This window comes from Podarcis erhardii (assembly GCF_964252035.2).
Source record: "Podarcis erhardii genome assembly, chromosome: 6".
Lineage (NCBI taxonomy): Eukaryota > Metazoa > Chordata > Lepidosauria > Squamata > Lacertidae > Podarcis > Podarcis erhardii.
The window spans coordinates 34764514-34902353 of record NC_138510.1 but is presented as its reverse complement, the minus strand read 5'-3'; the positions used below and the strand labels follow the sequence as shown (position 1 = coordinate 34902353).

General features: G+C 40.2%; 6 protein-coding genes and 2 long non-coding RNA genes across 26 annotated transcripts; 4 read left to right on the top strand and 4 right to left on the bottom strand.

The window, feature by feature from the left end:
• Positions 1 to 4813: 4813 nt before the first annotated feature.
• Positions 4814 to 12082, bottom strand: SIKE1 (suppressor of IKBKE 1). 2 transcript variants are annotated; one of them, XM_081867060.1, is made up of 6 exons: positions 11924 to 12082; positions 11167 to 11335; positions 10948 to 11053; positions 9549 to 9691; positions 8605 to 8718; positions 4814 to 5523 (listed from the first exon to the last, which is right to left on the bottom strand). In XM_081867060.1, the coding sequence occupies exons 2-6, from the start codon at positions 11323 to 11325 to the stop codon at positions 5404 to 5406; spliced, it is 642 nt and encodes a 213-aa protein (XP_081723186.1). In that variant the 5' UTR covers positions 11326 to 11335; positions 11924 to 12082; the 3' UTR covers positions 4814 to 5403. The 2 variants fall into 2 exon arrangements, with proteins under 2 accessions (XP_081723186.1, XP_081723185.1); XM_081867059.1 differs by lacking the exon at positions 11924 to 12082 and adding an exon at positions 11538 to 11622.
• A 22192-nt stretch (positions 12083 to 34274) lies between these two features.
• On the top strand, positions 34275 to 52276 carry LOC309343441 (bile acid receptor-like). 3 transcript variants are annotated; one of them, XM_081864993.1, is made up of 11 exons: positions 34337 to 34583; positions 44047 to 44224; positions 44823 to 45185; positions 46216 to 46356; positions 47195 to 47322; positions 47407 to 47511; positions 48540 to 48639; positions 49939 to 50067; positions 50332 to 50433; positions 50873 to 50986; positions 52023 to 52276. In XM_081864993.1, the coding sequence occupies exons 2-11, from the start codon at positions 44134 to 44136 to the stop codon at positions 52259 to 52261; spliced, it is 1512 nt and encodes a 503-aa protein (XP_081721119.1). In that variant the 5' UTR covers positions 34337 to 34583; positions 44047 to 44133; the 3' UTR covers positions 52262 to 52276. The 3 variants fall into 3 exon arrangements, with proteins under 3 accessions (XP_081721118.1, XP_081721117.1, XP_081721119.1); XM_081864992.1 differs by having other exon boundaries at positions 34275 to 34583; positions 44117 to 44224; positions 47195 to 47511; XM_081864991.1 differs by having other exon boundaries at positions 34277 to 34583; positions 47195 to 47511.
• A 118-nt stretch (positions 52277 to 52394) lies between these two features.
• LOC309343487 lies at positions 52395 to 57233 on the bottom strand. The gene is made up of 2 exons (XR_014157301.1): positions 57096 to 57233; positions 52395 to 56505 (listed from the first exon to the last, which is right to left on the bottom strand). It is a non-coding gene; the product is annotated as an uncharacterized lncRNA (long non-coding RNA).
• Positions 57234 to 57340: 107 nt separating this feature from the next.
• On the top strand, positions 57341 to 105499 carry SYCP1 (synaptonemal complex protein 1). Of its 7 annotated transcripts, none has more exons than XM_081864899.1 (32): positions 57341 to 57466; positions 59801 to 59915; positions 60638 to 60716; positions 61111 to 61145; positions 62792 to 62956; positions 63678 to 63745; positions 65842 to 65915; positions 66369 to 66427; positions 67742 to 67811; positions 70671 to 70744; positions 72579 to 72687; positions 73908 to 74002; positions 74100 to 74284; positions 77217 to 77284; positions 78793 to 78854; positions 79188 to 79304; positions 80128 to 80231; positions 81465 to 81582; positions 85071 to 85141; positions 92293 to 92374; positions 92816 to 92878; positions 93462 to 93524; positions 93919 to 93981; positions 95387 to 95503; positions 96339 to 96449; positions 98230 to 98322; positions 98858 to 98932; positions 101216 to 101275; positions 101458 to 101607; positions 103018 to 103158; positions 104521 to 104607; positions 104696 to 105499. In XM_081864899.1, the coding sequence occupies exons 2-32, from the start codon at positions 59808 to 59810 to the stop codon at positions 104837 to 104839; spliced, it is 2910 nt and encodes a 969-aa protein (XP_081721025.1). In that variant the 5' UTR covers positions 57341 to 57466; positions 59801 to 59807; the 3' UTR covers positions 104840 to 105499. The 7 variants fall into 7 exon arrangements, with proteins under 7 accessions (XP_081721025.1, XP_081721030.1, XP_081721026.1 ...); XM_081864904.1 differs by having other exon boundaries at positions 57355 to 57466; positions 59805 to 59915; XM_081864900.1 differs by having other exon boundaries at positions 57412 to 57493.
• Positions 104932 to 111605, bottom strand: LOC309343457 (uncharacterized protein). 3 transcript variants are annotated; one of them, XM_081865044.1, is made up of 5 exons: positions 111497 to 111605; positions 110486 to 110619; positions 107867 to 108365; positions 106618 to 106782; positions 104932 to 105814 (listed from the first exon to the last, which is right to left on the bottom strand). In XM_081865044.1, the coding sequence occupies exons 3-5, from the start codon at positions 108321 to 108323 to the stop codon at positions 105579 to 105581; spliced, it is 858 nt and encodes a 285-aa protein (XP_081721170.1). In that variant the 5' UTR covers positions 108324 to 108365; positions 110486 to 110619; positions 111497 to 111605; the 3' UTR covers positions 104932 to 105578. The 3 variants fall into 3 exon arrangements, with proteins under 3 accessions (XP_081721170.1, XP_081721169.1, XP_081721168.1); XM_081865043.1 differs by having other exon boundaries at positions 111297 to 111600; XM_081865042.1 differs by having other exon boundaries at positions 110486 to 111600.
• TSHB (thyroid stimulating hormone subunit beta) lies at positions 108372 to 119963 on the top strand. 4 transcript variants are annotated; one of them, XM_081865073.1, is made up of 5 exons: positions 108372 to 109248; positions 109668 to 109823; positions 113295 to 113442; positions 118188 to 118356; positions 119617 to 119963. In XM_081865073.1, exons 3-5 carry the CDS (start codon positions 113408 to 113410, stop codon positions 119857 to 119859), a joined length of 447 nt encoding a protein of 148 aa, XP_081721199.1. In that variant the 5' UTR covers positions 108372 to 109248; positions 109668 to 109823; positions 113295 to 113407; the 3' UTR covers positions 119860 to 119963. The 4 variants fall into 4 exon arrangements, with proteins under 4 accessions (XP_081721199.1, XP_081721200.1, XP_081721198.1 ...); XM_081865074.1 differs by lacking the exon at positions 109668 to 109823; XM_081865072.1 differs by lacking the exon at positions 108372 to 109248 and having other exon boundaries at positions 109446 to 109823.
• Positions 119964 to 122404: 2441 nt separating this feature from the next.
• On the bottom strand, positions 122405 to 134392 carry LOC309343451 (mitochondrial glutamate carrier 1-like). Of its 4 annotated transcripts, none has more exons than XM_081865028.1 (10): positions 134234 to 134392; positions 130288 to 130458; positions 128959 to 129084; positions 128435 to 128490; positions 127839 to 127929; positions 126895 to 127013; positions 124756 to 124957; positions 124512 to 124666; positions 124149 to 124224; positions 122405 to 123490 (listed from the first exon to the last, which is right to left on the bottom strand). In XM_081865028.1, the coding sequence occupies exons 2-10, from the start codon at positions 130305 to 130307 to the stop codon at positions 123331 to 123333; spliced, it is 1005 nt and encodes a 334-aa protein (XP_081721154.1). In that variant the 5' UTR covers positions 130308 to 130458; positions 134234 to 134392; the 3' UTR covers positions 122405 to 123330. The 4 variants fall into 4 exon arrangements, with proteins under 4 accessions (XP_081721154.1, XP_081721155.1, XP_081721157.1 ...); XM_081865029.1 differs by having other exon boundaries at positions 134169 to 134388; XM_081865031.1 differs by having other exon boundaries at positions 130288 to 130419; positions 134169 to 134388.
• Positions 129092 to 137019, top strand: LOC309343492. 2 transcript variants are annotated; one of them, XR_014157307.1, is made up of 3 exons: positions 129092 to 129868; positions 136411 to 136465; positions 136592 to 137019. It is a non-coding gene; the product is annotated as an uncharacterized lncRNA (long non-coding RNA). The 2 variants fall into 2 exon arrangements; XR_014157308.1 differs by lacking the exon at positions 129092 to 129868 and adding an exon at positions 134467 to 134991.
• The last annotated feature ends 821 nt before the right edge of the window (positions 137020 to 137840 follow it).

Genomic DNA, 137840 nt, shown 5'->3' with positions numbered 1-137840 from the left:
ATAGCTGCTTGGGCATGCCCTAAGGCCCCTGCAAAAATACTTGGGGCTATAAAAGGGGAATGGCAGAGGGAGAATTAACAATGCTTTATGCAGAGGAAGCAAAAGGCACATGAACTGGGTTGCTGTAAGAAAAATGAACGGAGACAAGAAGACAAAGGATTTATAATGTTTCACAGGGCTATCATTTCCTCCTCTAATACATTTTAAATCCCCCTTTGTTCACCACCACAAATATCTCAAGGTTCATGCTGGAAACATCCTTGCACTTTAGGAGCTGCCTATTGGCTCCACCTTTTTAGTTCTAGCTTACTGAATGGCTGGCTCCATTTACAATAAGAGTATCTGTGGAACTACCTGCAACATGGGAAACTGCTTTATACTGAGTCAGACCATTGGCCCATCTAGTTTAGTGCTGTCTACCTTGACTGGCATCAGCTCTCTTGGGTTTCAGGCAGGGACCTATCTCAGCCCCACCTGGAAATTGAACCAGGGACCTTCTGCATGCAAAGCAGATGCTCTGTCTGAGCTACAGTTGATCCCCAAATTGGAATTGCAGCTTCCTACACCTTTGACCACCAAGAAGCCTCCAGTTCCCTTTTCTATAAAACACAAACAAATTGGGTCCTCTGTGCAAGGTGTCACATAGTAGTCTCTCTCTCTCTCTCTCTCTCTCTCACTCTCTCTCTCTCTCTCTCTCTCTCTCACACACACACACACACACACACACACCCCTATCATCTCCCACACAACAGCAACATTGCATGGTACACCACTTTGCTTGGAAGTAGGGTAAATAAACCAAGGCTAGTCAGACTAGTTTAGCCTGTCGCATTGGATTATAATTGCAACTCCATAATAGTAATTACTATGTATCAGCAAAATATGGTATGCAACTTCCTTAACTGGATTTAGGAGCGCACATAAATTACTTCTTGTGACAGCTATGCAGGATATTGGCATGCCATATCTAGCAACAGTGGCTGTTGACATAACCCTGATTGTGTCAGTGAATTACCTTGAAGCAGGTTGGGATGCCCTGTCCTTATTGACTCAAAAGCAGTGCTTTTAGTGAACCAACCAGAGGCTTGGACTCCAGTCCCAACATGCACACACAGAAGTTATTTCTGCACACTCATGGTTCCCCCCTCTGCAGATTCCCCCCTCTGCAAATGTAGTCTCTCCCCACCCTCCAAAGCCACTGAATCGTTCTCCAACCTTCAGGAGATAATTTTTAAGGGTGTATGGTGTTGCTGCAATGAAGAGTGCAAACAAGGCCCCCTTCTATGAGCCAAAGCAACCTCACTCTACTTTTAGGTCCAAACCATTATGAGCATCACTATAAAATTAGGTGCAATATTGGGCTGGTAACTGAATGCCTATTTTCTAAAACAAAGGTGTTATTTTATTCTTGCAGTGTCCGTTAACTGCAAAGCAATTTTCAGCTAGAGGCACACTTATGAAAAATGTAGACAAACTTGATTATTGATTTGTGGGAGGTAGGAAGCCACAGATTATTTGCAAAACATGACTTATAGGAAAAGGCTGATAAACAAAGGAAGCACATTTGTACATATAAGAGGCAAGGATAATTTTACTCAGTGGCCACCTGAAAGAAACTTGTTTCTGTTTGAAAAATACTGAACATTCTACTTTGTCAGGTTCTCTCTCCCTTGTAATTTCAGCCAGTGCCTAGCAGGATAGCAGAAAGCTGCTAGAGGAAGCCAAATATTATCACAAACTGTTGTGTTTGCAAGTTAGAATTAAATGCCTAACCAAATTGCTCTCTTTAGATAGATAGATAGATAGATAGATAGATAGATATAGATAGATATCTCCACATTCAATTCATTGTGGCCCAAAGTAATTTTCTTGAAGGGCAAAGGTGCAGGTTACCTTGTTTTCCATTGGCTACATCTCCAATTAAACTACAGATGGTGAAGGAATCATGATCAGGTGTGAACCAGACAATATTTTTACTCTCCAAAGGATACAATATCTGATGTATTTTCCATGTCATGGATCTCTCTTTGGTGGACTAGGGAGGATTGACTGGCAGTTTCTCTACACAGATTCTATTGTTTACCTTTACCTTACCTACTGGCAAGTGAAGGCATTTTCATCTCCTGTTGCTAATACTGACTGACATTTACACTTTTGATTATGTTGTTTTAGCCCAGGGAAGAACTTCAGGCCAAGCTCCTTTATCTGGGCCTCGAAACTCTCCCCAAGACACACCCCTCCCTGGCCCTGCTTCACTCTGCATTGGTTTCTGCCTGGCGGGAATGTGTTCTTACACCTCTGTCCTACGTCCAGATAAGTACGTGTGCATTTAGAAACTAGCTGACTGTGACCCTTTGTAACATTTACCTCCATCCATCCACTTTTCCTTCCAGACCCGTTCACTCACACACAAGCCCCAAAATGTTGCCCAAAAGGATATGATGCCATTTGGCTAAAAACGGTTTCCCAACCTTGCTTTACTCAAAGACCCAAATTAAATAAAAACAATTCATTTATTTGGAGCATTTGTACCCCACTCTTCAGCTAAAAATGTTCACAGAGTGGCTTACATATAATCAATGAAAACAAGGCAGACCTTGCCTGCAGGCTTACCATCTCAAAACACAAGGGGCAAGGGAGAAAAGACCAAAAAGCAACTCAGGTGCCAATTATTAAAGATTAGTTTTCACAATGACCAGCTGGCCTAGAAACAGCTCAGAGGTAGGAGGCACCTGATGGAGCTGTTCTTTTGGCTGGTTGATGGAATGAGCCCTGCTTCCTAACTCTCCCACTGTGGCAGCCTGATGGAATTGCTGCTGCCTGGTGGTAGTTGAGGGAGAGGAGGCCTAATAGAGTAGACATGTATAGGATTGTACTGTTGCAGTGGTAACAGCTTGAATTGTACTTTTAACTTACTGCATTTCATATTGTGTGTCCTAGACTATATTTTAGAGAAAAGCTAATTACTAATTAGGTTTGAAAACAGGCTCGCTTTTGTCATTCTCATGTATGAAGGAGAATGTGTACATTTTGTTTCTGTCAATGACTGAAATAAAACTTGGTTTTACAAAGTTAAATATAGGCATTTATGAAATTCTTAAAGGTTTAATTGGTTTGATAAACATGGTTGCACTAGACACCTATTTATAGCCAGCATATGCCAATTTCAGTTCCCTTTACTCAGCCTAATTTGCAGATAAATACAGAACGTAACTTGCAATGGTCCAAGTGGTTAATCAGCAAACAATGGTACTGGCCAATGGTAAAGTAAGTCCATAAATTATCCACAGTACAGAAAGTGCCACAACATATAATATTGCCTCAAAACATTTATTTCAGGAAAATGAACAAATATACATATTTAATACCTGAGAGGTAAAGACAAGATTGAATTCACTGATCAGAGCAGGCAGATAAGATGGCAAACAATAGCACAACAGCTCTGTAACTCACTTATGTACATTGTAACATCCCTCAAGGGTATTTACAAAATAATCCAGAATCTATGCACGGACTGAGCACATGTTGCCGCTCATAACAAGAGCCTGTTTGATTCTGAAGGTGGCACTGATGGCATATATTTAAGGCATTACACTGCAAAGTGATGATATACAGGTGAATCTGTCCCGCCGATTAGGTTATGTTTGCATAATGCACAAAAGCAGCAGCTCTTTTATCAGCTCAGTCTTCAAAGTAAAACTGACTGGTAAGGATTTAAAAACAACAAAAGATGAATTTGAAGAATAAACCCGGCTCTCATCTCCACCACACTGATGGGGAAAGATGATAAACATGGAGAAAGGACATGTGCCGCAAGCTCAAGTCAACACTGAGCAATTGATCCTACTCTGAAACTTACCTGTAGAAAGCAGAAACACTGAAATATCTTCTTTCCCATTCATTATGGTTTACAACACTTTAGCAATAGGCAATATGCTGTACAAGATGGAAGCATGCTATTGGACAAATACATTTATACAGATGTGACCACACAGGCTAGACATGTCTCCAGTTCTAGCTCCACAATCACAATGTTGAGACAGTCATAGAATCTATCAGGTATGAGGATGTGAGAGTCTGCAAGCGAGCAGCTAAGAAGAACACACAATAAACTGCAGAGCACTATAAATGAAGACAGGACTTGGCTAGGTTCCTATACAATCACTTTATAATTTATTTGTCTTCAAGTCTGTTTGGTGAATGCTTTCCTTAACTACTCAGCATGAAGACAAGATCTTCAATAAAGTACACAAACAAGATTCCATTAAGCACCCATCTGAAGTCTCAAGTAGAAGTAGAAGGGGGAAATCTATAAACAGCAGCATTTTACTATCAATACCTCGCAAAGAGTAAATTTTGAAATACTTAGCATGAAGTTCCAAAGGATGCTGCTTTTGGAAGAGTCATCATTCTAGATCATTTCAGTACTATGTAAACATGAATAGATGGGGCATGATTTCTTCCCCATGCAAGAGCAATGCCTGCACACAGAGGAGTCTCCAAGGGATTTAACAGATATCTTGCCCCCTGACCCTCAAAAAGCAATTACAAGGAATTTGAGGTCTGTACATGCCAGCTCTGCTCAGTGAAGGAACATGAGCTCAGATTCCTTGAGTTGGGGAGGGAGAGGGAAAAGAGGAATGGATGGAAATACATGAGACATTCAAGGACCTCCATAATGGTATGGCATGTTAGACAGGGTGCTAAATGCAAGATTCTGCTATACATTATGAGATCTCTCTGTGTGCAACCACTGCACTCACACATGTAGGGTTTCAGATTATACTTTTACAGATAATTGTGCATTACTCTGCACTCACACATGTAGGGTTTCAGAGAATACTTTTACAGATAATTGTGCATTACTTTCTATATTGGTTGAAGTATTCAAGAGAAGTAATTTTGGTACACAGTAGTTAAATGGAACCAAAATACTGCTTAGACGATTAATTAAATCAAATTAAGAATGGAAGTGCCTAAATTCTGCATGACAATTTATCTTAGGCATTATTTGCTTGAAAGTAAATAAACTTCTAAGAAAATAAGTCTGTTTGAACTATTTTGCTGCATTTCCTATAAAAGTCTGACTTTTAAAGAAATGTACTTACACTGGAAAAGCCAAAAGTGATCAAATTGTCCTATCCAACTGAGATTTCTGAAAGCAAGGATAACCCTGAGAAAGCATTTGCTTAGGACTACAGCTGCATGAGTACTCCTCTGCATGATTAAGCAGGGCAAAGCTTAGCCTGCAGAGGGAGTCATTTCAGCAGCTATGCACAAAGCACAGTCTATAATATAGCAAAAGGCTGGAATGATACCCAAACGGAGACATGAGGGAATTAAAAGAACAGCTTGTAAAATAAGCACACTCCTTCCTGCAGTGCAGTTTACCAGCTTCAGAGATCAACTATTCAAAGGCAGTTGCTTTGTGGATTGAGAAGCACCATCAGGCATTTCTTCTTGCCTCACCTCGATAGATTCTCGGCTGATTGTTAAGAGTTTTCTCAACTCTTTATTTTCAAGCTATAAAACCAATAAAAACAGTTTCAAACCTATGAGCAAAGCAGTGACAGTTATATAAGTGCTAATATAAGATAGTACTAAATCCAGACCCTTGGCAAATGTAAATAAACAAATAAATATTGGCCTCATTTATTAGACAAAAATAGCAAGAGAAAACATTAATGATTTACAGATCCATTTCTATCAGCACTTTCACAAGTTGTGTTGTACTAAACCTGTGTTGGCCAAGTTGACTGGTAATTGCCAGCTTGGTGATCTAACATCCATTTTAAGAACTGCTCAAACTCCTATTCTGGACACAGCCTGGGGCTTATATGTATTTCTTCTCTGTTGCCATGACAACAAAAACCTAGCAAGTACACACACAGCTTCCTGGCCTAGTTATTTATTGACCACCAACCTTGAATGTCCTTTAAATGCTCTGCAAGAATTTTTCAAGAGAGTCAAGATCACCCCATTGCTGCCAAGTAGCCACCTTATTATTCCTGGTTCTGTTCAAATTGTTCAATGATTTCGTGTTTATACCAAAGCGAAACTGTCAACGTAAGACTCCCTCAGTGGCTTTTTATAAGCTTGCCACTTAAGATATTGATTGGTCCAGTTTACCAGGAGAGGGGCACACACACATTCTGTCCAATCCTGAATGTTTTCCTAAAGAGCAGGACTCTAATCCCCATCTCCTGTGGAAGCTGTTTTCCTACAGCAAAAGGACACATATGGCCAGATTATAATATCAGACTGACAGATCCTTTGTTTGGAGATTGGTTTCCTGGTTTGGTTGCCATGATTATCTCTCATTAAGAGTGACAAACAGGGACAACTGCTCATAGAGAAATCCAGGACTTAAATTATTGTACTAATTTAGCAGCAGCATGCTTCTTCAAACCAAGGCCAACTTGTCTGGAGAATGAAGTTTTAAAAAATACACTAAAATGGTGCCAATACAAAAGCTATCCAGTGTTATTATCCTCATATTGCTGGTTTGGTGAGATAGTATTTCACAACAATGCTGTACCTTCGTATTTAAGATTCCCTTAAAGGCAGCTAGAAAAAAACATATCTAGCAACCATTTGGAGTGGCTGCAGTAATTGATCCTGGTTTGGTCTTTTTAAAAAACGGAGGCTTTGCTCAAGTTTCCTACACATAAATGCAGATAAATCCAAATGACCTGGGGTGCTGTGGGGTGGAGGGGAGCGGTGAACCCACTATGGATCATCTGAAGCCCTGGAATGGGGCAGTTGAATTTAGACCCCTTGGGGGATTCATGGGGCTTTGGTCCAGCACATCGAAAGCCACAGATACCCCAGTGTGGTGCAGTGGTTAAGAGCGGTGGACTCGTAATCTGGTGAACCGAGTTCGCTTCCCCGCTCCTCCACATGCAGCTGCTGGGTGACCTAGGGCTAGTCGCACTTCTCTGAAGTCTCTTAGCCTCACAGAGTGTTTGTTGTGGGGGAGGAAGGGAAAGGAGAATGTTAGTCACTTTGAGACTCCTTAGGGTAGTGATAAAGCAGGATATCAAATCCAAACTCCTCCTCCGCCAAACAAAAACATCCTGTTTCAGAACTTTCTGTTGACTATCTAGGCAGAAGAACCACTGGTGGCAGCTCTCCACCTGACTAGGTGACCCTAGGGCCATCTGGCAACACTCCTCCTTGCCAATGGAAAAGTACCCTGCTCCTCCCACAATAAACTGTAGTGAGGTGTCATCAGTACTGTGGTGATAACAAGCTCCATTTCTCAGTAACATCTGAATTGGGAGTGGTTGTGTAGGCCCCAGACCACAGTCTGGGTGCAGTGATGGGCTGGATGAGGGTTAATAAACTAAGTTTGAATCCTGTTTTGTGGAATAACATCCCTATTGAGGTATAACAGGCACCCATTATTTGTACTTTCTAGAAACTGAGGATAGTTTTGTTTGAACAAGCTTTTCCAGCTGGATGAAAAGGTTTCTGTTTTAGAGGTTTATTTTGCATTATTTTTAAACCTATCTTTAGTTGTTTTTGTTCAGCTTTTAAAACTATTTTAGCTGTTTTTATTGTATGTCTGTAAACTGCCTTCAGACTCATGTAAAAGGCAGTGCATAAAATAGTAATAATTTTTAGAGGTGCTGAAACATTACCACTATTGGCACTTGCCTGAGGAGCTTGGAGTCATGGCAGTTCCTTAAGGAGGGAATTAAAAGGAAAATAAAATGAACCATAAGTTTCATTTTATTTGCTTTTCGGTGTTCACAGACAGTGCCATTCTACTTTCACAGGCTCCCTCTGCAACTGACTTTCAAAGCAGAAATATATAAAAATATTAATAAAAATTGTCCAGTAGCACCTTAGAGACCAACTAAGTTTGTTCTTGGTATGAGCTTTCGTGTGCATGCACACTTCTTCAGATATGAAAGCTCATACCAAGAAGAAACTTAGTTGGTCTCCAAGGTGCTACTGGACATATATATATATATATACACACACACACACACACACACACACACACACACACACACACACACATACTGCGTCAGACCAACATGGCTACCTACCTGACTTTCAAAGGGGAGGGATAAGCTAAGATTCTGATTATCCACCTCAACTGCTGTTTCTTAATCATGTGAGAAAGCTTCAGTGGTTGCATGGTGCTCCTTGCTGTACCTAGTCGTAAGGTTCTACTGAATGCTGTATCCCCCAATTAACCTGCTTAATTGCCAACTTGAAACCGTATTTTCATACTATGCAGTGTTACCCTTTTCCCTCCAGTAAATTCATGTGTCCCATATCAGAGTGAAGCAACAGAATTTTCAGTAATTCAAGCCTGACTCAAAGAGTTGCGGCCTCTTAACTTGCAGTTTTAAGGGCTTTGATACAGAGCAGCATTCTGCAAGTGCAGATTCTACTTTCATGATGCTCAGCTGCCAGCTTTCCTATCTCATCAGCTGTACCAGGACTACAGCAGGAGGACTTCAAGGCAGGCATTGGCTTTTAACAAAGCAGCAATCAACTCTAGTTTAGGCTTGGAGGCTGAAAGAACCCTTTGACAAGGCACAAGCCTCCCTGTTTTCTATCCCCAACTACAGTTGTTCAGCATCTTACCTCTAACTGTGCTAGCTTTTCTTGTATTTTATAATACTGGTCATTGTCCACATGAACAGCTTTTCTTATTACGTCTCCCATCTCACAGATCCTGTCGATTTGACTCTCAATTTCCTGTAAGCAGATTTGAAAACAAAATTATAAACTATTAAAAAGAAAAACAAGTTAAATCAGATATTTCCAAAGAAAAGTCAATGAACACAGAACCAAAGAGTCATATCTTCATCCTTCCCTCACTGGACCTAGTGCTGCCATATTGTACATCTGAGCTTCTTCCTGAACTTTGCTCTACTGTGCCTTCTGTCATATTCCCATGTTGGTTCCCTTAACTGGCGGTGTGGTAAAACCAAAGTCTCATTTGCTGTTATAAATAGAGGAGAGGGGTTGTTACAGAATGTGGCAGGAGGGACTGGAACTGCATGTTCTCCTGCTATCCCAGAAGGTTTAAGAGGGAAGATCAGATCTTCAGGTTGCAATCTGACAGAATTAATTACAACATACTGACTGCTTTAAGGTAGTGGTGGTGGTGAGAATCTCTTGGATCTTATAACTGGTATGTATTTTTGCAAGCAGTACAAAAACAAATTAAGGGTATCTCATGGCATTTTACAATACTGAAGTCACAAAGAACTGCAATTATATTGTGTGTGTGAGAGAGAGAGATATCAGGTAATTTTCTTTATAAGAATTCTAAGGAAGATACCTTGTGGATGAGTTGCAACACTTTATTTTACAAAGAGAAGGCACTTGTGACCAGTGAGCACTAATGGAAGGAAGATGTTTCAGAGAACAAACTCTTGAGGAAAATGTAAAAAAGGCAAGAAAAAAACATCATTGGAAGACAGCACAACAACTAAGCCACTCGTCTTTATTACTATTGAAAACTTATTCTTTTTATTCCAGAAAGAAGATAATAGAAAGGAAGGAAGATAATAATTCCTTACTGCAGACTGAGCTTGATGCACTTTCAAAATTGGCTGAGCATCCACATCTTTTCTTTTCATCATCAGCTGTAACATGTGTTTCCTATATTTGCTCATAATAAGTTCCAAAGCATCCTGGTGTTCTTCCAAAGAAACCCACAGTTCTGAAAAATATAACACAAATTCCATGCAAATACAAGGAAGAAACTCCATATTGTAAGGTCACATTAAGGCTGTATAACTTCCCTGTGCATCCTACCTCTCCATCTTCTATACATACAATAATTTTCAAATCCTTACGTTTTCTTAGCCCACTGGTGCCTTATGAACACAATTTCTTACTCTTATAATAAGAATTAAATTTTCTGAAATTTCAAGAAATTCCTTATGGGTCTGGCCTTCCTTAACTGTACAGTACTTCACCTATTGATTCAAACTCTGTATATATGTGCAGCACTTATTCAGTTTTGTTTCCAGACCAATACTGTGCACATCTACTAGGATATAAGCCCCATTTTGTTCAAGATGTGTCTGTTCAGGATGGCAGTCTTGGGAAATCCTACTGTCGCTATCATGCTCTCAAGAGCCGATCCATCTGACATACATTAATGGCCAGCACACAAAGGCTGTAAACTGCAGTCTTTGTGTACTGAACTGAATTAGGTGTTAATTCAGCCCAAACATGCACAACTTAATTTTTTAGATTAGTTACAATTGGCAGAAACCATCAATTAGAATATATTGAAACTTTTACTGGCCCCAGGACCCTGAAGTTTTCCAGAGTTTTAAAAGAAAAACTCATCAATTCATGAAGTTTAAGGTACAGTAATAGATCATAAACATCAATACTGCCATGCTATTCAGGTTCAGACTGTATTTTGGAGACAGCGGGGAAAGTGATCAGGTTAAAGAATGGAAATGGGTGCCAGTTTTTAAAAAAGGACTGTAGGTGAAATGTGTGCATGCCATAGAAATAGAATTTTATTATCAAGCTTTAAAGACAGCTTTCACCAAGAATGCAATTGAATAAGGAACTGGTACTGAGAAGAATATTTGGGCAGTATCCAGATATATTTTTGTGCTACAGCACAAAATGTGGCACTCATCAGGTGCCACACACTACTTAGTATGAAGGAATTACGGTAGATCAGTAGTCACACTTAAGACATTAGTCCCACAGAAATTAATAGAACTTAAAAGTATGTATGTTTAGGATTAGGGTGCTTGTGAAATGAGCAACCATATCCAAGGACTAATCCTGTTTAGAGCTGTGACTAGACCACACAGGCATGGATGCTCTTTACATCCTTCAGTTCAAGACAACCATCAGTGGTGCAGGCTTGCAGTATGTTCTGGTTAACCCTTGCAGCCAAACAAGTCACTTGAGGGCTCATAGTTACCTCGCTAACACAAAGCTCACCTCTGTTTTCCTGCTGCAAGTCTCTGATCTGAGTGTTCTCTTGAGATAGCAGAATATGAGGTTTGTATTTAGACATGTCCTTCAGCTCAGGTCCGTCCTCTTGATACTTGTAAAGGAAAGATGGTCCATGTGAACCCAGAGCAGTCTAATAATATCCATACAACATTCCACTCACCCCGACCCACGTTTTCACGCTGACACTGCTGGGTCCGTACTCACCTTGTGCGAAAGAGGCGTGCCGGCCTCCTTCATGGACACAACCCGCTTGTGCAACATGGTAGACTGGTCAATGAGAGACTCAGCTGCATTGTCGTGGTCTTTCAGCCTTTCCAGCAGTGTCCTTGCATCGGTCAGGATCTTCTCTATAGTACAGGCCATTGTCAGAGAACTGAAAGGAGAATGGATCGGGTTAAGACTCAAGAGCTATCAAAGCCAGGCTCAGAGTATGTGAGGCTTTGAAATATGTGGTGTAATGGTTAAGAGTGTTGGACCAGGACCTGGGAGATCAGGGTTCGAATCCCCCCCCCCCCCCAGCCATGAAGCTCACTGGATGACCCCGGGGCCAGTCCCCATCGTTTAGCCTAACCTACCTCACAGGGTTGTGGAGAGGATGAAGCAGAGAAGAAGAGAACCAGGTACACCACATAAATGTAATAAATAAATATTACGGCCGGGTGTTTTTTGGGAGGGCGGAGGTGTCTTCGTACGAAAGCACTAGAGGAGGCTGGGACACACGACATGGTTGCCCCCAGCTCCACTCTGTGTGCTCTAGGGAGGTCTGTGCCCTAGGAAGGGCAGACAAGCAGGGTCCGGTTTCACTGGCCTCCCAGGGAGGCAGCACCTTCCGCCTCCGCCATGGAGTGAATGGGAGAAAGGAGGCAACATAGCATTGCGGCCGTTCCCAGTCCCGGGCGACCCCGAAGCAGCGCCTCGCCCTTCCCAGGAGGCGACCCCCGGTCCGCGCCCTCCTACTTACCCCCTCCGGCCGCGCCTCCCGCTCCGGCTTCCCTCCCTCCGGCCGTCAGCGAAGAGGGTCCCGGCTCCGAGGCTCACTAGGGGGCGCAGAGGTCACAGGCTCCGCGCTCCGGCCGCCGCCGCCGCCGCCGCTTCCGGTATGAAGTTTCCTTCCTCTCCGAGTCGAGGGAAATTCATAGCTCTCCGGAGAAACTTCCGGTTTCCGGTGCTTCGCCGAGGCTCCCTTTTGGGTTGTGGAAATCCAACAGGTGGAGCCTTCCTGTTCCTTTGGCGGAGCAGCGACCGGGGAAGGCTGCGCCTGCAGCATCTCTGCGGCCTGCAGCCTCGTAAGGGGCCCGGCGGTTCCGCTAGCAGGAGCCAAAGGCTCAAGATCAGTTGTCAGGCGCAGCCTCGTAACTTGAAAGCTCCGTGTCAAGTTCTGGCGCAGGCATCGGTCGCGCGCGACCACGTCCGTGGGTTTGATTTCGTTATTCACGGCCGCAGTCCTGTACCTACTTGCCATGTAGGACTTGCTTCTGAGTAGACATGTATAGGGATTGCGCTGTAAGCGAGAATCCTCTGCTCAGCGAGGGGGTAGGGGAGACCGCATTGGAATCAATGGATTGACTTTTGAGTAGGCACGTGTAGGCTTGTGCTGCTCTTTAAAATCAGTTCAAATGTAGCGCTTTCCAATTCCATTTGTTTTAGCAAGCCATTACCCAGCATGTGCACACCTATCCCATCTGCCTGCCTTCCTTCTAGCTGTCCGTTTACAATCCCTTTTCTGCCTGTCAAGTCTGCAGCATGAAATGTTGCTTTAAATTCTGCCGGCTGGGGTCATTCAAACTGCGAAACAGAAGTAGAGAAAAGAAGCAGGACTATTCCCATCAACTCTGCTGAGAGGCTAGCTTTTTTTTGGTCCTCCCTTTAACTGCCATCTAGTAATAGTCATTGCATTGACTGCCCTGTTTTCATTCCAGCAAGTCCTTATAAGAATTGTAGCTAGTCCCCAAGCTTTCTGTTTTCCTCTACCCTCCTCATTTCCTTATCCTTGCGTGCCCCAATGCTGATTCCATGGTGTCCCTGTCACCCAACTCCCTCCCCCATTACTCTGTTTACCATCCAGGTCCTGCTTCAAACTCCCAAGTATTTTTTGCTTGATGGGAATTTATCTTGCTTGTCTGGACGGACAAGAGGGAGGGTGTGTAGAAACCAGCCTATGGTACAATGGCAAAATTTACATTTGATGTTTTGCCCACTTCTGCTGCTTACCACTGTTGCATGACTCTCTAGAGAATGTCCAGGAGCCTACAGCTGTCTGGCTGAAAAGATTCTCCACCCTAACCTAGCCTGATAAAAGAACTTGAAAGCTTGCACATTTTGGTTGCCTGAAGGTGTTACCCTAATATGGGTTTTTTTGCATTTTGATCTTGTCTTTTAACTTGGCAAACCTGAGAGCAGTGACTATATTACTTATTATCTGTAGGTTGTTCCAAGATCCGTTTTTAAAGTGCATTGTAAAAAAAAAAAAAATCTTTAAATAATTATTACTTGATTTGAAGAGACAGTAGTACCAAATTTCCCAAAGTCTGATTCTAGCAAACCTGTATTTACAAAAAAAATCAATTAAAATCTATTGGATTGACACATGGAATCTTTGCTTTTAACTTCTCCTGTTGGTCTATCTTCCTGGCCCTAATATTTTCTTTAAAACAACAACCCAGAATTCAGTCCCAAAAAACAATGACAGAGCAAATTAGCTTTTTTAGGCAGTGGTCATGTTGCCAAGAGGATGTGTTATTTACATGTTTACAACTGAATTCTACTTCCACTACTTTTGTCCTGCACATGGAAGATTGTAATCAGAACAGGAAGAGAAGGCTGGGTGGAACTTTTAATTGTTATTTCTCTTTGTTATGAGTGCTTGCTCACTACAGTAATTGAAGCTGTATGCCCTCACCTTGCTGTCACTTGAAAAGAGATTTTCATTTTCTACCTAAGGTTCATAAAGGGATCTATTGTAGGGAAAGGAAATGCAGGATTGATATGGTGCAAACGGTAAAATTAAAAACTGTTCGACAATGCAATCCTAGCCATGTCTACTCAGAAATAAGTCCTATTGAATTCAGTGGCCTGACAAGTATATACAGAATTCAACTTAAGCCTCATGCTAATTTCTGTAACATCTGGAGCAGTGGTGGTGATGAGACTGCTCTAGCAAAAGTTGGCAGTATTGCTTATGTTCCTTCAGTCTAACATGGATGTTTGTGTGTCCTCCCCCCCCCCCCCCGTATTTATATTAGTGTGGCCTACTCATGGAAGTAGAGAGAAAAATGATATAAGGAATGTTGCATTTAAACCACTACCATGCCAAGAAACTAGAATTTGGCAAATTAAGGATTTCTGTAAACAAAGGCTTTTATAAACAAATCCCACTGTGCAGTGTTGTCATTTGCAGTTGCATCTAAGGACTGATATGGCAAGAAGAGGGCGCAGAAATCTGTCCACTGTTAAGAGACTGTGTACAAATATTTTGCGTTTTCTGAATGACTTTCCAGGGTCAAAAAATGTATTTCCTAAACAATCAGATGTTTCTCAGAAAACAATTTCAGGAGCTTCCCACCCCAGGCCCACTAAAGGAATTCACTGCAGAGTTTGTTACTTTGATGATTAGAATAAAAACATATCTTATTGGCTGTGGGTTGTTTGCTTCTTATCCTCAAAACTTCTTTTGGAGCAGTTTTGTGTTAAGAAGGGGAGGTAACTCAAGGAAGGTTAGTTGTGATGTGAAAATCAGGAACTGGTTGAACAGTTGTGCAACCTAGAATTGCAACTAGGAAAGAGCTTAGCTCAGTGGCAGAATGCTTGCTTTACATACAAAAAGTTCCAGGTTCAATCCCAGGTATATAGAGGGGCCCCTGCATGAAACCCTGGAGAGCTGCTGCCAGTCAGTGTCAACTGTATTGAACTAGATATATGGTCTGCTCTCTTTAGTCATAGTTATGTTGACTACTGCAACGCACACAAGCTTGCTGAAAGAACCCTGAGCCTATTCATTCCAGCCCTAGTTCTCAAAGGACTGTGCCTCATTTTCTTGCTATACTGTAAATAGTTGGACTCGTATATTTGCATGGCACATGGATTCCTATCCTTGACCTGACAGGCCCTGGTTATCTATTTAAATACTGCCTTTAAAAGTGTTTAATGAATTCCAGGCTGAGATTTGTCAATATGTCATCTTATCTAATATTCTTGTTTGCTCCTTTTCACAGTAAACAGCCTCTATTCATGTTTTCTAAAAAAAAAAACCAAAAACCAGACATTCTGTTACGGAAACTGGAGTCTTTGTTACTTATTTGCTAAGAGAAGGTACTCTTAGTGATAGCTGGTGTCCTTGATTCTTCATTTAACTTTGTTCAATGGGGCATTTTTGTAATGGCTCAGACCTATTGGCCTTTAAAAACAGTATTGCTGAAAAACCTTTATTCAATGCTTGCTCCAACTTTCTGCAATTAGGATCTTCAGGCTGTTTTTCCAAGAAAGTGTACAACACACCTTCATTATATTGAGTATTGTGATGTTTTTCTCTGATTTAAGGGAACTGAGTCTAAGTGCTGCCCTTGCATTCATGAAATGGCTTACGATGCAGAAAAGGCATCTGCTAACATAAGAGGAACCTGTCGCCTTCCAGGCCATGCAAATGTTCTTGGGCTCCAACTCCCATCATCCCTGACCACTTCTCATACTGGTTGGGGCTAATGGGAGTTGGGAGTCCAATGTTTCAAGGGCCATAGGTTCCCTACCCCTGCACTTCCGGAGGCGGCGCAAAATGGCAATGGCGGTCCTCTTTACCCTGTGAAGAGGGGCTCCGCGAAAAAGGGTCGTCCGCTGCGGCAAAGCGGAGACCCGTTAAGAAAAATCACAGGCAGAGCGAGCCTGTGACCGTGGGACTCGGCGGGCGCCCAGAGCCCCCCCAGAAGCGTAGAAGGAACCCCGTAAGGGGCTCCGGAACGGGAAAGGGGGAGCGGCGCTGTGAGTTCATCGCTCTTTTCGTGGATGCAAAGCCGCGCTGCTGCTGCCGATGAGCGCTGACCTTTCTTCTTGAAAACATCGAATTTGACAGCTACATACCCGTGAGTAAGGGGTACTAAATTCTGGACTAATTTGGACTAATTTTATGGATCTGGACTGAAAACGGGAGGCGAGTAACAGGAAGTCCGCCTTCCGATCCTGCTAATTAGATCAAAGCAAGGGCTGAAGTGCGCTGTAGCGCCTAAAAAGGATCGTAAAAATAGAACAAAGGGGCATTGATAGACTTTGTTTCGGGAAGTAAAAAGGAAAATTTTTGTGAAGCTTGTGGACTTAATTTTTGGAACTTTCTTCCTATTCTTGAGATATACGGAGTTAAAAGGGACAACCTAGTCGTCGGGCTGCCAGAGTGCAACAGAGAACTGTCAAACTGCTGATACTGTTGCTGAAGTTTAAACTGTTACATAGACTGAGAAACTAACGTCTAAACATTGTTTCTGGGACCATTCTTGACACCTTGTGGCTTTTAATCAAGAAATAGAAAGCTTTGGGAACTCTCCTTTTGTATTCAGGAATTACAAAGACTTAACACGGGATTATAGGAACTTCAATGGCGGAAAAGAATTCTTTCCTTTCTTGAAACTTTGAAATACTCCCCCTAGAGGATTGTGGAGACATAGAGGCCTGGGAACTGTACTTTATTGAGACTTTTTGTGGTTTAATTGTTTATATTTTGAACTTCTCTTTCTCATGGAATAAAAGACAATTTGACCTTGAACTGAGGCAGGTGTGGCATGAGTGGCCCAGGGAAAACAAGAGCAGCTAAAGCTAAAGAAAAAGAAAAAGAAAAGAAGCCTGTGCAACTTGTTCAAACAACTTTAACTCATCAACGCAGATCATCTGTCCCAACTGTGCTAACAGCACAGGAGGAGGAAATTGAGCAGCCTGCTACAGAAGATATGGCAACTGGAGGATCTGAATCAGTCCTGAAACAAATTCTGGAGCAACTGGCAATTTTAAATCAAAAGGTGGACAATCAATCAACAAAAATTGACCAAGCCACATCCTCTATTGGTAAATTAACTGAGCAGGTTTCCCAGCATACTCAGGCAATTGACAATTTGCAAGGAGCTACGGCTGAAAATTATAAATTAGCTGTGGAAGCCAATCAAAAAGCAGAGCAGGCAAACCGAAAAGTTGATGAGATTAAAGGGGAAGTTAGGCCTTTGAAAAGACAAGTAGGGGAACAACAAGCCTACCTGTCACTGGTTGAATTGAAAAGTAAGGAAAATAATCTCAGGTTAAGGGCCATCCCAGAATTGGAGGCAGGTAACTTAGAGGGATTTCTGACACTCCTATTTTCTAAATTCTGGGGAATTGAGGAAGATAAAGACTTTAAAATCGTGACGGCCTTTAGATTGGGAAGATCGGTAAAGAAAGATAAGGCCAGAGACTGTTTAGTTATTTTGAGATCAAGAGAGGAAAGAGATAAGATATTAGGCCAACATTTCAAAAAATCCTTGGAGATAGAAGGTAAAAAGGCTGAAATATACAGAGATATTCCCAAACATCTACTGGATCTTAGGACCACCTACACAGACCTGACCAAATTGCTAAGACATAACGCAATTCCTTATAGGTGGGAGTTTCTACAAGGACTATCATTTACTTATAAAGAAAGGAAAGTAAGAATTAAATCACCTGAGGATCAGCAGAAGTTTCTACACGACCACGAGGAGGATCTTCAAAAAGGAGCTGCAGCTTCTTGGCCACCACCACCACTGGGATCACCACCAAAACCTACACCGTCTGGATCTGGACCAGCACCACTACCTCCAGGACCGGAGGAAAACCTAGACACCCCATTGTAAGACTCACCAACTAAACCAGGATGTCTCTGCAGCTTCTTAGCTGGAATATAAATGGCGGAAACTCTCCGGAAAAAAGAAGAAAAGTATTTCATATTTTGAAAAAAGAACAATTGGACATTATTTGCCTGCAAGAAACACATGTGACAAGGCTCCATAGAAAAGTGTTAATTAATAAAAGATTAGGCCAAGAATTTATTTCTTCGGATAAAGTCAAGAAAAGAGGAGTGGTGATTTATACAAAGGAGAGCCTGTCACCGAAATTTCTATTTAAAGATGAACACGGCAGAATTTTGGCGATTGAAATTCAGACGCAAGGAGAAAATTTTTTGATATTAGGAATATATGCTCCAAATGAAGGAAAATCGGAATTCTTCAGGAAGCTGCATGAGACTATGCTGGACTACTTAGACTACAACAACATTATTATGTTGGGCGATATGAATGGGGTTGTATCTGTAAACATGGATAAGTCGCAAAGTGCCAACATAACGAAAGATGGCAGACTACCTAAAACTTTCTTTGAAATGACTGACAATATGGACTTAATTGACATATGGAGGGTTAAGAACCCCTTAGGAAAAGAAGGAACTTTCTTTTCTGAAGCTCATCTGACATGGACACGAATCGACCAAATATGGACAACTAGAGGACTGGTACCTAAGACTAGAAAAGTGGAAATCTGCCCAAAAACTTGCTCCGACCATAATGCTTTGAAAGTGGAATTGAGATTTAACATAACCGGATCCTTTAGATGGAAAATGAATGACACCTTATTAAGGGACCAGGAGATTGTTAAGAAGGCCCAAAAAACTTTAAAGGACTATTTTGAAATAAATCTAAACACCACTGTGGAAAAAAGAACAATCTGGGACGCAAGTAAAGCAGTTATGAGAGGGTTTCTAATACAACAAAATACGATTAAGAAAAAGTTCTGGAATGAAAAGAAGGAGAAGATATTGGAGAAAATAAGAGAAGGAGAGAAAAAATTAAGATCTAGGCCCAAGTCGAAGGAAGTGCTGAGAGAGGTGAAATTTTTCCAGGCACAATACTCGAAATTGATAAATCAAGAGGTGGAATGGAAAATTAAACAAATGAAACAAAGGTCCTTCGAATCAGCAAACAAGTGTGGGAAACTGCTAGCATGGCAGTTGAAAAAGAGACAAAAACTTAATACAGTTACAAATCTAGAGATTGAAGGGAGAATGGTTCAGAAACCCGAGGAAATTAGAAAGTGTTTCCAGAGATATTTTAAAGAACTTTATTCACAAGGGCCACAGAAAGACTTTGAGATGGATCAATTCCTTAAAATTAATGGATTACAAAAAATAACTCAGGAAATGAGAATTACCCTGAATAGCAATATCACCCAGCAAGAAATTGAAAGTGCCATTCAGAACCTTCAACTAGGCAAATCTCCAGGCCCTGATGGACTTACCTCCAAATATTATAAGGTTTTGAAGGACTATTTGATACAACCTCTGTTGGAGGTCTGCAATCAGATTATGGAGGGGAGGAAGGCACCGGAGACGTGGAAAGAAGCTTTCATCACATTGATACCTAAACAAGAAACTGAAAAGACCCAGCTTAAGAACTACCGCCCCATCTCACTCCTAAATGTGGATTACAAAATTTTTGCGGATATTTTAGCAAGTAGATTTAAAAAAGTTCTTAATGAAGTGATCCATAAGGACCAGGCTGGCTTTCTCCCCGGTAGGCATTTGTTTGATAATACAAGAAACATTATTGACATTTTGGAACTTCTACAAACAAATCTTAATACTAGAGCGGTTCTAATTTTTATTGATGCGGAGAAAGCCTTTGATAACATTTCTTGGATGTTTATGAAGAAAAATTTGGAAGGGATGGGAGTCGGGCGGGGGTTTGAAAATGGAATAGAAGCAATTTACTCAGAGCAAAAAGCTAAATTGATTGTTAACAATGTGGTGACAGAGGAATTCAAAATAGAAAAAGGGACACGACAGAGGTGCCCCCTATCCCCCCTATTGTTTATTTCAGTCCTGGAGGTGCTATTGAACATGATTAGAAAGGACCGGTCTGTACAGGGAATTGAGGTCGGAGTGAAACAATATAAACTGAAAGCATTTTGCAGATGACTTGGTATTAACATTACAGGAGCCAGTCTCTAGCACTAAAAGAGTGCTAGAATTAATTTCTGATTTTGGTCGGGTGGCGGGATTTAAGTTGAACAAGCAAAAAACTAAGGTTCTAGCAAAAAAATTGACAACTACAGAAACAGATGAGTTCCTGAAAGAAACAGAATTAAATGTGGTTAAAAAAGTAAAATATCTAGGGGTGTACTTGACCTCCAAAAATTTGAATTTGTTTAAAGATAATTATGAGAAATGTTGGTCAGAAATTAAAAGAGACTTGGAAATATGGTCAAGATTGAAACTTTCCTTGTTGGGCCGGATAGCAGCTATAATTTTTGTTTCAGGCCCTACAGATCGTGGACAAAGTGGAATGTTTTGGAAAGTGGCAGAAGGATATTTCCAAGTTTGTTTGGCAGGGCAAAAAGCCCCGAATAAAGTTTAAAATACTAACTGATGCGAAAGAAAGAGGGGGATTTGCCCTGCCAGACTTGAGGTTATATTATGAATCTGCAGCCTTCTGCTGGTTGAAAGATTGGATCTTATTGGAAAACACTGATGTCCTAGATCTGGAAGGGTTTGACAATGCTTTTGGGTGGCATGCATATTTGTGGCATGACAAGGTTAAAGTTCACAAATTGTTTAAAAACCATATTGTCAGAAGAGCAATTTTGATGGTCTGGACAAAATATAAGGACTTATTGGAGAGTAAGACTCCGAGGTGGCTCTCACCGGTGGAGGCCAAGGCACGTAAGAGACTTAACATGGAAGCCTACTGGCCTAAATATTGGGAAATAATTGAAAAAATTGGAGACAATTGGAGGCTGCTGAGCTTGGAAAAATTGAAAAACAAGGTGCGAGATTGGTTGCATTATGCACAAATCCAGGAGGTTTTTAAAGTGGATAAAAAGGTTGGATTCCAGGTGGAAAAATCGAAACTAGAGACAGAACTGTTAGAGCCAAAAAATAAATTACTTTCGAGAATGTATAATTTGCTGCTTAAATGGAATACACAGGACGAGACAGTCAAATCCGCCATGATAAAATGGGCACAGGACTTGGGGCACAACATTATGTTTGAAGACTGGGAAAGGTTATGGAACACCAGAATGAAATTTACGGTATGTAGTGCCTTGAAGGAAAATATTATGAAAATGATATACCGGTGGTACATGACCCCAGTCAAACTTGCTAAGATATATCACCTGTCTGATAACAAATGTTGGAAATGTAAAGAGGCGGAAGGGACATTCTTTCACCTCTGGTGGACTTGCCCGAAAGTGAAGGCCTTTTGGGAGATGATTCATAATGAACTAAAAAAGGTACTTAGATATACCTTACCTAAGAAACCGGAGGCCTTTCTTCTGGGCATTGTGGACCAGAGAGTACTTAAGAAAGACAGAACTTTTTTTATGTATGCTACCACAGCAGCAAGGATCCTGATTGCTAAGCATTGGAAGACACAAGATTTACCCACGCTGGAGGAATGGCAGACGCAGTTGATGGACTATATGGAACTGGCTGAAATGACTGGCAGAATCCAAGACTTGGGAGAAGAAACAATCGAGGAGGATTGGAAAAAATTCAAAGACTATTTGAAAAAACATTACAAGTTGTATGAATGTTAAAAAATGCTCTTTTTAGAAATTCTTGCTTCAGCATTGGTAAACTAATGAAATGGAAATTAAGGTACAAGAAGTTAAAGGTGGAATAATGAAATAACTTTATTATGTTTAAGTTAAAACATATAAGATTTGGATTACAACAGCTTTGAAATTAGGAAACATGATAAAATGAAAGATACAGTAAGTCTGGAAATAAGTTAACAAATTGCTAATATTTTGTATTACAGAGAATGCAGGGTTTGGAGGATGTGGGGAAGTCCAATAGATGGAAAAAAGGATTATGGAAAATTTGTAATCTCTCTATTGTATTTTTCTTTCTATGTCTTTATTTTTTTTTTCTGTACTTTATAAACTTAATAAAAATATTATAAAAAAATAAAAATAAAAACAGTATTGCTGAAAAACCTTTATTCAATGCTTGCTCCAACTTTCTGCAATTAGGATCTTCAGGCTGTTTTTCCAAGAAAGTGTACAACACACCTTCATTATATTGAGTATTGTGATGTTTTTCTCTGATTTAAGGGAACTGAGTCTAAGTGCTGCCCTTGCATTCATGAAATGGCTTACGATGCAGAAAAGGCATCTGCTAACATAAGAGGAACCTGTCGCCTTCCAGGCCATGCAAATGTTCTTGGGCTCCAACTCCCATCATCCCTGACCACTTCTCATACTGGTTGGGGCTAATGGGAGTTGGGAGTCCAATGTTTCAAGGGCCATAGGTTCCCTACCCCTGCACTAACAGCCCCCTGACAATCAGCTCCTGAGAGTTAAGGGGCCTTCCAGAACCAGTGGTGTCACGGAGAGTTACACATGGAAGGATAAAAAGGCAAAAATCCCCCACTCCTCTGTAAGCAGATGCCTCCACTGGATCCCTTCTGTGAGTATAAGGGTGCCAGTTAAATCCCAGCCACTAAAGCTAAAAGTATGGTTTTTCACACCTTACTTTAAAAATCCATTATAGGTTATGAATTCCTGATGTGTCACACACACACACACACACACAGAGAGAGAGAGAGAGAGAGAGAGAGAGAGAGAGAGAGTGCGCGCAATAACTCACACACAATACATACTTTCGTTTCTCCCACTGCATAACATTGCTGCTTTGGTATTTTAAAAATATTCATGATATAATAGAGCAGCAAGTCTCTGATGCTTACTGCGAAGGGTGAGTCAGCAGGCAGGGCAGTGTGGTGCAAAAGCACTGTCAGGACCACAGGACTGACCTCACTGGGGCTTTTGCAATGCACCAATGTCACCACCATCTCACCCTGGCAAGCAGCAGGGACTCACCTACTGGGAGGTTCACCCCACCATGTTGTCTGCTGCTGGTGCCCTGCTATGAAAAGTTTAATCTGGTTTCTGCAGTTTCTGCTAAAATTATATGGATACTCAGTTGCTGCACAGGCAGGTCAGGATCCAGAGAACTAGAGGTTGATGGGCCAATGGTTAAATTCTATAGCAAAAAGACAAAGCAGATTAAGTCTTTTCAGCAGCATTTCCCAATGGCAAGGTGTTGAATGGCAGGGATTTAGGGCATGGGGTTGGGGTCCAGATGATAGCATTCAGTCCAGTACTGAAGCTTTAACTCATAATGCTATTTCTTCCTGGTTTGTCAAGGAACCTTCTGGTGACAGAAGGCAACAAAGACTAGCTGCTGAAGGCCCTGGTTCAAATCAAGACGCATCCTCGCCCTCTTCCAGTGCATTACAGACTTTCCCCTTGCATTTTTTTACTGTGTTTCTATTACACCTTTTTGACAAGGAGCTCAAGGTGGTGCACATGGTTCAACTCCCAGAGGCAGGTTAGGCTAAGAGGTAGCGACTGGCTTGGGTTCAGTGTGTAGATTTTCTGTGCTTCTTTTGACTTTCTTGCATGATGTCTGATGGGCCCCAGACTCAGTTACATTGAAGTACATCTCCATAATTGGAACCTAATCTTTCCTTTTGTATTTTCACAAGACAGAAAGTAAGCTGCGTGTCTGCACCAAACATAGTACACATATTGGAATCTCCTTCTATAAGGCTCACCTGGGAAGACAAGAAACCTTTATCTCAAGATTTGCAAATTAATGTGTTCACTTAAGATCAGGGATGTAGGTTTTGTTGTATTCATCAAACACAAAAGTCTTTGTTGTCTTGGCATGGTAACATCTGTAAGAAAAGCAACAAGGTGGCAAAAGTCACTTTCACACAACCCAAGCCCTCTACCTCCAATCCTGATACAGTACTGCTAAATTAACACTTGGCAAATATGCAGTGCATGATATTCAGTCCCCACATAAAGAAGTAGCCTTTTTGACAAAGGAATTGCCCAGATGCAGAGGATTTGTTGTAGCTTAACACACACCCCATAGGGTTTTTATTTGTGGTTGCTCCAAAGTTTGCAAAGTGAGGGGGTGAGTTTGCAAAGAAGTGAGTTTGCAAAGTGCTGCTATTCTAACAGCAGTTTGATGCACAGAAATTGGCCTTGACATGGAAATAAACACTATCAGCTGCTAATGTCTCCATATCAAGCTACTGTTAAACACATACCTACAGTGATCAATTAAAATGTTGATACCCTAGGGCCCCAGTGCTCGAGAGGAGAAGCACATTGCCTTCAAAGCGTCAATAGAGATATTAAAGAGGGTGAAAAATTATCGGTGTCAGGGAATTGCTGGGGGAAAGGAGCTTGCATTGCTTCTGTTCATCAGTTTCTTTTAAAAGGCTCACCAGCATTCCTATGCTTAAGGCCCGTCCAGACGTCCTTTTCATTGTGCATTCATGGTGATTTGTGATCATGCTGCTGTGGGGGCAGGGTGGTCACTCACAATCCCGCTTTCAATACTATTTTTGGGGAAGTTTTGGGATGGTCATACTGATTAATTTCCAACCCCTGCATGTCCCAAAATGTCCTGCTGAAATTAATGCCCAATGGAAACTTGAGAAAAGACAGGTGGATCTTCTGCAAAAATGTTATATGTGCATTTATTGAATCACATCATGTTAATTTTGAAGTGTAGTTAAACATAGCAAGCAGCCATGCACTAAATTACAAGGGCAGGAAAGCCTAGTCATCATTGTGAAGGCAGCACGTGGGGGTGGGGGTTGTTCATTCTTGTGGCTAGAAGCCAAAGGGAAAAAATGTCCCCATTTTACATGCCCATCCATTCTGATCTTGGTGGGGGGAGTAAAGAGATAAGTCTTCCTTTATTGAATAATTGGTCTCCCCCACCCCTGTAATTATTTAAGGAAAAAACAAGATATGTAGTTGCATGCATAGTTTAGTGACATCTAGTTTGTCGCTTAGTATCTATTGAGAGACTTATCTTAATTCTTTCATCCAGAGCACGTTCTTTGTAAAAGCATCCACACTTTAACTGGCACCTTTGCAGGAAAAAACCCCCTGTAATCTGTTATAAAAAGCAGCATAAACCCCTAAATTTGTCCATGCAGAATTACTTTAAAATCCAAGCAGTCCTTCTAAAATTTGATCATAGCGGTAAAGGAGGCAAATGAAATGATGAGTGCTTTTCACATGGTGCTGTCTTCTTTCTATTTCTCTTGGCTTCTTATCGTGCTGGCTTTGTATAATCTGAAGGGAATGTATAAAGTTGACTTCTCCAAGTTTTCTGTGTTTAACTCCAGTTCAATTAAACACTTATGGATGTGTACAAAGTGAAAAATGGGGTTATGAGAGGTTAATGCTTTAATGCTTTTAATAGTTATTTTAGCCACATGGCTGCATTTTGTCAAATAAAGCACAGAGCTGTCCCAACAGGAAAAGTACAGATAGGAACAAACTAACTGATGCTTCTCCCCCAAAGGGCAACTGCTACATTTTGGGCAAAAATATGTGAGCTGGTAATGAGCTGAACATATTTAGCAAAGATTTGGTCTCCACATGATTTAAGCCAGGATGGATTACTGATGGTGTTGGCCAGAGAATTTGTACCTTAGACTTCAGCAGGCAAACAGTGGTGCTTAGAAATATTCTTGGAGAAAGCGCTATCCTTGGAAACAAATCCAGTCTGGCTTGTTCACACAACAGTTAACTTCAATCAGGGGTCAGGAACCTGTGGCAATTGTTGCAGTTGGACTACAACTCCCATCATCCCTGTATATTGCCATGCTGTTTGGGGCTTATGGGGGCTGTAGTGCAGCCACAGGTCCTCCATCCCTGACCCAGATACACCATTTTGCTCCATTGTAAAACTAAAAGCATGCTTGCAAGAGATTGTTCAGTTTGATATTCAGATTTTTTAACAAAAATGTTATCAGGTGACTATGGACAGATATGAGATCGGGTGGTATCCAGCTAAGTTTTACTCTGAGTAGACCCATTGAAATTAATGGACCTTAGCCATGTTCAATCATTTCAATAGGTCTACTCTGCGTATAACTATGGGTGGTATGCAACTAAATTTTACTCAGAATTGCACCCCCCAGCATCTACTTTTACTACATCTTCTCTGTGATCCTAAAGGAATTTAATAAAACCCAGAATTTTGTGTGAAAAGAAATATCCAGTGTTCGAACACAACTTTACATGCTCTCTTAAATACAATTAAAAATGGAATTTGGCTGCATGTCTCAGCACAGTAACACTCAGGAGCTGGTTAACATCCCTCAGAAGACAGCTTTCATTCTCCTATTTTCCTGATGTCCATTGTCTATCCTTTACAACCCTTACAGGAAATATTTTCTTTCTTAATTGGGGGGTGGGGTGGGAAAGCAGCATACTTATTCTGTAATGTGAGTCCACCTCTGACCATCAAGACCTCCCACAAAGGGTACCAGAACTAGAACTCAAATATTTGTTGTTTTGAGTTTTCCCCACAGCTTTGCCAAGAGTCAAGTGCAAGTGTGGTTTATGGCTGCAGATGATAAATGTCTAAAAAAACCACCACAGCCTAATTAAATTCTATTTGCTACAGCTTGCTCAGCTTACGTACAAACACACCAGCTAAAGTGGTTGCTGGATTAGAGTTGGAAGTCTTGGTTCTCTGCAGAAAAACAACCAAACCAAAGCAGGCCCCTGGATACTAATGTTGACTGGTTGCTGCAAATATATAATTCCAGAGCAAACACATACTTAATAACCAGGGTTCCAGTAAGTCTTAAATAACTCTCCTTCCCAAATGGCCAGTGAGCTGTATTAACTGTAGGAAGGTAGAGGGTCAGCTGGTTGTTCTTTCAGCCTCAGGGTATTCCACCCACTTCCACATGCTGTTTCAAGGGGGTTCTTGGTTTGTAATGTGAATGTGAACACTCTTCAGGCTAGAATGCTCTTTCATGTCTCAAATACTTCTGTTCTGTTACACAACCTTGTGGCTGCTGCATTTAGCTCCATCCCCAGCTCCTCCTGACATCCTCTTGTTGTATATTATTATTTTCTTTAATTTTCCTCTTTTCTTTGTTAAATTTGCAAATAAAATAAATAAATAAATAAATAAATAAATAAATGGGCACACCACAAGCAATGAACACCATTGAATAGTGGAACAAACCAGTCAATCCACTCGTGGATTTTACTGCCCAGAAAGACAGTACCTCAAAGAAATAAAGTTAAACCAAGAATTTGGGTCTGCGGTTTAATTCTGATGCCTTTGACCAGGATACTTTTAAGCTGGCAACATTTGGACAGCTGGCTTGGGTTTCCTTTTGGATGTCCACCAGGACAAAGTCCTTTCTCTAAGCAGCTTACCGTTTAAACAGAAAAACAGGCTATCACATCTCTGGGAAATGACATTTCACAATAGCCAAATATTCCAATAGCTTCAGCCAACACTAGTGTACATATATTGCTCACCTTGTGAAAGTGCCAATTTTCTGAACAGTCAGGATTTGAGTGTTCAAGTGAAGCACAGGTGTAGGCAAATTAAAAGAAATTCTGCAGTTCACCATTCAGCAAATATATCCTCAACAGCAGTAGTCACGCCTGGTAAGTCAGGAAAACCCACTGTGTGTGCAGGGTGAGGTGAAAATAAATGGAGAGTGGAGAGCAGTGGGATTTCCTGGCTCTCTCTATATTCATTTATGCTCACCCCCCACGCCCGTGCAAGGTTGTGATCGCGTAAGCAAAGCAAGCACAAGTTGCGGGATTACTGTAATAGAGAACATATTCTTTTGGTACTATGTGTGTGCTAATAAACCAAAGAGAGCAAGTAGGATGGGGGCAAGGTATCTGCAGTACAGCCACTGTTGATGATTTACAAAGCTGAGAGTTTGAGGACTCTAGAATCAGCATCACTGCAACTATTTGTGCTTCAGCACTTGTTCTTATCTGCCATGTGCTTTGAAGAAATCCAGACATCAATCTACAAAGAGCCAGGCAAATTAACAGTGCAGGGACAAGCCTGGTTCTCTGAATTTAGCTCAAGCCACTGAATGGAAGAGAACAGTAACCAAGTGGCTCTGTATTCACTACAGAATTGCAGCAGCAGCAGTTGCAGTTTCAAAATACAAGTGTCAAGTGGTTAGGGGAGTCATCTTATTACTTGTACTGCTGCTCTGCAGCAATAATTCCATAACAGAACTGTTTAATATCAGAAGTCATACCATCTTGAAGAAATAAAATGGAACCCAGGAAGCTCATCAGGTAATTGGTCCAACATCTTCACTGATGTGACAGTGGCTCTGGGTGTTTCAGAAATTAATATTTCCCAGTCCTGCCTGAAGATCCATGGGGTTTAACCTGGATGCTTTTGCAAGCAAAGAACGTGCTCTACTACAAAGAGGTACAGCTGCTTCCCTAATGTTGAGACTGACATGCTCAGGGATGCTACCTTTACATGTGTCACTGGAGAGAATGAGTAGGTTGGCTTTCTTGTGCACAAGGGTGGAATCCAAACTAGAAGTTCATCCTTCCCACTACAGAATTTAGGAATACTCTAGTAGCTCATTCAGGGAAGACTAATATGATTCATATTCACCACTGGCTTATTTCACTATTGATGTTACTAGTCAAATTTCTCTAAAATACTTGACATAAAACAGAAGTCTCTTTATGTTGTTACCTAACCAGCTCTCTGAAGAAGAATGGCCAATTCTTAATGCTAGCCAGGAACTCCTGTCTAATTGCTGTCTCCTTGCGCTATATAAACGATCAACAGTTTTTCTGAAATCTGCAAACCCTATTTGAACGCTGCTGTTGAACAACATTTTTGTGGCAGAGGCCCAGCAACAAGACTCCAGCATCCAAAGATTGTCATTCTCATTCTGATTTAAGTGGGTAGTATCAAGAGATGACATTCAAGAACCTATTAGGCTGTACTGCCAAAGGGCCAGAAATCATGCATTGCTAAATTAAGCATTAGTTGAGGAAGCTGGAGACTAAATGTGTCCATAGCAGTTAACACTTAAGATGGAAGAGACAACCTATTCACAATGGCCACGCAATCTCAGAACTTGCTACTCATTCAAGCTTTAAATTCTTAGGGGTTCATTTTCTGATACATGAATATAGCAGCCCCTTTATTGATATGGACTACCTATTTTATGGTTCCTGGAAAATCAGCCTGTGGGAGAGCTGCTTACTGCTTCTAAAGAAACAATGATGTGTTTCTAAAGAAACAACAGATTGGAGGCCCAGGTTCATTACAGCCTCACTGTAAATGAAATTGCACTGGTTCGTGATCTTTATCCACATTACTTCCACCAAGTAAACAATGGAGCAGATTTCCTGGGCCTCTAATGCACAGCATAGCCACCTCCACCATGCAGTTCACATGTGTTGAGAACTTGTACAAGCATTCAATAGTGCTTTACATGTGCCTGTTCATCCACAGAAAAGCCGGGATGATTTTAGGAGGACCAACAATTTATTTGACAGCAGTATTCAGCATATAAGAGAACTAGGATTTGGCAGTTTTCACAAAGGACACATTTGGGCCTTACTTGATAAGAGTTTTGTTCATGCAGAATAAAAGGCTAAAGTGAATTTAGAATACATAAAATGCTATGTTTGTTTTCCTTATAGACAAGTGTAAGCACAAACCAACTGAAGCCTGTATTCATCGGCTGATGGACTGCATTTATATTTAAATAACATAATTCTGCCAATGCAGTTCAGTTTAAAATACTAAAACAAAACAGGGCATTACAAAAGATAAAACAGACTAGTTTCAGACTGAAGGTGGACTCTACACAAGCCAATGACATAAGATATCTAGCATAGGCATCTCTTTTTCTATACAAATGTTCTTTACCTTGGCTGCTGACACAAGTTTCAGCATGAGAGCTCGGTTCTGATAGGCAACAGTAAATTGCATGTCAACACATACTGGTTGTTTCCTGCATAAGCATAACAAGCCTTCCCTCAAATCTGTAGTACTAGAATCAGAAAGAAAGGCCATCAGGGCAGACTTCAAGCAAAGCTTAAGCCCCAGTTCCATTTTTTTAATTTGGAAATGAAACTGCAGGTTTCTTTAAGCAGCTAGCCCCACCCTATGAGTGAAGCCTCTACTCTTAAAAAGTGTTTTAGGAGTCATGGACTCTGACAGCACAAGGGAGGCTGTGGTTCTACGGCAGCCTCCTAACCAGAGCCCAAAGATGGCAATGTGATCTTATAGGCTAGAGAGGCACCAGGACTGCAAGGTATGTCACAGGCTGGGCCAGAGCATACATTCTTCTCCCAGTTGAACATGAGGATGAGGAGTCAGAGGCCTGGGTCAGGACAATGTCTGTCCTAATGTTAAACTGTCAAACTTTGGCCCAGCTGGATCTAGGCAATTCACTTAACTGCAGTTTCCTATCTACAATGTAGGCATAATAATGACCTACTTTTCAGGATTGTTGTAAAGAGGAGGAGGAGTGATGCAAGTGGCTATAATTAAACCCTAGTACTTACAGAAGTACTCAGTTACACCAAATAAACAAATAAATCAAAGCCAAAACACAACTCAAGTGGCAAACGCACAATATAGGTATGTAGCTGCAAGAAATGAGAGGTAGATTTCAGTGAAGGAACTTCTCCAGTGAACAAGATACAGTCGTACCTCGGGTTACATACGCTTCAGGTTACAGACTCTGCTAACCCAGAAATAGTGCTTCAGGTTAAGAACTTTGCTTCAGGTTGAGAACAGAAATCGTGCTCCGGCGGCGCAGCAGCAGCGGGAGGCCCCATTAGCTAAAGTGGTGCTTCAGGTTAAGAACAGTTTCAGGTTAAGTACAGACCTCCGGAACGAATTAAATACTTAACCCGAGGTACCACTGTACAGTGGGCCGAGTCCAATCTAATAGTGCAACCCTAGACAGGCTTACTTAAAACCAAGCCTCCTTCTGTTTAATTGGATTTATTCCTAGATAAATGTGTATAGGATTACAGTCTTAGCTGAACTTAAGTCCCATTGAAACTAAAGGGACTTAAATTAAATAATGAATACCCTGTCCTGTTAATAACAACAGGACCCACGTTCAATTATCTTAGTCTGGATCCAAGCCAATGTGTAATTTATATATAAAGCATTAATTGCTTTCAATAAGCAACCATTCCTCCTCAGATGCAACTTATAAACCTAGTTATACAATGGGGAAAATATATGCATGCTGTGCTGAGCGTAAAGCCAAAATCACATATAGTTAAAACATATTGGGTTCAATGGTGGGTAGGATTGCCAAAGTCATTTTCCCCAGAACCCTGCCCCCCCCTTCTATTATTTTTTTTTGCCAAGCACATAAAGCTGCATGCACACAAGTTAAATGCACATAAATTTTGAGCACAGGAGTAGACAATGTGGTTACCTCGTGATGGCTGTTAGACTCCAGCTCCCATCATCCCAGCCAACATGGTCAATGATAAGGGATGATGGGAACTGTAGTCCAACAATGGGAGGTCACCATGTTGGTTATTCCTAATGTAGCACCTCAACATGAACTTTGTTCCCACTTCTATTATAGGAGGATGAGGAAGGGGATCTTCTAAGGAACTGTGCCTGCTTTGGGCTACATTCTTGCTTTTATAGTTAAATGATTTATAGTTAAGGAGTTAAAGCATCAGTCTTCTACCCCGGGGGGGGGTAGTGGGAGGGAAGGGCGCAGCATAATTGCCCAAGCGTTACTCTTCTAAATGTCAGATCACAGATGGATTTTTGGGGGGCTAGCCAAGACCAATAGATTACTCCATAATTTAATTTTTTAAAAAATGAAAAACAACAACAAAGCGACCACCAGTAATCAGAGTCCCAGTAGCTATGAAAGAGCTGCTGCTTTGCTCAGATTTTGCCCTTGGTTTTAAATGTTTGACAAGAGCTTTATAAATGAATTGGAGAGGTGGTTTATGTTTCATTAATGAGGCCGATAGTGGTTAATTACCAAAGTGGTGTAAACAATCCACTACCAGATCAGGCAGACAGGGTCAGTTATGCGGAGATGATCCAGCTGGACTGACTGGATGAAGCTTTTTATTTAACTATTTGAATACCAAATTGAACAGACAATTCTCATATTGTTAAAAGCCCAGTGCATTTACTGGGTTTAAGGGATATGGCCTGCTGTATGTGATACATAATATGTATATATGAGCAACTGAGAAACAGTCATCCTCTGCGTATCATATATGATGGCAGTGGCAAGGAAATAAAATTTCTGAAGATAAAAAAATGTTGAGCAGAAATGGTCTGGGATCTGGATGCCCCTGTGTAAGGCAGCAGTTGTTCCATTTACTTTTGAGCTAGGTCTGTGATTGCTAAAACATGATTTTGAGTTGAAAGGCAGATCTCCGCCTGCCAGTTTCCCATTCTTGACCTAGCCTCCAATAGGTGGCTTGGCCAGTATATTCTTCTCAACACCCATGACAACTACTAAAAGTTTTAAATTAGTATTGTTGCCTAAAATGGGGTTAGCAAAAGTGCTCTGAGCCAACATGCCATATGTTGCATCTTATAATACTGTACAGCATCTGTATCAACATGCAGAGCTGACTGGTAATCCAGTGAAGTTGACTTTGCCATGTTCTCCCTATGCACACATCTTCATGTACCACTAAAAGCATAGTTAGTTTACCTGGCTGTTTGTATCCTTTTTTTCTAAGATACAACCAAACTAAAAGCAATTTTCAAAGTAAAAATATAAATCACAAAAATTAAAAACCACTCTAAAAATAAAATTTGAAAAAGCACTAGAACAGCACCATAAGCCTTCTCTATAAAACGCACAAAAATATATCAGATGTTTATCAAAAATGCATGCTGGAATAAAATTGTATTAAGAGCTTGTTTAAAAGTAGGCAAAGCAGGTTAAGGAAACTTTCTTGGGAGGTTATTTCATAGTTTAGGGTCTAAACATTAGGCACAACTCACATGCTGCCATATTGGTGAAGGGACAAAGAGGGTCTATAGCAGGCTTCCTTGATCTCAGCCCTCCAGATGTTTTTGAGACTACAGTTCCCAGCATCCCTGACCACTGGTCCTGCTAGCTAGGGATCATGGGAGTTGTAGGCCAAAAACATCTGGAGGGCCAAGGTTGAGGTAGCCTGGTCTATAGAAACCGAGTGTCCTGAACCATGGGGTACCTGGTTCTAGTTATGCAAAAGGGACTTACATTTCATCCTCTCCCTTCTACAGCCTCTTGTGTTTTGCCAACATCTGCTCTGGAAGATTGGGGCCCCCTCTGGAACAGATTAGGGGACGCAAGAAGGGGAGAAATGGGAATTCTACTCTGTTCAGAATGTAGGACCTTGCCCAGTGATCTTGGTCTTTGCCTGTATTATAAAATAAATATAATTATTGAATTTTCCCAAACTTTTTTTTTCTACGATCACCAAAGTAATGTTCACCCCTAGCTAGGTATCCACCTGCCTGTTACATTTGTAGACCTGAATGTCACCTTCCCATAACTCATTGAACTGAATAATATATATTTGATTCTTTTTCTTACTAAATTTATCTATGAATGCAAATGCAAATAAATAGTTAAATATTTGCTTATACAAGCGCAGTGATGAACAATTGCAGGAACATGGAGTACAGGTAAACACAATGAAGTTTGGGAGGTAGGGGGATTACCTTTATCAATGAGCTTTGAGCACCAGGTTCTTCTCTGGTTTCACTTAAGAACCTGAACTGAAATGTATCAGATCTCTGGGTGCTGGCAATCAGACTACAGTTGTTACACTCTGTGGGTCTAAGGTTGGCTTTTTGAGGCCTGCAAGCACCATTCCATCACACAAGGATGTGTTTACCACACCTGTGACCCATTCAATCACCCCACTCCAGCTACCTTTAATAAGTCAGGATGGACAAGGATCTAATGAGCAGGTCATTGGGGGTATCTCAGAAAGTATTGTGTCCACTGCCTCAGGCCATGTCAATTGGAAATGATCCCACAACACTGGGCTCAACATTGCATTGGACACTTTGGCTGGTACTGTGGCAACAGCAGCATCTAAATCAGGCTTCCTCAACCTTGGCCCTCCAGATGTTTTTGGCCTACAACTCCCATGATCCCTAGCTAGCAGGACCAGTGGTCAGGGATGCTGGGAATTGTAGTCTCAAAACATCTGGAGGGCCGAGGCTGAGGAAGCCTGATCTAAATCACTGAGGAGCCAAGAGATAGTGTTTAGCTATCTGGTTTCAGCTAGTTACTATGTGCTCAATAAGTCCACCTCCCTGGTCAAGAGTTCAATACACTAACCACTTCACCATGCTTCATATTGTAAAATGACTGCTGTTTTTCTTTCAATTAAGTGGTCCTTGCACTGTGAAGATTGTCAAATGTGAAGCAATCAAAATGAGGAAATGCCAGACTCTAACCCGGACAACAAAAAAAAGTTTGCTAGAGAACTGGGTAGAGAGGTTGCTGGGAAAATGTGACGTGTGGGTCCCAATGGCCTCTGTCCCTGATTATTCAGTTATTATTTGATTTATGTGGTCTTGCTGCTGCCCTTGCTTTGACCCTCAGAACGGCTGTGTGGGAAGTTTGTGTCTCTCAGATAGAGTGAAGCGCCGCTCTGCAAAGTGTTTGGAGCCAATGTGAATGCAAAGAAACTGATAAATACAGAAAAGGCTCTCTGTGCTCCAGATGCACCCCAAAGGGGAACTATAAGAAAACAGCTCCTTGGAACTAGGTACTGTAAGTATTTTAATGTCTTTTGTAAATGCCTTAGGATTGTCTGGACTTGACATACGACTATACTTGGGAGATGTGATGATTATGTCAAGTTTGGCATTTGATTTTCTAAATGCAGCGCTAATTATAATGAAATATGCACCAGAACAGTTAATTTTACTTTCTAACGCTTTATTTTTGATATGTTCTTTCCCCCCTCCCACCACCATAAAGCTTTATTTTCTTGGTGTAAAGTGCTGTGTCATTTACTGTCTGTAATGATAACAGAGCCTGTTTTGTTTTAGCATGCACAGGTTGTTGGCACATATTAGATTTATACCTACTAGAAGATATTACCTGCACAGTGCATTTGAATCATTTTAATAGTTCAATAAAATTTTCATTTTACATGAGAATTGGATTTTGCAACTTAGCTAATGTGTGATGAATTTTGAAATTATGAAGTTTTAGTATTAGTATTTTAAGAATGAGATATTTGGTAGTTATATTTGTCATCTAAAATGGACAGGTGCTTATTGGGTTTTAACGAAATGAAATTACGGTAACATTCTGGGAAAAAAAGTGTTTGGTCAGGCATGCAGTCTAGCCCCATTGGAAGTAGCTTGGTCTTTAATAAAGAGTATAGTCAGGGACTAAATTATTACATATGCTAAGACTTCCCCCAAGGACTCTTCCCCCAAAGATCATCCTGTCAGCAAGGAAATGTTATTACCTGCTAATTGCTGCTGATCACTAAATTTACAGCGGCAATTTGAAAAGTTGCCCCCTAGGTTCATTTGCTCTGAAATAACCTGCCATGCACTAGTTTCTGAAGAAGTGAGTTACCACACAATAATTTCTTTTTTATTAAATACTGTACAGTGGAAGGAAAACTAGTGCATTTTAAGGAAAACTAACATTTTTTTAAAAAAATATTGCACCACAATAGCTCTTTCACCCATCACGAACCTAATAGTCCATTGGCTAGGAGTAGTCAACAGAGATGTAAGTATAGTTGCCACATGGATTGTGGGTGCCAGGCATGCTCAGTTAGCATTATTGTCACAAGTAAAAAAGAACGGCAACCTGAAAGTACAATTAGATCATATAAAATGAGTATATCAATGTATTCAGGATAGAACTAGTGGAGACACTGGGAGATATTCAGCTCTCTCATTCCATCAGCACAAGGATTTATGCTTGTGCAACTGAAAATTCTGCCACCCTCTCCTTTTCCTGCACCTCCCTCAAGTCTACTCTGGAAAGTTGGTGAACCCCCAGGACAGATTTAAGGGGCCCACAAAGAAAGAAGTTCCTTTGTACAAGTAGAAATCCTTGTGCTGCTGGAATGAGGGAGTTACTGTTACACTGAATTGAAAAGGTAACTGGACAAAGTTTTACAAAATCCTTCTGTTACTGTGAATGCATCTCAGAATGCATTGTGGTTGTAGATGCGAATAATATAGAGATTTGTTAAGAGTTGGATCTCTGATCACAGGCACATTTACTTGGAAGTAAGGCCCAGTTAGGATCATTTCAAACATGGCAAAATCGTACAATATTATCCATATGTTGTGTGATGATAACACACAAATGTATTTTGATGGGTCTGTATACACACTAGTAGGCCACAATTGGCATTGTTTCCCACCACTGTACACAAAAAATGTGTATGTGATTGCCATACATGATGATCAATGCACAGGATTTATTCAGTTTCCTGGAGGTATTTACTTGCATAAATTGAGTCTTGTTTGCAGTGAAAACAAAACAAAACAAACACCCTTAACCGTTCCACTTGATATTTCTGTTGTGGTATTTTCTGTTAAGAAAGAACCAACCTTAGCTGGAAGCTTATTAAACTACAGGCACACTTCGATTTATGGTTCCAGGCTTTTGAAAGTATGAAAGATTTCTCTGTACGATTAAATATTTGAATTATAGCATGATCTTTCTTCTGATAGCAGCAAAAGGTAACAAAAGATAATGCATGCAAAAGCATGCATTAGTTACCGGTAGTTAATATTGGCCCACCCATGATTTAGAGTTTCAGTATGTGGAGCGGAGGAAAAGGTTAGGACAGGATCCAAATCAAGGTTAAAATCTACTGCCTAAATCTAGTTGCCCTGCAACCTCATATTCTTTCCCAGGATATGAGTGCAGTTCAGAAATGTGAGAAGACTTTCAGCTTGAATTCCTAAAATTCTTCCTGGTGAAGAAATTTCCCTTTTGACATAACTGTCAAAATATTTACGATAGATGTTAATATACTGTCGGTTCAAACATTCTGAAGTACTCCCTGGAGGGTGTCCTGCAAGACCTATGCTCTATATGCTGTAATAGAGCAAGCACTGCATATTTTTTTGCCATTAATAATATGCTAGCAGCTGAGCAGTGTCTTTATTAGAACTGGTATTTTCTCCAAAGGGATTCCACTGTGATTTTGTGGCCATATGGTTAGATTTTACCTTTGAACACATATTAATATTAACACGTGTACAGGATTTCATTTTACTTTTTTTTTTGCACTATGGCTGTGAATTTGTTCCTTTGTTATTTCCCTGGAATCAGGGATAGGTCAGGGATATGTCCTGCTGCACTCTGTAAAGTTCCTTACACATTCCTGGTGTAGTAGTAGTAGTAGTATTTTGCACTGTAACAAACCAAATCCTACTTACATTTACTCATATATAAGTTCTACTGGCCTGGGTCCAGAATAATCGTTTCAGAAACAGAAAAATCAATCAGCATTCCATGGCAGTTGAGCATACCCAGTCCTTACTGGGCTGTTTTTGGAATTCTATGACAGGGGGTGAAGGGGCCCTAATTTTTTTTTTGTACTCTTGTACCAAATCTGATTATACTTCCCTTTTGTGAATGGACAATGTCATTTTGGCAATATATGCAATGTTACACTCCCCTGAAAACGAGAAAATACAAGGAATTATATCCATTGTACATTTGCACACATTAAATATGCAACTAACCTGTGACACAGAATGCATGGGTTGACAACTGGCACTTAGCTAATGCAGAACAAACTAACTGTGCCAGTCTAGACACAGGTTTAGCTCATTTACTCACATTTTCAATCTAAATCAAAGGTGGGAAACCTATTTTAGCCCAAAGGCTGAATTTCACAGAAGGGAATTTCCAGGGGCTGCATCAAGCAGTGAGCAGGGTCCAAGCCAAAAGTATCGTACATGAGGCCAGGGACTCACCTCACTCTAATTCTTTCTCTAATGCACTCCCTATCAACCAATTCCATTTTTGCTCTTTCCATTTTCTCCCTTTCACACCTCCAGCTGCCTCCCCTCCTACAATTAGACTTTTTTATTATTAAAAAAAGACACAGGCTAAAGGGGAGATTTTTCAGTAGATGTTTATACCTCTAAAAGTGTTCAGTACTCACTTTATTTCTGGGTTCAGAAAATACTATTGCATTTTTTTAAAATTACCAATGATTTTCATGTTACATTTAATCATACAAAAATATAGTGCTATTTAGCATTCAATATAATATGTATATCATAATATATAATCACACATCATGATTCAGTACATGCCTGTTATGAAGAATACACACTGTGGTTTGTGTGCAGTGAAGGCAGCAGTGGAATCCTAGGCAGGAGAATGAGGAAGGATTTGTTTTTGTGACTGAATTAGTTCCTTGCTATCTCTTTTATTTTGTTCAGGAATTGGTTAAAGGAAGGGCAACATTTCCCTCAAAGCAATATTCAAAACTATGATGTAATTTAAATCACACAATGCTCCATTTAAAGTGCGTATTTGCTGATTAAAACATGTAGACTTTGTACATGCTCAACTGATCCCATTGATAATGGTTGCATGATTCATCAAGGCACTTCTATTTTGAACAAACATTTACAAACAGAGATAGCAAGTGGCAGCATTCTTGTCATACTATACAGTTTCACCTTTTCCTGCTCTGTGGTGGAAGGGGGGTGGGATGTCTGGATGAGGAACATGTCAGAAAAATGTCTTTTTAGAAATCTGTAAATAAAATTGAACAGGCCATGAGACATTTTTTTCTGCCCTTCCAGCAATCCTTGCTGTACAAACCACATTAAAACAAGAGGTCTGGAGACAAAGTATTGGCTGATCAGAGAAATTCAACCCCCTCCCCCCAATTTTCTTTTTGCTTCTGCCTTTTGCTACATCCTTAGAATTGCCAGAACATAATAGCAACATAATTTTGTAGCACCGTAATGGCTAGTATAAGCTTTCATGTGCCAAACGTACTTAGGCAGGCCCATAAATGGCAGAATACAGTCATCAGGATCTAACCCAGAGATGGCTAAACTCCAGTTCAGGTGCCTGATCTATGCCCCAAAATATTTTTCCTTCTCTGCTAAGACCCCATTAATTAGCACTGGCAAAACATAAAAATAAAATAAAAAGGAAAGGCGATACAGTGCTGGGTAGAGCAAAGCCCGATGCCCTCATGGGGAGGCATATTCCTGGTCATTAGACAGATCAAGTGGAGAAGGGGCAATAACGCCACTCCTCAGTGAATCGGCTGTGGAGGAGGGGCTGTGTGCCTGAGTGGTGGGGGGCATACTCACTGCATGCAGCCCCTAGAGGGCTGGCCAAGAGGGAAAGTGGCCTTAGGGTGGGAGGGAGGAAGAGAGAGAGAGAGAGAGAGAGAGAGAGAGAGAGAGAGAGAAGCTGCCTGTTTTCTTCCTTTGTCATTTGTAGCTTATTTTAGCACTGCCAAGTTTCTCTGTCACGTCTCCCTTTTCCTCCGTTCCATCTCCTCTGATATTTTTCTTTACGAACCCTTCAGGTTCCTTCAGGTTCCTTTCTAAGTCCATTCTGAACTGCACCTTCCCTTTAGCCTCCATGCTTCTGAGCCTTCTGTCTCTAAGCTATCTCTCAGCTTCCACACACACCAGACCTCTCCCAACTCTTCAGCCTACTGTACTTTTTTGTAAGGTTTAGTAGTTCCAAACTGACAACTTTGGCTTCCCTCACAGGATCTTAACTGCAAACTCTTTAGTGTCCAGAGCAACAGAACATTCTGAGCCTAAACATCAGCTCAGTCAATCAGTGTCAGAGGCTTCACTGCCAGAAGAGCAATAGACAGAGAAAATAGATGGTGAATAGATGGTCTAGAAAGGGCCAATTGCGACCTAACATTTTTTTATTCATTGAAGAATATTTATGAAGAATCCAAGTGACTCCCCACACTGGAATTCAAAATCCTTATAGATACTATCAAAAAGGATTGGAAAGATAGTCTCCTGTTCACAGTTTTTCTTGCAAAAAAACATTTCCCACATGATTTCACATCAGTAGGATCAGCCTCTCACTGAGGAAAAACAAAAGTATATTATCAGCACTAGCTCTCTAGTCTAGATGGCCCTGTGTTCTTATCTGTTTCCTTGGGGTTTTACTGAACTGTTTTCATTGGCTTTTTACTTTGGAAAGTGCTTCTCCCCAGAAATATGCTTTGTGATTTTGCTTCAGGCATGCATAGTACAAATCACTGTAAGGCATAACTTTCTTCCCTGTAAATGTATGAAAATGGCATTTAACCCATTTCCAAAAATGTATTAAATATGTACAGAAGTTATCCAGTTCAGTTCTTTAACAAGCACATTAATCCATGGAAATCTTTCATTCTGCCTCCTTAGCAAATGGGAAGATCTCATCTTGTTTAATCTCAGATACTAATTTTGTTTTGCTTAAGTTTAATGTTTATTTTTTATCTTTAATAACTAATCTAATAATATATACCAAAAACTTTTACTTGTGATCTTTTCAGGATATAGACACTATTTTGCATCATGTGCTATTTGAACAAGTCACCCAGCTCAGAAGGAGAGGTCTCTGGTAGAGATTGTTGAGAAGTAGCATGTTATATATATTTTTATAGATCACTGTTGGAGCCAAGGGCAGTGCTGGCAGGGAGGATGATCTTCCATTGCTCATTCCCATTCTAGACAACTGATCTCTTTATCTGTCTTCTCTTAGTTTTTTACATGTACTGCATATAAATTAGCCATTCTTACTACTTCTTTCTGGGCTTGCAGTAACTGGCATGTTCTCAGGGTACATATGAAAGGATGCAAATGTTGATGCTCCTTGGGCTTTGAAGGGATGATGGTGCTAGGGTCGAGCCTTTTTCAATTTACTAGTGGAAGCCACTAGATTCATTAGGCTAGGGATAATTTTAGACAGATCTTTCCGCATAGTTCTTAAGTTTTTAAAGGGGCTTCTACACAGTATTGTTGTTATATATATTTTTGGCAATTATCCCATTACTTTTCTTCATTTCACCTGTCCCCCTCCCTCCTAATGCAGTAGATCCAAACAGCAATGCTAAAAGCCCCAGGTGCGGATGTTTTTGCACAAATATCATGAGATCTGAAATTTCAGGTTCTTGTGAGACTTTTCAGGGAGATTTGCAGAACCTTATCAATGGCTCCACCCACACGGTCCACCCTCAGTCAGGCCAGAGAGAGCTTAAACTATTGCACTCACAGTGTTCTCAGTAATGGGAGACAGAAACAAAATGGTTGAGGTATAATCAGCTGAAGAACAATTAGGAGAGAGAAGTAACATTGTAGAACAAACTTTCTACCTGATCTTTCAAGCAAGGTAAACAAATACTGATCATAAACCTAATAATAATAATAATAATAATAATAATAATAATAATAATAATAATATCTTTATTGTCATTGCCCCCTCTCAGGGACAACGAAATTACTTGGCTGCTCCATCCACCCAGATAGGGCACTCCACTCAAAATCAGAACAACTTTAAAAACACTAATTAAAACAATATAATATAATACAGCAAGGAAGATTAGATGACTTTCAAAGTCCAGGTTTCCCATTCAGGGCCGAAATTGCTCTGGAGAAGAAGCTGTTCTTGAGACGGCTCGTTCTTGTCATCATCGTCCTGTATCTCCGTCCCGACGGCAGGAGCTCGAAGAGACAGTGACCAGGATGCGATGGATCTTTTACTATGTCCAGTGCCTTCCTATGGCACCTTGTGGCATAAATCTGCTCTAAGGTGGAGAGTGGGCAGCCAACAATGCTCTCTGCTGCCTTAACAACTCTGCACAACCCCATCCTGTCCTGGGTAGTACAGCTTCCGTACCACACACATAAGCCATAAGTGAGCATGCTCTCAATGGCACAGTGATAGAAGGCAAGCAGCAGTTTCTGCGGAAGATGGTTTTCCTTAGGATTCTTAAAAAGTACAGTCTCTGCTGCGCCTTCTTCACAAGCCCCCTTGTGTTGACACTCCAGGACAGATCCTCTTGTAATTCAATACCCCAAAATCTGAACGTTGTTACCCTCTCCACACAGACCCCATCAATCAGAAGTGGCTGGACATTGCTCTTCTGTCTCCTGAAGTCCACCACAAGCTCCTTTGTCTTCCTTGTATTTATGAGCAAGTTGTTAGCTCTGCACCACTCTGTCAGCTGCTCCACCTCATCTCTATAGTCCGTTTCACCCTCCCTTTCAGAGATGAGCCCAATCACGGTTGTGTCATCTGCAAATTTGACAACCCTATTACTAGGGTGAGCAGCGACACAATCGTACGTGTAGAGAATATAAAGGAGCGGACTAAGTACGCATCCCTGTGGTGTTCCTGTGTTAGTCTTAAGTGTATTAGAGGTATAAGGGCCCAACCGAACCCTCTGGGGGCGGTCCGACAGAAAGGCCGATATCCACCCACAAAGTGATAACGGGAGGCCCAGATCTTCCAGTTTAGACACCAGACGTTGTGGTAGAATGGTATTAAATGCCGAGCTGAAATCTAAAAAAAAGCAGTCTGGCATAACCCCCCCGCTGCTCCAAATGTGCAAGAACGGCATGGAGGGCAATCGCCACAGCGTCCTCTGTCGATCTTTTCGTTTTATAAGCAAATTGGAATGTGTCCAGTCCCTCTGGTAAACAGGCAATGACATAATTTCGTACCAGCTTTTCAAAGCACTTCATGATTATAGGTGTGAGTGCTACTGGACGAAAGTCATTCAGATCTTCCGGGTTAGATTTTTTTGCTATTGGAACGATAGTAGAGGACTTTAGGCAGGATGGAACAATAGCCTGGGCTAGGGATCGATTTAAAATCCCAGTGAAAGCTCCTGCTAGTTGATCTGCACAGTCTCTCAGTACCCTTCCAGCTACCCCATCTGGCCCTGTGGCCTTCCTTGGGTTGATTCCCTTCAGCACCTTCCTCATCTCTTCTTTTTCCACAGAGACTACCACATTCCTTTGTACTGATGATGACGATGGTGGTGATGGTGGCAAAGCCTTCACAGGGAGTGGTGGTGGTGGTGGTGGTAAAGCCTCAGCAGGTGTTGCTGCAGATGTTACTTCAAAACAGGCAAAAAAGGCATTCAGATCCTCTGCGAGGGATGCCCCTCCCTCGTCTGCCAGGGAATCCTTGAATTTATACCCTGTTAATTCTTGTACGCCTTGCCACACCTGCCTGGTGTTGTTGCTTTGTAGATGATTCTCCAGCCACTGTCTATACGCCTCCTTTGCTACACGGATACCTCTCTTTAGATCCGCTCTAACTAAGCTGTACAACGACTTATCTCCACTTCTGAAAGCAGTATTTCTTGCCTTTAGCAACCCCTGGACCTCCCTTGTCATCCAGGGCTTCCTGTTTGGGTAGATCTTTATCCGGCGCCTCTGTGTTACATTGTCAGTGCAGAACCTGATATAGTCCAACACTTGCTCAGTATGAGTCTCTAGATCCTGTTGGGCAAATACCTCCCAGTCGGTGTCATGAAAACAGTCTTGTAGTTGAAAACAGTCTTTCGTGGAAATTAAATAATCCTATACTAGGAAGATGTCAAAAAAGGGAACAGATTTGCATAAAACGTGCACATGCCATTTATAAAGATAGATGCAAATTTAGACAAGATTACTATAATTTATTTTTAAAATGTATATCACAGTAATGGAGAAGATTGTGCCCAGGTGATCCAAAGGTTAACTAAGATCAGTTAAACTAAGTTGGTGGGCAAGATGCTCTCCCACCTTATGAAACTGAATAGAAGGTATTGTCAAACACAGAGATGTCCTTAGGCTGCCCTTCATATAGGGTGCTGTCCTCTTTTAGGTAGGACACATGGCCACCCTACTTACCTGACACTAAAATTACAGGCCTTGTAGATCTTCATTGATTGCAAAGGAAATAATAAATGTAGAAAAGTAATTTCCCAGCAACTGCATTCCTACTGAGAAATAATGACATTCTGAGGCCGTCAGGATCCAGGCTAACAGCTGAAGTGAGAACTGAGAATATTTGAGGGTAAGTATTAATAGAAATGTGGATTCTCTTTAAAAGAAGTAAGATTAATGGAACAGTAGATTCAACAGAATCAGATCCTTAGTAACTTTTTATTTGTACTAACACAACATAATATTTCTATTTCTATTGCACTCTGTAGAGTTTTTCTAACTATTTCTCCTTTTCCTCCAATAAATTGTTTCAGGAAATAATCTTATCTTTAGACAACATCTTGACTCTTCAATTTAAAGTAACTAGAAGCTTTTTGAAAGCAGGTAACATTCCGAACTGAATGAAGCAGTGGGAGCTAGAGCAGACTATGGCAAATACCTTTGTGACCATACCCGATGGGTACTGCCTTAGTGACCCAATCCAGTATTATGGTGAGTTAAGCAAAAGGCAATTATCCACATGTCTCTTTGTGTATGAACTGAATTTCTACAGTTGTTAAATATATGTTTGATACATGAAGGACAATTCAAAGCCATCCAGTGTGCCATTTCAGCATTGAGGGGATCAAATAATTCCCTCAGGTGACATAAAGATATACAGTACAAGATCCAAAAACCTACTCCAGTGTGGATGCATTGAAGTTCACTTAAGCAGTGAATTTCATTCTCAGAAGATATATCCAAACAATTTAAGACCAGTTGTGGCCTTTATATTATATATTTAATAAAGTAAGATATATACCTGTATTATATTATTTTGTTTTTAGCGTTCTGTTGGGAGCCGCCCAGAGTGGCTGGGGAAACCCAGCCAGATTGGCGGGGTAGAAATAATTTAAGTATTATTATTATTATTATTGACATTTTTAAAAATTAACAGTAAACCCTCCAATCAAGGATAATATTGTCAGCAGAACTGTATACATAGGGTGCCCTTCTACAAACAATTCTGTTATACTATATTCTATAATTTAGAGATGTAAAATCCTAAACTAATCCACTGTTTTCTATGTGATTTTTCAAAATAATCTAGATGCCTTCCCAGAACACATCAGTTATCCACTTCAAGATCTTGACTTCCAAGCTGCTCCTTATTGTCAGTATTCAACCATTCAGTTTCCTGCAGCATTACAGACTCCATCTCCCCAAACACAGTACAGCACATACAACTTGGATTCTCAATACAGTGATGGGCAATACATCATCAGCAATTGTGAACTCAGTAAGCCCACCTGCATGGGTGCCCAGAATGATGGGGGAGGATATCTTGGACAGAAAAGACCCAGGCTTAGTCACTCTGCCTTGCGAATAAAGGGACAGGAAGAGCTCTGTGTGGTTTGTGGGGACAAGGCTTCAGGATATCATTACAACGCACTCACCTGTGAAGGCTGCAAAGGTAATGGGGAAATAATTTTGTGAATCAGAGAATGTCCACTGGTTAAAATTGGGAAGAAAAGTCTAGTGCAAAGTTAAAGTTGGGGAGAAAGGTCTAGTGCATAAGGCAGAGATAGAGAACCTATGGCCTTCCATATGTTGTTGGACTACATTTCTGGTAGTAAGATAGACACCCAACTTTGATATGGGCAGTAGCTCAATAGCAGAGCATCTGCTTTGCATGCAGAAGGTGCCAAGTTCAATCTCCAGCATCTTGAAGTCAGCCTAGGAATGTCCTGTATTAGGCTTGCCATACATCAGGAAAATTTCTTATATGTCCTGGTAGTAAGATAGACACCCAACTTTGATATGGGCAGTAGCTCAATAGCAGAGCATCTGCTTTGCATGCAGAAGGTGCCAAGTTCAATCTCCAGCATCTTGAAGTCAGCCTAGGAATGTCCTGTATTAGGCTTGCCATACATCAGGAAAATTTCTTATATGTCCTGGTTATGGGGTGTAAAAATGGTGTCGGGGGGGATTTTGCTGAATTGGCAAAATGTCAGGGAAAACCTGGATGTATGACAATGCGATGGAAAAATCAGTGGAAACAGCTCCAAAAGCTGGTGTCAATATGGCAATTCTATCCTATATGAAATACTAGAGAATAGATGCAACCCAGCACAGGATCAGAGGGACTACTAATCTGACTCAGTATAAGGAAACTGTCTATGTTCCTAAGGACAAGCAGCATGGGTTTCCATGGGGATAACCTGGACAGTAAAGTCCCAGGCTCTGGCTTACAAATGAAGGGCTAAGAGGAAGGATGTTTTGGTGGAATCTAGATGCTAATGGACTCCAACTCCCATCAGCCTCAGCCAGCATGGCCAATGGCCAGGGATGATGAGAGTGGTAGTCCATTTAACTGGCAGTTAAATCTTACTTCAACAATGGTGACAGGACAGTATCCTCTACTGCATGCGAGGGCAACAGGCTGTCTTATCAGCTGTATCATTTCTCATTTTTATGCTCATTGTTCCAAATGTGTATGCTAGGATTTTTTCGACGTAGCATCACGAAAAACGCCATCTACAGATGCAAGAATGGTGGCCACTGTGAAATGGATATGTATATGAGGAGGAAGTGTCAGGAGTGTCGCCTAAAGAAATGTAAAGCTGTGGGAATGCTGGCTGAATGTGAGTGCCCAAATTACAACAAAAAAATTCTGACATGCTGCTGAGTTAAGGAATTTTCCTTTCCTGCCATGTTTAAAGGCAACTAATGGTATTCCTTCTGAAGTTGTGTGTGTGCATGTGGGGTGGGGGGAGTTCACTAAGAGAATAGTTTCCTAGTCTTTAGAGTACATCTGGTATTAATTCCACCTCTGCTAGGTATCAGTACTTAGAAACATGTTTCTAAACTTGATCTCATGGTATAAAAGTATTTAACAACTCTGCTGAAGCTAACCAGGTCTGGGTGTATGCACAGGGCTGGTTACAGTGGGACCTTCACAAAGTGTTCTCTACCTCTGATAGCCTCCCTCCTATATGGGTGAACTCTAGAAGACTTAGTTGGTGGCAGCATTCTGTTTGATATGAGACAGCAGGCAGCTTCTATTTATTCACATAGCTCCTGAGCCATGCTACACAGAGGGCTTTATTGGAAATTAAAATGGTGGATGCCAGACCTATTATTCTAGCACTGACTAGATTAAGAAGACTAGGGCTGTCATCAGAAGTGGGGTTCTGTATAGGATCAGGCAGAAGTGGGTTGTTGGGGGTGCTATATGAGCTATTGCTGTTGCTTACCAGGAGAGAAAGAGGGATGAGGCAGTGGGCATGGAGCAAATGCACCAGTGGAGCCAATCCAGTGCTCCTGCTGGTATGTTTGCACTTCACCAACCTCTCTGCAGCCTTACCCCTCAGAGTAGTCATGGCTAGGAATATACTGTTAAATGTTCTGCAAGGGAACATGCTTGAAATCAATGCCTTTTTGGAACTTGTTGTTTCCCCCTCTGGTTTACATTTTTTACAGGTCTACTAACAGAAGTCCAGTGTAAATCAAAACGTCTCAGAAAGAAGAGTAGCTTCCTTTGTAGCATCAAAATGGAAGTTGAGGGAGTGGACAACAAGCATGTATCCTCTACAACAAAACCTTTAAAAGTAGAGTATTTTAAAAATAATTTTGATTGTTGTATTTTAACTGTTGTATTTTGCTTTAAAGACATGCACATCTTTCTTTCTAAGGTGCAGGAGCGAATGGAACTGACTCCTGGAGAACATCAGCTCATTGACCATATTTTGGCTGCCCATCAAAAATGCACAATTCCCTTGGAGGAAGCAAAGAAGTTTGTATGTGTTCGTAAACAGCAATATAGCAAATGTGAATTTTGGCCTGGGAAAGCTTGGCTGCAGTGGTTCATGCCTTGGTTACTTCCAGACAGGATTACTGCAATGTGCTCTATGTGGGGCCTCTTTTGCACTTAATCCAGAAGCTGGAGTTAGTGCAGAAGGCTGCAGCACAATTGCTGACATGAGTGGGGCCTTGTCAGCATACACTAGCAGTGCTCAAAGATCTGCACTGGTTGCCAATTTGCTACTGGGCCAAGTTCAATGTGTTACTATTAATATATAAAGGCCATATCAGCTTGGGACCAGTTAACCTGCGAGGTCACCTTATGCCATATATGCACACTTGACTGCTTCTATCTGTAGAACTAGCACTGTTACAGGTGCCACATAATACCTGTTCTGCATTTGTAAAAAAATCAATCTTTAAGTGCGGCAGCAGCTACAATTTGGAACTCCCTGCCTATTAACATTAGGCAGGAACCTTCACTGTACACTTTTTGGTGCCTGTTGGCGGTTCAAATCCCTGCGACAGGGTGAGCTCCCGTTGCTCGGTCCCTGCTCCTGCCAACCTAGCAGTTTGAAAGCATGTCAAAGTGCAAGTAGATAAATAGGTACCACTCCAGCGTGAAGGTAAACGGCGTTTCCGTGCGCTGCTCTGGTTCGCCAGAAGCGGCTTAGTCATGCTGGCCACATGCTGGCCAATAAAGCGAGATGAGCGCCACAACCCCAGAGTCAGTCACAATTGGACCTAATGGTCAGGGGTCCCTTTACCTTTACCTTTACCTTTAAGGACATTTTTGTATACCTACCCAGATATGTAGTGTGTTGTGTGTTAATCTATTTTGTTTATTGCGTTTAAAAATGTTTTAAACATATTTAAACTGTTTTTAGTGCCAATCTCATTGTTTGATCTTTTTTGTAAAGCACGTTGAAGATTTTCACAATCAAGCAGCGTATAAATTTTATGGATTAAAAAAAAAAATCTAACTTTCTGTTGGTTTATCTTGTAAATACATGTTTTTAATTAGTTGCAGGAAACTGCCAATGCTGAAGAGAACTTCCTACATCTTTCAGAAACAGCTATGGTTCATGTCCAGGTACTAGTGGATTTTACAAAAAGACTTCCAGGTAATGCATTCCACAGGAAATTTTCTTGGGGTGCTTCCACACTATGCATTTAGCATGGAACTGCCATGCCACTCACATTTTATTGGGCTGGGTGCGTGAGCACATATCATCATCATCCATTTGCAACCCTTCTTCTTTTCCCAGTGCTTATTCCAGTTTTTTTCTTCTCAGAAAGTCCACTGCTGTTGTTGAAATAATGGAAGGGTAATGATATCTCCACAAATGTATATACCTTAGTGCAGGAGATGCAATTAACAGAAATCAAGTGATATACAAATTTTATGAATAAATATAATGGCACAGGTGCCCCCACCAATACCTCCTATGGTGCCCACATAAGGTCTCTATATATCCCCTCAAAATCCAGATTGCAAGACTGCTTTTCCTGTTCTGCTCCTGTTTACATTGGTTCAGCCTCTCTTGCATTGAACATGCCCTTTCAGACATGCCCACATTTCACTGGCTATCAACATTAAACACCCACCCTTATTTCTGTTCTGAACAGAGGAGAGCTGCAAAGAGCTTTTATCTGTGACTGCAGAAATGGCTGATATAAGTGCCTTTTCCCCATTTATGTGGCAAGGCTGATATCTGCAACCTTTTGTGGTCCTGTCTCTTTTTGTGCTCTTTTAGACATGGCGGCCATTTTGTGTTTTGCTATGCCTTCCAGGAAGCCATTTTGTGACTGGCACCCAAGGCATTTATGAACATTCCAAATGTTTCCACTGGCCAAAATGGGTTGGTGTCTGGAGCCTTAGGGGATTTTTTCTGACTCTTTAAAGCTACATTGTTTTGATATACCCAGTGATGTATTGAGAACGCAAACTTTATCACAGCTTGGCACACATTTACCTTTGCAGTGGGCACCATTTTATAACCCCTATTATTACTTTTTTAAAAGGTATCTTTGAATTAATGCTAAAAAGCTTATAGATTACAGTACTGCTTAACTGAAAGAGTATGATAGCACTGTGACATTAGAAGTCTAAGGACTTTTTTCCACAGTGAAGAGAAAAGCAGCATAAGATAGAGGATTTTTAGTGGGAAAATGGCCAGATCCAATAGAAGTTCCTACCTCACCTTTGCTAAAACCTGAAACATTTTGAATCAATGTATCATTATTAAAAGATATAATTGGGAGTAACTGTAGCTGGACTTTTCAAACTTTAGATCTGATTCTCAAAAAATGTATTCTTTGCAAGATTAAAAAGCTTATATAAGTAAAGAGCTGTCAAATTTCAGATATATACCTACCATCAAAAATCAATGTAATTTGATTACCTATTCATTTCTCTATAGGGTTCGAAAGTTTAGCCAGTGATGATCAGATTGCATTGCTGAAAGGCTCCACAATTGAAACAATGTTTTTACATTCTGCCCAGATATACAATGAGCAAGGGATTGAATGCCAGTCATCATTCCATGAAAGTAAGTTATGTTAGCATTAGATGAACTTAATAAATTCATGCGTATACGTGCTTGCCATGATCACTTCACTATATGCATTTGATGAGGTGGAATATGGCTTACCCTAAAGCCTTTCCCAAATATGACTTTCCCTTGGGATAAATGGTTCTTCTTTCTCACTTTATCAAATGATACATTGTGACACAAATTTAAAAATATGATAATCATAAGGTAACTTTAAAAGGGAAAATCTGCTCTTATAGACTTTCATTTCTCTTGCTCTAGGTCAAGTAAAATTTTCTGCCAATGCTATATGTGCTCAAGATAAAAGTACTTACTTAGGACTGTCTCATACTGAAGAAAGCCCAACATCAACTACTACAACAGGTAACTGAGCTGTCCCACAAATATAATTTTAGTAAATTTTTAAATCATTGCTTACTGGATTACTGAGTTTTTAATAGCAAGATACTTTTGATTTTCAGCCAGAATACCTATTTGACTATCTATTTTGTTGATTAGACTGCTAAATAGACTATCAATCTTGTTGATTAGTCACTTTAGACTGCATTTCTTGAATGTTCTAGATTCATCTCTCTGCACCCTGACATCTGTGACTTCTTCCACTAATATATTTAAATGCCTGATAAAACTTAATTCTGCACCCTGGTATTTTCTCGCATATTAATATTTTATCTCCACTCCCTTTCCCCTGAGTGGCTTGACCTAAAATCTTATATGTATCTTATATATGCTATCTAATCTTAAAAATAAGTCAATTATATGTTGTCTAGCTACCATCTGATATCTTCTGGTTTTTTTCCAGGTATCACTGAGGAGTTTATCACTGCACTATTTTATTTCTACAGGAGCATGGGAGAACTCAATGTGACAGAGAGAGAGTATGCATTGCTTGTTGCAACTACTGTGTTTTTTTCAGGTATATAGAGCAACTACACACAGTGTTTAAATACTAAAACTGAATAGTGTCAAAGAAAATTATATCAAAGTAATAATAATAATAATAATAATAATAATAATTTATTATTTATACCCCGCCCATCTGGCCCGGCCTCCCCAGCCACTCTGGGCGGCTTACATAAAAACCAAAAACACAGTAAAAGACTTTCAAGGTTTAATAACTTTATACTTTCAAGGTTTAATATCTTGGTTGTAAGTCCCATTGATTGCAACTGAACTTAAAGGTAAAAGGTAAAGGTACCCCTGCCCATACGGGCCAGTCTTGACAGACTCTAGGGTTGTGCGCCCATCTCACTCAAGAGGCCGGGGACCAGCGCTGTCCGGAGACACTTCCGGGTCACGTGGCCAGCGTGACGAAGCTGCTCTGGCGAGCCAGCGCAGCACACGGAAACGCCGTTTACCTTCCCGCCAGTAAGCGGTCCCTATTTATCTACTTGCACCCAGGAGTGCTTTCGAACTGCTAGGTTGGCAGGCGCTGGGACCGAGCAGTGGGAGCGCACCCCGCTGCGGGGATTCAAACCGCCGACCTTTCGATCGGCAAGCCCACCCGCGTCCTGCAACTGAACTTACATGTTAGTAAATCTGCACTGATCTGCTTAAGAGGATCCTCTGGGGGTGCACAGAGGGTTGCAGGGGCAGAAGAAAGCAGAATTTTCTTTCACAGGTGGTTGGACGGAGTTGGATACCACCTACTGAAATTAATGGCATTTACCCTCTGGTAAAGGGGTATAGGATTGCAGCATTACCTAGAAATAAGCACTAATAAACTTCAAAGGACAATTCTGAGTAGTTAGACAGAAGATTGTGCTATCAGATCTTGATCATTTTTAGTGCTAAGAATATTTTTTTACAGAAATATTTTACATAAGTGCAAGCTCATGGGGATCGGAAATAACATAACATTCAATAATTTTATGGCATCATGACCACATTGGGAGAGTATATGTTTGAGTTCTGCATAGCATCATGTAATTTTAATTTTCCTTTTTTTTCAGATCGTCCACTCCTAAAAAACAAACAACATGTGGAGAAACTCCAGGAACCCTTTTTAGGAATTCTGTACAAGTATTCAAAGATATATCACCCTGAAGAACCACAACATTTTGCCCGTCTCATAGGGCGACTCACTGAACTCAGAACCCTCAATCACAATCACTCAGAAGTCCTAATAACCTGGAGAACAAGGGATCCTAAGCGGATACCTGTACTTTGTGAAATATGGGACTTGCATTAAACAATCTGCCAATTACTTAAGTTGTTACACACTTAAGTTGTTGTTTTCCCCTCAAAATATGCTCTTTCCCAATTGTTGTGCTTGTATTAAAAAAATCCCATTTATGTTAAATGGCTATATTCTTTTTTAAAAAAAAAAATAAAAATACTGTGCTGCAAAGCCTAGACAGATCAGTTGGTGAGAGGACTGAAAATACCATTTGTGTTATAAACACACACACTTTTGTTGCAGTTGAAAAGGTATCAGAGCATGTATAACCTATATAACATTATTGCCACAATTGCAAGGGTATCTGGAAGACAAACTTAAAATGGTACGGATCAGGTTCTTATGTGCTGTTTGACACCTCTAGAAAGTATATCTTTCTTTGCCCAGGAAGGTTTTAAATGAGTGGGAGAACAGATGACAGCAGAAAAATCCTTTATATAGGGCAGCACACAGAAGACTATGGGAAGTTGAGCAGGGAACTGGATCCCTGGCCTCTCAAGCCTACACATATGTATGCTCTGATGGTCCATAAGAAATCTATTATGGCTTAGATGGATACTGCAACTATTATGACCACATAACTTTCTCAGTGACTTGAAGTGGATCCTGGTGCTTCTGTTGTAAACATGTACATGTCTCCAAACCACATTATTCACATCACAACACTCACCATCTTGTTTGTCAAAGTTATAAGCAATTAAACATTAAAGTTAACTAATAACCATTAGAGAACAAAATACTGAAATGATTGGTTATGTAATTAGTATATCACACAATTTTGAAAAAGAGTAGTAAATTATAATTACCCAGGATAGCTGGTAACCCACAAACTGATTATAGTTAACTGATTATAGTTTAGACCAAAATTTTAATAATTTGGTAGTTATATCTTTTTATTTACTTGCCAGTTCTAGTTGAGGAACAGCCAGAATAACCAGTACTAAGTCCAGAGGTTGGTCCTTGATTAAATTTTTCAGTAACAATAGTTACAGGATGCACAGGAATGATAACTCACTATATCTGCTATTATTTTATGTATTTCCCCCCTTTAGATCAAGCAATGGTAATTTAGTTTGATGGATGTTCAATTAGTGAAACCCCATGCATGTTTGAATTCTTTGTTTACAATTTGCTACAATATATGGTTCAACATTATCATCTGTTTTTGTGGACATCTCTTCACAGCTTCAGTTCTTTTGCTAAATATAAACCATAATGAACCAGTTTTGCTTTAGTCTTCTTGAAACTTAAATGTTGCAGTATTTTTTCCTGAATGCTTATAAACAAACCTTTAAAACTGTGAATTTGTTGATGTACAGTGCCTTTGCTGCTATGGATCAAAATCAAAAGAACTGTGTAGCTAAACCTTTATTGTGTAAGTAGAAATTTACTTAATTTCATACTAGAAGTGAGTTAATGCTACAAGCTGAAATGGAATGTTCACTGAATTTCCAAATGTAGTAGGAAACATTTGAAACAGATTTCAGCTATCAGTTTCAAAATATAAATTCCTGATATTAGAACAATATTTTAAAAACATGGCTTAAAATCTCAGCATTTCTATATTATGTTATTTTTGCATTTTAAAATTATTTTTCATACCTAAAATATTATGTAAATAACTTATCTGAATATATAGTTAATATTTTAATACATGAAATATTTTGTATAGGTCTATATTTTTCAGATATATATTTAAGTGTAATAAATGCACTATCAATCTGGTCTTCTGCAGCAAGATAGTTGTTTTTTGTATGTATCATTAGTCATCCAACATGATGGTCCTTTGCTTTAAAGTTGTATCACGCTTTGTTAAAAATATGAAGAAAAAAATACCAAAGAGTTATAGAAATGAAACTGAAAAGAAAATTAAAACCACAACCACGACCCAATTTTATCATACAACCTTTGCCACAGACCTTTGCCATAAATAAATGACTAATTAAGCCTGGATCTTATTCCAAGTATCCCATTTTCTCATTCATCCATCCAGATTCAAAGATGCCATTTAAGTGGGACCTATATGTTAGTCTACATGCGACAAGCTTTAGGAATGTCAGTATTTTAGTCTGAAGGCCAAATTGGCTTCAAGCCCTCTCTTTCAATTTTCTGCAAACAGTAGCCAAGTTAAGTCTGATGCAGATTACAACTCAATAGAACAAGGACTCAGCCACATTGGCAAATAAAAAGCACTTTATATATGTTGTTTATGCATTCTAACACTGTGACACCAGATGGCAGTGTGGAGTTCCATTTTTCCCAATCAGATTTCTCATACAAACTTTAAAAGGCGTTTAACTGAAATGCTTCTTTGATGTGTCTAGATCCAGCCCAAAAGTAATCCCCATGCCATTTTCTGCAAATAAAACACCTATGTTGCTAACCCTGGTAAGAAACACATAAATGCACAAATCTTCATCCAGTTTGGCCCTTAACACAGATTATTGTGTTGCCCAGCATGGCTTGATTAAAATATGAGACTGTGGTCCTATTTACTCTCCAGTTTTAGAATCGAATTATATGTGATATAGGAGAGCAGTAATTAGATTGCCTGGCTTTTTAAACGTTAAAACTAGTTTTCTGAATTTCATGGGTATCCCAATTTAAAATGGGGAAATGATGTGTTCCAATGAAATTAGAAGCTCTCTGTCTCTGTTTTAAATATGGGAGGGGTGGGGGAATAAACAGTCCAATCATGATCTTTTGTGCCTTTGTGCAGGCTGTGAAATCTGCCCTCTTACATTCCTCCTTGCATTAAGAAGCTGATGTGGAGAAGTTTTAATAAAAGATGCAATGTGCATGTTTTTGAATGTCACAATTGGTTGAGTCCTTGCCATGTCAACCCTCCCAAATCTTGATTCCCCCGCCCCTAAATGTTTTGGATTAAAACCCCCAGCAGCCCTAGTCGCTGGTTGTGGCTGAGGAGAGTTGTGGTTCCTAACATTTGGAGGACACCAGTTTAGGGAAGGCTGACTTAAAGTATCTTTGTCATTGACATATTAGATCAGAGCAGACAAATCAGTATCCTAACAATGTGGACATTCCACCTAGCATGGTATGTAAACATATTCATAGTTACAGCTGGTTATGATGAACACTAAAAAAATGAGAACAGTAAAGGGAAATAATTAATTTTCACTTTTGTCCACCACATTCTGGATGAGATAGTGAGCTGAATCTTAAAGGTGTTTTAAAGTGACAGCGTTGCATATTAGGAACATGCCAGATGGGTGGGGTATTAAATAATAAAAACATTATTACTATTAACATAGGATGCTGCCTTTTTGTGAGTCAAGCTATTGGTCCATGTAGTTCAGCACTGCCAACAGCCAGGGATGAGGAATCTGTGGCTCTAGAGATGTTGCTGGGCTCTCCATCTCCCATTACCACTGATCACTGGCCATGCTGAGAGTCTGAGATCACTGGTGAACTTAAGAGTCCAGCAAGCTTTGGAAGACACAGAGGTTCCCCATTCCTGGCCTAAACTGACTGACAGCAGCTCTCTTGGGTGGTTGCATGTGCAGTAACAAGAAAGAGTGCAAAAGGTGATGCAGATGTGCATTAAAATCTGCATCTGCCTATTTATATTTTATAAACAAGTTATTAAATTTAAATAGAAATACAACACATCTCACCAAAATATGGGTGATAGTTACCAGATGAAACCACTTTGAGGTTGTTTGTTGCTTCTTCTTTTTACAATCAAGCGGTATATAAATTGTAACAAACAAACAAACAAATAAAATAACTCAGTCTGCTGTCCAGGTGCTTAACTCTTCATGGATAATTTCAAGGCCTTTGTTTTCCTTTATGGTCCTTTTACTTTAAACTTGACTTTGTGAGGACAGGCTTTCAAACAGAAAGGCAAGACACACGGCTACTCTGGGTTGTATTCAGCGTTAGTCCTCCTACTCAGAGAATGCAGTGCAAATAATGGGTCTGCTAGTCATGCCCATTCATTTCAATGGGTCTTAATGTCAGTAGGTCTAACACTGGATGCAAGCAACCCTCCGGGCAAGCCCATGTTCTGACACTCACTTCCCCCCCGCCATTCAATTCGCCATTGGTTTCATTGTGCGAACAGGGTCTTTGGGGAAGTCCCTCTCTGACCCGGAATCCAGCCTTGTTCACTGCGCTCCACTGAAAGCTAACGCCTCCAGATGTGATGAATGCTGCAGTCCTCTACGCACTAGGGTAGGAACTTACTTCTGGGCAGAGCTGTATAGGATTGCGCCGAGAGCCTATTCGAAGCAGCGCTAAACAGAAAAAAAAAAATAGAGCAGTCATTCGCTTCGGTGTATAAACTAAACAAGCTATAGCTTAGGGCCCCAATCTCTTGCGGCCCCCCCAAAAAATCAAAGGAAAAAAAACCCTGGATGTACATTTCCGGATAAAAGATAAAAGATAAAAAACAATAAAAGATAAAAGATAAGAAACAAATAAAATAAAACCTACATACAGCAACAGTGTTTTGTGTTGTGTAGGCTCCTATGATGTAAGTAATGGGCCCCCAATCATTTTAAGTTAGATCTTAATAATTATTTCACTATTAATATACTTCTTAATTGTAGTTCACTATTAAAATACTTGAAGACAGGAGTGCCTGGCGTGCTCTGGTCCATGGGGTCACGAAGAGTTGGACACGACTAAACAACAATTAATATACGTCTTCTTAATTGTATTTCAGTTCTACAATTACTTTGATAAAATACATATTTTGTTATGTGCAAATGGCTTTAGATACCTATTAGGTCCATAAATTACCATATAGCATATATCCAACACCAAAAACAGCGACAATTTGTTGTTGACAAAGGACAGCTGGACATATAAAGGGCCCCATTACCTTCAGTAGCTTAGGGCCTCATCAAACCTCAATCCGGCTCTGGATATGGTCAAATGAAAGGGGCGGCGGGCGCGCGAAGCCAGCATCCCAGGGGAGCAACCTTCCGGCCGCGCACGTGGTTCCCCTTCCTGAGGGGCCGAAATCATCGCGGAGCTTATCCCGCTCCTTCCCCCCTCCCCCCCCCGCCCCCTGAAGGGGGCAGCTCACGCCGTGGAATCCTGATGGAGCCCCCTCGAGGGAGAGGAGAGGACACGTTAAAGTAAACTGCCGACCCGCCAGCTCGCGCCTTTGCACACGGCCCACTACCGGACTCTTCCCGCCTTTTCTTTTCCTTTGTACTGTATACTCCTACAGCCGTTTGAGGCGTTAAGGTATATACACACACATATACATAGAAGGTACATACACGCACATATACACATATATCTGTCCTTCCACTTCGTTTTCTCAGCCTATAGCACTCTCGCTCGTACAGGCTCACTTACCCCCTCAGTCTTAGCTCCCACATTCGCGTCAGTTGGTGCGTCTGAAGGGGGAGGGTAACACCTCTTAGATCTGCGCGCCTGACTCGCAGTTTCGGGCAGCAAAACGTGATGCAGTCAGCGCTGCTGTCGTTTTCACAAAATGCAAAAAAAAGGGGGGGGGGAGCGCCTGCACTACTTGTGTGCAAGCGTGAATGCTGGTAATAGGGTGGTAGGAAGAATTGTCAAATGTATCTAATATTAGCCACTGTAGTTTACACATGTGAAATGCAAGAAAGTGTCTTGTGTTTCATATGACCCTCAACTGTGTTACTGTATTTGAATTTTTTTTTTTTTTGCATTTCTTGCAACAGTAATTGGAATATAAAACTTTAAAGTTGAGTCTGATTTCATCAGCAAGATTCACAAGTCACATATAATTGCTGTAGAAGTATCTCATGGTTTATCACTGTCCATGTACATGTTGCTTCACAAACTAGATAACGTTAGGGAGACCAAAGAAGGGAGTGATGGAGACTGGTAAACTGAAAATATGGTATGGAGTTCTTTAAGAGACATTTAGGCTACAACATTATGTGAGGACCAAGAGGTTATATGCAAAAGGTTTGATGGAAAAGATGAATGGAAATTGATGGAAAAGATGGCTTTCACAGAGGTTTGAAGCACTTCCACCATAAAAGTCCAAAAGTTTCAGACTCACTATTTTCTGGTAGGATACAATACCTACTTGCAAATTCACATCACACAATTAGCATTGATTGGGAGGTCTTGCACAGCAAACCTACTTCCCACAAATATTTGTTTTTTGTACTAAGGAAAATCATTGGAAAATGTACTGAAAAGTGTGGGATAACCCTTGATTTGACAATGTTCTAACCTGGTGGCACAAAATTAGGATGAATGCTCAACAAATAGGTTGTTTGGAAGCAGCCATATTTTTAAATTTTCAACTGTTTGGTTCAGATAGAGGTACTATGGGCAAATATTATTATGCCCAACTGTTTTCATATTTCTGTTCATCATTATCATTCTCAAGGAATGCATTTTAAATTCTCATATACAGTGTAATAGTGCTGGATTGTTTGTTGCACAGAGCTGTACGTTGAATTCAATAGATCTACAATATTCTAATAGAGAATGATGAACACTATCAATTGATACAACTTGTCACAATAAAAAGTTTATAAGTATTACAGAAGGCTTGTTTTCCAAACACAAAGTATATAATTTTACAAAAAGTAAATATCTTGTAGGCTATGTTGGCCTACAAGAAAATTTCCAAAATCCATATTAGGGAAACACCTTGATTAGCCCAATCAAAATATCACAAAATAGTGTGCATTACAAGCTTTTGAGTTCCCCAGAACTATTAATCATTTAGACATTTAAACAATCTATGGCATTTTGAATTGTATTGTTTTTGTTTGTTATTACAGTATGCATTTTTGTGTTTTTATATTGTAAACTACGCTGTGATAGTTTTGGATTGGGGTGCCAATTTTATTGGGGAGGGAGGAGGCAAGCCCCACACTGCATAATCAGTCACATGATGAAGTGCAATCACACCTTTTGAATGGCAATGCCGTTCAATTGGGGGGGGGGGGAGCTCAATTGCCGGGACACAAAGTTGTATTGGTCCCTAGGAGTTGGCTCCTATGCTTCAGATGGTGGTATAGAAAATTTATAAATAATTACAATTATAAATAAACCAATAATAAATAAAGCGGAGTGGGTGGGAGAAAAAAAGTTGGCTATGGAAATGATTGAGTCTGCATCTCATCAGTCTTAAGATGGAATGTGGGAGGAGTTAGGAAACATTAAAAGGAGGCTCCTTAAGCACAATGCAGCTTTCAGGTTGCACCAAGGGCTACAGGAAAGAAGGAACAAAGAATAAAGACTTCAGGAGAATTTGAAAGCTTATATACTCTTTTGTGATATTTTGGTTGGTGTTGGCCTAAAAATGCACAAATGACAACGTTGGAATTATTTTTCTGTTATTTTCTGTTTAACTTGGGAAATCCAATAAATCAATAATTATCCATTTTCAATATTGCAATACTAGTCTACTTGACAGGGCTACTGTAAGGATAAATAGCATGATAAATTATATTGTTCTGCAGAACAGAAAAAGGGAATGAAAATAATGCAACATATTGAGTACATTTTATCATGAATTTAGTATTGCTAGTGTTATTTTGAGAGTTTAATTCTTGTGTCTTTTAGACAGAAAATGGAACAGGAGAAATCTTTTAAATTGTTTGTACCACCAATACTGAATAATACCCAAGTATCTGCAGTCAAACCACAGACAAGCAAACGAGATGGACGATGTTTTCAGGTAAATAAAAACTGTTACTTTAAAATATATATAGCAAGTTTACAAAAGCTGACCAGTCTTTTAAAAATTAAAGATTATCTGTATTTCCATTTATCCATACTTAAACATTGATAACTCAAAATGCAACATTCCAGAGTTTTGAAATTTGAAACTAAAAACCAAAGGAAAATGCCATTCATATGAAAATTAAAAGTAGACACTCAGCTCATTCTAGACAATGTTGGGCTACATGGACAATTAATCTGACACTATTATAATACAGCTTCCTGTGTTTATTCGTGTCTATGTGTTTATGATCCTATATCCTAGTATGTTCCACTTGCACTTATGGTTTGCCCCAGAGTGACTGGGACCACTCAGTCAGATGGGTGCGGTACAAATAATAAAATTATTATTATTATTTTTAATTCCTAGTTCCCCGTATGTTCTACTTCCTCATTAAAATATCTGAGTTGATCTTTGCCCACGTCTGCATAACCTACTCTTAGCCTTTTGGAGTGGAGTGCTTGAAGTTATGAAATTACCCAGTATGAATATATTTTCTAAGACCGTAATACCCCTAAATTAGAATTAGTTTTAATGACAGCTTAACCTGATTTCATAACTTGGCAGTAAGTCCTATTGATTTTAGCATATTGCATTTCCAAGTAATTTGTTTATGATTGGAGATGAGCATGTCCATTAAAAGCTATTATTATTTCAATAATGTTTTATTTTTCCAGGATTTTAGCAAGGGAACTGAAGATGATTATAATTTGCCTTTTGGGATGAAAAGTATGTCAAAACATATAGAAGTCATAGGTAAGATTAAAACATAAAAATAAATATTAAAGAGGATGGAATGGTAGACCTTGAAAAGTGAAGTAACCATTAGAACTAGAGCCAGTTTGTGCTGGAGTCATCGCTGAGAACTTCTGCAGTATTTAAAGCTGTGTTGTTTGTATTAAAATTGTACTTTGTTATATATGTCGTTCATTTGCTTTCTATTATTTTTTGCTAAGTCAGAATCCAATATATTCTGTATTCCATTTGTAGCCTATGATGTTTGTATGGACATACACTTATTAATAAGACTAACACATAGCAATTTAGGAATTAATACTGTTATTCAGTTGTATTGTTATTATAATGTTTGTAATTTATAATTAAGCATATTTATTGTTAAATAATAAGACATTAAATGTTGTATTTCCAGAACCTGTAAAACCTGTTCCTGAGCTAGAAATGGAGGTGAGTTAAATATACTGTTGCACGCCACCCATATCTCTGAGTGGTGCAAGATTCCAGAGGTTCCAGGTGCTCACTCAGGGTCAGAGTTTCCATTTTGAAATGAGACACAGCAGAGACTGTGGTGTCTTTAGGATATATGGTTTATTTACACATATATACAACCTAAGCCTATGATGGAGGGGTTCATAGTATCAACACCCTAAGAGGCTCTTGTTTCTCCCATAGCTGCAGCCTTGGATTCAAACAGAAATCAAACATTGTGTTCTGACCCTCTCTACAACTTGTTGCCTTTACCAGCCTGCAACATTATTTCCTCTAGGTTACATCATAGCCAACTCTGAAATCTGGCCTTTTGTCTTATAGCTGACTCTGAGTTGAGGGAGGGCCCCACCCATTTGCTTTCTGGCACAGAGCCCCCTCTGCTTAGCTTTTAAAATGACCTATTACCTTTCCTTTGTTCTCTTAATGGCCCATCTCTCAGGCAATCTCCTGAGTCCAGGGATTAAAAATCTGGCATTCAGTTTAACCCCCCCAACAAATTCCTTCCAGTAGCACCTTAAAGACCAACTAAGTCAGTTCTTGGTATGAGCTTTCGTGTGCATGCACACTTCTTCAGATACCCCCAAGACTTGATTAAGTTCTAACACCTTCCTTTAGAGGAGCCTGGCACACTCAAACTCATAACACTACATTTTGTGTAATGTACAATAAAAATAATCTATTATTAGCATTATCTGAATGGTTTGGATCACATTAGTTTCAGTTCTCAACTTTCCACCTATGTTCTTTCACCATGCTGACACCTAGTTTCTCAATTTAGGAGTATACAGGCACTGTTGAAAGAAACTGATTTTATAGATCCATTTCAATCGGGGTTTAGGTCCAGTTCTGGCACAGAAACTGCCTTGGTTATCCTGTATGATGACTTCTGTTGGGTGAGAGAGACAGGGGAAATGTGTCCTTGTTAATTCCCATTGAACTTTCCATGGCTTTTGATACCATTGACTATGGTATCCTTCTGGAGTGGCTGTCCAGGTTAGGAGTGGGTGGTACTGCTTTGCAGTGATTCTGGTCCTACTTAGATGTACATTTCCAAAGGATGATGCTTGGGGAGTGCTTTTCAGTCCCATGGAACCTCACGGTTAAATTTTATCCTCTATGTTGTTTAACTATGTTGTTTAGCATGGTATCTAAACATGCTAAAAACATTCCTGTTCACAGAGGCCTTTGCTGGTTCTTGATACCAACTAATTGTCATAACTTTTTAGTTCATTTTGTGGTAACTTGACTTATTTTTATCATTGTTGTATTTTTGTTGTTGTTTAGTCATTTAGTCGTGTCCGATTCTTTGTGACCCCGTGGACCAAAGCACGCCAGGCACTCCTGTCTTCATTGTATTTTTAAGGGACTTTATTCTAAACTGACTTAAGACGTTTTCATAAAAGGCAATATAGAAATGTTTTAAGTAAATAAAATTTCAGTCACTGTCACATTACTAAATTGTATATTTCATACTGTCCTTGGTGCACACAAGGAACAGTTTTTTTAATGGCTAATGTGGGTATCAAAATTTAAATGAAAAGGCATTTCATTTAAAACCTTTAAATTAAACATTATATAATAAATTATTAAACCTGCCTTTATAGAACATGGAGACAATGAATGAGCTTTATTCAAGGCTTTACAAAGAAGCTGAAAAGATCAAGAGATGGAAAGTCACTACAGAATATGAATTAAAGGAAAAGGAAAGAAAATTGCAAGAAAACAGAAAGATTATAGAAGCACTACGTAAAGCTATTCAAGAGTTACAGGCGAGTGTTTATAACATTTTGAAATATATAATTTTAAGATAAGAATAAAATGCTTTAAAAAAATTAGGGCACAGTCCATCCCAGCATGGGTGCAATGCCTGCACATGGAGGGATTGTCATAGCTTGCTACACTCTCCAGCCTCAAGCTGGTGCAGGGATCAGACCCTGTTGTCCTGCCCACTAGTCTGCTGTGGCTGCTGTGAGTGGCCGGGCTGTAAATGTGATTGTGGCTGCACCATTCTGCAAAGCCCTGTGGGTGGGGGTTAGGATTGTAAATGTTTGCTGACATTGTCCAGCCCTCCTCTCTTCTTCATGAGTCCCTGTCATGAGTTGAGGGAGAGGTGTTGTACATGATTTTGCAGGAAGAAGAAGTGGAGTCCATTTGTACAGTATCATGTTGTATAAATTATTGAGGATGACCTACTTGCTTACAGATTACTTCTTGCTTGGGTATTAAATAAAGATTGGTAAAATTAAAACATGTACTGTACAGGTTACGTATGTAAATCATGGGATCTTGCCGGAATTTTGTAACTTTCAAGCTTACTTTCAATTCAAGCTTTTAAAATGCACATATAGTTTGTGATGTAATAAATGCAACAATACCCAAATCTAATAAATATGTATTTTGGGAAACTGACATTTCCCCCCTTTGATAGTGATAATTATTAGTTCATCCAGACAAAAGCATGTTTTTTATATTTTTGTTTTATAAATTTAGTTTGAAAATGAAAAACTAAGCTTAAAACTGGAAGATGTAATACATGAAAATAAAGATCTTCTAAAAGAGTAAGTAATGTTAGGATAATAATTTTGTAGTCATTTGTTTATGCTATAGTATGAGGCAGTTACTAACCCCTTCTAATTACACTCATTGTCATGAGAGATCTGTAAGATAAAACTTTATCTTTTATAAAAGGAGAACTATTCCTATCTAGGACTCACGAGTTTTTCAGGTTGTTCTTCTGTCCTTGGTACCACACTGGCTCATAAAGTCACAAAAAGTAACCAAAACCTGCATGTTTTTGTGATACTTTGTTTGCTCTTTTTTTTTTTAACTATTCTTCTGTGTCTTCTTTAGTGTGTTTTAAAAAACACCACTTTTCACAGCTGCATTTCTGTGTGCTCCTCCCTTCCTTATTTCTTCCCTTCCTGGTTGTTTTCGGGTGGAGAGGGCTTTTCTCCTTGGCAATCAGTGACTTTTGGCTTGAAACCTTGGGCAAGGTTTCTAAGAAGCTCAGTGTGCTGCAGTGCTAGAGATCATTGGAGTATTACAACTCCTCTTGTACTTTGTCCATAACAGTGGTGATGGGAGAGTGGCAGGCAACATGGCTGGTGTGACTTCAGTGGTCCTGCTGAATATGACCAATAATAGTTCCACAATGGCTTCTGCAGTTTCCCCATCCAACTTGACCATGGCAGCAGCCATTTCTCAGCACAGTTGTGAGGTGGACTGTGGCAAAACCAGCTGCTGTTGATCAGTGGAAAGCCTGATATATGGTGGAGCCTGTTCAACCACATACTGGCCAGACTCAATGGCTGTCTCCCTGCCACCTGACTGTATGTGACAGGTGTGCAGTGGAGGTGCTTCTGGAGGAAGAGGAGCCTGCTCAAATGCAAGTACAAAGAGCTTCTGTTATGGCTTTCTGTTCTTCAAGTGAAGAATTTTATGAGTTTCAATCATCTCATGTAAATTAATTGCCTTTTGCTCTGTCAGACCCATCTATTACTGTGTTTCCTTTTGATCAGTTTGTCCCTTTGCCATAAGGGCAGCCTTTGCAACTGACAGATTCCATATTACATCAAATTACAGATGCCTTACTAGGAGATATTTCTTAGCACTTTATAAGTCTTAATGTGGTTTCTAGGCGGGACATGGGTGGCACTATGGTGTAAACCACTAAGCCTCTTGGGCTTGCTGATCAGAAGGTCAGCAGTTTGAATGTGTGCGACAGCGTGAGCTCCTGTTGCTCTGTCCCAGCTACTGCTAACCTAGCAGTTTGAAAGCACACCAGTGCAAGTAGATACCGTAAATAGGTCCTGCTGTGGCAGAAGGTAAATGGCAATTATGTGCGCTCTGGTTTCTGTCACAGAGTTCCATTGCACCAGATGCGGTTCAGTCATGCTGGCCTCATGACCTGGAAAGCTGTCTGGACAAATGCCAGCTCCCTTGGCCTGAAGCGAGATAAATGCCACATCAAATTCTCCTTTCTATATATTATATTTTTCCTTGCCCACCTCATGAGAAGAGAAGACTCCCTGGAAAAGACCCTGATGTTGGGAAAGATGGAGGGCACAAGGAGAAGGGGACGACAGAGGACGAGATGGTTGGATAGTGTTCTCGAAGCTACCAGCATGAGTTTGACCAAACTGCGGGAGGCAGTGGAAGACAGAAGTGCCTGGCGTGCTCTGGTCCATGGGGTCACGAAGAGTCAGACAAGACTAAACGACTAAACAACAACAATTTTTCCTTGCCACTTTCCCTTGTTCAAGCAAAGTGCTGGCTTTATTTATAAAGACAGTGCTGCATATGCATTGAACTCAGTGTTATATAAATTACATGGAGACAGTGTTTTGTAGCACAATTTGAACCCTTGTCCTAGTTGCTAGGGCACCACTGGTTTCTCCAGGCAAGCAACCCATCTGTAGCCTCGTGACAGCTTGTGCATAAGGAAATGTTGTGGCTTCTTTGTAGCTGTTTGTCTGTTGGGTGTGTCTACTGGGTGACATCTTGGTTTTTTTTTTACTATTTTCCCCCTCCCCTTATTTGCCTGGGTGATACAGATTTCACAGGATTTCAAATTTTCATTACTTTTTTCTGTAAAGCATAATGGACACAAATAATACTAGGGATATAATGCTGATATAACTGTTTTTCTCCCCAGAAACAGTGCTACAAGACATTTGTGCAATTTGCTCAAAGAAAAGTGCATGCAATTGATGGAGAAGTCTAACAAATGTAAATATCTCTTTAAAAGTGTTTGCATTCCCCCCCCCCCCCGCTCCCAAGATTCTCATAGACTGTTTATAACCTCCTTTCCCATGTTAGCCTTACACTGGGAACTGCTTTGCTAGTCAGTTCTGCAGGAAAAGCAACAGCTGATAGTCTTACAAACAGGAGTTCAAGGTGCTGATTTTTAAACTCCAGATGTTCCTTTGCATCGTTAAAAACAAGTAGGAGAGCATTATTTTGTTGGGATGAACTGAAGAGCAATTCCATATGATGGGAGTACTAGAAAGGCATTCTGAGTTGTGACTCCTTAGTTGCAAAACATCTTGTCTCTAAAGACTCACTAGAGTTCAGGAATTTTAGTAGAATAACAGGTCATTGCTATTCTTATTACTTTATCTATGATTTTTTTTACATATTAAAATAAATATTTAATCTTTTATATTGTTAATTTTGTTTTAGATGAACATGAACAAGAGGAAACCAGACAGATGTATGTGGATCTTAATAATAACACGGAGGTAAAAAAGACACATATTTTATAGTAGCATTATATATACACACACAGCACCCTGGTGTCCTCTGTAATGGTGCACACCTGCTTTCAGTTCCTTTTTGCTCCAAACTCTTTCCTCTCATAGTTTCATTTTCCTTTGAAAAAATGAAATATAGAAAAAACACCTTTTAAAAAGGAGAGGTGTGAGCTGTGGTTAGCCCAGGATTCAGCTGATAGCATCCTTCAAGGATTTGGTCTTTGGTTTACAGATGTTATATTGCCTGAGATCCTACAAGTATCAGCACTGTTTTTTAATATTTATGTGCAGTTGCTGAGAGCAGTTTTCCATAGGTTTGGAATTACTTATTATCAATAAGGTAATAATGTGCAACTGTTTATTTCATTAACTCAGGGATGAATTAAATATTAGATAGTAGACAGATCTGGGAATCTTGGTCTCCACTAACCATTTAAAAGGTGGTTAGAGTGCATGATCTGTGAGAGGTGGCAAGTGGTGGTGGTGGGGAGAGCACTTAGCCCTTATTCTTCCCATCACTTGTTATTCCCTTCTCCTCCCTTACATTTTCCTCCAGCTAGGGTAGATGTGTGTTTGCTGTGTTTGGCAGAAAAGCAGATGGGAAGTGGGTTATTCCCTCCTCACTCATCTGTTGCCTCTCCCCTCAAAAACCACATTATCCACCTACCCTTTTAAAGATGAGCCAGCAATGCTTTCAATTAGTAGGTACTCTTTAATGTCTTAAGAAAAAATATTTATATCAAGGGATTGTTCTAACTGTTGAGTGAATAACTATTGGTGTCAGGGGCTCCATCGGGGTGGGGGGCTTTGACCCTTCCAATTTTCAAAGAGGGAGCTGGGCCCCCTCAAAATTCTGTGGCATCTGGATGTGTAGTGGCTACCACTGCTAACACAAGGCCCACCAGGCAGCCGGTGCAAGGCCTCCCAAGCCGCTGCTAATGCCATAAGAACTGCTGGGCTACTAACAGACCTATTAGGACACCAAAACCAATGTGGAAGTGCAGCCGCAGAGGTTTGCGGTGGCTCCTCCTGCTGCTGCTGCAGAGGGGAAGCAGCCCCTCGGCCATGGCGGCAGCAGCAGCAGCAGCAGGAGGAGGAGCTACTAGCGCTGCTGGCCATGGAAAAAAAGCTGCTGTGGAACGCCTGGACATGACATCATGATGTCACATGCAATGCCAACCCCCCCTCCCCCATTTCCTACCCAATTGGTGTGAAATTTAAATATTTTAAAATAAATTCAGCATATATTCACTGGCATTATAGGAAGTTTGTTGTTACTAATTGTTTATTTACATCTGTTAGAGAATGATACATGCCTTTGAGGAACTTCGTGTACAAGCAGAAAACTCCAGATTGGAAATGGTTTTTAAATGTGAGAATCTTTTTTAAATTTATGGCATTTGTGTAATTATTTGAGAGAAGAAGTGGTTACTGGTGGGAGAAGCCTGGGATAAGGGTAGAGCTTGGATGAAATCAGTAGTAGCTAGTAACAATTTAAAGTTTATTTACAGAAATATTGCAAAATTAAGGAATGTTAGAAGGATGTTGGAATGAAGTAATGTGGTTTTAGCAGAAATGATATTAAGGATTAGGTAAAAATTGATTTTTTAATTGGAGAAAGACGAGAATGTAAAATTACAGTATATTAAGATAAATTATTAGGATAAAAACAAAGCTAGAAAGGATTTGCTGAAATATCTAATTGAACTAGAATACAAAAAATGGAGGTTTGAGGAGGTCAAGGAAATAAGCAAAGGAAAGAAAGTTATGTAAAAGTTTGAGCTGTTTTTTTTCTCTTTTTCGAATTGTTTGTATTTTTGTATTTTATTTTTGTATTGTATTTTTGTATTTTCCTTTTTTTGTTTTTTCTAATTTTCTCTTTGTAATCTTTAAAATTTGAATAAATATTATTATTAAAAAAAGAAAAAGAAATCAGTAGTAGCTAGTAAGGCAGCACGGGTGGGACACAGTTGCTGTCCTGGCTTCCGAACATGGAAGGTTGCAGGTGCTTATTGAGAGAGAGAGGAGATGCAAGGTACAGGGAGCTTGGCACACAACAACACTGTCACACACTGTACCAAACTCCCTGCACCTCATCCCTTACCCTTCCCTCAGTAAACGCCAGTGATCCACTGTTTTGGGAAGTCTGGAGAGCAGTGCAACTCCTCACAGGCTGGTTGAAGCTCAGTGGTACAGTAACTTCTCTGCATACAGAAGATCCCAGGTTTGATCCTTGGCATTTCCTGGTAGGGCTGGGAAATACTTCTGTCTGAATCCCTGGAGCAGTGGCGTAGCGTGGGGGGTGCAGGGGGGGCCGGCCGCACCAGGCGCAACATCTGGGGGTTAGGGTTAGGGGGCGCAAATCCATGGGTTAGGTGGCGCAAATTACTTGCCTTGCCCCGGGTGCTGACAACCGATGCTACGCCACTGCCCTGGAGAGCTGCTGCCAGGCACTGTAGAGAAAACTGAACTAGATGAACCTAAAGTGTTGAATACCAGAGCCTTTTCACAGGTCCAAAACCAGGCTATGTCACATTACATCGAGATCCATTGTTATACAGTAGAAAAAAGCTATTTAAAGATTGTGGAATTACACCAATATGTGGTGATGGCCACTGATTTAGCTTTAAAATGGAATTTGATATATTTATCACTGGTTACTAGTCATGATTACTAGTTACTAGTTAAATGCTTCCTCTAAGAGGCAGAATGTCTCTGTATGCCAATTACTAGGGAACAATACATTTTACTTATGGACTTTTTATAGGCACCTGGTTGTATACTGTGGGAAACAGGATGCTAGGCTAGACAGGGCTTTGATCTGGTGTTGCAGGAATCTTATGTTCAAAAGGGTTGAGAAAATGATATAAATGAAAATTTTACCTGTTTTCTTATTTGATCCTATACAACTGCCATGTTTGTAAATCACCTTAAATAATTGAATGAGAGAGTATTTTAAATAAGTTTTAAAGAATCATTTTAAGACTTCCAATTATGATTCCCATTTGGCTTTCTATTTATTGCAAACTCAGTGGAAATGCCTGTGTTTCATACCTAGGTGCTGATGATAATAGAATTTTCTGTAACATGAAATTCATAGTGGGGAGCATTATGCATGCCAAAACCATGTGCTGTGTCAGGAATTATTCCTTCCTACCATGTTGTTTTGGAATGCAGGTACACCAGACACCCAAGTTTTCCTGTTCTTGTCAGCTACAGTGTTCAAGTACTCTTCAGTCAAAGGAATTAGAAAAGGGTAGCTGTCAAGTTGCTCAACTTTTTGTGTTTTGAGATTATTGAATGTGCCTTCTTCTATGTTTTTATTTCTGAACTGGACTGGGTCCCCCCCCTTTTTCCTGTTCTTTTATAGCCAGAACAATCCTAATCCCCGGAATTAGGAAGTGTTATTCCATCTACCTTTGCTAAACTTTACCAGACTCTGCAAATGCAGACCTCAAAGTGGGCTGTTTCTGGGGTGGGGAGTCAGCAGGGCTGAGCTGAGCATAATGTGCACAAGCCAGAATTATCTGCAGCAATCTTGCACTTACATACTCACGCTACTTATGTACCCCCATCTCCTACCCTGCATCATCTGAAACAACAAACTGTGGTTAACATTAATTATGGTTTGTTTATGGTTTGTTTAAAACAAAGCAAGCCAAGGAGAGCGCACCAGCTAGATTCATGCTGCAACTCATTCTGGGTCATGCACATGGTGCTAAACTATAATTTAGCATACGGGTGAGAAACCTCAAGCATTGTAGCCAAATGATAGTAGTTCACATCTCTCTATCTGGCCCTTGGGTGATCCACATCCCTCCTGAATCACACCCACTCTCCCACTGATCCTGCTTTATACCCTCCTTGAGTGTTTTGAGCCTAGCTGACCTCTGATAATGCCTCTTGATTAGAAGATAGAGAGGGGTGAGTGAATCTGTGTAGAAATAGCCTACTGTACAAAACAAAAAATAAAATAAAATTCATTTGTTGATCCATCCACTTTTTCTTCTGGCCCATCAGCCACTGGTATGTGATTCCTGAAAAGTTGCCATGAGTGAATGTAGTTTTGAGGCTGAAACAGGTTCTCCATAATTGGTTTAGCAGGATGTGTGTGAACATACACATTGACATATGAATGAGTGATATATATAAATGTGTGAATCATCTTCCTCTTTTAGTATTTTTAATATCATGTAGTTACTAAAAATATCCATGATTTTTATTTTGGAAGTAAAAGAAGAAGCAGAAAAAATAGAACAACTTGAAAAAGTCCACAAAAGAGAGATGGATGCAATGGAAAAACAGGTTTGTTTTATTGTTACTGAGATTAATAACATTATGTTAGTTATTAACAAGACCCCACATGAACCAACCAGGACTCTGCGTTCATAATCCAAGGCCCTTTTTTATGTGCCTCCTCAAAGGGGGGGTGTCAGCACAAGAAAGGGTCTTCTTAGTGGTGGCTTCCCACTTACTGAATGCTTTTGTGGGGAGGCACACCTGGTGCCATCATTATCTACCTTTAGGTGCCAGGCCAGAACATTTCTTATTTTGCTAGGCTGTTGGCTTTTAATTAGCTGTGGCCTCAGACAGTTGGTGGGATGTCTTAATTCTGCCTTTTTATAAGTATGAATGTGTTTGTTAGTCACATGAGTTACTTTTTGTAAAAAATGTAACTAATAAGTAAAAATAAAAAGTGGAACATGCAGCAAAATCTTGCAGTTTCACATCTGGTGCAGTTTTATACCTGGTTTTACATCTCTCTCCCCCCACCCCCCTGCCACAACAGTTATTCAGCATTCCTCAGTCTTCATTGAGCTACAGTGGTACCTCAGGTTAAGAACTTAATTCGTTCCGGAGGTCTGTTCTTAACCTGAAGCACCACTTTAGCTAATGGGGCCTCCTGCTGCTGCTGCTGCGCCGCTGCTGCACAATTTCTGTTCTCATCCTGAAGCAAAGTTCTTAACCTGAGGTAATATTTCTGGGTTAGCGGAATCTGTAACCTAAAGCGTATGTAACCTGAAGTGTATGTAACCCGAGGTACCACTGTATTTGGGGGTTCTTCTACTCTAACGCTGTGACCATGCCACATTCTTGAATATGTACATACTCACTCACTCACTCACTCACTCACTCAGAGGCATATAGCTCAACCTCCTCAGCTGATCCATGTAGATCAACTGATGGTGGGGGTTTTAATGCCCTCCTCCATCAAATAATCAATCTGAGAACCAGGAATGACCAACTTGTATCTGCTTCAGGGTGCTGGACTTCACCCACCTCAGCGCTGTCTACTTTATATTTTCCTCTTTTTGCCAGTCGGTGGGGTCTTGGGAGCCAGATTAGATCTCTGAACGGGGTGATAGCCATCACTGGTTTAAACTAACCACAATCCCAGTTCAGATGACACAACACTGTGGTTAAATATTGATAAAGGCATGTAAAATTTTGCATGGTGGAAAAAGTGTATAGAGAGACATTTTTCTACAACTCTCATAACATTAGAATCTGGAGTCATTCAATGAATGTTAGAAGATTCAGAACAGCAAAAGGATGCACTTCTTCACATAGTACATAGTTAAACTATGGAGTGCACTGGCATAAGATTTAATAATGACCAGCAGCTTGGATGACTTTATAAAAGGATTAGACCAATGCATGGAGGAAAAGGCTATCAGTGATTGTTAGTCATGGTGGCTGTGTAATGCCTTGAATCTGAACTGCAGCTAATTTTAACTATGGTTAGTTGCAACAAACTGATTTCAGACTATAATTTATGAGACTAGCTTGCTTCAAGTAATCACGATTAACATTAAACACAGCTTAAGGGTTTGAAATAAATGCTAAATTGTGATTAATCTAAAACAGAAGTGGAAGCTTCTGATCTCTTCATGGCTGCGCAGGAGGAGGAGCATGCAAGCCCAATATGAAATTCATAATTCTAAACCATGGTTTAGTCTATTGTCTGAATGCAGCAATGTAAGATTATGTTGTAGGATGATCTTTCTCATATCTCCTGTAACTGATAATGGTTTCTATATCTAAAAAGGCAAATATTAAACCATGTGCATAACACAGAAATGTGAAGCTGAAATGGCAAGCATGGCTATTTATGTGCATAAATTATTCTTTTTATTAGGTGTCAGACTTGGCAGTGCAAAATGGTGAAAAAGATAATAAAATGAAACACATAAACCTACAGTTACAAGAATCAAGAGAGTTCGTTGCTGAGTTAAAAGAAATAAAAAGTAAGCATTTTTATGATTTTATTCCAAATAGCATTATTAGAAGTAGTGGTACAGCATACTGAACCAACTGGTTGCCTTCAGATTTTTTTTTAAAAAAGATTTTATTTATAAACACTATTAACAAACAAAAAATTGCAAATGTTGTAAACTGATGATTATACAAATAACTATCTTTGATATACCAGTGGTATTGATATGGAGATTGTTTAAGCTACCCAAATTTCTCTCATTGATGCAGACAGACAAATTTGTGCATTGGGACCTGTAGTATTTGCAAATGAAATGAAATGGCTATTGTCCACATGTTCTTACCAGAGTATGATTTGCAAGTTCTTTAAATCTTTCCATTTTTGTGTCCTTGAAATAATAGCTGCAGCTAGCATCCATGTTACTAAATCCTTCAGTTCTTTATTATTTATTAAATTTCATAAAATGTATATACCACTTGATTGGAGAAAACCTCAAAGTAGTTTACAAAAAGTTATAAAGTACCCACATGTCCATCCCAAAATTCAACAAAGCAAGTTCAGGAGACATTATAGTTTTACAGATTTTAGACATTTATTTATGGATAAAACTTAGAGATCCTTGGGTTTCCCACCAGAAATGGTAGAAGGTACCTTTACCACCACCTCCATGGCAACAATTTGTTGAGATGTCATTTGGTAAAACCTCACTGGCATGCAGTGCCACCTATGGGTGACTTTTAATGTACACTCCCTTACATATGCTCACACTGACCTATACTGTACAGTCTAAATCAGAGCAGTCCAACCTCATAGACCAAGTGGGCTGCAAAAGACTTTGACACAGAACCCACAGGCCACACACTGAATTAAATTTCATTATCACTAAGTAAAGTTTTTGCAATATTGTTAATACTATTTAATAAACACAATGAATATATTCAAATTAATAGCTTTATTTTTTATTAAACAAATCTAATACACAAAGTCAGGGTGAGTCCCTGACAGATAGATAGACACAAAGCATGGATATGCCGAAGGATCTGGGATTTGAGTGCGTGTGCGTGTGACCCCTGAAATCCTGCCCAGGGAAGATCCGAGCACATGGAATGCGAGTCAAAGCGATTTCAAACAGGAGCTGAGTTTGCTCTTCCTGCCAGGCAGGTTTTTTCACACAACTGAGATCTACCCACTGTGATTGCCCCAAACCTCAGAAATGTCTGAAAATGTGTTGTCTTTTACTTTTAAATTTAGAACAACATGATGAAGCGTTAAAAAAAGCACAGACTAAACAAAATGACTTATTGACTGAACTGGAAGAAACGAAAAGTTCTTTGCAAAAGGCAGAGGTATGGACTTGCAATATTTTTTGTTCAATAATACAGAACAGAAGTGAAAATTTTCTGAATTGTATCTTAATTTCAATATATTCTTTATTCTGTTTAGAATACTTGTAAGGGTTTAGAAACTGAGTTGCAAACTGCAGTAAAAACATTAATTCAAGTAACTGAACAAAAGGAAGAAACAATAGAAGAATTTAAAGAATTTAAAAGAACAAGTGCATCAGTTATTGATGATCTCCAGGCCAAAGTTTCCAGTTTGAAGGAACTGCTAGAAAAAGAAGAAATGAGGTAAAAATGACCTTACATGCATACATAAGAAAGAATAGCACTATTGGTGATAACAGGGTTTCACAGAATGACAAGAACATTGAGAATCTGTCACTTAATTACAAGCTTTGCCCAAGTCTTTACACATGAAACCCTCTTTGAAAAGGAGTATTTGTTCAGGTATATAGTCAGGACAAAATAAATACTCCCCATTCCCAAATAGCTTTCAGATATGATTATTTGTTCTCTAAGGGTTACGTAGAAACAGTATCCCCACAGTTTGTGTTTCTTCTTTAAATAGCAACCATGCATGGGAAGTGGGGATCACAGTCCGGACCATGGAACATGGGAGGGGAAACCTAGCAGTTTTCCTCATAAGAGTGAATAATAGCTTTGGTGTGAATAATGAGGCGGGTTTTCCAAAAAAATTAGGGTAGTTTGCTTGGGGTAATATGCACTGGAAAATTTGCTAATGCCCTAGACCAGTGGGTCCCAATTGGTGGTCTGTGGACTTCAGAGGGTCCATAGCAACATTCACATAAAGCTACCATAGAAATATCAAAATTTTCAAAAATAGGGGCTTAAGTCCACAGTACTTAGCTAATTGGGAACCACTGCCCTAGACTCATAGAGAGTGATCTAATTTAGCATATTTATTTTACTTCTGTTTAGTAAACAAAGTTAAAAAAGATTAACTGCCAAGTTGGCCTAATATATTTGCAGTTGATATCCACTCATTGTTACTCATGACTTTACAAAACTGAAAAAAATGCTGTTTTTGAATTTTTTTACAGGGGATTGTTCTTAGGACAATTTCATGAAGCAAAAGGTTAACCCCCTCTCTCCATGCATTGTGGTACTCATCCTGATCAGTTCCCACTATATCATCTGTTTAAAAACAAACCCAGAATGGGATCAGGGGGAGGAAGTGTGCATGGAACATCCATTTGTATATAACTTATATATATGTAGTATGTATTATAGTTGAGGATATGGAAATGGAAAAATATGATATTTGACTGGATTTAACGTATTACTTTAGAACATGGTTTCCCAATCTTGTGTCTGTAGCTGTTGTTTAACTACAGCTTCCATCATCCCTAGCTAGCAGGACCAGTGATCAGGGATGATGGTTATTGAAGTCTAAAAACATCTGGACACCCAAGTTTGGGAAACTCTGCTTTATGGCCAAAGCACAATGTGCTGGGAGATCCATGACTAACTTCCAATTACAGATAGGTAGCCGTGTTGGTCTGCCATAGTCAAAACAAAATAAAAAATTTCCTTCCAGTAGCACCTTAAAGACCAACTAAGATAGTTCTTGGTATGAGCTTTCGTGTGCATGCACACTTCTTCAGATACACTGAAACAGAAGTCACCAGACCCTTCTATATAGTGAGAAGGTGGGGAGGGGTATTACTCAGAAGGGTGGTGGGAATGGGTGATTGGCAGATAGCTGTGATGAGCCTGTTGACGACTCTTAACGACTGCAATAGGTCTTACAGGAAAAAGCAAGGGGTGAGAAGGTGAAAAATGGCTTTGTCATGTATAATGAGATAAGAATCCAATGTCTTTGTTCAGACCAGGTCTCTCCATGGTTTTAAGTTTGCTAATAAGTTGCAATTCAGCAGCTTCTCTTTCCAGTCTATTTCTGAAATTCCTTTGTAATAGAACAGCTACTTTGAGATCTTGTATAGAATGTCCTGGGAGATTGAAGTGCTCTCCTACTGGTTTCTCTGTCTTGTGAATAAACAGACATAAATCTGACATCAGGAATCATAAGAACCAAGAACTATCTTAGTTGGTCTTTAAGGTGCTACTGGAAGGAATTCCAATTGTTTTTGATTTTTTTAAAACTAAATGTGGTAAGTGTGGGGGAACTGCTAATTTGATCAAGGAAGTGATAATGACTGGAACCAGTTAACCTTTGCAACTCCATTTATCCAGTTTAATTTGCTTCAAGAGATATTTTCTCTGTGTACGAGTGTAGAAGTAAGTGTCTGTAGAATCTGACAAGGGTCCTTTAAATCAGCACACCCAGCTCTTCAAGAGGTCAAGGCCAATTGCAGAATAAGCTTTGTTTGCCTACACAAGTCTTCACAAAATCTCAGCTCTTTGTTCTAAAGCTCAGTCAGCAGAGTTCCTGGGAACTGCCCAGGGTCCTCACCTTTTCTGGAGCCATTTCTTGTGTCAAGGTCCCAAGTCCCAGCAGAATATGATACCAAAAACTTCACACATAGTAATACTATTTAAGGAATGATATCTTATGTTTTTATAGAATTATTTAAAAGTTCCCTACTTTTCTGTTTGTTTGTTGACCAAGAGAAAGGAAAGGAAAGATGGGGCAAAGTCAGCTGAGGATGGGAAAGAAAAATTAGGTCTGTTACTCAACCTGCCACTCAGGTTTAATGCATCTTTACAGCCATGTTTCTATAGACATTTCTGACAGTGTTTGAAAAAGAATATTGCAAAAACTCCTTTTTAATCCTTTGCCTAGTCCTTAGACCTTAGCTGGCACAAAAGAGTCTTTGAGGAAGAGTACTCTTGCAGAGTATTGCTGCTTTTATTCTTAAAAAGTTTTCTTCTCCAACCACGACCAACAGCTTTTACACACACCAAACACAACCAGCTTTCTACCATCCAACCAACCCACACCAAACACTAACATTGACCACTCTATATATACAGGTACAATTAGGTGAAAGGTTGCATGAGTCATTGTAGGCCACTGACTCATGTTGACTTAGTTCTTTTAGCATCAAAGAAACAGCGGCCAATTTTTAGCTGTGACAATTTCTACCATTAATAGGCATTTCAATCAGTAAATATATGTCTCTTAACAGTTATACAAATATGTTTCTCTCCCAAGTTCATTGCTATATGATTTGCTGATTTAATCAATTTTTTATTTCTTATTAAATCATACGCTGAATGTTTTCAATGAATTTAATAGACAGAAGGAACTCAGGGATGATTCAGATATATTGGTTTTGGAACTTCAAAAGAAATCAGCTGAATTAGGTATGTTGAGAAAATGGAGATACTGTGTTTTTTAAAAAAACTAATTATTATTATTAGCAATGATAGTTCTATTATATGAATATTAATAAGTCCTGTGTTCAGTATGGTAATTCAGTAGTGCAGTAGTTATTGTTTCCTTTGTTAGGCAATAAAGAAGGAGCCGGTTGTTTAAAATCAACAATGTTGGTTCTCAAATTGTTTTCTGCTAATCCTTCTCTTTCCCTTAGGAAGGAAGTTTTAATATTCTCTCTTTTCAATACACAGTGATTTCTTTCCAGGGAAACTGAGTAATTCTATCTTTCATTCTTGAGTATCAGTGGCTCTGTGTTGGGGCCAAACATGATGCTAAATGTAGCATTGGTAACCACATTGGTTGGGGTCGGGGGGAATAAATAGATGGTTCTGGGGAACTGATTTTTGTCTTGATTTCAGCATGCAGGAAGGGGAAGTTTAATTCTTTCCTCCCCCACCATGCCCCATTGAAAAATCCACTCACACACTTGCTATTAGCTCTAGGAGGGAAGTCTTTGTTAGAGAATTTTATCTGCTAGGACTAGAAGCAGGAGGGAGACAGTTTCACTTGGGGCATGATGGAAAAGACAGGGCACAGAATCACAGACCTGTAGAGTTGGAAGGGACCACAAGTGTCTTTTAGTCCAACCCCCTGCGATGCAGGAATCTTTCACCCAATGTGGGGCTAGAACCCATGACCCTGAGATTAAGAGTCTCATGCTGTAACAACATCTCAGCACATTGTGGTCCTGATGAAAACAGCCCCCCAGAGGGGCCTAATAGAGCTGAAGTTCAGGCTTGGATAGTCTGAGGCACAAACAAAATTGATGGAGTGGGGAATGAGGCCCTCACATTTGGTGTCTATACCCTCTTTGTGCAGATTGATATCATCTTTATTTTGCAGGTAGATTTAGGTTCATGTTAGCAGATATGTATCAAAGTAAATATCAGGTGTTTGGTTTGTTTTTGTTTTTAAATCCAACTGTATAATGTCAGTCTGTAAACTTGATTTGGAGCCACTTTTGTCCCTACAGATCCTGACTCATTGGTGCTTGTACTTTTATTTTTGGGTGTACATGTAAAACATTTTAAACATACAAAGGGTGCTCTTAAAGGGTCTGCTCCACCTATCATTGGATATTGCTCAATACTTACTATTTTATTTATATAAAAGCATTTCTAAACTACTTAATACTTAAAATGTGTGATGCATTTACAAAAATACAACATAAAAACAATAAGACAGTATAATAAAAATAGATACAGATATGTAAACACAGTAAAACAGTATCAGGCACAGGTCAAGAAGGCACATGATCAAGAGTATAGTTGACAGTACTCTTTCCACAGCATCTGTTGTATTAACAAACTGATCCCACAACACATTTGAGATAACTTCAATAACTTGCTGAGTTGAACTTAAAAGCAAATAATATATGCTACTTCTTAACAAAGAATTCATTATTTTGTATTTTTTGCATTTATATTTGTTGCAGAAGCGATGGTCAAACTGAAACATGATAAAGAAAAACAACTTGAAGAAATGGAAATAGCCTTGGTAAGGGACCTCTTATTTACACCACTTCACCAGTTAGTTGTATTAAAAGTTCAATTTCCTTCATTATACTGTGGATTAATTCTTCAAACCTCTACCAATTTATTTTAATTACCAAAATACCCAAGAACTGTTCATACACATAGTAAAGCATACTTGTCCTATGTTCAATTCTGCATTGGATTGTGATCCAAGTATATATTGCCTACAATTTTATAATCTAAGGCCATTATCCAAGTTCACAATCATCATTGTCTTCTTTGTTTTAAACATACCGGTAATTGGTATTTAAAATATATTATTACTATATGGTTTTAAAATATCTGTATTATTTAGGAAAGTTCAATCAAAGTTCAAAAAGATTTGAAGAACCAGTTGGAGTATGCACAGTCAGAAAAAAATCAATTAATAAAGGAAAAGGAATCTAGAATTGCTGATGACTCTACTATTCAGGTTAGCTTGTTTAATTTTCTTTGTTGTTGTTTGATGCAGCAAACCCGCTTAACAAAAAATCAGACAAAAGGAAAGTGATGGGAAATGCATGAGAAAGTGTGGGATAATGATCAATTGATGGGGAGTCATATAACCTCAGTTATGACTGAAGTTGCTAGATCATGTGACCACTTTGAAAGGGGTTTGAAATAGGTGTTAAGTCTCTTCATGCCCTGCCATATCCTGGAATGCCCCCTTTTGTGGAATTACAAGACAACTGAGCTGTGGTGAAGAACTTATGCTGGTGTATCTCTGGCTCAGCCAGGGTAAGGGACTTATGCTGACATAACTTAGCTGAACCAAGAAAGCTCCAGACCCGCTGAATTCAAACTCTTTCATTCTGATATGTTTGGGATTTGGATTGCACTGTTTCGCTGGATCATGCTCTGAGCATAAAACTCATACAGAGCACCATGGGGCTTGCAGAGCCCTTTTGCCTGTTATTATCATGTGCACACATGGTAGTGGCCAGGGCAACCCAGAGAGTGGGAGATCTGTGTGCTCAATCTAACTCGCTGTCAAGTTACTTGAGCTCCAAACTACTAGTATCTTGACCATGTATAGAGGGAGAAACGAATGGAGATGTGGGGCGCATGAACTAGTGCTACTCAAGGATTTCATTCCATCCACATTTTAAGCAGGTATCCTTCAGTTTTCACACTTTTTTAAACTGCCCTGTCTGCTGTGGGAAAACTTCAACTAATATAACACAACTTGTTTCGTTGAAGTTGTTGGACACAGTAGGTGTAAAGTGCAAATTCTTTCATACTTTTTTTATCTGCAGAAAAAAATGCATGACTTGGAAATGGAGTTATCTAGAGCATTTGAAAATAAACAAAATTGCTTAGCGCAGCTTACAGCAGTGACAGCAGAGCTCGAAAAAGAAAAGTATGTTCTTATTATACATAAAAACTAGCAAAATGTTGCTTATGAAAGGCTGTTTCATTTCATGTTTTGTTTTTAGTGAACTATGACATGTAATACCCTAACAAAAATTGTTTTATTTTTATTATTACTGTTTATTATTTCAGTTTGTCACATAATAAAAAAGTTCTCTTGGCAACTTGCACAGTTTTTAAAAAACCATCACATTTGACCATGTAAAATCAAAATAGCATCTCATGCATATGTACAGAAACTGCAATTAGCATGATAATCATATCCCCTTAGAATTTTTGAGAAGAGGTACATTTAAACAGCTCTGAAAGGATGTTAATGTTGGTGCCAGGTGGACCTTGTTGGGTAAAGCATTCCATAGACATGGACCACATCCAAAAAGGCCCTTTCCCTTGCCACCATCCTCTGAACTTTTTTCAGAGGCGGTACATGGAGAAGGACTCAGGTGATGAACACAGGGTCCTAATATGTTCAAGTTGCAGTCAGTGAAGATGTGCCAGAGCTGGTATTATATACTTATTCTGCAATGTTCCTGTTAACTCTCTTGCTGCTGCATTCTGCATCAGCTGTGGTTTCCAAGTTGTCTTTAAATGCAGCCCCACATATAGTGCATTGCACTAATTTAATCTATAGGTCACTTGAGCCGAGATTACTGAAGTCAGGTATCCTATCCAGATAGGAACTTAGCTAGGCCACCAGGCAAAGATGGTAGAAAGTCACTGAAGTGTGCCTTCATTGACAGTAGTAGATCCAGGAGCTCTGTCCCCAAGCAGACAATATTGTAGGTGCAAAATCTACATTGACTTTACTACACATTAAATTTCGTATATACGGTACATTCCAGCTCACATTAATACTATTTTTATTTATATACGAATAATGTATAAATAAAAATAAAATGTTTACATTATTCTATCTGATGCAAGCTAAAAACAGTGGGACACAATCCAGCCTACTGATTTCACCGAATAGTAGCATTGTATAAACCTCTCTCTATGAAACTATTTAACTGTAGGTGGTATCTGATGAAGCGCTTTTGCTAGCACAGGAGTGGGGGGGGGGAGGGAGAGGAGAGGCAGAAGTTCCATTGCACAAGTAGAAATCATTGAACTAGTAGAAGCACTTCGTTGGATACCACCCAATGTATGGATTGTGTCTATAATCACACACTTGAAAAGTACATATAAAATAATTATTTCTAATATTTCTTTATTATTCTAATAGAGTAAAGAATGAGCAACTAAGCCTGGATTTGAGTAGACTTTTATTGGACAAGGAATGCATTGCAACAGAGAAAAATAATATAGTTATTGATTTTAAAAAGCTTCAAGGAGATCTTAAGGCAGGTTTCCCTTATTTTCATTGAAATAATGAAATATGGTTATGATTTATTTTTATATTGTTTAGTGCCAAAATTGACTTATTTTTTATATTTTATAAGCTGCTTATGATTCCACAAATGTTAAAATGTAGACATCCATAATTAAAATAATTATAGTAAAACAACACCATTAAACAATATTTCAGTTAACTGAGTTCCATTTGTTGACAGTTTTACCTGGCAATGTAGGAGACATTGGTATTTCACTAATGTGATTCAGAGTTGTTTAGGACTTTATATGTAAGTATCAAGAAAAGAAAGATTTGGATGGCTAACAGCTAGCCAGAACAGAGATGGATGGCTAACAGGTAGCCAGAGCACATCCCTTAGGCCTGCGGTGATATGTGCCCAGCAAGGGACACAACACACCACGCTGGCCCACCCCAATGGCTTAAATAACATTAGTTGTTAAATAGCATTAGGCATATAACAGTGCCTTTTGGCACACTGTTACTGAGTTGTCAGGGTATAGGCACATAGCCCCTGTGCTATCATCGGAGACTGGCTATGCAAGAAGGAATGGAGCTACGTGGAACAATGCTCCTAACCACCAGTTCACAAAAACTCTTCAGGAGGATCAATGATACTAAAAGTTGCTGGGAGAGCCAGCAGAAGCAATATGGTTGCACTGTGTCTGTCCCTCCTCTGGAGATTGTCTTTTGTCCAGGTGACCAAGGCTAATTCTCTGCCAAACCAGGCCTAAACCCAGATTGCAATGGTCCATATAATCAATTTCTTCCAAAAAAAGGTCTGTTGTTGAAATTGCACCACCCTCTTGAGCATCCCCCCCTTGCCCCGGGTATGAGCAACTGGGCAGTAGTTATCAAGTACCTCAGGGTCCAGGAAGATTTTTTCCAGGAGTGAACACACCATTGCCTCCTTCAAGGTGGTGAGGACTGCCCAACACAAGAATGCTTTAACCACCCACTGAATCCACCTTGTCTCACTCACCAAATTTTCACGAACAAGCCAGGATGTTCAAGGACTGAAACAGTAAGAAATGGGATGGAAGGACAAAAGTACATTGTCCACATCAGACCTCAATAACTGGAAATGATAATATAGAATTGAATAAAATAGCATACTGGATTCCTCACCAGAGACTATATTATCACTGGCATCAAGATCAGCATGAAGATGATAGATTTTGTCCTCAAAATGCCTAGCAAAATGACCACAGCAAAGCCTTTGACTGTATCAGTGTCCTATTAACAGGGACAGGTATTACCAACTTTTTTTACCACACAAAATAGCTCTGTTGAGTGACTACTTGAGGACATGGAGGCATCAATGGTTCTTTTTTGCTGACAACTGCTACATGGTAGAGGCGGTTATTTTCTCTAACCAAAGTTTTATTGGCTTCACACTGAATCTTACATCACTTACTCTCTAGCCCTCATCCAACCTGTTTCATTGCTCATCACTCAGAGGAAAACCAAGGAGCACAATGAGCTACCCAGTGTTGGAGTGGGGTAGTCCAGAACTATCATGCCAATAGCCCTCCTCATCTCACTGTACCAAAATGATGTAAGGATTTTCACAGGTTCATCAACTGTTTTTACTGGAATATTTATCAGATTCCACAAATCTCCAGGGATGAACCATCCAAATAAATCTCCTACCTCTACATAAAGGGCTGGTGTCCTAAGTCCAAACTTTATCAGATAGAGGTCTAGTCAGAACAAATGGGTCAGCTCTATTCTTCCACTATGCAAACTATTCTTAACTTGCCCTGAAGTAAATAGTATATCAAGCATGTACTGTGTATTGGCCCAAGACAACTTGAAACAGCTCCAGAGATGTCATGGAGGCCTTGAAGTATTGAGCTGGTCCAAGCTAGGCAACCTCTGTGTGAATGTTGAAGTCATCCAGAACCACTGTCTGCACCACTGTTGAGACTACTTCTGCCAGCTCAATCAGGGATAACAACACAAACAACGTAACAGGCTGTATGTAACTATATAAATTCTTTTTCAAGTGTGATTCAACATATCATATCAAAATATATGGTTCTATAGACATCTCATTATGTTCGTTTATATAATCCAGAGTATGCACAGCTGATGAAGCCCGGTTGGGCAAAACAAGGAATTATCCTGGAATCCTTGTCTTATTTTCTGTATGTGCCATTCTTCTAAGTTCTTCGTCTGATACCTGCATACAAGGAAAGCTAGAATTCTTAAAAGCATCTTCACGTGGAACACTACAAGATTGATATAAGAATTCCACACCATGGATATTGCTAATATAAGAACTGAATAGATTGTATTTCCTGGTCAATCTGCTGGACTTTAATTTCTCACAATATGTTTAGTTTATATGATAAGTTGTTCTATAGAACCATATATTTTGATATGATATGTTGAATCACACTTGAAAAAGAATCAATATAGTTACATACAGCCTGTTATGTTGTTTGTATTGTTATCAGTTTTGCATATACATGACAAAGGGTTGGGTAGTGTTTTGAATGAGCTCAAGCAGGGAGGCTATTGGGCAGTAGGTACACCATCTGCAACCCCAGTCCTGTTGACCTAACAACAGGTAGTATCTCTCAGGATGCACTGCAAGGCAAACAGGGTTTTCTGGTAAGCAGAAGAGATGGACCACAGAGACTCTCAACCCCTAGTCCTTCAGCCTTGGTTGGTGCTGTACTGAGTACCTAGAGGTGTGTGTGTCAGGGTGGGAATAACTTTGTCAAATCTACTCCACCCAGCTTACCAACCAGGTCTTGCTTATACAAGCAAATTCAGCTCTCTCATCCATAATTAAATCATAGATGAGGGTGGACTTATTATGTACCTGGCATTGAATAACAGTTCCACCAATCACCAAATCACCAGTTACTTGGCTGCAAGGTAGAGGGAGCAGCCTGCAGCCAATCCCCCTCTCTATTTTTTATGATACCTATATTTTACCATATAATAACTTCCCCTTCCAGAAACATGCCAATACCCTCCACCTCACCATGCTTACTCCACCATATCCCACTGTGCTCATTATGTACTTCCCAACAGTCAAAATGCAATATTTGCAACCAATCTTTCAGTGGCAACTTACATCATTATCTATCCACCCAGCTTATCCAAGTGTGTAAACAGGAACAGCTCATCAAAGTTCTTACCAAAGTTGTTCCTCCCCATGGCATTCCCCTGGGCATCTAGAATCTGAATTGGAAACACATTGTGACTTCTGCCTCTCACTCAGTAGCAACCCATTCTCTTTACAATATCAGAAGATGGTGCTCACACCCTTGTTGCTTTCTGTATTGCATATTCTATATTGCATTCACATTTTTACTATGTTTGCATATTATATTGTGAAATTTATTTGTGGCAGTGGGCTATCCAAGGTAAATGTTCCATTTGTGGCCATTTTTATATTAGTATATAAAGTTCCATGCATATCATACCTATTTTCAGTAACAGAGTGCTTTTAATTTTGTTCAGGACAATAAAAAGATTGGAGAAAAGGCTGAAAAGCAAATACAAAACCTAAAAGAAACAAACATCCAGTTAAGGCAAGAAAAAAAATCTTTTCACTATATTATAGAATGTTTTACTATAGAATATTTTCAGTTTATATTATAATTTCACAGTATTAGGTTCTTACTGCAATCCTAATCTTACTAACCTGGGAGTAAACCCCTTTGAATTCAGCAGGCCTTACATCTGACTAGACTCTGTTAGGATTGCTCTGTAAGATAGTTCAAGTCCTATTGAAATTGATGGATCCAGTCAGTCATGACGTAAGGCCATTGACTTTCTTAGGAACTAAGTGCAGCTAAGGGCTTATCCATACATATCCTTTGCCTCATTCTTTCCAAGCACAGGTCCATGACTAAAAGCTCTGTGTCTGAATGTTGTTGTTTTTGCCCTGGAGCATTCCCCGCAAAAATCCTCTCTTTGGCGCTCAATCAGAACAAACATCGATTTGGGTTTTCCACAGATTGCCATTTGTTCCAACTGAGCTTTAAAGTGCAGGTTAAGTCTGGACTCAGCCTATTGTCTTTATTCTTATATACTAATGCCTCTTTTGTTAAATTTAACTGACATAGATCAGTTTGAAATTAGTACACTATTCTGTCCCATTAAACTTTAATTAGTTTAATGTAAATGCCCAGTGCGCTTCCATCGTCACAAGTCCCACTACAGCAGAGCATTTCGCGCAGCGGTTTAGAAGGGCAGGAGAGGCAGTATCTTTTCAAAGAGGAGTCTTGGAGCAAGCGGTTTGGAACTCAAAGATAAGGTTTATTTACAAAAACAAAAAAAACCCCGGCGACGAACCACACATATCAGCAAACACGCCCAAAAGGGGAGAAGGGGAAAAGGGAACAAACACATGGGAGACTGACTATTTATACAAACTCATGTTCCTGGAAGCCTAATGACCTCCAGCTGCTCAGTGATTAGAGCGTTTCTGCTACCTTTTAACCCTTTGATAGCAACACCCCCTCTCGCTCGTAACACTGAGCTGTACCAACCTTAATTCAAATTTAAACCTGAACAGAAACATTTATGAAATTGCGGACCCAAAGCTTTCGTAAAACCGTCTGCGAGATTTTCTTGGCTTGGACAATACTTTAGTTCAATTAAACCTTGTTTTACACTTTGGCATACATTTTGATAACGGATATCCAAGTGTTTTGTGTGTGCCTTGAATTGACCTGATTTAGCTAGTTTAATACAAGGTTGATTGTCTTCCCACACTCTGATAGGTAGGGAACATTCTCCAAACAATTCTTGTACCAGTTGCTTATAAAATTCTAGTTCTCTACATACATCTGATAATGCATTAAACTCAGATTCAGTTGAACTTAAAGCTATAAGTGACTGCTTTCTTGATCTCCAACCAATTAGTGCATTTCCAAATTTTATCGCCATTCCTGACACTGATTTTCTATCTGGTCCAGCATCTGCCCAACTACTGTCGGCCCAACATTCAAGTTGTGCGCTGCCCTCTGCTGATAGTTTTAAGCGAAACCTTTTGGTAGTTTGGAGATACCTTAAAACTCTTTTTACTCCTTGCCAAGCATGCATTGATGGTTTTTCAGCTTGTCTACACAGCATGTTGACAGCATATGTTATATCGGGCCGAGTCCACTGTGCAATGTGGAGTAAACTGCCTATCGCTGACTGGTAAACCCCGGGATTAGAGAACTCTGCCTGTTGCTCGGCTTGAGCATCCTTTATGTAACTTAACTCCATTGGGGTTTTAACACCAGCACAGTTGTCCATTTTAAACCTTTCCAGCAACTGCTGGATCTTAGCTTCTTGGCTGAGCCAATAGTTCCCATTTTCATCTTGCTGAATTTTAACTCCTAGATAAACAGATACATTGCCTAGTGATTTTATCTGAAACCTTTCTCCAAGCTTTGTGGCAAATTGTTGTGCAAGTTTATCATCCTTTCCACTGTATAATAAATCGTCAACAAATATCAAGACTGCTTCTTGTTCACATCCCGAGCCTTTTAGATAAAGACACGCATCTGCTGCGCTCTTTCTGAACCCCATGCTCTCTAGAGCATCATTTAAGCAGGAATTCCAATTACGGGCGGACTGTTTCAACCCATAAATGGATTTGTGTAGGCGCCAGACCTGGTTTGGCTTGTCTCCTTCAAAACCCGGTGGTGGTGTCATATAGACTTCCTCCTGTAAGTCTGCGTTTAAATAAGCCACATTGACATCAAAATGAAACAGCTTATTTCCCTTCTTAGCTGAAGAGGCTAAAAGCATTCTTAGTGACTCCGATCTTGAAGTAGGGGCATAGATTTGAGAATAGTGAACACCTTTGCGCTGCGAAAACCCTTTTGCAACTAGTCGGGCTTTATATTGCAACTCTTCAGTAGTTGTGGGCTTTAAACGATATACCCATCGACAACCTACAGCTTGTTGCCCTTTCGGAAGCTCTGTACTTGTAAACACACCGAGAGACTTCATTGAAGCCATCTCTTTTTCCATTGCTTCCTGCCACTTTGCGGCTTCTGAGCTTGGAAGCTGTTGTACTTCCATATAGCTATCTGGCTCACACTGTGCCATATTTACGTATACACTTGTCACCTTAAACCGCTCTGGCGGCTTGCCCTTTGTGGCACGGTTTGACCTGCGCAATTGCTCCTCTTGTGCCCCCTCTGACCGTTGGCTGTCAGAATCTGTCTCAGACTTTACGTCTGGATGCGCCCCTAGGGATAAAGACCTCCGTTTAGATACCTCCCTTGGGCTTGGTGTTGCAGGCGACCTGCTTCGCTTTTGCTGTCTGCTAGGCCTACTGACTGGCGATGTTGGAACACTCCTAGATTCTGGCTTTTCTACCTTAGGAGAAGAACCTTGTGCCTGGTCAGAATCTGCATCTGAACCATGTGCACCATCCCCTTCTGGCTCATTACTCTCTGGACTTTCATTCTCAGCATGAATGCCTAAATCATCTCTCAAAATGTCAGGGTTAGCATGTAAGTGAGTCCATCCGGACTGCTCACAAAATTCAGCACTCCTACTGAGGACCACTCTTGTAGTATCCCCATTTGGGTTCACGAATCTCCAAGATTTGGCGTGTGGTTCGTACCCACAAAAGATGAGTTTCCTAGCCCTTGGACCTCCCTTTTTCCTTAACGCTTTTGGGATAAGTACATAGGCTTGACATCCAAACACCCGAAAGTAATTAATTTTGGGCTTCTTCCCATATAAAGCAAAATAAGGGGTAGTGCCAATTACAGAATTATATACTCGGTTCAGAATATGAGTAGCTGCCTGCCAGGCTTCCGCCCAGTAACTTTGAGGGAGTTTAGCATCAAACAACATAGAGTTTGCCAACTCTTGCAGAACCCTGTTTTTACGTTCGGCCACGCCTCCTTCTTGGGGGGAATAAGGTGTAGACAGACGATGCTTAATTCCCTTTTTCTTAAAGAAATTCTGCAACACAGACCCGGTAAATTCTGACCCTCTGTCTGTCTGAAAAGCAAGTACTTTAGTACCGAATTCAAGTTCTACTGCATGAACCCAATTTTTAACTGTTTCTGCAGCATCTGCTTTGGTTTTGAGAGGAAAAAACCATGTGACTTTTGTTTTGTCATCCGAGAGACACAGTGCATACCTCGAACCTCCCATGCTAGCAACAGGCATTGGGCCACATAGGTCCATATGCACAAGTTGGAATACTTTGTCAGATTTCCTATCTGAACTGGGATAGCTGCATCTATGAACCTTCGCCCTTTTGCATGCAGTACAATCCAAATACTTAGCACATTTGTTCATTTTGCACCCTTCTGATAATTCAGGTTGCCTTTTAACATACTGAAAATTAATATGTCCCAGACGGCGGTGCCATAAATGAACACAAGAATTATGGGTAGGCGAGTTCACACAACCAGCATGAACCTGTTCAACTTCATCTGGACTTGTCTCAAAATAATATAACCCATTTCTGCATTCCACCTGCAAAAGAGATACGTTATTCTTTGAAATAGTGCAAACCCCATTTTCAAACACAGTTTTAAACCCAACTCTATCAAGTTCTGACACAGACAAAATACACCCCTTCAATCCCTTTAGTACGTAGGCATCAATTTCTGTTTGCAAACAATTCAGGAACACTGTGCCTACGGTCTCTAAGGAACGTTTAGTTGAATCTGCCATTGTCACAACTTTAGGGGTTTGCAAATGTCTGCAATTCTGCAAACGGACACTAGATGGCGCCACCAGGTGGTGAGATGCACCACTGTCGATCAACCAGCGTAGATTGCTGCCTTGGCCACGCCCTTGCATCAACGACATTGCTGAAGCCATGTGCTGTGTGCTGTGGGAGTAGCCACGACCTCCTCCTCTTCTTCGACGTCCCCTGGAACTCCTTGTCTGGTAACTAGGGGTAACGGCCTTGGTGCTATCTTGACCAGGTTCACGTGGACAATTCCTGATTAGATGGGAGGGGGAACCACAGCGAAAACAGTGTCTAGCTGTAAAAGCATTTACTGGGTGCTCAAACTCAGCATCAACACTCTTAGGCACAGCATAACTCCCCTTTAAAGACAAACCTCTTTCTCTTTGCCTTTTATCCTGTTCATCTGCAAGCCGAGATGAAATGTATTCAAGGGTTAATTCAGTTGAAGGCATAGCTTCCAAAGTTAGAGCTAGAGTCTCATAGCTTTTATCAAGAGAAGACAACAATATGTATGACTGCTGCTCCATAGAGAAAGGAATGCCCAGCTGTCTTAGTTGATTAAAGGCAGACACCATTTTGGCAATATGTTCTTTCACACACGCTCCCGGTTGGAGACGTAAATCAAACAAACATCTTGTAGCATGGATCTTGGCCCCCGCAGTGTTTCTGGAATTTAACCGCTGCAGAACCGTCCAGACCTCATGCGTGTTCTTTAACTCAGAAACATAAGGCATTTGCTCTGGTCCCACTGCCAAAACTAGTAGACCTTGGGCTTTCCTGTCGCGTTTCTGTGAAGCTGCTGCTGCTGCTTTGTCTTCTGCAGACGCGTCTGCAGCTGCCTGTAAAGGCGGTGCTTCAGTGCAACTCCACAACTCTTTTGCTTGCAACCAAACCCTTACTCTAGCCTTCCAATCTTGCCAATTTTTCCCATTGAGTCGCGTAAACGGGACAGAAAAATTTTCCTGGGACTCTGCCATCCTCCCTGGGGCTTAGGAACGATACTCACACACCTGTAGACCGTCTCCCAGCTGCTGAGGTGGCTCCTTGAGGAATATGACGTCTTCCAGCGAGTACAAACTGCTCAGTGCCTGTTTAAAACTTTTCTAGGCACGTTGCAGGACTCAAGCTGCTTTGAAGGCTTTCGTTGTCAGCAACCGCTTCTGTCTTCGCTCCAGTCCTTTCATAAATCACTCTGAACTGCACTCCTTATCTCCTTCTTGACGTACAAACATCCATAACCTGTCCCATTAAACTTTAATTAGTTTAATGTAAATGCCCAGTGCGCTTCCATCGTCACAAGTCCCACTACAGCAGAGCATTTCGCGCAGCGGTTTAGAAGGGCAGGAGAGGCAGTATCTTTTCAAAGAGGAGTCTTGGAGCAAGCGGTTTGGAACTCAAAGATAAGGTTTATTTACAAAAACAAAAAAAACCCCGGCGACGAACCACACATATCAGCAAACACGCCCAAAAGGGGAGAAGGGGAAAAGGGAACAAACACATGGGAGACTGACTATTTATACAAACTCATGTTCCTGGAAGCCTAATGACCTCCAGCTGCTCAGTGATTAGAGCGTTTCTGCTACCTTTTAACCCTTTGATAGCAACATATTCAGAATCAGTTCTTAGCTGTTACTGAAAGTTTTTAAAATTTCAAATCAATTTAATTTACCCTCACATTTAAAATGTGGAAATGAAATAGGTGTAAAGATTAATGATATCTTATTAAATAATGGGCCTTGTCCAGTTGAACCCTTGTATCCATCACTGGACACTAGATTTCATCACCAAAAATGAATCAAATTATTATCAAAACAATTGGTTCATTGCCTGAGACATTGAAAATAAGATCACCTCCCTAAAACATTGTCTTACTTTCAAAGACTGTTCCACAAAAAAGCACCCTGCTGCTAGAGGGAAAAGCCTACCTCGCTGGGGGACCCCCTTGTCTCACTTCTTCAATGCAGAATGTAGCAAAATGAAAAGAGACATTTCCGTAGGTTGACGAGGGGTTAGCTGGGTTGGGCTCTATTTTGATCACATCGTTGCCTTGCTAGGTAGAAGCTTTTAATAGCTGGCTTAGGGAAAACTGAGTCTGTGTATATACCTTTAAACACATCTGAAGCACATTCTTTCCTTCAAAGAATTCTCAGCATTTGTTAAGGGTTTCTGGGTATTATAATTCTGTAAGTAGTAAACTACACTACCTATAATTATTTGAGGGGGGAAATGTGTTTGTGGTTTAAAGGTATGTTAGGTACACCGTCTAAATTTACTGGGCAAAATTCCACCCACCGTTTCTGGAGTAAAAGGGTTCCCTGGGGACTTTTACCCCACCTCCCCATGATGTTCTCCAGGATCAGATCTGCAAAGAAGGAGTCAGTCAGGAAGTCTTCTGGCTCAGATTTTGATCTGTGTCAAACAAGAATTTAGAGGTTTCAAATGCTTGCTTCTCCTTTGAAAGTGAGCATTAGGGGAACCTTTGGCTCTGCAGATGTTGATGAACTACAACTTCCATCAGTCACAGCAAGCATGGGCAATGGCCCGGGATGATGGGAGTTGCAGGTCAGCAATATCTGGAGGGCCAAAATTCCCAACACCAAACATAGCCTGCGAAGTTTTTTTTTTGGGGGGGGGGTCAGTTCAAAGAACCAATAGGTTGGATGGGGGCAGTGGAAAGAACTTGCCATGCAAAAGGATGCCCATATAGGAAGGAATCATAGAATAATAGAATTGTATAGTTGGAAGGAACGATGAGGGTCATGTAGTCCAATCCCCTGCAATGCAGGAATCTCAATGAAAGTGTCCATGACTCTGCTTTAAAACCAACAATGATCCATCATCTTCTATTGTCTGTTCTATTGTCAAACAGCTCTTATTGCCAGAAAGTTCTTCAAATTTTCACAGCATCATACCTCAGTAACATCGGACTTAGAGTAAATAAAGCCACTTTTTCTGTTCTATATATTTAGTCAGCTATTTGTTAACTGTAATAACCCTTTCTGTTAATTTGTCATGTAGCAATGAATTAAAGTGCCTAAAAGAAGAGATGAAAAAGAAAAATGAAGAGGCAAAAAGCAAACTTGATGAAAGTGAAGACAATGTATGATATTGGTCCTTCTTATGTAAATATTTTAATTGTAAACTGATGAGCTAAAAAATAATTTATTTATTATAAAGCTTACAATGTAGGAACATTAATTAATTATAACAATGTAAGAAACAAATGTTCCTTATAATCTTACTTGGCAAGAGCAGGAGGGTTAGGATAAGCCCCTTACTATCTACATCAGGGATGGTTAACCGCCAGTACATATATGTGTGTATTACGTGTGATTGTTCTTGATCATAAATTAATGCAATTCAGGAAACTTGTTTATACCTTTTTCAATAATTGTGATTACTTTCTGTATAGATAAAGTGTTATATTGAAAGCTGGATGTGAGGTTTTTTGGTACGCTTAAAGACAGTAAAAGGCAGGATTTAAAATTATGAAAATATTATCATTAAAAAAAAATTGTCAGATTTTACAATATAATTTCAGGTTCGAAACATTGAAAATGAAATTTCTAAAAAGGAAAAACAACTGAAAACATTTGAAAGCAAGGTATGAAAATATAATTTACTTCATGTTTGTTCAATGCTTTATTCTACAATGTTTCAGTTTCTCAGAAACATAGAAAAAAAGCATATGCATAACTGAAATGCTTGTTGCAATCATTACTGGTTTATCGTTTCATTTTTAATGATTTCATAGTTTAATGATTATTAAGATAACTTATAGATGTACATGTTTCAGAAAGTAGTTACAGGTAAGCAAATTATTTTATGCACATACTTAAATACAAATTAAAATAATCTTAGCACAACTACTCTAGTTTACTTCAGTGGATTTATAAAGAGATAACTATTCACCACCAGCAAGCTTAGCAAGCTCATGAGTAAATTCTATGCAAAAGGATTTGTTCTAACAAAATAATTACAACTAAAATTAATATTGTAATATCTACCTGCGTTTTCTTAAAAAAATCATTTTTATTGAAGTTATCAGAACAAGGAACAAACAAACAAACAAACAAACAGAACATCAGTAGGGTACATGTTTGTCAGATGTTTTAACAAAAGTAAAGTGATCATTAAGTACTCATTTGGTATCTTATTTTTTGAAATATATTTTTATCAATTTTTAGATTAACAGTTTAAAGAAACAAATTGAAACAAAATCCAGGAATATTGAAGAATTGCAGCAAGACGTAAGTACTGTTTTAGAATTATAAAAATATAGATATAGAATTATATCATTTATAAAATGTAATTGTGTACCAGGGTACGAGGAAGGATCCTCAAGCAACTTCTGGTAGCATAGAGTAGAACTGCTGTCCTTTTACAGTCATATGTGGTTGGCTACCCACAGTCTTTATGAATTTTCTCAGAATTCAGTACCCCAATATTTTTTGTGTGTGTGCGCGCGAGCGCACGTGCACACTGGCCATACTGTTGAATGCTCTACATTGTTGGGAAAAAATAAAGACAAAATAACTGAATATTTTTACTGGACCAATTTGCTTATTATGTATCATAGCTTTAGTGGCAGAAAATCACAATATAATTTTAATTTCGTAAATATAAAACCTTACTTGTTAACAGAACAAGGCTTTGCGAAAGAAAGTTGCAACAGAGAGCAAGCAATCCAGTATTACAGAAGAAAAAGTAAGATGTTTGATTTCTGTGTCATTTGAATAATAGTTACAGAGGAAAGAAATATAAAATTTGAGGAATTAAGACCTACAAGATGTTCACTCTTGTGAATGAAATAGTCAGTGGCTAGGGAAACCCAGCCAGATGGGTGGGGTATAAATAAATAAATTATTATTATTATTATTATTATTATTATTATTTTCAAGTTCTAGTTTTGTTCTTCTGGAATGTCTTCGATACTTGTTTGCATAGTCAGCAGAGCACCAAGGTCATTCAACAAGTTGCCCTGATATGATCTTCCACTAGAACTGGGATATGGAGCAGTTAAATTACAAGTACATGCTTGGCTCTGAAAAGTGGAGATACAGTTTGTCATCTTTAAAAGAGCAACCAGAGACATAGGAAGCTGCCTTATACGGAGTTAGACCATTGGTCCATCTAGTTTTGCATTATCTATACGAACTGAAGGTGGCTCTCCAGGATTTTAGACAGGAGTATGTCCCACTCCTACCTAAAGACAGTGGCCGCTCAGGCCCCTGGGGTGGCGTGCCCAGGAGTGGGGTGAGCTACCCATAGGGGCGGGGCACACTGTGGGGCCTCCGGAGTGTGCCTGCCTCCTCCCACTCAGCCACCATACAGCTGGGGGGGGGGAGGCAGTGGGCGGACCGTTTGGGCAGTGCAGAGCCTGCATACACTCAAGCCACCGTGTCTCTCCCAGGAGAGATGCATGGCTCAGGCGTGCTGCAGGCCCTGCAGTGAGTGCCTCCCGGCATTTTGTCACCCCCCTCAGTGGTGACACCCACTTCCTCTGCCCTTGCCTAGAGATGCCTGGTACTGAACCTAGACATGCTTGGGATTGAAGCTGTACTTCATATCTTCCTTGGCACTCCACCACTTTCATCGGAAAATAGCAGCAGATCTGATTCTGCATATGGGTTCACTGCTACTAATTTTCTAAAACTCTGCTGATATATGCTGTGAGTACAGAAAAAGAGCTCTGTGAATATAACATACAATACTTCATCTAATAACAGAATAAGAGCTACTTTCCTTTCTGAAGGCTTCACTGGTTGCTGTCTCCTTACTGCTGCTTCAGTTGCAGTTACTTCAAAAGTCCATTTGGGAATACTTTTCTTCTCCTTTGGATCACTGCAAGGGAAAACCCAAAAATGACAGGGGTGTTCACAGTATGCTAAAACAGGCATCCCCAACCTTCGCTCCTCCAGATGTTTTGGACTACAATTCCCATCATCCCTGACCACTGGTCTTGTTAGCTAGGGATCATGGGAGTTGTAGGCCAAAACATCCGGAGGGCCACAGGTTGTGGATGCCTGTGCTAAAATATATCCAGCAGATTAGAGATTGCATAGGCCAGTCTTTTGACTTTTGTGATTGAGTCATACATTTTTAATTATAGGTGAATAAATTACAATTAGAGTTGGAAAATACAAAGAAATTGCATAAAGAAACAACTGACAACTATAAAAATGAAATAGAGAAGGCTAGAGAAGCAGAAGAAAAACTTTTCAAAGAGGTAAGAGTTCAAGTTTTTTTACATTTTGTAAACTTGCATAATTTGCGTAAGTTAAACTCATTTTTATTTACATGATTGGGATTTATCAATCTGCTTATCAGTTCCTAGCAGTCTCTGTTTATCATACTCTGATCTGTCTTACTCATAATGTACCCCACATGTTATGGTTCAGGATGAGGACAGGAAGCATCAAATGCAGGTTTTTCTTTCAGGTAGAGAGCTTAAAAACTTTCACACTGGGAAAACCTGATGGAAAAAGAGCTTTAAGCTCTGTGCCTTGGTCAGCCAAAGGAAAGCTTTATCCTACAATCTTGAGCTGTGGGTGTTTGATTTCTGAGATGAGAGAAATGAAACTTGGATTGATGAGGGATCTCTCCTGCCTCCCAAAGTACTGGGAGTTCCTTTCACAAGTATAAAAGATACTAAGGCTAAATCCATAGAATAAGTGCTACCCTCCTAGACTGTATTAAAGGCACAGTAGTATTATACCATGATCAGGAACTTTGTTATGACTCAGGTATTTCACTTGCCAGTGTAGCATCACTGTTCATTCAAAGCCTGCTGTTTGATCCACTAACTAGAACTAGGGTGGTTGGATTAATTACTCTCTTAGAATCTACAACTTTTTATAATAAAAGAAACAGATTTTGGGTTTTTTTGGTTAAAATTTAGTCTTTAATTGTTACTTTAAAAAATGATTTATTTTTATCCATATTGGTTCAGATGGTCTGTTCCATTTGTGCAGCCACTGAATTTAACTCATAGGTTCCACATATAATTATTGAATATCAATATTATTTCATTAAACTATTTCATTCACATATGATATTAATAGGCAGAAAGAATGAAATTTGTAGCTGATGAAGCAGTAGCAAAGCAGAAAGAAATCGACATTCAATGTCAGCATAAAATAACTGAAATGGTAGCACTTATGGAAAAGCATAAGGTAAACACAACTTATTTTTATACATACAAGCTAGAATCAAGAGAAGGGCCATGTGGGATGGAGCTGAGGATTGCTATATTTGCTGCATTGGTTCTCATTTTCCAACATACCAGCTATTATTTATATTATATATTAAAAGGTACTTTTAAATAGTGAGATCTGCTGCAGCAAAAAAGTAAGTGTAGCTCCAGTTGTAGCAATTTAAACATTTTCATTTTCATGAGGTACCGTATTTTTCGCTCTATTGGACGCAGTTTTTCCCCTCCAAAAATTGAGGGGAAATGTGTGTGCGTCCTATGGAGCGAATGCAGGCTTGTGCCATAGCCGCGCACAACACCTCCAGCAGGGAGAGGCTGAACAGGGCTATGGCTTCTTTAGCTCCACACAGCCTCTCCCGGCAAGGAGAGGCTGCACGGGGCTAAAGGGGAAGCCAAAACAGCGAGCGGGATCCATCCCGTTCGCTGCCTTGGCTTAGAATCATAGAATCATAGAATCATAGAGTTGGAAGAGACCACAAGGGCCATCGAGTCCAACCCCCTGCCAAGCAGGAAACACCATCAGAGCACTCCTGACATATGGTTGTCAAGCCTCTGCTTAAAGACCTCCAAAGAAGGAGACTTGCTCCATAGCTGCGCGCATCCCCTCCGGCAAGGAGAGGCTGCACGGGGCTAAAGGGGAAGCCGTTCGCTGCCTTGGCTTGCTCCATAGCTGCGCGTAACCCCTCCGGCAAGGATAGGCTGCATGGGGCTATGGCTTCTTTAGCCCTGCGCTGCATCTCCCAGCAAGGAGAGGTTGCGCGGGGCTAAAGAGGAAGCCAAAACAGTGAGCGGGATCCATCCTGCTCGCTGCCTTTGCTTGTGCCATAGCCGCGCGCAACCCCTCCGGCAGGGAGAGGTTGTGCGCAGCCTGTACGCTGCTCTTTGGGGCTGGGGGGGGGAAAAGATTTTTTTTCTTGATTTCCCCCCCTAAAAACTGGGTGCGCCCTATGGTCCGGTGCACCCTATGGTGCCAAAAATATGGTATTTAATTCCCGCCTACTTTGGCGTGTCAGTGATTTATTTATTTATAACAAAAAAAAACACACCCCAAAACTGGGGTGTCTGAAATCTTGGTTGTGTGTATTATCTGATGGGGGTGTAGGTGTTATATTGATTTATTTATTTCATTGAATTTGTACACTGCATGATTGTAAAATACAACCTATCAAAAGGTAAAACATTAAAATAAAAAAATAAAACCATACTTAAAAACATATCCAAGTTAAAATACTAAAGTAGATTAAAATTACCTTGATATATGTGCCGTTAATCTTTCAACATGTATTTATTTTATTTTATTTTATTTTATTTTATTTTATTTTATTTTATTTTATTTATTTATTTCATTTCTATACCACCCTATACCTGAAGGTCTCAGGGCAGTCCACAAAAAATATCAAATGCATAAAATAAAAATAAAAACAACTCAATTAAAAAACCCGCAAGCGATCACTTGCTCCAGAATCTTGCCCAAGAAATGGAGAATAGCAACTGTCCAGTAGTTTGTTAGGTTTTCTGAATCCAGGGAAGGTTTTTTTAAGGAGTGGTTTTACCACTGCCTTCTTCAAACAGGCAGGGACCACCCCCTCTCGTAAAGAGGCATTGATCACCTCCTTGGCATAGCCAGCTGTTCCCTCCCTGCTGGATTTTATCAGCCAAGAAGTACAAGGGTCTAGAGAGGTAACAGAATAAGCAGTTAAATATTATATGTGAATTAACATATGACCATCTCCTCTATGCAGCATCAATATGATAAGACAGTTGAAGAAAAAGATGCAATATTAGAATGCTATAAGACAAAAGAACAAGAGGTATCATCAACAATAGGATCTTTGGTAAGAATATCTCCTAAACTATTTCAGCCATGGTGTGGCTACAGGTTATCCATTACTGTCCCATCAGTACCCATTTCTATATTTTATTATGATTCACTGCAGTTTCTTTAATCCAATGGAGGAATTTTTGTGTGGGAACTAGAAGTCACTGTCCAATTTTGAGTCAAAATGAAACCGACAACTTTCTTAAATGTAGACAAATGTTAAAACTATTTATAGTACTCCTGTACATCTATAGGAAACATGAGGGACAAACTGAAATGAAAATAAACGAGACAAGGAGTACTGATGAAGATATATATTAATGGTGAATTGAATTCAATAATGTGGCTTTTACTGTAGCTGTCGGATCACTATCTGCCATGCAGAGAGAGGCACTTTATTTTGCAATCCTTTAACAAAGAAAGGTTGAGTTAAAAAAAAATATTAATTGTATTTAATTTAATTTAATGTATTTTTTCTGAAAAAGTTGAGCATGTGAACGAGTTTTTAAATAGTCTGAGCTACTAAGTTTTCATCTAATTATCATTCTCAGAAAAATGAACTTTCCAATAAGAAAAAGGAACTCTCCTCCCTTCAGGAGCAACTTAAAATAGAAATGGAAGAGAAGGTATATCTTCTGGTTTTTTAATTTTATGCACATAATTCTGTGAAAATAATCTGGGTTACTTTATGTCTCCCTTATGTCCAGGAGTTGTTTTTTACTTTTAAATAGCCCTAAAGAAGAGTGAATGACACCCAGTGGCAATATGCTTCTAAGGAATAATGATGATTTTGCCTTTTTAAGACAACCATTGTCTGACTTATAAAAAATGCTTTTTAAGCAAATGCTTGTTAAACACCTGAAGGAAAAGGGAGGGATGGAAAATAGGAGTTGTTTTTTAATAAAAAAAGCACAAAAGCTTCATTAACAGTATTGTTCAGTAAATTGTTCAAACTGTTGACATAAAGCATACTGTTATGAGTTTTTTTGAGGAGTGGGGGACTATTAGACTGCAATTCCTGGATCCAGCAAGTGTTAAAATCTAAGTAAGTTTTCAAATTTCTGGAACAGCATCGTGGCAGGGGCGTAGGAAGGGGGGTGCGGTGGGTGCAGTGCACCCTGGGTGTCATCACAGAGGGGTGTGTGACAAAATCCCCCCTGGGTGGATTGTGCTGCTGTGCTGCAATCGGTCCTCCCCCGGGAGGATTGTGCCACTGCGCCGATCGCCCCGCCCCCTGGGTGGATCACCCCGCCCCCGTAGGTGGCTTGCCTCACCCCCAGGTGCACTGCATGTGTGCCGCTCCCAGTACCTGAGCGGCTAGCTCTGTTGCTGCCTCGTGGTGAGGTAATAGGCCATAAAGGTAACAAAAAATGTGCCTCTGTGCCAGACAGCAAATGGGTAAGTCCTCCTCCCTCAACTCACTGGTAATTAGAAAGACAGGCCAGAGTGGAGAGTTGAGTTATCTGAGATAGAAGCTGGAGGCAGCAGGTTGTTTGAATTCAAAGCTGCTGCTATGGGAGAAGCAAGACCCTCTTGGGTTGTTAATGCTGTGAACCCCTCCATTAGAGGCCCAGGTTATATATATATGTAAATAAACCATGTATCACAAAGACACCACAGTCTCCGCTGTCCCTCATTCCAATGGAAATACAAACCTTGGGTAAGCACCTGGAACCCCTGGAATCTTGCACTCCTCAGAGATTGGAGTGATGTGCAGCAATGCATTTATGATATATATAACATGATTAGTGATGCACTGGCTAATCTGTGCTACGTAGAGACCTGCTCTGTAAAAGTGGTGGTGATGCAAGCTGAGCAAATCACATTCAGATTGAAATGGAATTCAGACTTGTCAATTTGTATTAAGCACCCAAGTGATAGTCCAATCAAATAAATCACTAGAAGCAATTTTTACCATGTTCATGATGATGCCTGGGGGGCAGTAGAGCTGTAAGCCTTGGCTTTGGGATCACTGGTGCTTATGATGAGAAAGTGGGGGGAGGCTGAGGTGATGGGGAAACTGGCATGGTTTAGGTGCACCAGTCGAGCCAAACCAGCATTCCAGCACCCTACCTGTCAAGCAGTAGCAACCTGGCTGTCAAGAAGCTAGCATTGCAGCTATCCCACCAAGTAAGCCACTTCTGGCACAGTAAAGAGAATTACCCTGGAAATCCTTACATAGAAATTGCAGAAACAAAAACTAAGTACTTAGTTCATTAGTTTCCCGCAGATTTGCAGTGATACTTTTGTGCTAGGTAGCATATACTCAGTGAAGTCAGGGTAAGATTAAAAGAAATATATTTTTGGACCTGAAAAATTATTTGATCTAGCTTGACTATGGAGTTCTCATCTAGGTAATGCTTCACCAAAGATTAAGGATAATTTTAATTGGCCACAGGATTCCCCTATACTAGAGGTATCTAGCCCATGTCTTTAGTCATTTTTGGAGTATAATGTCCTTAAACCTTGACCGTTAGCCATGCTGCCTGGGACTGGTGGGAGTTGGAGTACAACAACATTTGGAGGCTAGGATGGCCATCAGAAAGGGGCCAGAAAGGGGCAATGGTGCAGACCTGGCCTCATGGTATTGGTAAATCACTGGGAGGGAGGGAGAGAGGGAGGGAGGGAGGGAGGAAGCGGCAAGATGGCAGGGAGTTTGGTGCTATGAAATGTACTGGTGGAGCCAGTCCACCTGTCCTGCTGGTGTGTTTACTGAACCCCTACATGGGGTGTAGGGGGTCCTTCATAGCTGATTTTAACTTTTAAAAAACAACTGTGGTAGAGCTGATAGTGGTTTTCTGAGCTTCTCACTTAACTGCTCCCTTTTTGTCTTGTGCTAATAAAAAAAGTATATTTAAATAGAAAACTTCAAAAGTTTTTTTTAAGTTGCACTATTTCCCTCTGTCTAGGAAAAGCTAGCAAGAGAAGCAAATAAAGGTGACATTTCTAAAAAAGAAAAAAGGCATCAGGTGACCATTACTTCTGTTTTTCAAAATTATTATGCTTTGCTACAATATAGCATTCAACTTTAATTGCATAAGCTACCTGAAGTAGTGAAGTAGTAAAATTTTCTAGTAATATTTGTTGTTATGGTAGTTGTGTTCTTCTCATACTTACTCCATATTTTTATGCTTTCTGTAATTAATTGTAGAAAACACAAACATCCTTCATGGAAACACCTAAAACCAATAGCCTAGATTCTCCATCTCTTCATTCCAAAAAGAAAATGTCCCAAAAATTTACACCTGCTAATGTGAACAAGTTGGAATACAAAGAAAAGTCTTCTTGGACACCTGCCAGGGTTTGTTTCTTAATATATTACGTTTCAGTTTTATGTACTTGTTTGTTATCTACTTGTTTATCTATATTTGTTCAGGGTTTGATTTAAGATTCTCATTTCTAAATTTTGTATGAAAAAGTAGATTTTCTTTTTCTTTTTAAAAAATCACTATTTAGAAAGTAATATTTAGCTTAAAGTTTCTATTCTCCAAATTTCACTGCTGCCCTGCCCCATCTGGTAAGTGGCAACAGTGTCACTGTCAGGAGGGCAGTGGCATGGCATTGCCCCACTGCACTGGCTGCTTGTAGATCCATGTCTTTGTTGTCTTGTGTTACCTTTATTTCCAGATTTCTGATTATTTTTTGTGTTGTGTATTTACCACTTTATGTACGGTAGTTAATGAGTGATGCAATATTCCTTCACTTTATTGTGATTTGATGGCTCCTCTATCCTCAGCTAACCAGTAATGTAGCTTATTACTTTTAAATGCTGTAAGTAAGCAATATAGATCAGAAGCTCCATCCACTGACATTAACTTGTTTAGGGTGTAGGTTTAATGTGTAGGTTTGTCATCTATCAAAGCTTCACTAAGCACCCAGATGGTAGAGTACTAGCGAAAATAGCCCCCATCATTTAATACCGATAAGATAGCTGGGTTGCAGAGTTACGTACTGGGGAAGATCACTTGCCACTCTTGTTGTTACTTCATAATTGCCTTCCACATATATGTCTTAAGGCAACATACACACAGAGAGAAAGAACACTCATCATTGCAACCAGCCAAAAGGTATCTGTAACCCATACACAGAAGCGGCTCACTCAGTGGTCCAGAGCTGCAATGCTACCTTGCCAGCAGCAGCACTGCCACTTACTCAGAGGGAGTACAGTGCAGGCTGGAAAGCTAGCTTTGCATTTCCATTCACTAGGCAAGTTGCTTATACTTATGCAGCGCTAGCTGAGAAAAAAGGTTGGAATCCACTTCAACCACATGCATTTATTTCACAACAAATTTTTATTTTGGGAAAGCCTAAGAAAGTTTGTAGGGACCACTCCTTTACAATCTACATATATCTTTTTGGGATTAATATTTTCCTTTCTCATTAATCTAAATGTTTTTCACCTTAACCAATCAAGACCTACAAATTTCCTTACAAATCAAGTCTTCTGTGCACAAAAAAAAGTTACATATGTACAGTAGTTGAATCTCCATATTTTGGGGCTGCATTCATGGTTGCTTATACTGGGACAGGTCTCACATGCCCAGAAATTACAGGGCATAAGGAGCTGCCTGACGGTACTATCTGTACATAGCGTAATTCTAAAGAAAAGGATCTGTGAACAAGGGCTTCTAGGTTTAAAAGAGTCTTTTTTTAAAAAAGGTTAAAGTTAGCATCATGGATTTTAAAAAAATATTTCTTTTATTCCATATAGACTTACACTGTGAAAACACCTCCAAAATCTAAATTACTAAGAGAAAGCACCAGCCTACTTTCAGAAGAAGTAACAAAGAAAAAAAGAAAAGTTCTTTTAGAACTGGATACTCAGTCAGATACCTCTGAGAACGACCTCCTGGTATTAGTTTGAAAATAAGAAATATATGTGTGTGTGTGTGTGTGTAAACAGGCATTTGAAGTGCTTTTTGTTATCACATGCCATTTCTTTTGCTTTACAGCATAAAAATATTTTCCCCCCCTAGCCATATAAATGATTCCATGGATTATCTCCCCCCCAAAAGTAACTGCTTTTCTCACCAGAACAGATGATTACTACTCCTTGATCAGATGCCCTTGGAACCTATGAAGTAACAACTAACCTAGCCAGATCATTTCCCCCTCAAGGTTCACATAGATTTGAACAAAAAAAAACCTTAGATAGAGGCATATATTATGTTTGGTAAATTTCTTTTGATACCCCCCCCCCTGGATTGGACCCCCCCCCACAGATGCTGGACTCCTATCCGTACTGACTGTTGGTCATGCTGACTGGGTGTTATGAGAGCTGAAGTCCAACAACATCTGGAAGATTACATGTCCCTGATTTAGAGCTTTCCAAAGATCTTTCTAATTGTTATCGGAAATTCTTCCTAATTTGAAATGTCATAGAGTAATATAACTAAGCAAATTATTTCTTGGTGTGTAATGAAAGTCATGTCTATCCAGTCTTCTGTAGTTTCCATTACATACTTATATGAAACATAACACTGTTTTTAGATTGCATAATATTGTTATGTGTTCCCCAGTTCTCTGAACAGTGAGATGGTCTAGAGCTGGTCTAGAAGCAGTGCTATAGGGTTTCATTTCCTTAATGAGAGAGTTAGAGATTCTTGTAATAATCGTTTCTTTGTTTTTCTCCTATATACATACAAGAAGCAAGCAGTCTCCTAAAAGCAGACAGCGTTGCCACTCAGCCTGTTTTAGTTCCCAGAAAACAGCTTATACAGCTCCAGCCTTGTGGCTGCACTTCAGTTCTTAGGTATTCCCAGCTAAGCCCTCTCAGTGCTCTTCTCTTTGGGTGGTGTCCAGCTAAGTTTTAATCAGAGTAGACCAAATGAAATTAGTAAACATGGCTAAGTTAGGTCTACTTATTTCAATAGGTCTACTTTGACTGAAGCTCAGTTGAATACCACATTTTGTTTCCTTCTTGGTTCTGAACCAACATACATAGTGATAACATAAAGCATAAGGAGCTGCCTTACATCAAGTTAGACCCATAATCCATCTAGCACAGTACTATTGATATGTACCTAGCATAATGCTGCACACAAAGATCTGTGAACTAGGGCCTCTAGGTTTAAAAAGTCATAGGATGTTTTTCCTTATTCTTAAACTGAATGTGTGTAATGAAATAATTTTTCCATGTTGTATATTGAAAAAGGAAAAGAAAGACTCTAGATGTTATTATGCATTTATTTAAAAAAACCAATTTCTTTTCAAGAGCATCGTTTCAGAGGAAGAAATGTTTAAAAAGCTGTATAAAGATTATCCACAAACTTCTTGCCTATGTGTCATGACACCAAAAAAGGTATCTTCACAATTTTACTAAAAGCCAAAACATATATCACAATTGCCGTGTTAATAAAATTAAGTGAAGTTTTCAATTTTGTGTACAGGTTCACATGCCACCAACTTTGAAAACTCCTGGATCTTCTGTTAAGGTTGCAGCTTTAAGAAAGATGCGAGATGCTGGATGGACTGCAATCTCCAAAGTGGATAGAAAGAAAAAAATGAAAGAAGCTGGAAAACTTTTTGCATAAGTGAAACTTACTGTAATGTTGAACTAATTGTTTAGTTTATCATATTTGAATACTCTGCCTTCATTACATTTTTGTTTCAGTAACTTTAAAAAAAAAAGATAGGGTGTCCTGAGTCTGTTAAAAGGGCAGGAAGTGTTGGAATAATTTAAATATTATAAGCTTCCCCAAGAACTTATGTTCTGATCTATCTCCTGTAGGTACAGGTGCATGTGTGGAAAAGAATCAATGTAGGGCTCAGTAGAGTCCTCTTTCTTCCCATCCCTCCCTTGCTGGATCTAGAGTACTTTTGCACAGGGCCATCAGGAGAAAAGGTTATCTGGATGCATACATAGTAGGCTTGATCAGGGTTGTAAGTAATGACCAATGCATAGCATTCTATGATCAGCTAAGGACCAGCAGGGGACAGAAGAAGGAAATAGTGCTCCACTAAGTCCTCTGCCAATCCTCTCCTGCATGCTCATTTGCATGTATAGGTTAACATAAACAGATTAGAAATGTAAGGTTAGTGAAAGAATGAATCAGAAAAGGCTCATCTTATTTAATTAAACACAATATTACCAATGAAATTGAAAGTCATTCGTTGTCACTGAGTAGCAGATAACTGTATTCTACTGCTGGAAGTGTTCCTTGTTTTCAAATAAATATACTTTATTAATTTTATTTTCTTATTTTTATTGAGCTGGATAGAAGTTCAAATATTTATTGAAGCCACTTTAAAAGAGTTCCTGTGCTCCAACAATTATATGCCTCCTGGTGGTATTTGAAATGTTCCCTCATAAGTTGAAGAAAAGTCCACTTCTTTTTCACCAGGCAAAAACTCCAGTCTGTATTGTCCAGGTTGAGCACTAAATGGTAACTGATCAGCCTGAAGCTCATCATCGTCATACACTGTCATGTTGGAATTAGAAATTCTTGGTGCATCATATAAGCCTCCTGATATTACAAGTGTGTCATCTGGAGTAGCATATCTGTCCACTGTAAACAGTTTTTAAAAAATAAATATTACTGGGAAATGATCAATCCAAAAAGCTAAAGACTTAAAATCTTCCTTGTGCAATGATACAATTTAAGTATCATTCATAGAAAATTGCCAGTATCCAGTTCAGATGTACAACATACCCAGTGAGGATAGAAATATGTTGGCATGGATTCAAAGCAGCACATGTGAATGTTCTAGTTCTTCCTTTCAGAGGCAGCCAATTACACTGGTCAAAAGGGTCATTTGCCTTTTCAAGTAGCACCTCAAGAGGCTCAGGGGGCTTTGATATGAGCACAAATAAGTTTTTTGCATCTGTGCACCCAGTACTCTGTGCCACAGGCCCTTGGTTATAAACATTATTCCTTTACATATTTCAAAAAAACAGAAATATTTTTTAAAGCTAAACATTGATACTCAAAAACTTTCTCATACATTTATGTCTCCTTTTCTCTCATGCATGCATTTAGGCTGTAGCCTTTCTCTGCAGGAAACTGTCACATTGTCTGGTAAACCCAATGTTTCCTGCTGCTGAAACTCCACTTCCATTTCAGACTCTACAGTCCACACAACAAACAGCTAATTTTACCACTAGACTGAGAAACAGCAGTAGTACCTCTTGGAGCTGTTTTAAATTGTTACCATTTGCTGTGCCATTCCATTACTTAGCATGTAGTGGTTGGTAAGTGACTAAGGGAAGACAGCTACTATGAATGAATATAAAAAGCTGAGTATTGCCCCTTCCCATAATTACTCATTAGTCTTGTACATGATATTGGTATTTGATTTAAAATATACTAACCTGTTTCAAAAGAGGCATCATAAAGTGGATGATGGGAAAATTGGTCTCTTCGTTTTCGATATTTATTGAAAATATATATAATGAATCCGAGAATTGTCAGTGCGAGAACAATGGCAAAAAATATGGTTAGGATGGTATCTGAATTGCTCAAACCAGCTCCTTCTGCTGCAATGAAATAATACAGAAAGCCTACTAATACTTAGTTTAAAAAGCTCAGTAAAACTTAGACCTACCTGCCCACGGACTGTCTCGCCAGAGTCGTGCATGCTCTAGTTATCTCCCGCATGGACTACTGCAATGTGCTCTTCGTGGGGCTGCCTTTGAAGAGATCTGCATTGGTTCCCAGTACATTTCTGAGCACAATTAAATGTGTTGATTCTGACCTTTAAAGCCCTAAATTGCCTCGGTCCTGTATACCTGAAGGAGCGTCTCCACCCCCATTGTTCAGCTCGGACACTGAGATTCAGCACCGAGGGCCTTCTGGCGGTTCCCTCATTGTGAGAAGAGGTTACAGGGAACCAGACAGAGGGCCTTCTAGGTAGTGGTGCCCGCCCTCTGGAACGCCCTACCATCAGATGTCAAGGAAATAAGCAACTACAGTATCCTATTTTTAAAAGACACCTGAAGGCAGCCCTGTTTATGGAAGTTTTTAATATTTAATACTGTATTGTTTTTAATACTCGATTGTGAGCTACCCAGAGTGGCTGGGGAAACTCAGCCAGATGGGCGGGATAGAAATAAATTATTATTATTATTATTATTATTATTATTATTATTATTTTGAAATAGCTTAGTGTGCTGCTGACTGCAAATCAGTGTGGATGTTTATTCAGACAATTGTCCAGTCAATGATAATGGGACTTCTAGATAAGTATATTTAGGGTCTTGGGGGTCACTACTAAAATATTCTAGTTATTGCTACAGATGCTTTCATCATGTGTCATTTTCAATATCAAACAATTTAAGAGCGACTCTTCGAATGTGCATACAAAGGAAGGTAAACATTGTTCCAATATGTCCTTGTAGTCTGATGGGATACCTTTCCCTAAGAACAAACATGCTATTTGGAAGCAATAGGGGAAAAGCTAGGTGTGGGAAGGGTGATTTGGAGCAGATAAACAGGAGGCACTCCTCCTCCTGCCACTTCTCTACTCTTAACATAGCTTTTCACTATAAAACAACATCACAGCATCAGGTCTCAGTTTACATGTGTTTGCCTGTAACTTTATATTTTGTCCATCAGACCTACCTGGAAACTGAATTGCTGAAACTGAAAGGTAGCCCTTGCTGGTGATTGGTGGTGCAGTACTAGAAGGCTGGACTGTCGGTTTTAATGTGGTAGCTGAAGTTGTGACATTGAAATCTTCAACTGTGGCTTGATGTGTAGAATTAGTAGAGAATGACTCTGTGGGAAATGTCATCACAGTTTTGGCTTCAGCAGTCATAGCTGATGTTTCTGTATGAGGAGAATGGGTGCTTTGTAGAAGCGTAGGAAAGTTGGTAATATTCACTGTTGTTGTGAATGTACTCAAGCTGGCACTTCCATTCTGCAATATAGTGATGTTGCCTGCTTCTGTACTGGAAACGGTCAGCCCTTCAGTCCTAGATGTGGTATTCATTGTTGGGATGTAGTTTGTAGTCTGAAGTGAAACTGTCTTCAGTATGATGGAGACTACAAGGCAAACATATGTTCTTTTGTCCATCATAGCTTTCTGTTTTTTCCTTGTCAATTATGTTAGCTTTTTCTCCTGTGGAAACATATTTAAAACAACAATAACAGAGTTATGGGTATAAATCAAAATTGCTTCTGCTAGGTTCTCTGCAAAAGCATTTAGAGGTGTAAAAGAGCAGAAGGCATTAAACTTTATCTTCTCAATTATTAGTTCTTTCATATAAGGCATACACCTCTCTGGTCTGAGAGAGACACTGAGAGAGACAAGTAGGGTTAGAAACACACATCCCCTGTAATTACCAATTGATTCTGCCCCTTGAGAGGTAAGAGACAAACATGGATGCTCTGAGTAGAGCCAGCAGAAGCCTTTACCGCCAAACCAAGTATTTCAATGCTTCCTTGTCAATTCCGTGGCTTATTGAAGGCATACACCTCAGCAGAAATACATAAATGGAGCCTTAGCGTGTCACAACTGTGATAGCATGTTTTCCTTGGACTCGGGTTAACTTTGATATATGCTAGATTTAGCCCTGAGCAATTAATATACTGAGTCTTAGATTCCTATCAGTAACATGTGAAAGGTAGTGTCAGACCTCACAGGGCAAATAGGATGAAGATGATTGATGCAGTTTGTAATCATGAGCTGTGAATGTGGAACAATAATAATTGGCCTTTGGCATACTGAAAACTTGTAACCTTTGCCTCCGTTGGGGCTTATCAACGCTGTACTCTGCTAGGGTATGAATACCCTGTGTTAATGTGAAGGGCTTAACAGTTTTCATAGCACTACCAGAACCAGATACTGTATTCAAAAGAACTATGCTGGTAAGTTATAAGATAAGATAACATAACATTCTTTATTTTGGTCCAAAGACCCACAGAAGAATTTTCAAAAGCAAAATAAAACAGAAATACAGGGAAAGGATTCCAAGGCGGCCAATATGTTTTATCCAGAGCATGTAAGTTTCTATTTCTTATTACTTCTAAGAGGAATTTAGCCACGGTCAGGGTAGTATTGTTTGACATATCTCCAAGGAGGTACTTAAAGGTAGAAGGCTTCAGATTTTCCAGTTAAGTTTACCAATAAGGGTTTAATTAATTGATCTCTGGCTTGTTTGAACTGCTGACATTGTAGTAGGATATTCTTCATAGAACCTATTCTGATAGGGTATGCCAGACAGTCTGCCATTTAGTACTTCTGATGAAAATACATTTAGTCTGGCTTTGGTGAATAATCAACAATAGAGACAGACAGATTCATGAAATACAATGGTAACTGAAAATCATGGCCATAGTGGATTCCATATGCAAATAATATTTGGTTAACAGGTTGTTAACTTGTAGTTGACCTTTATCTTTGAATCTACTGCTGAATCAGGAGACAAGGAAACATCTTATTCTCCATCTCCTGTTTGCTGGAAAGAACAGGACTTGAATTATCAATCTAAACATATGGATCAGGGCCAGCCCAAGACATTTCGGCACCTGAGGTGGACCCCAAAATGGCTCTCGACTCCCCCCCAGGAAAGAAAAGGTGAGGAAAGATATACATCAGGAACGGGGGTGGGGATGGGGGGAGAGATCAACATTGGGACCCGCTGCTTCAGTGGATCCTGCTGCCTGAGGCACAGGCCAAGCCAAAGGCTGGAATAGGGAGGGACAACAGAAGGCAGTTCTGCCTACTCCTCCAGTTCATCAGCATAATTCAAGCTTAGAAGGCAATTCCAAGCTCGCAACCTGGCAAACTGACAAGAAGCTGCAGCAAGTAGATTTTTTATTTACATTATTTACATGCTGCTCTACACTTTCTCTTGTCCCATGCCTAGAAAGCTCGGGCCCAAGGGGTTTTCCACTTCTCCTGTGCTTTCTAGGCACGGGTCTGAGTGGTTTTCTGTTTGTCCCACAGCTTTTTCTAGGAAAACCTGCTCTCTACTGCTGAATCACAAATCCATGGAAGACTCGATTGACATTTGCTCTGATTCATCAGTACGGAGTGGGTTTTCCTGGGGGAAAGTGCTGAGACAATCAGAAGTGTAGACAAACCCATACTTATGTAACTCCTGCTTCTCAGACAGGCCCAGAATCCCCGCAAAGCACTCTTCTTCAGCTTGAGATCTGTGATTCATCCAAAGCAATACACTCCCCTAACACACACACACACACACACACACACACTCCAAATCTCTTGAAACTCACCAAAGATGATGACGGCAGCAACGGCCCGAGTAACAGATACTTAGCCTTAGCCTGTTTCTGTTTGTTTAATTACTTGGGATATGTTCACTGCAGGGCTGGGCAAAGCCCATAGAGATCTCTATGGTAACGGAAAACTATAAAAGAATTCTAAGGTTAGTCATGCAGAACAATTATTGGCTGGCCTGGGCTGGCCTGGCCTGTCATTTGAATATAGCTGAGAAACTTAACAAGAAATGATATGTATGTACCATAAGATTGTGTTTCAGCACAACATGAATTGACAGGTGTATCAAGAAAACAGTTTCTACAACTATCCCCATGGAATGATCTTTCCCAATTCTTAAAAGGAAGACTTTAACAATTTCCTTCTCAAGAGTAAGAAGAGTATTAAAGCCACTGTGCTTTTGATCATAGCCCTACTTATTTTTTCAGAAACAAGAGAGATAGTCACATGATAGTTGCATCATAGAGACATTCCAAATCAGAACAAAGTTGGATACATGATCTGCATAGAAAGAGGGCTACAAACAAGAAGGTGAAAAGAATTCAGTGCAAATAACTAGCACATGGGTGGCTAATGGGTGGCACTCCAGAGCCTGTTGAAGTGCAATTCCCCTCAGTCCCAGCCAATAGTGAGAGATGATGTGAGTTGTACTCCAACCACATCTGGAGATTTGCCCATTAACAGAGGCTGTTTTAGGGGACACAGACACCCTTCCGGAATTTCTCACCAGTTTGTTTTCTGATGAGTACAGAAATAGTCTAGGAAAGATGTAGTAATTAACCAACAATGTACTGTAGTCTGGTTTACCTTGGGCTGCAGAGATATGACAAGAACATTCTAGGTGACCCTTCCCAGAAACAGAAGACTAATTCATGAGGAAACAGAAGCAAAGTCTTGAAAAATGAATATTGTTTGACAAACCAAGCTGCTCTTATATTTGCTGGTTATTTTCCTCAGACTAGAAACTAAGCCAATCTTTCACATATGAAGAAAAGTAACAACCATACTTATAGTTCTGAAGTCACTGCCACAAGTCCAATGCCGCACCATTAGTATTTTCTTGTACTCATCCTTCAGAAACCAGCCACATCTGCTCCAAGATTCTGGGAACAATACTTTACCTTACATATAAGCAGGAAGTAAATGTACTCAAATTGTTAACCAATTAGGCCTGTGAAAACAGTTTAATGATTCATACTGCAAGTGAATGATTAACCTGTGACTAGTGCTAGCAAGGATTAAATCAATCCATCTTTTTCATACAAAAGGTCACAGAAAAACAATAACTCAGTCTCAAACCCAAAAGCAAAGCACGGATAACAGCAGCCCAGTTCTAGGACACCTCACTTACCATGTGTTGATCTTCTAATCCAGTCTAAGACATGCTTGAGTTTTGACTATGCATTGGATGCATTCAGATGCTAATGGCAAGAGTGTACTTTTCCAGGAGTGGATACTGGTCCATGGTGATAATGGAAGTGAATGCTCCTACATCAGCATACCACATATGGAAGTGTCAATCTAGAATCAAAACCTACCAACATCTGGCAAATCCCTGTTCTAGTTCAGGAACAAATTCTCCCTAATTGGACATTCAAAATATTGTGTATAATCTGCATGCTCACTTCAGAAGCACAAACTGCTGTTGCTTCCTCGCTGCCCATTTTTCCTCCCCAACCCATGCTATGCTTATTCTGATGCATTCCTAGAATCTTAGAATTGTAGAGCTGGGAGCGACCCTGAGGATCATCTAGTTCAGGCATGTCCAACCAGTCTATTGTGGGGTGTCCCTGGTTGATCCTGGTTGATCGTGTGATCCTGGCAAAAAATAAAGAAATCACTGCCAGTTTTTTTTATAGTGGGAGTAGATCACAGTCTCTTGGGGGTTGGACATGCCTGTCTAGTCCAACTCCCTGAAATGCAGGAATAGGTATTTAGATTTATTTTATTCTACTTATTTAGATTTAGTTACAGATAGTCAAAACAAAACAAATAGTCAAAACAAAACAAATTCCTTCCAGTAGCACCTTAAAGACCAACTAAGTCAGTTCTTGGTATGAGCTTTCGTGTGCATGCACACTTCTTCAGATACTTCTTCAGGTATCTGAAGAAGTGTGCATGCACACGAAAGCTCATACCAAGAACTGACTTAGTTGGTCTTTAAGGTGCTACTGGAAGGAATTTGTTTTGTTTTTATTTAGATTTAGTTTATAATTTTATAATAAAAAGCACAATAACCGAAGAACACAATTTGTACTTTGAAACTTTGTAAGCCATTGCAGCTTCTAGACTTTGAAAATAGGAGACAACATTTATCTGTTCCTACTTGGGCAATATAATGTGGCAGCTAATGCTGGAGATGGGGGTGATTGCAATTATTGATAAGAGCTCATTATGAATGCACAGTAAGGACACTTGAAGGGACCCTAGATTCAGTTTTGTGACAACTTAGGGACTATCCAGATGTGGGGGGTTTTAACTGTACACTCCTGATGATTTGTGCTCAAGGTGGTGTCTGGCTGCTTCTATGCAATCCCAATTTCAATAGTGTTTGTGCCTTCAAAAGTTTCAGGGCAGACATCCTGTTTCATTTCCCATTGTGACTTCCTTCTGAAATCCTAACTTTTCATCCTACAAATCTTCCAGGCTTTGTTTTGTTTCGTTGTCCCTCCGTTGTGTGCTGTAGCAGAATAATTACGTCTGCATCCCTTAACAATCTTTTCAGAATACGGGCACATTTTTACAACAAATGTGACATCATCGTCTTGCCTGCTTTTAAATAGCCATCTTTTGCATTTTCTGTAGCGTTGCTTATCATTGAGGCACATCCAGTGCCCTGATATTTGGGTTCCTGGGATTACTCATCTGATGGCAACACGGCAGCGGTATCTTCTGTTTCATGAAAGTGCAACTCGTTGATGTCAGTGAGAAGGATGTTTTGCTTAGGAGAAAGGTTAGAGATGAATGATTAATACTTAAACTGGCTGTCATTGGATGGAGATCCTAGAGTTTAAGCGGCACATGGACAAGTCATGTAACCAGCTGGGAAGCAAGTGTGCCTTAGATAAATCAGAAATGGAGCTGGACTACCACGGTATAGTAGATTCTGAAGAGGTCTCTTAATGAGGGGAATTGTGGAAAGATCTGGTACATGACAGAGGAGTGTATTCAAAAAAAGGCATAACTACAACCTAGTGCAAGGGACTTTTACTATATGGAGTCTCTTGCCTCATTGTCTTGGAGTGAGAATTTGTCTCCTAGATGAAACCTCAGAATCTTCAGCTGAGGAGCTGTGAAGCTGGTCTGGTATTTAAGACACCTAAATACTTTATTTATTCTAACATAAATAATAAATAATAATATTTTTATATTAACATATTTACATGATGGCCTGCACAAACCCTGCCAGCCGTTTCACAAATTTCATTAGACCAAATATGCATTTGCTCAAGCATAGGATAGGCACATTTCAAGCATCAACCTCACCCCATGATGATATCTGTTTTCTCTTTAGCTAAACACGTCTGATAGATGCCCAAGAGGAGATTCCACACCCCAGTTCATACCCCTTCCCTACCTAGGCAATGCAATAATGGCCCAAAACATCTACCTCTGAAGTTTGCCTGCTTACAAGCCCTGCCTTGTATTGTTACACATCCTCTCCCCATTGGTCAGACTCCCTCATCCACTCCCTTTCTACTAAAGATATAAACAAAGGCTCTTAAAAATAAATAAATGAGATTTTGTCTTTATTGGAACAACTTAAAGAGCTATGCATATTCCTGGCATGTTAAGTGGACCTTGATCTGATGTAGGGCAAACTAGACACTGAGTATGTCTAGAGCCAATGTAGTGTAGTGGTTGGAGTGTTGGACTAGGGTCTGGCAGAGCAGGGTTCAAATCCCTACCCGGCCAAGAAGCTCACTGTGGGTCTATTGGGCCAGCCACTATCTCTCAGTCTAACCTGCCCCAAAGGTGGTTGTGAGAATTGAGGGGGGCAGAGAGAGAGAATCTTGGAGAAAAAGGTGATGTTGCTGTGCTACAACTCCCATCATCTTTGACTACCGGCCATGCTAACTGAAGCCGATAGGAGTTGGAGTCCAACAACTTTTAGAAGGTTCATCTACTGGCTTTAAAAGTACATTTTACCTACTTCTAAGTATTGCTGCTTTTTCTGTTCCATACTAGTCACTTCTTCCTTCCTTTCTTGGAATAAATTTTGCTGAAGGGTGCAATAAAAATGTTTTAAATAAATAAAATAATGTCCCACCAGTGTTTCAAAGCTGAACAAAAGAAGAAATAGAACCCGCTCATGTAAACCCATGGTGATGATTGCTGCACTCAATCCAATGCACAATTATCTTGCTAAAATTAATAGGACCGTTGTACTGATGCTGTACTTACATCTGGCAATGTTCCAAAGATATCATATGTGAAGACTCCCCAGGATTCTCAGACGGAGCACCTGACAGTCATTCTCTGAATGTACCCCTGCTTAGTTCCTCACTCTCGCACAATTTATTTCCTGCAGAAATCCAGGATCCACCCATCTGCTGAGGGCCCCCATTTCTGAATTAGGGCCACCTGGGAAAGATTATATAACAATGAGATAATAACAAACTCATGTCCATGTGGCTTTGGCCAGCAGGAAACAACGGAGCATGCCCTTCTTTATTGCCAACATTATATAGACATTTGAACTAGGTTTATCCAACCCATCTTATATAAGTTTCCTGGGCATTCAGAACAACACAACATCTCCCTATTACTACATGACGAGACCCCAGAAGTTACATATTCATTCGCCAGATTTTGCGCTGCCATGATAGATATTCAACGGAGAATGGTCTATGCTACAATTCAATCCTGAAGGCCCATATTGTTAGATCTGCACTTCTGAAGCCCACCCCATATAGCTGTGTTAACCGATCATTTAATTTTTCTTATAAATTTTTACTCACCCATTATCTATGCCTAATTAAGTATTCTATGTATATGTTTGGTTCATGCTCTTATTTATTTAATAATTATTCGCTTAGATTCATACTGTTATGCTATTTATTTAGATGTTTTACTTATGCTGGTCTATGACCGTAATAAAGTACTTGACTCATCATAGCATAGGTTTAAGAGATTTATTATAGAAAGTCAAATTAATTAGTGTTGCTTTTGGACACTTAAGCCCCTTTTGCCATGATGTAGATCTATTTTTAGAGACCTTGAGAAGAGAGGAGAAACAAAAATGTCCCACAGACTGAATAATGAAAATGACTTCTGGCTTTCCGGTCAAATAAACCAGTCACCAGCCCTATGCAGCCAGTTGCATGATCCACACTTACCATTTCTAGGCACAGTCCTGAACTACAGGGATGCATTCAGCTGAGGCCACATACATGCTATACCTTTTTAAAAAAGGTAAAGGTAAAGGATCCCTGGACGGTTGAGTCAAAGGCAACTATTGAGGTTGCGGTGCTCATCTCGCTTTCAGGCCGAGGGACCCGGTGTTTGTCCACAGACAGCTTTCCGGGTCATGTGGCCAGAATAGAACACCGTGGCGGAAACCAGAGCACATGGAAACAGTTGGCAGGAGCTGTGGTAGAGCAACAGGATCTCACCGCTGACCTTCTAACTGGCAAGCCAAGAGGCTCAGTGGTTTACACCACAGCGCCACTCATGTGCTATGTCCCCACCTTTACCGATACCTTTAAGGCACATTCAAAGCACATTCTTTCTCTCAAATAATTCTGGCCTCTGTAGTTTGTTAAGGTTGCTGAGAATTTCACATATAGACCTCTAGGTTCTTCCATCACAATTCAAATCTATCCTAAGACCCCCTGATCTGCAAACTGGGCTTGCTTCTCTTCCATGGCAGTTCTTTCCCAGCAATTGCCAATGTCAACAAAGGCTTTCCTAAATCCATATATATGTATTTTCATGTTGTGGTAAGTGAAGAATGAATATTAAATTAATTAGCTGTGCCATCCAGCTGCTAGGCGGAGATGTTATAGTTCTCCATATCTCAATTACATTTCCTGAATGGACAAGTATGAATCTTCAGTAGATATTACAGAGATTAGAAGTAGCAATTAATGCAATTACATAAACAGGTAGATCAGCCAGGAATTAACCAGAGGAGTATAAAATGCACTCAGAGTTTGTGCTGGACTTATTGCGTCTGAAGCAGAATCAATGAAGAATCTGGTTCTTGTGTGAAGGAAAGAGCCGGCTGACGGTCTTTCCAGTTTGGCATCACTTCACGGTTGATAGGTGGGTGTCTGGCCAGTGTTCTATGTAAGTATGTGGGGAATTCAGGAATGACTGCATATTTGTAGATGTTGGCAACTTGTGCCCTACTGTCAGGGTGCCTCCAGAATCCACACTGTCACTATTTTGCAGGAGGGATTTAAGTGTATATCATAAATTTAGACGTGTGCAATTAAATTGCTTGCTCACCCTAGTACAACAAATCTACTTTTTTAAAGACAGGCTATTTGCAGTAAGAAAAGTCACAGGAAATGTACTGAAAAGCATGGCATGAATTAATGAGTTGCAGGAAGATGTATGGACACTGCACAAGCAAATCAGGATGGATGATCATTAAAGACCAGACATGGGCTTGTATCCATTATAGCACTAAGTAAATGTCCGCACAATGCAAGGATTTCTGCTTGCACAATAGAATTCACCTTTCTCCTCCCTTGTGCCCCGCTAAATCTGTTCTGATGGTTCTCCCAACTTTCCAAAGCAGATTTGGTGAGGCTACAGAGTATGCACGCAGGGAGAAAACAGAGAAAAATCCTGTCGCACAAGCAGTTATCCTTGCACTGACAGGATGAGGAAAATTGATACTGCCCAGTGTCTAACCTCTGTGTAAGCTTTCTGCAAGCAAATTCGAATGAATGTTCAATGAATCTGGAGAAGCCCTCAGAAAAAGGACTTTTCCTAGGGAGCATTCTGTGGCATCAGCCAGAGGCTTGCCATTCTGTCATTGCTTTGTTCATTCAACCTGACACTCTTAGCAGAAGGAGCTCTATTTTCCCAAGCAATACTATATTACTAGCTTATGGCTTACAAATCCTGAGGATTATGTTTGACCTCTTTTTACAGTATCATTAACTTTGGTTTTACTGGGGCTGTTCTTAGTTTGCACAGAGGTTTTAGACTGAGGCAACCATGTACTGAATTGTAGAGAAAACCTTCCATTGCTTCTTTATTCCAACATTTAAGAATGCTTGCTACTGTATGATTGGCAGAACATAATCATTATTGTCCAAGTTATATATGCATGCACCCTGAAGCTCAAGGGAACTTTTTAAGCATTGCTGATCCTTAGATATGCAAGCGCATGGGAATGACAGGAGGAAGAGAAGGGCAAGGTAGCCTTGATGCAGAGATTCTGTGTGTCAGGACAATTGTCTTTCTTCAAGATACTCCTTGTCTTTGCAGATGTACATATTATAGTTTAACTAGGAATTTCTCACTTGGACCTGCCCTCCATCAGTCTAGCTAGGGCACAAATAGCTTACTAGTTATTCTTTATGTTTATGTACACAGAGAACCCACGTACCTGATTGCACAGAAAAAAGATCAGAGAGTTTGGCAATGGAGACTGGGAAAGTCCCTTATATTCTGTTAGTAAGCTACTCCTGACTTCACAATGTCTAATGTGACTTTGCCTTGCTTTGTTTTTGCATGCAGCATGAATCCTGCCCCTTTCACCTCTCTCTTCCTAGTCTTTGCCCTGACTTTGGGGCAGAGCATGTCCCTTTGTGTCCCCGTTGAGTACATCATCCACGTGGAGAAGAGAGAATGTGCCTTCTGTCTGGCCATCAACACCACCATCTGTGAAGGATACTGCATGACACGGGTATGTTCTTACAACACACTATTGAGTTCCTTCTTGGTTGGTTAGGGGAAAAAAGAGAGTTTAATAAGTAGCTTAGGACCTATGGAGTAAATAGGAAAGGATTATTAGACAACAGGGAAGACAAATGAGGTGATATAACGGTTTGAGGCATTATACTGAATGTGGAGGTGAAATGGGAGACACTGGGGTAGTCGAGGCTTTGAATCAATGGACTTTTCAGAGACATGGAAGTGATCAAGGACAGTTATCTGTCGCAAACTATCATCTTGCTTCTACTATGACATTTTCTTAATTTTTGAGGAAATGATTTTCCTTGAGCACATTCAATAATTATTTTTTGCTTTTTTTATTCTCATGAAATTTGGGTTAGCCATGTGGATTATAGGGCACTAAAGGAAGTGGAGAATGTGAATTCACCCCACCAGCACACAGGAGGCCCTCACCCATTACATGATGCTGGTTTAGGGTTGGTGTTGTAGTAGCTCTTCCTCATGGTCTTCAGTAATGGAGTGCCAGGAGTGTGGGTAGAGAGAGGTGGAATCAATATGACACTCATAAATATCAACCAAAACAAAAGAACAGCGATGAAGGGCTGTAGGTGAGAAGAATGTGGCCGGGGGGGGGGGAGGGATTGCAATTATTATGATGACCATCAATAACTGATGGGTGGGAGCTAAGAGCAGTATGTATTGGCAACAAATTGGATCTGAAAAATTAAAGGTCATGGTGAAAGATTGCACTCAAAAGGGTACCTGAGCAACAGGTTGAAAAGCAGGGTTAGCAAAGTTCCAGCAGTTTAATGAAGGTAAATGTTGAAAGAATGAGCAGATGTTCAGGAAGCAAATGGCCACTAGAAAAGTGGAGGGCCAATTCAGAAAGTGAAAAAACCAAAATATATAATTTCAGATTAACTATTAAGTAATGGGACAAACCAAAAGAAGAGGGCCAAGAAGTCACAACCAATCTGTGCATATTTAGGAATTTGATCCTGCTCAGCAACCCTCCCCCAAATAATCATGCCAAGGAACCACACAAGGAACCAAGCTTGTAGCACAAATTCAACATTATGGTGGGACTATGCATATGTCATAGCTTGAAAACCCCTCACAAGGATGAAATGGCCTTTCTTGCTTCAGCAGCACGGTTACAAAAATGTGACTGTTGGGGAGGGATGAGATGGAGAGATTTCTATCTGAGCACAACATAAATTATGCGGGTAGGATTAAGCAAAAAGCAATAACCACTGGCATTCTCTTACAGGACAGCAATGGTAAGAAGCTGCTGCCCCAGAGCGCCCTGTCCCAGGAAGTGTGCACATACAAGGACATGCTGTACAAGACTGTGATGATCCCTGGCTGTCAACACCATGTCGTCTCCTACTATTCCTATCCTGTGGCTGTGAGCTGCAAGTGTGGGAAATGCAACACTGATTATAGCGACTGTGTGCATGAGGCAAGCAGCACTGATTATTGCACTATACCTCAGAAGCTACATAACCTATAAGGCCCCTTCTTTTTCTCTCTCTTGCGCACATAGACACACTATTCCTCCTGTCACATGGCAAGTTTTGGGCATCCAAGAATAAATAGAATGGTTAGCATATCCAACACTTGTTATGTAAAATTATTTAGACTTTTTTTAAAAAAACCAATCAGCTGCTGTTTTCCATTTTATCTAGGACTCACAGACACAAAAATAATTTTCAGCAGTGTTACAAAGGTGCCTCTGACCGTGTGGTTGTACAGACACAAGGAATCCACATTTCTTTGTTGGATTCATTCTCCTTCCTGAGGAAAAGCAAAACAAGCCAGCCCCTTCCATTCATGCTTTGATAGAGAAGGGAAGTTGCATATTCGGCCAGAATTGCTATGCTGTTCTCAGCACTGACAGCTACACCAATATTTCATTAGCTCCTGTGATTTGCTTGTCAGTCTTTGCCATTGCTGCGTCAAGTATTAATAACCATGGAGATCAAGACCCCTGTGGCACTCCAAAGACTATATTACTATATCACAAATAATTGTAGACAGCATCTGTCATGGATGCTTTAGCTGGGATTCCTGCATTGCAGTGGGTTGGACTAGATGACCCTTGGGTCCCTTCCAACTCTATGATTCTGATAAATTTCATGCCATAATAAATTAGGTACCACGGGACTCTTGGTTTTCTTTGGACTAGAGTGCTAGTTGTGTTCATTACAACATTGTTAATTATCCATATAAAATAATCATGTGTATAATGAAGGTAGACAACTGCGGGGGGGGGGGAGCAGGGTATAGCTAGAAACTGAACCATCACCCAGAGCATAGCAAAAGCTACTTCTGCTGAGCAGACATAGTGACAGGTGGTTGCCTAGTGAGCTATACGGATAAAGCATGTCTTTCAGAAGACTAGGGTTATTTCAATTCATTTAGAAAATTGGCAAGGCTTACACAAATGTATTATTATTATTATTAATAATAATAATAATAATAATTATTATTTATACCCCGCCCTCCCCAGCCAAGGCCGGGCTCAGAGCAGCTTACAAGCAATAATAAAAATAAGATGATTACAACTTAAAAACAAAAATAAAATACAACATTAAAATAATGGAACATTAAAATATTAAAATGTAGCCTCATCGCAGGAGAAGGAAAAGAAAAAAGAAAGAGAGGGAGGGAGGGAATCAAATTGGCTCCAAGCCAAAGGCCAGGCGGAACAACTCTGTCTTACAGGCCCTGCGGAAAGAAATCAGATCCTGCAGGGCCCTGGTCTCATGAGGCAGAGCGTTCCACCAGGCCGGAGCCAGAGTTGAAAAGGCCCTGGCTCTGGTTGAAGCCAATCTAACTTCCTTAGGGCCTGGGACCACTAGGGTGTTGTTATTTATGGACCTTGAGGCTCTCCGTGGGGCATATCGGGAGAGGCGGTCCCGTAGGTACGAGGGTCCTAGGCCGTGAAGGGCTTTAAAGGTCAAAAGCAGCACCTTAAATCTGACCCTGTACTCCACCGGGAGCCAGTGCAGCTTGAAAAGCACTGGGTGAATATGCTCCCATGGCAGAGACCCCGTGAGGAGCCTCGCTGCAGCATTCTGTACCCACTGGAGTTTCTGGGACAGCTTCAAGGGCAGCCCCGCGTAGAGCGAATTACAGTAGTCAAGCCAGGAGATGACCGTCGCATGGATCACTGTGGCCAGGTCGGGGCGGGAAAGGTAAGGGACCAACTGCTTGATGCGGCGAAGGTGGAAAAATGTCGCCTTGGCTGTTGCTGTAGCTTGCGCCTCCATGGAAAGGGAGGTGTCAAGGATTACACCCAAACTCTTAACGGAAGGCAATGGCACTAATTGGGCCCCCGCAAGAGAAGAGAGTAGGTCCCTCATCCCCATGCCATCCCGACCTAGCCATAGGACCTGTCTTTGAAGGATTTCGTTTCAATCGGCTCCCATGAAACCATCCAGCCACAGCTTCCAAGCATCTGGTCAGTGTGTTCGGGGCCGAGTCAGTGTGGCCATCCATATTGTGGCAGCCCAGCCAAAAGCTCCGGATAATCTGGGCAAGGGGGCCCATAAAGATGTTAAAAAGCATCGGGGAGAGAATTGCGCCCTGCGGCACTCCACACACCAAGGAGTGGCGCGACGACATTTCCCTCCCTAGTGCCACCCTCTGTCCCCGACCAGAGATAAAAGAGCACAACCAGTTACGGGCTAAGCCCTGTATCCCCACGTCTGCGAGGCGGTGGTCCAGAAGATCATGATCGACCATGTCAAAGGCTGCTGACAAATCTAAAAGGATCAGCAGTCCTGACCCGCCTCGATCCAGTTGTCTACAGAGATCATCTGTTAGGGCAACCAGAGCCGTCTCCGTCCCAAAACCAGGACGGAAACCGGACTGAAATGGATCTAATGCCGATGTTTCCTCCAGAAACCTACCAAGCTGTTCAGCAACAATGTGTGACGATAGAAGAATAAGCGATTTAAGAAAAATAGAGAGTTTCACCCAAGTTGTCAATAACACATGTAAATATGAAAGGGTACTTAGCAAAGTCACAGGAAAGACAACACACACAGAACTGGTCTGAACCATTTTATTGTGCCAGGATAAGAGCAAAGAAAAATGATCATTCTTGCGCTGCCAACACATTATTCATGGTATGTCTAGAGACCATCTTATAATTCATTAGAAAAACACACACCTTTGATAGAGAAATTTTGTAGTTAATTATGAACAGTAAAACCTACAATATAGCTTTACAAAAACATAGCTGCAACAGCCCAAGAAAAACTGCTTAGCAGTTTATCTGCACAACATGTAGCTTACAGCGATCGCTAGTCCCTATAACTAGGTTCCAGAGAGCATTTCTGAAAACCTTTAGGTTGATAGCCTACCCTGCTTCCTTCACCTGTTAACCCTTGTATTGTATTACATTGCTCTGTATTTAGCAGTCACCACAGGAACCAAATTCTTTACTCTATGTAAAGTTATAAGTTATAAAAGACAGATATATAAAAAAATTCACAAAATTTGTTCCCATTTTTTAAATCTTTGCTAACATGCTTGGAACGATTGCAAGTGCTCTCCCCCAATAATTTTGTTTAAAGTTTCTTTTCCTGTTCCACTCATAAAAAAAGGTTTTCTGATATATCCTCCCATAGCCAGGCTTAATAAAAAGTAGCCATTGCCATTCCATTACCAGAGGCTTCAATCTTCTAACTCCCAGAATGCATCCTGCATTCTACATATTCAGATGACTGTCCTACTGTGTCACAACTCTTGGCTTTTTACTTCATAAGAAAAAGAGACACATCACCATTAGAGAACTATGTGCCTAGTCAGTCTGGCTCCAAAACCTGATAACATTTAATGAGCTCAGGTGGACTTGGCTTTGAGTCTAAGTTTTGACAGAAGAAACACTGATAATTCAACCTGAAATTTCTCTGTTTTCTTGTGTCTTGTCTTGTGGATTCATTCCAGTAAGTCCAAAGAACAAGGAGGAAGTCTAAGGAGAAAGTCTTCCATACTGGTATAGCTCAATAAGAAATTCTCCAACACCAATAAAGTAAATACCTTGAGCTATACCAAAAAGAGGTGCAATGACCAGGGCTCGGCAACCAGCCCCTTTAAGGAAGGCTAAGGGACCCTCCTTCATCCAAAGTTTCCTGAAAGAGAGAAAACAATACCAGATATATTGGCTACTAAATTCTGCATCTATCATTTCACAACTCCTGTGTCCAGATCTGAACATTCACCCCAAAATCTCTATGCATTCTCCTTCCAAAAGCTTGAAGACCTGATTCCCTCCTGCGGCTGTAATTCATCTCTCACCCTATAAAAAGAAGTCTTAAAAGAGAAAGGAACACACCACAAATTGGCATGATTCCTACAAGTTTATGGCCAATTCAAAGGGTATAGCTTCCATATGGAAGCTACTGAAAACCATTTCTGTATGGTTATACTTCAAGCAATGGTTGTGATATTTGACAGCTGGTTCTTCAGCACATATTCCAGAATAAAGCATGTTGGAAGTAGCTTTCAAATGCTATAGCCATGTGCTTAGGGTCAATCAGTTACTCCTACTTTTATCAGATTCACAGCTGCCTTCTGACTGCAGAGGTTACAGTGGCAAATTAGGGGAAACTGCCTTCATATGTCTGAAGATCAGCTTAAAAGGACTAGTGTGAATGCACGTAAGTACTTTTCATGTCTTCTCAAACAGGAAACCTCCTCCACATTTGACATACTGTTTAACATTATAAACATTTGCTTACACTCTGGCTGAACAGTCAGTTAGTTATTCACAGTGCTTTTATTACTTACCGTGCACAATCAATAATTCCATTATAACTCTCTTCGTTTCTTCCCTTGCCCATTGACTGAAGACGAGTTTTTATTACTGCAAAATAAAAATGCCAAGTTAGAAGACTAATGCAGGCAAGCCTGAGAACATTATGACTACAGCATATTAAAATTCGTTCTTTTCTAAATTTATTAAAGCACTGTGTTATTCTGAAGACAAAAAGCTTCCCTATACAGAAAGCCCTAACAGATTGAAGGGTAGCTTCCAGAGATTCACAAGGAAATCCACTTTTCCCAATATTTCCCTATAACTACTGTATGGAGAAGCATGAAATACATGAAACACAGAAACACAAAAGAGATGAGATATAAATCTTCCCTTACCATCACAGGGATTGACAGACACAGCTGCCACTGAACCAGCCATGCAACCAGCAAGAAAAGAACGAAAGAAAGGGGCTTTCTCTTCCAGGGAATTGTGTCCTGCTCTGTTCAGATGGGCAAACAGTGGGAAATAGATGACTGAGAATGGGACATCCCTAGAACACAAGAGTTATTGCATTTTTATAAAGCCACATACTGTAAAAACTGGGCTGGGAATGGGAAGGACAAGATGTTCCATCCTTACCTCAGCAAGGTGGCTCCAAGACCCTTGTAGAGTCCTTTAATGCCCTGGGTATGCAGAAGCTCGACTGCTATCTGTGTGGCAGATATCCTCCTTGGAAAGGCAATTGGTCCTACATTGTATGCTCTGACTAGAACAGGGCTGACAGCTAGAAGCTTGCACCCAGGAGATGAACAAGGAACTCTGCTCACAAGCTGCTGAGATGCTGAAAGCACAATTAAAAATATGTCAGGCTCATTGGTCACCTGAAATTTATGATTTCACCCTGAATATATACAAGTCTGAGATGCATTCTAAATCTGATTACCTGAAGGTCTGATCCCTGGAAATCCCTTCAACTCCTGTATCAGAATCTATAAGCAGCTCTGTGATAGTGAAACATAAGCACTATGTGGACATTCTAAGGGCTTATCCACCCTTACCTTTCCTCCACACTTTGCAGGTGTGGCTTGTGGTTTAAAGCTCTGTATCCAAGTACAGTCAAACCTCGGTTCTTCAACGTAATCCGTTCTAGAAGCCCGTTCGGCTTCCGAAATGTTTGACAACCGAGGTGCGGCTTCTGATTGGTTGCAGGAGCTCCCTGCAATCAAGCAGAAGCTGTGTCGGGTGTTCGGTTTCCGAAAAATGTTGGAAAACCGGAGCATTTACTTTCGGGTTTTCAGCTTTCGGGAGCCGAAACGTTCCAAAACGGAGGCGTTTGGGAGCCAAGGTTTGAGTGTACTTTCTTTTCTGCTCTGGAGCCTTCACCGTGAAAACCTGCTCTTTGCCACTGAATAGGAGCTAACAACAATCTGTTGAGAACCTAAATTGCCATTCATTGTGCTTCAGCTTTAAATAGTGTGGTTTTTTTGCGGAAAAGTTCAGGGGTGGGGGAAGCACTTGGGCACAGAGCTTTAAAGTGCAGACCTGTGCCTGGAAAGCATGGGGCAAAAGATAAGTGTTGATACAACCACATGGAACATGCCATGCCTACTGGCCTTGCCATCTATGAGCTGAGGGAAGGTCTGAAGAAGGGGGTCTGTTATATGCACATAGGGTCCCCCTGCAATCTGAAATCCTGATTGCACAGCAGGGAGCTCTAGCTTATGTGCTGACTTCTGGTGTCTTTCTTGCTCTTTAACAGTGTTCCATATTTCTGGGTCATAAATTGCCTACATAAGACTTTGCTCCTATACAGATAACGCAGTACAGATACTTATTTTTTCACTTATCTGGCTCAATAACTTAGAAGCATTACTGAGATCTGGAACTGATTAAAGCACTGTTGTGCCTTAGATTACCATTTCTTGTCAATTAGGCAATACATTCAAATGATCCCTTATGGTACATAACTTTCTGCAGCCACCATCCATAGCAGGATGAGATAAAATACCAGACACTTACTCATGCTACACACACACACACACACACACACACACACACACACACACACACACACTATGGGTAGGGACAATATTATTCCCAATCCCTGTTCTTGTTTTACAAGCCACAAGTTACTACTGACCTCGCTTATGACAGCCAAAACTAATGGTAATTGAAACCTATGCCAAACTGAACATCTCTTGTTCAACAGTTCATGTTAGTTTGTACATAACACCAAGCCAAATCATGGTGTGTGCATATGTACTGCAGTTACTTAACTCCTCCCCTGGGTCCTGCTTAGTTTGGCTTAGTGTTATGTCTCAACATGGAGTTGCAGTTTGTCTCCTGTTACAGACTACAAGTCCAGGTTCACAAGTAATGCTAAGCCAAACCATAGCTTAGCCTCAGGTAGCCTAGCAGTAGTAGGACTTGGGGAAGAGTGAAGTGACCATGATTGTTACCATGAGTACTTGCACACTCACATGTTGATAGTTTGGCTTAGTGTTATGTGTGAACTGGACTATTGTATGAAATGGCATTTCCGTGCACTCTGGCACTCGGCATGGTGTCCCGTTGTGCCAGAAGCGTTTAGTCATGCTGGCCACATGAGTCAGAAAGCTGTCTGATGACAAACACCAGCTTCCTCAGCCTGAAAGTGGAGATGAGCACTGCACCCCATAGTCAAATTTGACTGGACTTAACCATCCAGGGGTCCATTACTTTAGCTTTGTGTGAACATCCAAGAACCTGTTCTCAGAGATGATAGGCAAGAACTGTTACCTAGTCGTCCTGCATCTTGAAGTTGGATCTTCAGCATCTCCATTGGAGTGGTGATAATAACTTGGCAGGTTCCAGCACCACAACCAGCCATCATCTCCTTAGATAAAGAAAGGGCTACCCTGTAATAAAAAGAGTTGCTATTATTATAGTTATTATTATTTTAAACACTAAAGTATACAAGCATGCAATATCCAAGAAAAGGAAAAGGCTATATAAAGGAAATACATAGTTTATGTTCAGACTAGCAAGGGGCTTTGAGAATCAAACCCATTGAAAAATGACACAATAGCTTCTTGCAGTCAATATCCCATCAGGACACAGGATTATAATATTTATGTTTACAATCAAAGTCACAAGATTTTGTCAGTCCATATAGAGTTGCATATTGGGTTGTCAGTGCTCTGTGTTAGATCTTCCCTCCCTTTCCCTGCCCATCCTGCAGCAAGCTATTGAAATCATGAAGTTTTTCAAAGATGTGCTTAATACATACATATTATCCTCCTTGCAATATCTGGATTTTGACAAATTTCAGCAAAAGAACTTGGGAGGTAGCAATGATCAAGAAAATGATGGAGTGGCTTGGGATAGAAATGCACAAATAATTGTGCATTGCAGAAGTCATGAGAACGAGCTAGATTATGTGCATCACAAAGATAAACTGTTCTTCCAGCCCATTGGCCCTTCAAAGTAGTTTATCCAGCGCACAGTAAGTTTTGCTTTCTGTTTTTAATAATTACTTGTCTTCTGCTTATTCAGAAGATTCATAATATTGCATGCCTTGCTATAAACATATTATTGTTCAATCTGCTCTCAAAGGTGATCAAAAAACTATTTAATGAACTTTGCACAATTTGTCACATTCACGTAATGGAATCCGCACTGAACACAGACTTAACATATGTACGGTACAAATGAGACAGCTCTAGTATCTCAAGTTAACATACCCATCCTTGGCAAGAAGGTGCCTAAAATAGTCATTAGCAGCCAGTTTGATAGCCTTCTCGGGTGTTACAAGGGTCAGATTCACTGCTGCACCTAAAAATAAATACATACTTAAGCTTAATTGAAATTAGGAGATTTTCTTTGTTTTAAGATATATTTTGATTATAGGTATCCCACATTGTTTAATGTGACAGGGACTCAGATTCCAGTTTTCAAAGTTATTGGAAATAGCCCAGAAACTACTACTGGAGTTATACAGTCATTTACAAAACTCTAATCTTAAAAGTAATAGCAGATTGTGGCAGAAGGAGAACAAATGGAAATCCTGTTGTGTGAGCAGACTGCATCTCATTTTGCGCATCTTTGTTTCAAATGTCTGAGCTTTGAACAGCCAGCTCTATGCATGTTTACTTAAAAGTAAGCTCCAGAAACAATGCAGCTAACTCACTAGTAAATACATTGAGATCTCCAGCTCTGACCTTTCGAGATGAGTCCCTAATCATAATGGTTGAGACCCAAATGAATAAGTCCCCAGTTATTATGAAGTAGTATAACTGTGTTAGTTACAGCCAGTTACAAAAACAAGGAAAAAACTTACCTCTGTACATTCCAAAATAGCCTTCTGAACGCAGTGTTTTCATTAGACAATCCAACCTGATCAAGACACAACACTATAGTCAGAGATTACCTGTTGCTAAGACACTCTTGTCATATTTGATATTAGAGCTTAGCAGCAGTGACCAATGTAATATATACTACAAAAAATATATCATATCAAGCCTTAATAATATGTATTTTATGAAGAAAAATAAAATAACCTCATTATAGCTATTTAAATACAACTTATAATTGCTTATTTATAACCTTTATTGTTCCCTAGTATCCAAATTGAGGCTACCGTAATTTTTTCATTTTCTATTTACCTTATTTCATTCACCAGTACATTATTCTTTATTTTATACATGCAAATAAAGACCCATACTTGATGGAATCATTCCATTAATAACTGTGGATTTCTACTTTCCCAACACCTACATCTATCTGTAGGTACTTGCAAATGGTGAAAGAGCTGCTCAAATATTAAGTCAATCTAGATGCAATACATTTTCAGTGATCACTTACATGCTTTTGTAGACTTGCTGTCCACTTCTCTGATTCTGTAGCCTGGTTTTAACCAGGTCAATTGGAAATATACAAGTAACGCCAATGATCCCTGCAGCTCCTCCATTAATAAGTTTAGCGGGCAAACTGAACAAGAGAAAACAGAATTCCATTGTATGCAATTGAATCAAGAATTTCCAGAACTAGGGGCTGGAGAAGAGTTATGCTGCATATTTATTTCATTTATATCAAATTCAGCTCTGTGATGCACCAAATTCTGGCTTCTTTGAGACTGGCCACAGACTATGTGTTGCTTTCAGCATTGCTACAATAAAGCTTTTAAACACTTCATATGCAACAATGGTACACATCTGTGACATACATGAAAAAACACAGGATTGTAGCCAAGGCTGCTGTTCCACTCACACAATGGAACTTCCTTCTCTTCTCCTTTCCCCTGCAGTCCCCTCACCCTCAAAATCTATTCCAGAGTCTTGGGGACCTTTTACAATGTATTTTTTGGACTGTACAGGGAGAAGTCCAGTTGTACAAACAGAAGTCCACTCATGCAGTGTTGGATACAGTCCATAACATGCAGTGTTTCTAAGTATGTGTTTAATGTATGTACATCCCTCAAGGAGCTTCTTATGTGCTCATTATAAGCACATCATACCGAGACTCTTGCATGTTAGGGCTGCATCATATGCACAGCCTTGCATTACATTTATCACTCTCTGCCACAACAATCTCTCTTTTCTTGTCTCCCTTACTCTATTCCATGTCAAATCAGACTGGTTCCTTTGGGTCTCTCATTCCACCTTGTCTAGAGAGACAAGAGAGACTATATATGGAATGAAGAGAGCTGCCCTGCTACATTTCAGACCACATGAAGTTATTCTTCAGGAGTATATATACTTCTAGCTATTATGAGGTATGTAAGAATAACCATTATAACTGCTCTTAAATACATCTTTGTTGCAATTTAATCGCAAATATTTTTAAAAACAGGTCTTTGAAATTTGTTATAAAACTATTGATGAAAGAAAGAAAGAAAGTTATTTGTATCCCTCCCTCCCCTGCTGGAGATGGGCTCAGAGCGGCTAACATCATATAAAACACAATATACATAAACAATCGATTAAAATGCATCCCAAAATTAATTCAAATAAAATTAAAATTAGACTGGACAAATGGCCATCCTCAAGTTAAATAAAATAAAAAACCAAACATTTTACATACTTCATTTTGCAGCATTTGTTGTCATGTTCATTCTGTAAATCAATTGCACTGTTTCTCCAATGCCTGCTTTGAGGCTCACCATATTTCTAAAAACTTGGGAAGGACACATACCTAATCTGTTTCTCAGCCATCTTCTTTGGGATTACAAAGGAAGAAGTGCTCCAAGATCTTTTTGGTCAGTAAGTAATACAAGCTGCGGATGGTGAGAAGTTGGTTCCTCAAGGAGACAATTCTGTCTAATATCTGCAGAGTGAATTGAAGCTTTAAAATCCATCAGTGGTCCTATAAATAATCCAAAGTTATCTCATTGGCTGTTTCACCATACAGGCATTTCAAACAGCTCACAGCATCTCAAATTCAGTATGACAAATCAGAATACCCTCTAACCACTACTGTTACACCAAGTGTCATCATCCGTTATTAATACCTAGGTGATTAATTTATACCGTAAGAGATGCAACTGAAATATATTATATTGATGTAGGAAGGACTGAGGAACTGTGACATTATAGGGAAGATGGTATCTTTAGTGACATAGGGTTGAGGGTGAGAAGTCATGCACAAAACAATTTAAAATCATAATGTACTATTAGCACAAATGAAAAAATAGTAACTTAGGCTGCAATCCAAAAACACTTACTAGGGAGGAAGTGCTACTAAACTCAATGGGAGTAAAGCAAATTTTGTATAAACATACACAGGATTGCATTGCATGACTTCAAGGAATGGGCATATCTGTGAAGAGGAAGAAAATACTAATAATATTTCCTAGGGCAATTATGGAAAGTACCCCTGGAAGGCCATGCTGAAATGTGTCAGAGCAATGCCACTATCACATGGGCAGCCAAGTTAGTAATTGGGATTCCCAGTGCCCACCGGGGGTGTCATGCAATAAAGAGCAAATGACCAAGAAGCAATGACGAGCCTGGAGGTAGATTTCCCATTACTAACATCAGAGAAGAGTACATTGCACAAAAAGTGAGATATTATTAGCCTACAATCCGATCATCTGATACGCATAGTCTGTAAAGCCCACAGGGAAATTTCAGTTGCGGCATTAAGGTGTCTCCAGTTTCAAAAAAGCTCTTTAATTTTGTACAACAGCAAAGAAATAGAGCGACAGTTTTGATTTATCCTATCCCGTGACTGCTCAAGGTAGTTGTAATTATATAATTACTCTTGCCTAAGAAAAACAATGAAAAGTGATCTCTGCTTTGCTCATCCCATATTTCTTTTGTCAACTCTTCTTGTACCAAATTCCCACAATGGTGCAATTTAGCAAAGCAATACTAAAAACACATGCACCACAAATAATTAAATAAAGCTCATAGCAAAATATTATTTAAAATGCAATTATTTGGATATGTGAGATCCTGAAACCCACTGAATCACATTCCACTGCTCCTGAAACTCTTTCTCAACTTCCAAGGGAGGTAAGATATGAAATTCACTCTCTCTGTCAGGGGTGGGAACCTTCAGGGTTGCACAACCTTTTTTAAAATAATAATAATAATAATAAAATCCTGAAGTCCACCAACTGGAGCCAGTTGCAAAATAGTACTGGTTGGAGGGTGAAAGAAGAAACAACATACCACATGAGCAGGGTGGGGAATCTTAGGCACAGGGGCTGAATGCAGCCCCCCAGGCTTCTTTACCTAGCCCCTAAAATTCTCCCTTGGCCACACCCCTCAGTGGCCCTGCATCTCCCCTGGAGCGCTGTTGCCTGGCTGGAATATGTCCTTGAACTCCAATAAAGACTCTTGCTTCTCTGGATGGATGGAGGGTTTGAGACCCATTGGCTATCTTCACCTGGTTTAGCTGGCCAGTTGAAGCTGTTCCTGGGGTGTGGCCGTTGTTGCATTCTGACAGCTTCTAGGAGCCACAGGTGAGAGCTGAGTGCAGGGTGGAGATCAAAGGTGGACAAACTACCCCAGAAGCAGTAGGACCTGTCCCCCACCAGAAGTACCTCCCCTAACACATACACCCCAGAGCAGGTACAATACACAAAACTTGGAGAAGCTACTGACTGTAGAAGAAGCAGGAAAGTGATGAGATGCTGTTATGCTCTGAAGCCACTTTTCATCAGAACAGAAGTGAATACTAATGAGAAATGGATATGGGGCTCAACTTCTAGAATGCAAGGCAAGCCCAGGGTGTTCTGAGCTGGTTCCAAGGCTCAGTTCTGGGCCATTACCAGTTTGGGCGGGGAGAGACACACTAACACTTATATGCATGAAATTTCACTCCTTCCATCAGCAGGAGGCAGAAGTAGGAAGTACTGTAGTTAGAACAGTAGTTGATTCAGAATTGGTTAGCACTTTCTAGTCAAGTATTTTTTCTGAAGCATTTTGCCAGCAGACTTTCTGCTGGGAGTACAACAGAGGATGCCATGTACAGGGTTGCAAGCAATGAGCCCATCCATGATAGCTTATTCCAACCCCATCCATGGCTGCTTCCTTCAAATTCACCCAACGATGGTCTACATACAAGTACTGGCTCTCTCAACCTGCATCTTACAAAATGCTCCCAGTAATTCTAGTCCATATACTCTGCATACTGTTCTAAGATTACAGCCTTTTTCTGGCAGGTCTCCTGGGCCTTTTAACAGCTCCATGCCCTGGCAACAGTTATACACATAAAGCACTCTCCATCACTAAACCGTCATGACAGGCTGCATTTGTCACATTTCTGTTTCCTTTTCTTTTCGGCAAAAGTTGATACTTTCTACATCCTCCAGGCTTTTCCATGCTTTTTAAAGCTGCATTTAAATTGCAGTCATATACTCACTTACTTTGGAGTAAGTCCCACAGTAGGGTCTTAATTGCACTTAACTGTTCTGCTTTTATTGTTTTACTAATCCACCTGGTTTTATGCAAGCCATTCTGGGAACTTCAAATAACTAAGGGCTCAAATAACTAAAGGCATGCAGGGGAAAGCAATGGCAGGGGGTTTGTGTTGTCAACTTTAATACTGTTTACAAAAAACAAACAAAAAACGGTACCAGCCCCACTACCCTTTTGTGGTTGATTCCTCTTATTTTCCCAAGCAGAGAAGGTGAGGTTGGGTGGGGAGAGGTCTGCACAGAATGTACATGGGGTGGGGTGGGGCTAGTAGTTATGTTGCTTCTCCCCCTTTTCTCATCCCCTGGTGGTGGATGGGGAAGAGTGCCATTTCACAAACACCATGCCTCTGATGGACTATACCCCACAAAAATTTAGCCATAATAAATGAGATGGTTTTAAGGTGCCACCCCTTCTCTTGGAAATTATGTGGGTGGCTATCACCCTCTTGCTGACAAACAGATAAGAGGCTTCAAAGAAAGGGCGCTATACCCCCCCCCCCGCCACTCTTCACAGCTGCACAGAAGACATAAAAATTGAGTTAAGTGCAGCTTTATCAATGCAGCATTAGGAACATCTGTTTTTCCGCCTGACAGCCAGCAGTTCAGTGAGACACAGGAGCTCTAGAAAAGGGCATTTTAACACAAATACATGTACCCATATCCAGTGCATAAGCAAAACAAGCTATAGCTTAGGGCCCCACTCTTTTGGCCCCCCCCAAATTTTTTTAAAGAAAAACAAAACCTGGATGTACATTTCCAAAATATAAGATAAAAAACAACTAAAATAGATGAGTCTTTGTAAATTGTGTTTCTAAAGGCATTTTTGTTATTTCCAAATGCCAATGTGTTTGCATTATTGTTTGTTATGAATAAAAATAAATTTAAGTTAGAGTTTAATAATTTCACTATTAATATACTATACTGTATTTCACTATTAATATACTTAATTGTATTTCACTATTAATATACTTCTTAATTGTATTTCAGTTCAACAATTACTTTGATAAAATATATATTTTGTTATGTGCAAATGGCTTTAGATACCCATTAGGTCCATAAATTACCATACCGTATAGCACATATTCAATACCAAAAAAGAGACAATTTGTTGTTGACAAAGGACAGCTGGACATATAAAGGGCCCCATTACCTTCAGTAGCTTATAGCCTCATCAAACCTAAATCCGGCCCTGCCCATATCCCTGCCCCTCAGTACCATTTATCTCAAGGAGCCACCCTTGGCCATGAATATTATTAGCCCTTATATGCCATGCCAAGGAGGGGGTAGGTATTTGAAATCAAATGGCAACGGAGCGGTGACCAGGCAACACGAGCTGTCCCTCCCCTCGGGTCAACTGACGGCCAACGGCTCTCGGTTTCAAATTCTACGCATTTACTCACCCAGCCGCCGCTCCATTGGCAGGCAGGTAGGAAAGAACTGCCGCCGCCGCCGCCGCCGCCGCTCAGCCGGCTGTGCGTCTCCCGCCTCTACAGAAGGCGCGCTGCGATTGGCCAGAGCTGCCGCAACCCACCCAATGGTAGGAAGAGGCTGGGCTCGCACGCTTCCCCCCGCCCCCTCAGTCGCCGGCAGTAAAGGCGCGCTGCTCAAAATACACTATGGGTCGCATTGGCAGCCCGTTCACCGTTAATCTCCTTCCTTTCAGCGCCCCACTCCTTCCTAACTTCCTTCTGCACTCGCAGCTCCGCTCTTCCAGGTCCTCAGCCTGGAGCATATTTTAAAGGTGCGGCTTGTGTGTGTTTTGATTGGTGAGCAATCAATCAATCAATCAATCAATCAATGGCTTCATTCTGCAGGTGTCTGGCAACAAGGCTAGCTGCCATGATCTCAGAACCAACACAGCCGTTTGAACGGGCTGCTATAAGTCCACATGAATTCCTGCTTTCTTGTGCACTCCTTTGTCCAATGTTGCTGCAATGTACCTGCCAATATTTTGGGAATAGTTTCTGCTGAAGGTGCATTGGCTGGGTTGAAGATGTAAGATGAGAAGGCACCCACTTGAGCCGGTGCAACGATGCAGGCAAGAATTTATATATCGGGTATAGGGTGGTATATAAATTCAATTCATAAATAAATAAATAAATAAATGTTTCATGGATGGAGCTTATTTATGTGTGTGTCTCTTGGGGGTCGGTGGAGCCCTGCTTTTTTTTACCTTGTCAGCCTACATCTAGGATAAAAGAAAAGGGCTACTTTTCAGATAAATAGTTATGTTCATAGCTGTCAACGTTTCCCTTTTTAAAAGAGAAATAGGATTCCTCACAAGAAAAGGGAAAAGTTGATAGCTATGGTTATGTTACATCTCTGTTTAGAACATGTGAGGGGAACTTTTGGCCTTCCTGATTTTGCTGAACCACACCTCCTGTCACCCTCGGCCCTTGGCCATGCTTGTTGGGACTGATGAGAGGTGGAGAGTCAAGGTTCCTCAAACCTGCTTTAGAACCACTGATGCCTTCCTGCTGTATCTTGGCAGCAGAGAAAGCTATAGGGCTCTCCAAGAGAAGTAATGTGAAACTTCTCAGGAACTTGGTTTGTGGGGCAGGCAGTTGCTCATCTCAGCACAAGCCCAGATACCTCAGTGCAAGACCAACTTCAGTTCAGCGTTATTTGATACTCTGTACTGCCTGAGGGAGAAATGAGAAAGGGATGGCTTACATATAATGTTCTGTTTTTTCCCTGGCTTTCTCCCCTTTCCCCAGCCCCTATTGGGGCTGCTAATGAAGCAGCAGTGCAAAAAGGCACATTGTTTTCAATTACTATGTATGCCTCTATTCCAGGAAAATCTGCAGAGGTGAGAGAGTGAAAGATGCAAGATGGACTATGTTCAGCACGGGATAAGTTAATGCTCCTCAACAACAGAAATCCTAAAACAATTTGCCTCATGCCAAAATATTTTGTTTTTTTATATTGTAGGTTGTACTGGACCATTTGGATCTATTTGTTTTGTCACTGTTATTAAAGAAAATGCGAGCCAATTTGAGCATAATATGTACAGAAAGATTGTCTATCAATAAAATTGTGTCAAAAGTGTTCTCCCCCCACCCCCTTGAAAACTTGCTGTGGTTGTGTGCAAGTTTATTCCTACTGCTCAATTACTCTTACTGGCTGCAGTTCGGTACACTGGTGCATAAGCCTTGAATGCCGCTGAGGTCAATGAGAGAAAAAGCATGCATAATAAAATCCATAGTTTGCACCAGATGCGGGGAAGGTTTTTCAGACCAAAGGCCACATTCCCTTTTGGGCAACCTTTCAGGGGCCACGTTCCAGTGGTGGGCAGGGCCCCAGGTAAAAGTGGGTGGCGCAACAAAGGTAAATGCTACCTTTGTACAGTAGTTCAGTTTTAAACACACATATCTGCTCCATCTTCCATCCAGGCAAGCAAGAGGCATTATCAGTGTTCAGCAATACATTCCAGCCATTCCGGGACAGGTAAGGTTAGTGAAAGGTGTGGCTGGGGGGAGAGAGGGTGCTGCTGAGAAGCAGGTTACAAGGGGAAGAGTTCAGAGGGCCAAATGGAGATTCCTCACCCTTTGTTTATGCCTTCTTCTTTTGCAGCTTGCTGGAGCTGATCGGAGTTGTTTAGCGAGGTTCCTCACACCTGATTTAAACACTGTATGAGCTTGGAAATACCCTGTTTCCCCGAAAATAAGACAGTGTCTTATATTAATTTTTGCTCCCAAAGATGTGCTAGGTCTTATTTTCAGGGGATGACTTATTTTTCCATGAAGAAGAATGCAGTACACATTTATTGTCTAATTGTGAGTCAGCCAAACTCCGTCAGGGCAGAGCGAGCAGCAGGTGGCAGCTTGTCCTGGCGGCGGCGTGGGCTCTCTGATTTATAGAGACCTTGCACTGCCTGAACAGTTCTGGCTGTGCTGTGGCCAATCAGTGAGCTGCGCGGCGGCGCCCGCCGCTACGGTCCAGAGGAGTCAGGCGCCTTATGGTAGCTTCGGGGGCCTTATATTCTGGGGAGGCCTTATGTTCGGGGGGAGGCCTTATATTATGGCCAGAGGCAAAACTGGAAGTAGGTCTTATTTTGGGGGGATATCTTATTTTTGGAGAAACAGGCACCTCTTCTTGATATCTGTGCTCTTGAGGCTCATCCTAGCTGATTTGATACAGTTTTGAACTACATCTCTCACAGCTAAGCCTCTTAATTCACAGGTAAGGAACACACATACATACTTTTAATTCAGGTGGGATCCTCTACCTTACCTCTTCTGTCTAGTGCTTCCAATCCAGCCCATCCTCTCCTCCACCAGTGGAGGCTGGCATGGCCGTCCAACGAACATGGAGCACTTTAGGCTGCAATCCTATACCCACTTACATGAGAGTAGGTTCCACTGCACTCAATGGGACTAACTTATGAATAAGCATATATCAGATTGCAATATTAAACAGGCAAAAAACCACCAGCAGCCATTTTGACACCTATATAAATATGTACCACAGCTCTCTCAAACTGTTTTCCTTACATTTTCATTGCTTTGCAAGTGTCCTTTCCATGGTATATTTGTAATATCACATACCACAACATACCAGTCATCTGAAAAAGGACTTTGTAAGAAACAAGAGGCAGCTAGCTTGGCTTCCTGAAGAACTCGTTCCATGATATGTGTTTTTTGGGGAAAACCTTCCCTAATTGATACTAAGAAAATGGGTAGTCAGTGAAGCAAAACTACACAGTCATTTAAGTCTGCAGCACAAAGATAAAAGCAGTAACCCTCCACCACAGCCAATACTGCATTACAAGGAAGAGCCATAGGTTGTCTCTGTATTTTGGATTTGCAGGAGAGCAACCAAA

What these genes read in the sequence shown, in the direction of transcription:
- SIKE1 (XM_081867059.1), bottom strand. Translation starts at nt 11,593, where the DNA reads ATGTGGTGTACCTGGTTCTCTTCTTCTCTGCTTCATCCTCTCCACAAC. An exon ending in CCTCTCCACAACCCTGTGAG is followed by an intron (nt 11,336 to 11,537) that starts GTAGGTTAGGCT and finishes TTCTCCTTTCAG; the next exon opens with TTCTCTGACAATGGCCTGTA. An exon ending in AAAAGCTAGCACAGTTAGAG is followed by an intron (nt 5,524 to 8,604) that starts GTAAGATGCTGA and finishes TTGGTTTTATAG; the next exon opens with CTTGAAAATAAAGAGTTGAG.
- LOC309343441 (XM_081864992.1), top strand. Translation starts at nt 44,134, where the DNA reads ATGAAGCAGTGGGAGCTAGAGCAGACTATGGCAAATACCTTTGTGACC. An exon ending in TGACCCAATCCAGTATTATG is followed by an intron (nt 44,225 to 44,822) that starts GTGAGTTAAGCA and finishes AAAATAATCTAG; the next exon opens with ATGCCTTCCCAGAACACATC. An exon ending in AACATCAACTACTACAACAG is followed by an intron (nt 50,434 to 50,872) that starts GTAACTGAGCTG and finishes GTTTTTTTCCAG; the next exon opens with GTATCACTGAGGAGTTTATC.
- SYCP1 (XM_081864898.1), top strand. Translation starts at nt 58,209, where the DNA reads ATGGAAAAGATGGCTTTCACAGAG. An exon ending in GATGGAGAAGTCTAACAAAT is followed by an intron (nt 65,916 to 66,368) that starts GTAAATATCTCT and finishes ATTTTGTTTTAG; the next exon opens with ATGAACATGAACAAGAGGAA. An exon ending in CCTCTGAGAACGACCTCCTG is followed by an intron (nt 103,159 to 104,520) that starts GTATTAGTTTGA and finishes TTTCTTTTCAAG; the next exon opens with AGCATCGTTTCAGAGGAAGA.
- LOC309343457 (XM_081865044.1), bottom strand. Translation starts at nt 108,323, where the DNA reads ATGATGGACAAAAGAACATATGTTTGCCTTGTAGTCTCCATCATACTG. An exon ending in TTCAGCAATTCAGTTTCCAG is followed by an intron (nt 106,783 to 107,866) that starts GTAGGTCTGATG and finishes ATTTCATTGCAG; the next exon opens with CAGAAGGAGCTGGTTTGAGC. An exon ending in TGATGCCTCTTTTGAAACAG is followed by an intron (nt 105,815 to 106,617) that starts GTTAGTATATTT and finishes AACTGTTTACAG; the next exon opens with TGGACAGATATGCTACTCCA.
- TSHB (XM_081865074.1), top strand. Translation starts at nt 113,408, where the DNA reads ATGTCAGTGAGAAGGATGTTTTGCTTAGGAGAAAG. An exon ending in ATGTTTTGCTTAGGAGAAAG is followed by an intron (nt 113,443 to 118,187) that starts GTTAGAGATGAA and finishes TTTTGCATGCAG; the next exon opens with CATGAATCCTGCCCCTTTCA. An exon ending in AAGGATACTGCATGACACGG is followed by an intron (nt 118,357 to 119,616) that starts GTATGTTCTTAC and finishes ATTCTCTTACAG; the next exon opens with GACAGCAATGGTAAGAAGCT.
- LOC309343451 (XM_081865028.1), bottom strand. Translation starts at nt 130,307, where the DNA reads ATGGCTGAGAAACAGATTAG. An exon ending in ATGGCTGAGAAACAGATTAG is followed by an intron (nt 129,085 to 130,287) that starts GTATGTGTCCTT and finishes TCTCTTGTTCAG; the next exon opens with TTTGCCCGCTAAACTTATTA. An exon ending in CTATTTTGGAATGTACAGAG is followed by an intron (nt 127,930 to 128,434) that starts GTAAGTTTTTTC and finishes ATTTATTTTTAG; the next exon opens with GTGCAGCAGTGAATCTGACC.